General features: G+C 52.4%; 2 protein-coding genes across 5 annotated transcripts; both read left to right on the top strand.

Moving 5' to 3' along the window:
* Positions 1–9,851: 9,851 nt before the first annotated feature.
* CARS1 (cysteinyl-tRNA synthetase 1) lies at positions 9,852–61,993 on the top strand. Of its 2 annotated transcripts, none has more exons than XM_070360489.1 (23): positions 9,852–9,945; positions 16,028–16,276; positions 19,471–19,562; positions 20,431–20,519; positions 20,888–20,984; positions 21,402–21,500; positions 22,370–22,519; positions 36,784–36,924; positions 37,148–37,236; positions 37,839–37,960; positions 50,274–50,386; positions 50,767–50,895; positions 51,171–51,300; positions 51,379–51,482; positions 51,777–51,874; positions 52,061–52,250; positions 52,604–52,672; positions 52,959–53,040; positions 58,116–58,196; positions 58,706–58,773; positions 60,811–60,870; positions 61,194–61,277; positions 61,729–61,993. In XM_070360489.1, exons 1-23 carry the CDS (start codon positions 9,921–9,923, stop codon positions 61,861–61,863), a joined length of 2,496 nt encoding a protein of 831 aa, XP_070216590.1. In that variant the 5' UTR covers positions 9,852–9,920; the 3' UTR covers positions 61,864–61,993. The 2 variants fall into 2 exon arrangements, with proteins under 2 accessions (XP_070216590.1, XP_070216589.1); XM_070360488.1 differs by having other exon boundaries at positions 19,468–19,562.
* A 9,511-nt stretch (positions 61,994–71,504) lies between these two features.
* On the top strand, positions 71,505–125,031 carry NAP1L4 (nucleosome assembly protein 1 like 4). 3 transcript variants are annotated; one of them, XM_070359909.1, is made up of 16 exons: positions 71,505–71,607; positions 90,582–90,612; positions 90,781–90,839; positions 92,402–92,501; positions 100,102–100,243; positions 100,753–100,839; positions 102,203–102,334; positions 108,485–108,556; positions 112,401–112,540; positions 113,597–113,742; positions 115,995–116,017; positions 116,357–116,476; positions 118,749–118,778; positions 119,177–119,233; positions 120,939–120,976; positions 124,030–125,031. In XM_070359909.1, exons 2-15 carry the CDS (start codon positions 90,599–90,601, stop codon positions 120,942–120,944), a joined length of 1,128 nt encoding a protein of 375 aa, XP_070216010.1. In that variant the 5' UTR covers positions 71,505–71,607; positions 90,582–90,598; the 3' UTR covers positions 120,945–120,976; positions 124,030–125,031. The 3 variants fall into 3 exon arrangements, with proteins under 3 accessions (XP_070216010.1, XP_070216008.1, XP_070216009.1); XM_070359907.1 differs by lacking the exon at positions 120,939–120,976 and having other exon boundaries at positions 71,506–71,607; XM_070359908.1 differs by lacking the exon at positions 120,939–120,976 and having other exon boundaries at positions 71,513–71,631.
* The last annotated feature ends 626 nt before the right edge of the window (positions 125,032–125,657 follow it).

Raw genomic sequence — 125,657 nt, 5'->3', positions numbered from 1 at the left:
GACACGTGTACCCCAATGTTCATCGCAGCACTGTTTATAATAGCCAGGACATGGAAGCAACCTAGATGTCCATCAGCAGATGAATGGATAAGAAAGCTGTGGTACATATACACAATGGAGTATTACTCAGCCATTAAAAAGAATACATTTGAATCAGTCCTAATGAGGTGGATGAAACTGGAGCCTATTATACAGAGTGAAGTAAGCCAGAAGGAAAAACACCAATACAGTATATTAACGCATATATATGGAATTTAGAAAGATGGTAACAATAACCCTGTGTACGAGACAGCAAAAGAGACACTGATGTATAGAACAGTCTTATAGACTCTATGGGAGAGGGAGAGGGTGGGAAGATTTGGGAGAATGGCATTGAAACATGTATAATATCATGTATGAAACAAGATGCCAGTCCAGGTTCGATGCACGATACGGGATGCTTGGGGCTAGTGCACTGGGACGACCCAGAGGGATGGTATGGGGAGGGAGGAGGGAGGAGGGTTCAGGATGGGGAACACATGTATACCTGTGGTGGATTCATTTTGATATTTGGCAAAATTAATACAATTATGTAAAATTTAAAATTTAAAAAAAATAAAAATACCAAAAAAAAAAAGAAAATTTTTTTAGTGTATCTTGGACCATTGTCTGTTTTTATGGTCTTAGGGGTTCTCATAACAGCAAAACATTTAATGTAATGAGTTATACAATGTTTGTTAGCTTTTTTGGATTGTAGAGAGGCATGTAAAAAGCCGGAGAAGGTGTCAATAGTAACATGAACACATTTTTGTTTACCAAATTTAGGAATATGGGTAATATCTATTTGTCATATGTCGTTTGGCAACAATCTTCGGGGATTAACTCTATAATGGGGGACGCTAAAAAATTGAGGACATGTTTGACATGGTTTAACAATCTGGCAGCTTTTCGAGTAATGTCAAATTGAAGTCTTAAGCTATTGTTGTTTTGATGGTGTAAGCTGTGGGAAGTTTTTGTCATTTGTTCTAATGAAGGAAATATCATATGTGTAGCTTTGTCAGCCAAAGCATCATCTCGTGTTAAAGGTCCAGGAGGCCCAGAGTGAGCATGAATATGACTGGAATAGCATTTATTAACTCTGGAGCCAATTAGATGCTGTGTGTCACGAGAAAGAGTTTAGATAGTAGAATTCAGGGTACCAATAAATGGAACAGTCGCAATAGTGTTTAAGGCTTTTATGATATATTGACTGTCGGAATATAAATTAAATGGAGCAGAGATTTGTAATAGAGCCTGAAAAACGGCAAATAGTTTTACTTTTTGAGCAGACATAATTAGTATGCTAGGTGGCAGTTTTGTCCTGTATAATCAAACTAGCTATTTTATTAGAAGAGTCATTAGTAAATACAGTTAGGGTGTCGGCAAGGGGCTGAGAAACAACGATTTTGGGGAAGAGAAATTGGTGATAGTGAGCAAATTGTAAATTTTATCTGAGGGATAATGATTATCAAGCCGTCTACTAAAACTAGCTAAGGCAATAACCCAATTGTCACTAAACTGAAACAGCCAGTCCCGTTGAGTTTTAGAAAATGGAACACATATAAAATGTGGGTCTCCTTCTAGATATATAGTGGATTTTGACCGTCCAAGAGCTATTAGGGCAGCAACCAAATCATAATAGGGGGTTAGTACCCAAGAGGGAGAGGCAGGCAAGTGAAGCCATCTTAAAGGCAATCTTTGGAATAAGACTGCTGTAGGAACATGTTTAGTAGGAAGAATATATAAACCCCATTTTTGAGTATAGTCGCAATAAGTAGCTTGTTGTTTAGACAGGGCCTGTTCGACCCTATTTAAGGCTTGTCTTTTTTCCAGAGTCAGAGTTCGGGGGGAAGTCGGATCAGGGTCACTCTTTAGGATATCAAAAAGAGGCTTTGTTTTTCTTGTAGTTAGCTTTAAGTAAGGTCTTATCTAATTAATATCTCTTAACAGTTTTTGGAAATCATTTAAGGTAACCAGGTTATCTTTACGAATCTCTATCTTTTGAGCTTGAAACCATTTATTTTTTAGAAAAAAACCCCAAATAAGAATGGGGGGGGAAGCGCTGCACCTTTTCTGTTGTGATAATCAAACCATAATCTTGTAATGCAGTTTGCATATAAGCGAATGTTGTTAACAGCAACTCTTCATCTTGGTATGTCAAAAGAATATCATCCATATAATGAATAATATATACTTGGGAGTACAAGGACCTAGTGGTTTTAAAGCTTGAGCAACAAATTTTTGACAGAGAGTATGACAGTTAGCCATTTTCTGAGGTAAAACCTGTCACTGATATCTTTTTATAGGTTTTTTATAATTTGTAGAAGGGACACTAAAAGCAAATCTTTGACAGTCATTAGTGGCAAGGAGAATAGTGTAAAAGCAATCTTTTAAGTCAATCATAATCTTGTAAGTGTTTTTTGGAATGGCCATGGGGGTAGGCAACCCCGGCTGAAGGGGGCCCATCAATTCCATTGTTTTGTTAACCCTTTGTAGATTTTGTAATAGCCTCCATTTACCTGTTTGTTTGTTTTTTTTTTTTTTTTTAATGACAAAAATAGGTGAATTTTAAGGTGAATTTGAGGGGGCAATATAGCCGAGAGCAAGTTGTTCTTGTACAAGCTGATTGGCGGCCGTGATCTTTTTTACTGATAGGGGCCACTGATTAACCCATACTGGATCATCAGACTTTTATTTTATCGGATCAGCATGGATTGCAGGACGATCAATGACCCCTCCTAAAAACATCATATCTTTTTTATCATTTTTAACTGTAGGGATCAGGGGTTGTAAAGGCCCTTGTGAATTTATCTCTAACCCCTGATGGGGTAAAAGGCCTTGGTCTAACAATTGATTACTAATTTGTTTATCTGGACTATAAAGATACACCCCCATATTCATCATAACATCTCTCTCCCATAGATTAACCGGCAGTCCTGGCAAAACATAAGGTGGAAAATGTCCTTCATGTCTTGTTTTGTTTCTCTGTTTTAAAAAGGTTGAACTCTGTTTTGGGTTATGTGATTGTCTAATTAATGCCTTGTAAAGTAGAAATTATAACCTGCTTAGGCCATTCATCAGGCCAATGTTTTTGAGATATGACGGAAACATCTGTACCAGTATCCAAAATGTCTGTAAAGGGCTTTTCTTGAATATACAGTAGGAGCTCAGGGCGCTGTTTATTAATGGCCTGAATCTAATAGCATCTGAAGACCCGAAACCCCGGGATCTTTGTTCTTGCTTAACGGCTTTTTCAATTGGAATTGTAGGAAGTAGAATTAATTGAGTAACACGTTGACCAGATTGTATTACCGTTATGTCCTGTGGCGAATGGGCCATAATTTTTATCTCACCCATGTAATCAGAGTCTATGACTCCAGGGGCTACTAATAAACCTTTCATCGTAGTACTGTTTTTCCCCAATAGGAGGCCCATAGTGTTCTTTGGAAGAGGGCCAAAAATTCCAGTTGGTAAAGCCTGCATGTCCATTTTTGGAGTTAATACTGGGTAGGTGGAGGAACTGAGGTCCAATCTTGCAGTCCCTGCAGTTGTTCTGAACAACTCGGTAACAGTTCTGTGTTTTGGCCCTGAAGCGTCTCTCATGTGGGCGGATTTTGTATCGCCCCATAACATTGTTTTGGGGCCTGGGGCTGGCCCCTCACCCAGTTTTCCGAGACCGGAGGAAGTGGCTTTCCCTGTAAATCAGTTTTAGAACGGCAATCTTTTGTCCAGTGTTTGTCTTTCTTACGCCTAGGACAAACGTTAGGGGTTTGAGCACAAGAGAAGCAGCTCCCCGGCGGGCCAGGGACTCGAGGCTGACCACTAGTTTTCTTGCTTTTGTTGTTGATACAGTACTTTTTGACTTTCTTTGTAATGTCGCGGCCAAAGTTATGTCTTGGGCCGATATCAGCGCAAATCCGTACATAATCAGATAAGCCTCCCTTTTTCCTGTAAGGTCTCAGGGCAGCTTGACAAGCCGAATTGGCATGTTTGTAAGCAAGCTGTTTAGCCAACACCATTTTCGCCTGTTTATCTCTTATCATTTTACTAATTGTCTCAAGCAGGCGGGCAATAAAATCCTGATATGGTTCATCTGGCCCCTGGCGAATTTTAGATAAATCTTCGGTCTTTTTATCAGAATTTGGAAGTTTTTCTATGTTCGTAGAGCCGCAGCATTAATCTGAGGGTACACTCCAGGCAAATAATTAAGTTGATTATTAGTGTCTCGATAATCCCCCTCTCCCACCATCATTTTATAAGTGGTGTTCAGTCTCTGTCGCTGATTGATATCGGCTGTGATTCTATACTGTTCAGCAAACTCAGATTTCCATAATAAAAAATCTCTTCCAGATAGACAAGCCCGAGCAACCTGTTTCCAATCATTAGGTGGCAGATTTTGATTTTTTAAAGCTTTTATAATAGCCTGAGTAAACGGCCCAGTTGGGCCGTATTGTGTACAAGCCATTTTTAACTCTTTTAGTTGTTTAAAGGGTAGCGGTTCATAATACCTCTGCTGTTGAGCATTTTCAAATACTGGATAGATTCCTGAAAACCCAGGAATATGTTTTCTTTCATCATTAGCTCGCTTAATCGTTTGTTGAAGAGGAGATAATATCTCAGTTTTTATGTTTTCACCCGGCAAAGAAGCAGGGATAGATAGAAGCTCTCGTGGTTCTACGAAAGGCGGAGGTGGGTCGAGCCCAGCAAAAACCCGGGGAGGATATGCTAGAGGCACAGGCTGGCTGGAGTGGGAGTCTCCCTGTGCATCCATTTTTACTGCTATAACAATCTTCTGAATTAAATTCTCCAGCTGTTCTTCGGAAAGCCCTGAATGTTTTAATTCCCCTTTTCCCGAGGGGGATTGCATGTTAACCATCATCTCCCAAGGCATATCCTCTCTATGGTAGTGAGCCGCTTGTTCATTTAACTCTTCCTGTTCACCAGAGCTTAACACATCATCACTCCCTCCAGCCTTACAAGCTGTTCCCTCAGGCACAGCATAAAGCGGCTCAGGCGGAGGGGCGGAAGGCTCTGCAACTTCGGGTTCTGTGCAATCCCGGAGGGCCGTTTGAATCTTATGTCTCTCATGTTCAGGATCCAGACAGTCTCTTATGAGAGTCCACAAAGAAAAAGCATCTACAGGGACACGATTGGGACCACGTAAGGAGTAATATGTCTGCAATTGTTTTCCTACTTTCTTACAGGTTTTTAGACTACCTGTTCTTTTCTCTGGGAACCAAGGACAAACTTTTTCTACAAAAAGTAAAAACTTTTCTAGCTGTAACTTATTTACATAAATTCCCCTGTCTTTTAACATAGTTTTCAACATATGTACAAATAACTGGCGGCTATTGCCTTGTCTCATGATTTATTACTCTCGACAATAACACTCCCTGTCCCTTCAATAATTAGGAATTCCTTGTTACTTACCTCAATCTTGACGGGCAGCGGCCGTCGTTACACTCCGATTTTCGAGTCCCTGTTCGGGCGCCACCTGCCGGAGCCAGCCGGCAAAGTCGATCAGTTCCTGAGAACGTGCACAACGCGGCTGAGAAAGAATACTACAGCAAAGATGGGGTCGAGAGGATCAGACACGTCTGCACAAAGGGAAGCGGTCTGACAACGACTTTATTCAGCATCTTATATTTTACAGGAGAGCAAGAGAAAAACAAGACAGTTAACATTTTTCTTGGTTGACCTATACATCTTACGAAAAGTCACAAGAAATCTTGAGAGCATGGGAATGGCACCCTGTTATTATTTCTTACACCAGATAACATTTCCCTGTGCGTGAAAAGTTTGTCCAAAACTCCACGTGTCTGCAGTTAATAGTCGCCTAATCTCTGGGGTGGCGGGACAGAGAGCTATGTTTGCAAGCAAACCCTCAAAGACTGAGACAGCTTCCAGGGCTGTGTCCTTTAGATAAAGGACCCCGTTCTCATGGGCAGCTCCCCACACCTGTGCAATTTGTCATTACTTTGCAGAAGTTAACTGGAAGATATTTATGGGCTTTACTGGATTTGAAGAAAATGACAACATCTGGAAAGACTCCTCAGGAGGAGGGATGGGCTGGCTAGGGAGGGTCATTTGTATGTTTTGTGGGGTTTTTTTGCTACATGGCATAGCATGTGGGACCTTCGTTCCCCCTGCAGGGACTGAAACTACGTCCTGCAGTGGAGCGTGGGGTCTTCACCCCTGGAACACCAAGGAAACCCCTGTGGAGAGATGTCTCTAAACTCCTGGCTGCCTTCCGTAAAATGCAGCTACAGATATGGTTGCAGAACGTTAGAAACAAATTGGTTGCTGATAACACCTTAGGTAGACCTGCAGAGATGGCCCAGCAAACACTTTTTTGGCCCGAGGTTGTGACTATAGCCGGTATCCTGGATGGATGGGATCTGAGTTTCTTTCCCAGTTCTGAGCCCATTGGAAACTTCATGAATCCCAGACGGAGCTGTGGCCCTTCTCCACACAGGTTCTCTATAACCTTCCGGTGGGGAGGTCAGCTCTGCATGTCAGCAGAAGTGCTGCTCTGCCAGGGCAGGGTGGGTCGGGGGCACTGCTTGTGGTGTGACAGAGCTGGATCCCGGGGCGGCTCACGGTACTGGGTGAGCGGCCATTGGGCTGAGGCCAGGATCCCAGGGGGCGGCTCACTGTAGTGGGTGAGCGGCCATTGGGCTGAGGCCAGGACACTTTGGTGGTTGTGACAGAGCTGGATCCCGGGGCGGCTCACTGTACTGGGTGAGCGGCCATTGGGCTGAGGCCAGGACACTTTGGTGGTTGTGACAGAGCTGGATCCCAGGGCGGCTCACTGTACTGGGTGAGCTCCCATTGGGCTGAGGCCAGGAGACTTTGGGGGTTGCCCCTCTGTCCCCGGCAACTCCTTGGTCTCAGAGTCATGGTGACGTCTCCATGACCTAGGACAGGGCCTGGCATTGAGGAGGTGTCCATAGGTAGTAGGAGCAGTCGATGGCAGGCGGCCTGGCAGCCGCTCTGCACTCACAGATACTGGTCCAGACCTGGCGCTGCAGGCAGGCTATCCCAGTCAAAGATGGACAGAAGACTCTCCTTAATACTCGGTGACAACCTATATGGGGAAACAATTTGGACAGTAATGGATGCATGTATGTGTAACTACATCACTTACTTAGTGTGCTCAAGGACAGGCTGCAGAGCAGTAAGAACAACTCCCAGGGCACATGTATGTACATGGAGTATTCAGTTCACTTCAGTCGCTCAGTCGTGTCCGACTCTGCGACCCCATGAATCACAGCACGCCAGGCCTCCCTGTCCATCACCAACTCCCGGAGTTCACCCAGATTCACATCCATGGAGTCGGTGATGCCATCCAGCCATCTCATCCTCTGTCGTCCTCTTCTCCTCCTGCCCCCAATCCCCCCCAGCATCAGAGTCTTTGCCAATGAGTCAACTCTTTGCATGAGGTGGCCAAAGTACTGGAGTTTCAGCTTTAGCATCATTCCTTCCAAAGAAATCCCAGGGCTGATCTCCTTCAGAATGGACTGGTTGGATCTCCTTGCAGTCCAAGGGACTCTCAAGAGTCTTCTCCAACACCACAGTTCAAAAGCATCAATTCTTCGGCGCTCAGCTTTCTTCACAATCCAACTCTCACATCCATACATGACCACAGAAAAAACCATAGCCTTGACTAGATGAACCTTTGTTGGCAAAGTAATGTCTCTGCTTTTGAATATGCTATCTAGGTTGGTCATAACTTTCCTTCCAAGGAGTAAGCGTCTTTTAATTTCATGGCTGCAGTCACCATCTGCAGTGATTTTGGAGTCCAGAAAAATAAAGTCTGACACTGTTTCCACTATTTCCCCATCTATTTCCCATGAAGTGATGGGACCGGATGCCATGATCTTCGTTTTCTGAATGTTGAGCTTTAAGCCAACTTTTTCACTTTCACTTTCATCAAGAGGCTTTTGAGTTCCTCTTCACTTTCTGCCATAATGGTGGTGTCATCTGCATATCTAAGGTTATTGATATTTCTCCCGGCAATCTTGATTCCAGCTTGTGTTTCTTCCAGTTGAGCGTTTCTCGTGATGTACTCTGTATATAAGTTAAATAAGCAGGGTGACAATATACAGCCTTGATGTACTCCTTTTCCTATTTGGAACCAGTCTGTTGTTCCATGTCCAGTTCTAACTGTTGCTTCCTGACCTGCATACAAATTTCTCAAGAGGCAGATCAGGTGGTCTGGTGTTCCCATGTCTTTCAGAATTTTCCACAGTTTATTGTGATCCACACAGTCAAAGGCTTTGGCGTAGTCAATAAAACAGAAATAGATGTTTTTCTGGAGTATTGTATTATTTTCTTGGAGTATTACATGGAGTATTACTCAGCTATAAAAAGGAATGATATTGGGTCACTTAGTGATACACATAGTTATGTGTATAGACCTAGAATCTGTCATACAAAGTAAAGTAAGAAAGATAAGAATATTGTATATTAACACATGTGTATATAACACATGTATATAACACACATGCATATAACACATGTATATAACATATGTATATAACATGTATACAACACATGTATACAACACGTGTATAACACACGTGTATATAACACATACATGTGGAATCTAGAAAAGGTGCAGATGAGCGTATTGGCAAGGCAGGACTAGCGTTGCAGATGTAAAGAGCCGACGTGGACACGCGGGAAGGGGCAAGGTAGGACGAACTGGGTGACTGGGATTGGCTTGCTGCCATGTGTCAGATAGCCAGCCAGTGGTAAACGGCCGTGCAGCGCAGGAAGGGACTTCCCTAGTGATCCACCGGCTAACACTGTGCTCCCACGGTGGGGGCTGGGGTTCGACTCCTGGTCAGGGAACTGGATCCCACATGTTGCAGCTGACGATTTCTCACGCCACAACTAAAAGATCCTGTACACCAGAACGAAGATCGAAGATCACTACAATTAAGGCCCAGCACAGCCAACAAAAATATGTTAAAAAGAGCTGCCTGTAGCACAGGGAGCTGTTTGGTGCTCTGTGACTAAGGGGCAGGATAGGGTATGTGGGAGGGAGGGTCAAAAGGGAGGGGAAGTGTGTGTTTCTACCACTGTTTCGGTTTCTTGTACAAAAGAAACTAAGAATGTTGTAAAGTAATTATACACTTTTTTTTTTTAAGAGAATGACGTGCAATAGAGACCAGACTGTGGGTTGTCAAGGGGTAAGGGGAATGGGAAGGGATGAAGTGGGAGGTTGGTGTTAGCAGATGGAAGCTTTTTAATATAGATTATCCACAGTGTCCTATGTATAGAACAGAGAACTATATTTCCTATCATACTATATTTAATATGACAAGTCATAAGGGGAAAGAATATTAAGAATGTATATAACTGTCATTCTTGTACAACATTGTTAATCAGCAATTGTACAAAATGTTAATCAACAGTTCAGTGGCTCAGTTGTGTCCGATTCTTTGCGACCCCATGGACCGCGGCACGCCAGGCTTCCCTGTCCATCACCAACTCCCAGAGTTTACTCAAACTCCTGTCCATCAAGTCGGTGATGCCATCCAACCATCTCATCCTCTGTCGTCCCCTTCTCCCGCCTTCAATCTTTCCCAGCATCTGGGACTTTTCCAATGAGTCAGTTCTTCGCATCAGGTGGCCAAAGTACTGGAGTTTCAGCTTCAACATCAGTCCTTCCAATGAACATTCAGGACTGGTTTCCTTAACGTGAATAAAAATTGAGTAAAAAAAAATAAAAGATTCCCAGCATGCCCGGGGCCAGCGGCGTCTGCGCGCGGGTGGTTGCCTAGCGACCGGGCGGATCCCGGAAGGCCGGCGGCTTGGGGGCGGGATTTCCGGGGCGGTGGTTGCATCAGATTCTGGGAAGCCGCGGCGGCCTCCGCGAGTGCGGGATTCGGGTGATGGCAGGGTCTACCACGGAGCACGGTGAGCGCGCGCGAGGGGCGGGCGGGGCAGCCTGGGCCGCGGGGCCCGCGGGGCCACGCGGGAGCCGGGGGCGCCGGGTCTCTGAGGGACGGGCCCCAGGGCGCGCAGAGGGCGGGCCCGGACCCCCGGGTTTTCCCCGGCGGGTGCGCTCTTCCAACCCCGTCCGGGCCCTGCCGGGGCCGCCCCTCCCCAGGTCCTCCCAGACCTCGAGGCCTCCGGGTCCCCCTGCGCCCCGACCCCGGGGGCTGGTTCTGCGTTCCCCTGCCGGCCGCTGGGCCGGACCTCACCGCCTCCTGCCCCCTGGGATTTGGGGGGACAGGCACAGCCAGGGTCGTTTGGGGCCGCCCAGCCCCACGTTGACACTTAGGAACGTGGGGCCGAGGGAGCCGGACGCGGACGCACGGGAAGGGGTTGGGGTTTCACGAAGGCTGTCATCTGCGGCTGCAAGCAGTGGCCACGGGGATCTGCGCGGTCGCGGCGTTACTGCCTCCCCTTGATCGCCGCCCCCGGGGTTCCGTGAGCGTCTCAGGCTCTGTCCCCACGGGTCACTCGTGTCACCAGCCGGCAGACAGGCCGCCACCAGGCAGCCTCCGGGGCATGCTGGTTCCCTGCTCACCCTCCCTCCTGCAAGATCGCGGGGTGCCAGGCAGAGCGGATGTAGTCCCCGGATTCCGGAGTCCGGGGCAAGCTTTCCTTGGGAAGCACTCTCAGGGTGTCGTTTTTATTCTCTGGCTGCCCTGCTTAGACTGTACACACTTCCCTGGCCTCTGGGGTCGCCCTTGTTCGTGGGGTTCCTGGCAGGGAGCTCTAAGCAGCTGGACCCGGTGATGTGGGAGGCCCCTGATGACAGGGTTGCTGGGGTACCCACCATCCCGGCACCCCACATTCCATCGGACAGGTGTGCCTGGATTCCAGCATTGGCTCCACCCACCCAGATCCTCGGCCTTCAGAAGTTCCCCCGGACTCCTGAAAAATAGCAGCTTGGTTGATAGCCCAGTCTCTGGGGCTGGCAGGGCTGGGGTTCCACCTTTGCCCCTTCCCCACGTGGGGCAGATTTAAAAAGTCGCAACTAGGAGGATGCAGTGAGCCTTATAGGGGTTGGTAGAGGTTAAGAATACTTGGCTGAAATGGGTGCTGTGTCCGGGTTGAAAGCCCAAGATTGTTTCTTTTCTTCCTTCCTCCGTCTCTCTCTTCCTTTTTCATTTGAGATCAGAAATGACATATTCAGTTTTTTAGTTGTTTTTAACTGCTTCAGAACTGGAGATTTTCAGAGCCTTAGTAAGAATTGTCCTGTTTTTGGAAGATTCCTGCATACATTAAGCTGTCTGGGCGGCTAACAGGTTGTCCTGGTCCTAAAATTAAGGACCACGTCTCCTAGCCCACACTCTGCCCTCTCTTGTTTTAGAGCTGACGCCCCCCCCCCCGCCCCCCGCCCCCCAACTTTCCCACACACACCCCTTGTCTAGGCTTTTCTCAAAGACAAGAACCTCGCACCATCCCCTGAGGAAACAGGAAATGAAATGGTAAGGGCTTCATACAGCTTCCAGAGTTCTAGATGTTCCAGGTTTCCGAGTTCTGAATGCTTTTTCCCCATGAGGTTAGAATCATCGATAGTGACCATCTTCCCAGAATTTTTAAGGAGTCCCTCATTTAGAATAACCTTCCCATTCCGTATCGTCTTTCTTAAGTTGGTAGTCCCCTGCGATGCCACTGGGCTTAAAGCTTCTCCTTTGTACCCCGAACACGAGGCCCATTCCTGGGTGTTTTAGAAAGTTGAGTCTCATCCCTCATGACCCCAGGGTGGACTGAGCACATCTCAGAGGCCTTGCCCTGCAGGTCAGGCCTCTTCGGTGGCCGTGAGTTAGGTCAGACCTGCAGTTTAATTTTTTATACTGTAGAATTCCAAGTTGTTCGTAATAACAGTTGTTCAGTCGCTCAGTCGTGTCCAGCTCTTTGCGACCCCATGGACTGCAGCACACCAGGCCTCCACGATCTCCTGAAGTCTGCTCAAATTCTTGTCCATTGAGTCAGTGATGCTCTCTAACCATCCCATTACAATACAGGTGCATTTAGCACTTTTCTCAGCATGAGTCTGTGCTGAACACATCTGTGGGGGCCTTTCATCCTCAGAGCATGCCTTCGTGGCTAATACTGCCCTTGCCGTGCAGGCAGGAATCCTGAGGTTCAGAGCAGGTGAGTGATTTGTCTGAGGTCACACAGCTTGCCAGGGTCTGTATGACAGTAGCAGCAACCTTGACTACTCTGCCTGGGTGACTCTATTCAGATTAGCACCAAATGCCCCAGTTCCAGAGTGGGTCACGGCAGACAAGGGGAGCAGGCTGTATTTTCTGTGTTTCCCAACGAAAAATGAAATGCACGTGTGTGTAGACTACAGATATTTGCTCATCCATGCACTCACGTCTCCCAGTATTCCCAGTCTAAGAGTCAGGGGAGATAGTGTCCTTGGGTGGTGATGAAAGCGCCCAGTGTCCACGCTCCCACCCCGCCCCACCCCTCCCCAGGCAGCGGTGCCATGCAGACACGTGTGTCCGGGCATCAGATGGTGATGCTCCCCAGGACCAACGAGTGCCCCGTGAAAGCTCACACCTGCTGTTTCGGGGGGAACTTGTCCAAGAGTTCTCAACAGTGTGCTCACATGGACGTGTCTCTTCATTTGTTCAGGAGACATGCTTCACAGCAGGGCACTTCCGTAGGTCTTGGTTCATTCGGGGATGTGCTTCAGGCACCGGCTCTGCCGGACGCTGCTGGGCGTGGGGGTGTGGCCGGGGGCAAGACTGGGCGTCGGGCTTTTGTGGGCTTAACGTCCAGCGGGAAGGGGTGGCCGGAGCGCAGAAGCCCAGTGCTGCCCCGGCATGGACCATTTCATTCTTGGTCACTTCCCCGTGTGCGTGCTGCTGGCTGGCCCGAGTCCGAGGAGGTGGTTCAGGGCCAGGGCCCCTTCCTCTGAGGCTGCAGAATCTGGCAGAACCTCGGTGAGTCCTCCCCTGCCAGCCGCCCACAGCAGGGTGGAGCACGGGCGATCACTGTGGAGACTCTGCTGGGCCAGGTCTAGACGCGGCGGGGGGCATCCATCCGTCTTCCGGCCAAGCCCAGCCCTGCAGCCCGGAGACGGAGCGCCATGTGGGCAAGTGACATCTGGACGTGCAGGGCTGTGCTCAGGAGGTGGGGCCCTCACTCCCGGGGGTGGGTGGCGTCGCCGCTGGTGCAGGAGAGCAGGGGTGCACGCGTCTCTCTGGTCCCCCAGATTCCTGTGTGTGTGTTGGGGGGGATGCTTTTGTTCCAGAAGGCTTCTCAGACCAGGAACCCCCTAGGAAAGAGAAATGGGCCTGAAGGGTCCCCCGGTGACAAATGGCAGCAGAGGCGGGTTTGGGAGCTGAAGGGGCCTTTGCAGGAAGGGCCTGACCCTCAGGGCGGGGTGCTCCCGGGGCCTCGCAGCCAGCGAGGGACGGGTGCAGACCCCCACTGCGCCCAGGCGGTCTTGGACAGAAACAGACCTGGCCTGGGCACTTAGGAGGAAGGCAGGCCTGTGGGGAGGGGTCTGAGCGTCAGCAACTGCCTGTGGGCTCTTAGCCACTGAGGTCAGCAGGGCAGGGGCCAGGGTAGCCGCCTTACCCCCAGGCTCTGATTCTGAAGGTCTCGGGAGGCCTGGATCGGGTGCTTCTCGTAGCTGGTGGTGCTGCCTTGGCGCTGGAGCTTCCCCAAGCAAGAGCCTAGCTGGAGCGCAGCAGGAGGTGGGGGGGTGCTGTTGGCAGGTGCGGGCAGCTGTACACGCTGTGGGGAAGGAAGGAGCTGGGGCCACGGCCTGTGTGCCTTGGGCTCCTCACCTGGCTCTCGGATTTGTGTAAGCTCAGCTCAGCGTTTTCTAAACCGTGGTGAGCACGGTGCACGATCAGGGCCTTCCCACCGTTGGAAGCTGTGTGTCTGGGTGGCCCCGCAGTGGGCTGGTGGATGCAGTGCTGGGAGTCGTGTGTGCGCGGGGCTCCTGGGGGAGGGGGGTCGGGGAAGCGATGGGCGCCCCGCTTCTGTGTCCACTCATTGCCTTTGGCATCACGGGCTCGCTGCCAGACTGCAGTCTGGCCCAAACCCACAGCCACTTGAAAGCTGACCTATTTTTAAATTTGTTTCCTCAAGTTAGGCTGGAACGCAGCTACCACAGTGACCTGATGACTGGCCCTCTGCCCTGCGGGCTCCCTGCTCCAGACGGGACTCTTAGTAATAAACGCGTGTGTGATCCCTGGGTAAACTCCTCCAGGGCCATTACAGCAGTAACAACACAGGAGCGAGTAAAATAATAATGATGATAATAATAGTAGCTGATGGGCGCTGGCTGTGCGCCCGGCAGTATTTCAAACAGTTTACAAGTGTAATCTCACTAACACCGCGGCTTTACGAGGCGTGTGTGTGTGTGTGTGCGCGCGCACGTGTGCGTGCGTGCGTGTGCATCTGTTTACCTGGGAGGGGGTCCGCCCAGCCAGGGAGGGGTGCAAACCCGCCGAGCCCTTGTCCCCTGACCTGCTTCGTTAGCGCTTTAAAGCCATCCAGTTGGTGAAACATTTGATGTGTTTTTCTTATTGTGAAAAGGACCTGTGCTTATTGCAGAAAACGCGGGCAGTGAGAGAAAAGAGGGAGCCTAAACGCCCCGGGAGCACCTCAGCCCAGGGCAGCCACTGTCCAGGTGGGCGGGTCCTAGGGGGTGCCTCTTCCCTGGCGTTCACCCGGAGTGAGGGCAGTCTGTCTGTCCAGTGCGATTCTGGGGGCACGAAGTGGGGGTCACGGGGGGCAAGGCTTCTTTGCGCTCTGGTCCCGGCCCAGGCGGCTGCAGCAGAGACGGGGAGGGTGGGCTTGGGGGGCGACGTGGGGCAGCCAGGTGCTCAAGGGCAATATAGCCCCCACGGGACGCGCACTGGCCCTCCCCCCAGCTCCATTCACCCGCCGGCAGGCCCTCAACGTAGCTTTCTGAACTGAGTCTCATCCAGCACGAAAGAGGAGCCCGCGGTCAGTGTAGGGAAGCGGGTGGGGGCGTCCGTGTGTCAGGAACTAGGGAGAAGAGAGAGCAGGAGGGGCCAGGCCCCGGGTGCGGCCGGGCCGGGCTCCTCCTGGCACATTCGGGCGCCTCCCGGCTCGGCGCCTCTGTGGAAGAAAGCGAGACCAGCCCCCTCCCCGCAGCCACGGGGCCTGTGCCTCCGCCTGCCCTGCCCCCGCAGGAGGCGAGAGCACCGGACAGTGGCTGGAGCCGTGACACAGGGTCACGCAGTGACTGGGGGGCAGGAGCTGCGTGGCGAGCAGGCTCGGTGGGGTCGGGGCAGGATCTCAGGGTGGTCAGGGCCCAGGGCCTTCTGCTGGCAGAGGCTGCCGGCTGGTCCTCGCTCAGGCTGGGGTTCTGTCCTCCCACACCGGTCCTGTGGCTCCAGGGCAGAGCAGTGGCCTCGGGCCCCTGCCAGGGGCAGGCCTGTGCCAGGCGCTGGCCAGTTGGCTCCTCTCCGGGCAGGTGGAGCCGCCTCGAGCAGGCGTTTTGGGGCGGGCTGCAGGCCTCCTCGGAGCTGGGCCTTGGCCGCTGGAAGCCTGGCCAGTGCTGGGTTTAGAGAGCTCTGCATTTCTCACCGCTGCCCATAGCCCACCCGGCGTGAGGGGACCGGTCAGCACCGGCCGTCTGGCACCCAGTGCCTAGCAGGGGTGTGTGTGTGTGTAACTGAGGTGAAAATTAGCAGCCTGTGTGTGTGTGTAACGGTCAGCACCGGCCGTCTGGCACCCAGTGCCTAGCAGGGGTGTGTGTGTGCACGCGCGTGTGTAATTGAGGTGAGCATCACCAGCCGTGAGGTTAGCCACCTCAGTGTGCAGCTCACGCATCTGTGACATTCACAGCCTCCTGCAGCCGCGTTTGTCTGGTTCTGAAACATCCTTGTCTTGCCTGGAGCCCACAGGCAGTTGCTCCACACCTGTCCCTGCACCCCGGGCTTCCGCCCGTCCTGGGTGTCTCCTGCCCGGAATGGGGAGCCCCGGCCCCGATCCTGGGCTCGCCCAGGTCCCCGGGCCCACTGACATGCGTCCTCTGTCTTTGCAGCTCCCGACTACACGGCCATCCTGGGCATTAGTGACGAGGCGGCCCGGTTGCGGGCGCTGGACGCGTACCTCAGCACGCGTAGCTACTTGCAGGGCTTTGCCCTGTCTCAGGCGGACGTGGATGCCTTCAGGCAGCTCTCGGGCCCTCCGGCCGACCCGCAGCTCTTCCACGTGGCCCGCTGGTTCCGGCATGTGACCGCGATCCTGGGCAGCCCCCCCGCCGCACGCCCGCCCTGCGGGCTCCAAGCAAGTGAGTAGCAGAGCAGCTTCTGGCCGTGAGACCCTCCTTGCTGGCCTGGGGGCCCTGCCAGCGCCCCGAGGGGAGGTTAGGATGGAAGCCGAGGCGTCGACCCCCAAGGATCACGACCCCGCACTGCTGTGGTGGAGCCGCTGGTGGGTGGGGGCCCGCCTTGGCCGTCAGCTCCCTGACCCCGCTTGGACTTGACTTGCTTCTCCTTAAGTTTCCCCTGAGGTCACAGGTGTGTGTGCATCCACCATCGGATCCTGAAGCAGTGTTAGTGGTGGGAACCCTGCGCACCCAGAGCGAAGGCATTTCTGGGCTTTGAGAGGAGGGGGCTCAGAGCTCTTGCTCCCCCCGCCATCCCGGTTGTGGTGTGCAGGGGGCGTCTGGCTGCTGGATGGTCTCTCCCCTCCCATGAATCTGTAGATGAATCCGTAGTGGCCGGTGCCCTCGAGCAGCTGTCCCCCCAGCCTGGCTTGGGGTGTGCACCCCCTTGAGCGGGGGGCAGGGAGATCCACGTGCGGTCTCCGTGGTCCCTGCTGGACCGGGCAGACTGCGGGGTCTTTTCTAGATCCTTCAGCGGGGACAGTCCCCTGGAGAAGGAAACGGCTACCCACTCCAGTATTCTGGCCCGGAGAATCTCATGGACTGTATGGTCCATGGGGTCGCAAAGAGTCGAGTGAGCGACTTGCACTTTCACCTGGACGTTGGGGACCTGCCCTCTGCCGGTCCCCTCTGTAACGGGGTGGAGGTGGGGTGGTGTTCCTCCTGGGTGGGGTGGGCTTTGGTTTCTGGGTGATCCTGCCGCAGACGCCCCTTCCCCAGTGGAGGTGGTGCTTCTCCCCAGGGCGTGGCCTCCCGGGTGGGGTCAGGGTGGGCGGGGCGCAGCCTTGGCGTGGCCATCTGTCTGGAGCTGCAACCTCCACCCTGGAGCTTGTGGGGAGAGTGGCACAGGAACCCATTGGGAAGGGTGGGTATCCGCCCCTGCAAAGGAGGGAGTGGGTTCCCCAGGGCAGGGAGGCCTTCCTGGTGCCCCGACACGGATGCCTCCAGGGTGCCTGCGGGGACCCCGAGTGGCAAGATGCCTGGTGGACTGGGGCTCAGAACCCTCAGGGTCGGTGTCCTCTGCTGAGTCCCTGGGTGCCAGTGGCCGAGCGTCTGCCTCGCTGGTGCGTCTCAGACGTCCCCCAGCCTGTCCTGGGTGGGTGCCCCCCACCCCGGGGCGCTCTCTGTCCCCCCCCACTGCCCTATCCCCCTCCCAAGAGGAGTTTCAGGGCCTGCTCTTGCCCACAGAGGGTGGCTCATGGCCCTGCGGGTCCCCAGGGTGTGACCCTCTGAGCCGCCCCTCTTGCGAGGCTGTGGTGCGTGTGGCGTCCGGGGTACGCAATCACGGGCTGGCATGTCCCTTTTGTCCCCCCACTCCCAAAACCCTCCCTGCCCGGAGCCTCACTCTCCGGGCCTCAGTGAGCCGGGCGTGCTGGTGGTGTGCTGGTGGGTCAGAGCTGCATTTCTGCACGTTCCCGGACGGGGGTGCCAGGCGCAGGCGTGTGTGCTGTTCCCAAGCAGCCAGAGGAAGGCTGGGCACAGCTAGGGGGCTGCGCCCGGCAGAGACCATTGGTGCCGGGCGTGGGGCAGTGGGTCCCCCAGGGCCTCTGGCGACCCTCCCATCTCATTAAGCCAGGCCTCCTGACTCTCTTTGGCCAGGGGATTTTGAGTGCCCATTTCTGTGACTGCTCACCAGCTCTTGGGCAGTAGCTGCTCTCCGGGGGACGCAGAAGTCCGAGTCTGACCCTGTGTCCTGGAGGGTGTCCCCCTGCATGTGCCCGCTGCTGGGTCCTGTCGCTGCCGCCCCCTCGCACGAGCCTTCAGTCCTGCGAGCCCCGCCTTCGCCGCGGCTCCGGGCATGGGTGTGAGCAGCTCCGGCCAGCTCCCCGTCACCCCCGTGGCAGCGGCATCTCTTGTGTGGGGACCTGCAGCGTCTCGGTGCGGGGAGCAGCAGGCGGCGTCCCAGCGGGCTCTGAGGCGTGTCTCCGGTGAGGCCTGGGCAGCTGCTGACCACAGGAGCCCTTCCATGTGTCCGCAACTTGGGCCTGGAGTCGGGAGCTGCTGGGTGGTTCTGTCTGTCCCCCTGCACCCGCTGGTGTGCACACACGCGCACACACACACACAGCCGTTTCCCACCCCTTCACCGGTCAGTTGCATCCTCTGGGTGGCCTGTAGCCGGGCCCAGGGCTGAGTTCTCTGTGACCCTCGGGGAGCAGCGGGAGGTCCTCTGGCGGCAGGACGGTCGCCTTGCAGATGCGGCAGCGGGGTGGGGGTGGCGTTGAGACCAGGAGCCTGTGCCCGCAGGGGTGCAGGGGCCGCGCAGGCCGTTGAGCTCGGCCATGTTAGGCGTGCAGCAGTGCCTCGGGGTGGCAGAAGGGTCACTGGTGCCCCGAGTGGGGGTGGAGGGTGTAAAGACTTGGTGTCTCTCCCGGAGCCTTGGGACACAGCTACCCCCCAACCCCACCCACCTCCCAGGCCCTCGTTGTAGACCGTCAGGCCTGCCCTTCATGCATTGGGAGGCTCGGGCTCACAGCCACAGGGCAGGGGAATGGCCAGGAGGAGATCGGGGTCAGGGAGGAGGGCGGGGCTTCCCTGGTGACTGTAACCTGAGGAGGCTGGGCTCCGTGAGCCCCCTCCCCGCCCCCGTGACATGGCCCGCGGGCTGTTCCCAAAGGCTCTGGGACCAGGTGGAGGTGCACCCAGGGTGCACATCAGAGCCATGCCTGGGAGCCTACATGTTTCGGGGGTGGGGAGCCGGCCGCCTGCTGATGGAGATGAGCCTGGGCTGCAGGCCATGCTACTGACCATCCACAGCCATGGGCCAGTGGCTCTTTCTAGCCTGATCTGGCTCCTGGGCCTGGAGATGGTCCCCATCCCCCGAAGCCTCCAGAGAGGTGTCCTCCCGGGGGCAGGCGGGCATCAGTCCAGCCCCGTGGCCTGCCTGTGCACCTCCGGCCTCACGGGTGCCCCGTGCTTGGAGCCAGCGGGGGGAGGTGGGTGTGGCGGGCCGAGGGGAAGGGGTTGTGGGACGAGCTACCGCTCAGACATGAGCAAGCAGAGCAGGGGTTTGGGTTGGTGGCACTGGATCGGGCCACACCATCAGAGCTCCGTGGTATCCCTTCATCCCGCACTGACCCAGCTGTGCTCTCCCCCAGCAGGCAGAGGGCGGCGTGCACAGCCCACATGGTCTCCTCCAGCTGGGTCTGAGCCATGCCAGCTGCGCCTGTACAACAGCCTGACACGGAGGAAGGTAGGGGGCTGCGGGGGGCAGGGGTGGCTCTGGAGGACCCCTCGGCTGGTGGGCGAGCGTCCTCCGCAGGGCTGTGTTCGGGAGCGTGCGTGCACACCCGTGTGGCACACCTTGAGGGGCTGCCCGTCAGCTTCCTGGCTCTGGGTGTGCTCAGGGCCAGGAGTCTGCGTGCCCTCTGGGGGAAATGTGGTGGCATCTGCTGTCATGGTGCCAGCCAAGCGGAGCCATTGCTTTCGGGAGCCCGGCAGGTGTGAGGGCGAAGGCAGGTTGGCTCTGGACTGGCCAGGGCTTGCTCAGCGGGATCAGGGGCTCCAGGGGTTTTGCGCAGGGCTGATGGGTTTCTGTGGGCCAGCACCCTGAGCAGATGGGCGGCAGGGTCCCCCTTGTGGACTGGTTGGAAACAGCAGGCCCTGAACTGACCCGAGACCTTGGGCAGTTGGCAGGAGGCCTCATGCCCTAGGCCGGCTCCTCCAGGAGTGTGGGCCCCGGGCAGCTGGGAAAGGAAAGCTGCCTCCTCCCGTTGTTCTGGGAGCGAGTGCTGGACAGTCAGCGCGCTCGGCTCTGGCCTGGCTCACAGCAGGTGCCTGATGAACGGAGACTGCTCTCGTTAAAGCAGCAGAATCCAGACGCTCGTCTCCCTGACCCCCGGCCTGTGTCTGTGAGTGGAGTCCCAGGGAGGAGGGGGCCTGCTCCCCGGGCCCCTGGGTCGTGGAGCTCACTGTTAGGGGTCCGGTGCGGCGCCCCAGCCCTAGCCCGGACCGCGGCTTTCTGCGAGCTAAGCGATCCTGTGAAGGTGCGCGAGCCACTCATGGCCGCTGGCACCGGTCCTGCGCCCCTCGTGACGGTCATTCCCTCGTTTCCAACCAAGGACGTGTTTGTGCCGCAAGACGGAAGGAGGGTGACATGGTACTGCTGCGGGCCTACCGTCTACGACGCCTCGCACATGGGGCACGCCAGGTAGGAGCGCCCTTGGGCTGAGCGGAGACGCGGTGCCCAGCTCTAAAGGGGGAAGCTTCTCATTCCGCTAGTACTCTAGAAAAGCTAGAGTCCAGGCAACCAAGCAGAAGTAGTTCCCGCAGCCCCAAGGCTGCCCTCTGGACTCTGACCAGATGCTCTCCTTCCTGCGCCTGAAAGTCCTCCCCACCCGCTTCCCTGGGGAGGGCCGGGCCCTTCTCCCGCTGCGCTGCTGTGCGGGTGGAAAGGCGGCTGCTGTGCCAGTGGAAAGGCGGGCCCTCTCCCGCCGCGCTGCTGTGCGGGTGGAAAGGCGGGCTCCTCTACCCCCGCGCTGCTGTGCGGGTGGAAAGGCCTGCCTCCCGTCGCCGCAGGTCCTACATCTCCTTCGATATCCTGAGAAGAGTGCTGAGGGATTACTTCAAATTTGACGTCTTCTACTGCATGAACATCACGGACATTGACGATAAGGTAAAGGGAGTTCTTAGGATTAAATTTTAAATACAGTGGATGGCATGAGGGAAGAAATGACCTTGGGTGAGTTAATAAACCCATGTTGGCTTGAGCCAGCTCAGCTCAGTACACGCTGTTTGAACCCCCCCCCCCCCACCCCGCCACGGTACTTGTATTGCGATTTATGCAGATGACGCTTTGTGTTAACCTGCTTTGATGCTGTTGAAAACCCCGGTAAATGTGAGCAACCCTCAGGGCAGGGGTCGGGGAGGGTGGGCTCAGGCTGACACCACCCCACCACCCCCACCCCCCGCCCCGCGCTCAGAAGGGCGAGGGGGAGCCGCGTTCTCAGATATCGCCTGTGGCAGCCGCGTTGCCCTCTGCGCGGGCACCGAGCACCACCCGGCTGACCCCGCTTTCCTCCTCTGCTCCCAGATCATCAAGAGGGCCCGGCAGAACTACCTGTTCGAGCGGTACCGGGAGACGCAGCCCCAGGCAGCACAGCTGCTGGAGGACGTGCGAGCCGCCCTGCAGGTGGGTCGCTGCCGTTCAGGGTCCCCATGTCCCTCCCGTCCACCCCATCCCCAGCACGGGGACCGTCGTCAGCGGGCTCCGTCACACGCAGGGTCACGAGGTCACCGTCATGGAGCTCCTCCGGGCCGTGGGGAAAACCACCAGCAGAGGCAACCGAGGGGCGGGCGGGGGTGGGGGGCGGTGGTGACCACTCCTGCCACTTACGGGAGACGCTCAGCGCCGGTCACCCTGGTCAGCGCTGACCTGGGAACCTTCCACATGGAGTCACGACTGAATCAAAGGCGTGTGACCAAGAGGCGAAGCTGCCGGGCTTCTTAAGTGGGTGGTCCTGGAAGTTTTCACAGTTATCTGAATAAATTAGTTCTCTCCAGTCTAACATTTTGTTTTGAAAAAACAGTATTACAGATTATGGTTATTATATTTTGAGGTCAGATAAGGCAAGTTCTCTTTCTTAATCACCACCTTTAGTAATTACAGTAACGATTGCCCTTGTGCTTATGATGTATTATCTCCGCCAGAAAAAATAGGAATAAAATTAGAGCTTAGCAGTCATCCTCTAGGCTGAGCGGTGGGGCCTCTGTGATGGAGGCGTCGTGGGGGACACCTGTGTGTCCCGGCCGTGGCCTTAGGGCAGCTGCCTCAGTCCAGGGTCACATCAGAGGGACGGGCCCTGCGCCCTTAGCACCACCTGCCTGCTGGGGACACGCGGGATGATGCCCTCGGGACCCAGACCCCCGGAGGCCGCGGGCGGGGGGCAGGACTGGCCTTTTCCGCGGGGGGCAGTACCGGCCTTTTCCGCGTGGAGCTGGCGGGGAGCCCGGGGCTCTGCTGAGCGGGGCTAACGGTGTGGCCTCTCCTCACACGCACAGCCGTTCTCCGCGAAGCTCCAGGAGACTGTGGACCCGGACAAGAAGCAGATGCTGGAACGCCTGCAGCAGGCGGTGGCGCAGGCCGCGGAGCCGCTGGAGGGCGCGCTGCGAGCCGGGCAGGCCGGGCAGGAGCTGGACGGCCGCGTGCAGGTGAGGCTGAGGTGCGTCCGGTCAAGGCGGCGCCCTCGGCAGGCGCGGGGGGCTGGCTTCTCAGGGTTATTCCGGCCTCCTCGGGGTCTCTGGCCAGTGCTTGTAGCAGCACCGCCTGGAGAAGCCGAGTGGAGACGCCGCGGGTCCCCTTGGGTGTGAGCGTGGTCTGCTGCCCCTGAGGGCAGCGGCGTCCTTGGGCCTGAGTCGCACACCCCGTCCCCCTCTGCACACCCCGTCCCCCTCTGCACACCCCGTCCACCTTGCCTTCGCACATCCCTTCCTCCGCGGTCCCTTCCTCCTCCGGCCTGAGCCGCACACCCCGTCCCCCTCCGCACACCGGGTCCCTCTCCGCACATCCCTTCCTCCGTGGTCCCCGCCTCCTCCGGCCTGAGCGCCCCCCGGGTCCCCCGGCCCTTCTCCTCGACTCCGGCGCCCCCTGCTGGCCGCTCACGGAAGGTGCAGCCGACCAGGCCGGGGAAGGTGCAGCCGTGTCGGGGTGCAGGCCTGCAGGGCCCCCGCTCCTGGGTGTGCATGTCCCGAGCGAGGTGAGGGGTCGGGGGCACAGGGTCATGGGGACGAGGCTTTCCCGCGCCTGCATCTGAGACCACACACAGGATCAGGGATGCCTCAGGCTGGCCAGAAGCTGGGTACATTTCTGTTTCCAACAGCGATGCTGGGAATTTTCTTCGGCGATTCCAGTAACGTCCTTATTAAAACTGTACACTACGCGTAACATGCAGTTTTCCAGCTTAACCATTTTTAAGCACATTCACGTCGTTGTGTGAACACCACCACTGCCCATCTCCAGAAATGCTTTTCACTTTCCGGAGCTGACATGCTCGCTGTCTCTGGGAAATGCTCACTCCTCGCCCACCCCCAGCCCCTGGCCCCACCTGGCTGCTTCCCAGCCCCGTGGATCCAGCTGCTCTTGGGACCTCACAGATGTGGGATCATTCGGGATTCTTCCTCTAGTGGCTGGATTATTTCACATAGCAAAGTGTCCTCAAGGTTCATCCAGGTCGTATGTCGGAAGGTCCTTCTGAGACTGAGTGACACTTCATCGCGTGGGCTGGACCGCGTTTTGTGTATCCCTTCGTCTTTGATGAACGCTGTTTTCACCTTTGTTGTGAATCTTGCTGCTGCGAACACGGTGTGCAGATCCCTGCTCTCTGTTCTTTTGTGTGTGTCCCCAGAAGCAGCTCGTACAGAAGCTCAGCTCAGCGTTCTGAGGGACCGCTGTGTTAGTTTGCAGTAGGAAGTGTTACTTCCTGGGTTTGCAGGACATGTGGTCCATGCCAAGAGGTCCTTGAAGTTTGGTTCCCTGATAGCTCAGTTCGTAAAGAATCCACGTGCAATGCAGGAGACCTGGGTTCTGTCCTTGGGTTGGGAAGATCCCCTGGAGAAGGGAAAGGCTACCCACTTCAGTATTCTGGCCCGGAGAATCCCACGGACTGTAGAGCCCACGTACAGTCCACTGTATAGTCGTGTGACAGTCCACGGCTGAGCGACTTTGACTTTCACACGTCCATGGCCATTCTTGGTCCATGCCAAATGGTTGTAGGTGCAGCCGCCCTTCAGAGCCTTTTGGTGTGGACCGATGCCTGCATGTGACTGCACCCTCCTCGCGTGTTCCCGTGTCCCGCTGGTGGGCCTGTACAGCAGCGCGCTGTGCGGCCAGGCTCGTCCCTGCGTGTCAGATGCAGACTGGCAGGTGGTGAGTCCCGCGGGGTGAAATTCCGTTTCTCTTGCCTCTCGTGGGACTGAGTACCCTTTCGTGGGTTCACTTCCTGGTCGTCATTCTGCACAGGCATCTTCCACGCCGTTTTCCCCTGGGCGGTTTGTCTTCTTACTGGTTTGTAAGCGTGCTTATGTTTCCTGGACGCTAGTTGTTTGTCATTTAAATGTGTTGCAAACATCTTCTCCTAATTTGTGGCTTCTCTTTTAATAACACAGAGTCTTAGTTTTAATGCAATTAACTCTATCAAGCTGCTTCTTTTATCCTTAGCATTTTTGTCTTAAGAAATTTTTCTTACCCTGAAACACGACTACATTCTCCAGTATTTTCTTCTAATGAATTTAAAGTTGTACAGTTCACATTTAAGTCTTTGATCCCCCAGAATTTGTTTGGGTTTTGAGGGTTTTTTTCTGTGTGTGTGTGTGTGTGTGTGCGCGCATGCGTGTGCGTGTGTATGTGTGCATGTGCACGTGAGTGCAGGCGTGTGCGCGCGTGTGTGTGCGTGTGTGTAGCTGTGCCAGGTCTTAGTTGCGGCACGTGAACTTCTTTTTTAGCTGTTTATTTTACATCGGGGTGTAGCTGATTAACAATGTTGTGATGGTTTCAGGTGGACTGCAGAGGGCCTCAGCCATACGTATACATGTACCCACTCTCCCCCAACCCCCCTTCCTTCCAGGCTGCCTCACAGCAATGAGCAGAGTTCCCTGTGTCCGTCTTAAATACAGCAGTGTGTCTGCCTCAATCCCAAACTCCCTAGCTATGCCTTCCCTGCATTCCTTCCCCGCTGGTGACCATAAGTTCATTCTCTGTTAGTCTGTTTCTGTTTTGTAAATAAGTTCATTTGTATCATTTCTGTCTCGGTATGAGTGAGATTTCTGCTTCTCTGACTTCCTTCCCTCACTGTGACAATCCCCGGCTTCATCTGGCGGCATGTAAGATCCAGTTCCCTGACCAGGGATTGAACCTGGGCCTCCTGCACTGGGAGTGTGGAGGCTTAGCCACTGGACCATCAGGGGAGCACCCAGAATTAGTTTCGGAAGTCATCTGAGTAGGGATCCAGTCGTCCCCAAACATGGCAAGCCCTGCTGTCCTCGGGGACTGCATACCCGTCTGCTGCGTGTCGGGTCTCAGCTCTGCCCCTCTGGTCGGTTAGCTGCCCTGCGTGAGTGTCGTGGTGTCTTGTCACCGATGCTGGGAGGGCAGGAGGCCTCACCCTGGTTTTGTTCCCCAGATGTGTTGTGAATGCTCCTTGGCTTGCCGATTCCCACACAAGACACCTTGGACTTTAAATGTTATGTATTGAAGGATCGTTTCAGAGATCCGCCTCTGGCTGTGTCGAGCCTTTCTTTCTGTTTCAGTAAGACTTTTAAAAGGAGTTTTTCTTACAGCAGTTTCAGGTTCCCGGTGAAAGGGACAGAAAGGCGCAGAGGTTTCCCGTGGCCCTCCCCGCCCCAGCCCGCCCCCACGCACACGGAGCCTCGCCCCCGTCAGCATGCCCCCAGAGCTGTTGTTTGTTACGGCTGGCCAAGCTCCACTGACACGTTGTCACCGCCCAGGGTCCCCCGTTTACCCTGGGTTCTCTCTTGGTGGTGTGCCTCGCGCAGGTCTGGACACGTGTGTGATGACACGTCTCTGCCCTCGTGTCCTCACACAGAGTAGGCTCCCTGCCTGAAAGTCCTCTCTACTCCATCTGTTCGTCCCTCCTCACCCGCGAACCCTGGCGCCCACTGAGCCTTCTGCTGGCTCCAGAGTGTGGCCTCTTCTGAGTATCACAGACGCAGACTGTTGCAGCGCGTGCCCTACTCAGATCGGCTGCTTTCACTTAGTGATACGAACTGGAGGCTCCTCCAGGTCTCGCGGGGGCTTGAGAGCTAGTTTCTCTTTAACACTCAAGGTTACTCCACGTCTGGATGGAGTGCAGCGCACCTATCCATCCACCTACTGAAGGGCACCGTGCTTGCTTCCAAATGTTGGCAGTTACGCGTAATGCTTCTACGAACACCCACGTTATGTGTGGACATAAATTTTCAGCTCCTTTGGGTGAATACCAAGGCGCTTAACTGCTGGACCACGTGGTGAGAGTGTGTGTAGTGTGTTAAGAAGCCCGCAAGCTTCCGGAGCGGCTGCACCCCCTCCAGGGACGGTGCGAGTTCCAGTCGCTCCAGCTCCTTGCCGGCACCGTGTCGTCGGTGGTCAGCGTCTGGCTGTTGCAGCAGCTGTGCAGCGGGCCCTTGGTTTCGTTTGTGTTTACCTGAAAACACGTGAGGTGGGGCACCTGTAGGGGTGTTTGCCGTCTTGTATCATGTTTGGCAGAGTGTCTGTTAGCATCTTTGAACCATTCTGCAATCAGGCAGTTTTCTCTTCATTGAGTTTTGAGAGTTCTTTGTTTGTTTTGGATAACAGTCCTTTATCAGACGTGTCTTTTGCAAATAGTTTCTCCTGGTCCGTGGCTTGTCTTTTCATTGTCTTGACAGTGTCTTTCCCAGAGCAGAAAATTTTAAAATCGTCAAAGAACCCAGCCTATCAATTCTTACTTTTCAAGAATCGTGCATTGGTGGTGTTGGGAAGAAGTCATTGCTGAACCCAAGGTCATCTAGGTTTTCTCGTGGATTATCTTCTAGAAGTATCATAGTTTCCCGTTTTATGTTCAGGTCTGCGTTCCAGTTGGAGTCAGCTCTCCTGAGGTGTGTGGCGGCCGGCTGTGGTTCGTGGTTTCTGTGCGGTGTGTGGCGGCTGGCTCTGGTTCGTGGTGTCTGTGCGGTGTGTGGCGGCTGGCCGGCTGTGGTTCGTGGTTTCTGTGCGGTGTGTGGTGGCCGGCTCTGGTTCATGGCTTCTGTGTGGTGTGTGGCGGCCGGCTGTGGTTCGTGGTGTCTGTGAGGTGTGTGGCGGCTGGCTGTGGTTCGTCGTGGTGTCTGTGAGGTGTGTGGCGGCCGGCTGTGGTTCGTGGTTTCTGTGCGTGCGGCCCAGCTGTTGAGCACACTTTGTCAGAGACCGTTTCCGCTCCCTTTTCCTGCTTTTGCTCCTTTGTCAACGAGCACTTGACTGTGTGTAGGACTCTGTTTCTGGACTGTGTTCTCTTCCATCACTTTGCTTGTTAGCCCCACACTGTCTTTTTGGTTTTTTGCTGCGTCGGGGCTGCAGGGTCATTCCCTGTGGTGCGTGGACTCTGCAGTTGTGGCACACGGGCTTACTTGCTCTGCAGCACGTGGGATCTAAGTTCCCTGACCAGGGATTGAACCTGAGTGCCCTGAATGGCAGGCGAATTCTTACCCACTGGACCGCCAGGGAGGCCCAGCGCTGCCCGTCTTGATTGCCTGAGCTCGACGGCGAGTCTTGGGGTTGGGGAGGGTCAGTCCTCCAGCCTTGTGCTTCTGCCTCAGTCTTGTATTGGCTTTCCCGGGTCTTTCGCCTCCTGTCCTTGTAAACTTTAGATTCAGTTTGTCAATACCCGTGAAATGACTTGATAGGAATTTGATGAGATTGAACTGAATCTACAAATCAAGTTGGGAAAATCTGATACCTTGACGGTGTTGAATCTTTGTACCCACAGACGTGAACTCTCTCTCCATTTCTCTCTTCGGAGGTTTGTAGTTTTCCTCATGTAGATCTTGTACGTACTTTGTAAAACTCACATGTAGGTATTTCATTTTGCAGGAGCTAACGTAAATGGTATTGAGATTTTAATTTCAAATCCCAAATGTAGTCTTGGCATATAGTTCTGTCCTTTTCCCCAGTCGATGTGCAGGTTGTCCCCGACCCTGGACAATACGACTTTCCAGATTTTTTGGTTTTAAAATGGTGCAAAAGTGATAAATATCTGGTAGAAACTGAGCTTTGAACTTTGATCTTTCTCTGGACTAGCGGTAGGCAGTCTGCTGCGATCCCGGGTTGCTGGGCGTCAGCAGTGGGCCTCAGCTCCCAGCCAGCTACTCGATCACCAGGGTAAACAACTCATGTACCAGATTTCCCTGGCGGCTCGGTGAGGAATCTGCCTGCCGGTGCCGGGGACGTGAATCCCTGACCTGGGAAGGTACCACATGCTGTGGGGCAACTAAGCCCACGAATCACAACTACTGAGCCTGTGCTCTGGAGCCTGGGACCCACAGTGAGAGAAGCCACCGTAATGAAAAGGCCACGCACTGCAACTGGAGAGGAGTCTCCACTTGCTGCAACTAGAGGAAAGCCCGTGCAGCAGTTAGGACCCAGCATAGTTCAGCTCAGTTCAGTCGCTCAGTCGTGTCCGACTCTTTTCAACCCCGTGCACTGCAGCACGCCAGGCCTCCCTGTCCATCACCAACTCCCAGAGCTTGCTCAAACGCATGTCCATTGAGTCGGTGATGCCATCCAACCATCTCATCCTCTGTTGTTCCCTTCTCTTCCCGCCTTCAATCTTCTCCAGCATCAGGGTCTTTTCAAATGAGTCAGCTTTTTGCATCAGGTGGCTGAAGTATTGGAGTTTCAGCTTCAGCATCAGTCCTTCCAATGAATATTCAGGACTGATCTCCTTTAGGATGGACTGGTTGGATCTCCTTGCAGTCTAAGGGACTCTTGAGTCTTCTCCAACACCACAGTTCAAAAGCATCAACTCTTCGGCGCTCAGCTTTCTTGACAGTCCAACTCTCACATCCCTACATGACCACAGGAAAAACCATAGCTTTGACTAGATGGACCTTTGTTGTCAAAGTAATGTGTCTGCTTTTTAATATGCTGTCTAAGTTGGTCATAAATTTCCTTCCAAGGAGTAAGTGTCTTTTAATTTCATGGCTGTAATCATCATCTGCAGAGATTTTGGAGCCCAAGAAAATAAAGTCTGACACTGTTTCCACTGTTTCCCCATCTATTTGCCATGAAGTGATGGGACCAGATGCCATGATCTTCGTTTTCTGAATGTTGAGCTTTAAGCCAACTTTTTCACTCTCCTCTTTCACTTTCAAGAGGCTCTGTAGTTCTTCGCTTTCTGCCCTAAGAGTGGTGTCATCTGCATATCTGAGGTTATTCATATTTCTCCCAGCAATCTTGATTCCAGGTTATGCTTGCTCCAGCCCAGCGTTTCTCATGATGTACTCTGCATATAAGTTAAATAAGCAGGGTGACAGTACACAGCCTTAACGTACTCCTTTTCCTATTTGGAACCAATCTGTTGTTCCATGTCCTGTTCTAACTGTTGCCTCCTGACCTACATACAGATTTCTCAGGAGGCAGGTCAGGTGGTCTGGTATTCCCATCTCTTTCAGAATTTTCCACAATTTGTGGTGATCCACATAGTCATGGCTCAGCTGGTAAAGAATCCTCCTGCAATGTGGGAGACCTGGGTTTGATCCCTGGGTCGGGAAGATCCCCTGGAGATGGGAAAGGATACCTACTCCTGTATTCTGGCCTGGAGAATTCCATGGACTCCACAGTCCATGGGGTCGCAAAGAGTCAGACACAACTGAGCGACATTCACTTTCAGGACTTCCCTGGTGTCTCAGATGGTAAAGCGTCTGCCTACAATGCTGGAGACCTGGGTTCAATCCCTGGGTCAGGAAGATCTCCTGGAGAAGGAAATGGCAACCCACTCCAGTATTCTTGCCTGGAAAATCCCATGGATGGAGGAACCTGGTAGGCTCCAGTCCGTGGGGTCGCAAACAGTCAGACATGACTGAGCAACTTCACTTTCTTTTCTTTCTTTCTACACAGTCAAAGGCTTTGGCATAGTCAATAAAGCAGAAATACATGTTTCTCTGGAAATCTCTTGCTTTTTTGCTGATCCAACGGATATTGGCAATTTGATCTCTGTTTCCTCTGCCTTTTCTAAAACCAGCTCGAACATCTGAAAGTTCACGCTTCACATATCATTGAAGCCTGGCTTGGAGAATTTTGAGCATTAATTTACTAGTGTGTGAGATGAGTGCAGTTGTGCGGTAGTTTGAGCATTCTTTGGCATTGCCTTTCTTTGGGACTGGAATGAAAACTGACCTTTTCCAGTCCTGTGGCCACTGCTGAGTTTTCCAAATTTTGCTGACATATTGAGTGCAGCTCTTTCATAGCATCGTCTTTTAGGATTTGAAATAACTCAACTGGAATTCCATCACCTCCACTAGGTTTGTTCATAGTGATGCTTCCTAAGGCCTACTTGACTTCACATTCCAGGATGTCTGGCTCTAGGTGGGTGATCACGCCATCGTGATTATCTGGGTCGTGCAGCTCTTTTTTGTACAGTTCTTCTGTGTATTTTTGCCACCTCTTCTTAATATCTTCTGCTTCTGTTAGGTCCATACGATTTCTGTCCTTTATTGTGTCTATCTTTGCATGAAAAGTTCCCTTGGTATCTCTAGTTGTCTTGAAGAGATCTCTAGTCTTTCCCATTCTATTGTTTTCCTTGATTTCTTTGCACTGATCACTGAGGAAGGCTTTCTTATCTCTGCTTTCTATTCTTCGGAGCTCTTCATTCAAATGGGTATATTTTTCCTTTTCTCCTTTGCTTTACACATCTCTTATTTTCTCAGCTGTTTGTAAGGCCTCCTCAGACAGCCATTTTGCTTTTTTGTATTTCTTTTCCATGGGGATGGTCTTGATCCCTGTCTCCTGTACAATGTCATGAACCTCCGTCCGTAGTTCATCAGGGACTCTGTCTATCAGATCTAGTCTCTTAAGTCTATTTCTCACTTCCACTGTATAATGGTAAGGGATTTGATTTAGGTCATACCTGAATGGTCTAGTGGTTTTCACTACTTTCTTCAATTTAAGTCTGAATTTGGCAATAAGGAGGTCACCCTCATCTTCCACCATAGTTTGGCCCCAGGTTAATAGCAGGGCATGGCTTGGTTTCATTGAGTTAGACAAGGCTGTGGTCCGTGTGAGCAGATTGGCTAGTTTTCTGTGATTATGGTTTCAGTGTGTCTGCCCTCTGATGCCCTCTCGCAACACCTACCATCTTACTTGGGTTTCTCTTACCTTGGACGTGGGGTATCTCTTCACGGCTGCTCCAGCAAAGTGCAGCTGCTGCTCCTTACCTTGGACGAGGGGCATCTCCTCACCACTGCCCCTCCTGACCTTGAACGGAGTAGCTCCTCTCGGCCCTCCTGCGCCCATGCAGCTGCCTTTCCTTGGACGTGGGGTTGCTCTTCTCAGTGGGGTTGCTCCTACCGGCCGACGCCCTAACCTCGGGCGTGTGGTAGCTTCTCTCAGCCGCTCCTGTGCCGACGCAGCTTGGCACTCTCAGTCGCCGCCCCCGACCTTGGGCGAGGGGTAGCTCCTCTTGGCCATGCTTCTGTGCAGTCCATCTCAGCCAGTGTGCTTCTGTGGAAAATTCTGAAAGAGATGGGAATACCAGACCACCTGACCTGCCTCTCTGAGAAACCTATATGCAGGTCAGGAAGCAACAGTTAGAACTGGACATAGAACTACAGACTGGTTCCAAATAGGAAAAGGAGTCCGTCAAGGCTGTATATTATCACCCTACTTATTTAACTTATACGCAGAGCACGTCATGAGAAACACTGGGCTGGAAGAAGCACAAGCTGGAATCAAGATTGCCGGGAGAAATATCAATAACCTCAGATATGCAGATGACACCACGCTTATGGCAGAAAGTGAAAAGGAAGTAAAAAGGTTCTTGATGAAAGTGAAAGAGGAGAGTGAAAAAGTTGGCTTAAAGCTCAACATTCAGAAAACAAAGATCATGGCATCTGGTCCCATCACTTCATGGCAGATAGATACGGAAACAGTGGAAACAGTGTCAGACTTTATTTTTTTAGGCTACAAAATCACTGCAGATGGTGATTGCAGCCATGAAATTAAAAGACACTTACTCCTTGGAAGAAAAGTTATTACCAACCTAGACAGCATATTAAAAAGAAGAGACATTACTTTGCCAACAAAGGTCCGTCTAGTCAAGGCTATTGTTTTTCCAATGATCATGTATGGATGTGAGAGTTGGACTGTGAAGAAAGCTGAGCGCTGAAGAATTGATGCTTTTGAACTGTGGTGTTGGAGAAGACTCTTGAGAGTCCCTTGGACTGCAAGGAGATCCAACCAGTCCATCCTTAAGGAGATCGGTCCTGGGTGTTCATTGGAAGGACTGATGCGGAAGCTGAAACTCCAATACTTTGGCCACCTCATGTGTAGAGTTGACTCATTGGAAAAGACTCTGATGCTGGGAGGGATTGGGGGCAGGAGAAGAAGGGGACAACAGAGGATGAGATGGCTGGATGGCATCACTGACTCGATGGATGTGAGTCTGAGTGAACTCCGGGAATTGGTGATGGACAGGGAGGCCTGGCGTGCTGCGATTCATGGGGTCGCAAAGAGTCGGACACGACGGAGCGACTGAGCTGAACTGACTGAAATAGCAGGGAAGGAATGCAGTCCTGCCCATCAACAGAAAATCATTAAAAGATTAAAGATTTACTGAGCATGGCCCCACCCATCAGAACAGGACCCAGTTTCCCCCTCAGTCAGTCTGTCCCATCCAGAAGCTTCTTATCCTTCTCCATCAGAGGGCAACAGAATGAAAACCACAATCACAGAAAACTAATCAATCTGACCTCATGGACCACAGCCTTGTCTAACTCAATGAAACTATGAGCCATGCCATACAGGGCCACCCAAGACGGACGGGTCGTAGTGGAGAGTTCCGACAAAACATGGTCCACTGGAAAAGGGAATGGCAAACCACTTCAGTATTCTTGCCTTAAGAACCCCATGAACAGTATGGAAAGGCAAAAAGATAAGACATTGAAAGATGAACTCCCCAGCTCGGTAGGTGCCCAATATGCTACTGCAGATCAGTGGAGAAATAAATCCAGAAAGAGTGAGGAGACGGAGCCAAAGCAAAATCAACACCAAGTTGTGAATGTGACTGTTGATGGAAGCAAGGTCCGATTCTGCAAAGAGCAATATTGCATAGGAACCTGGAATGTTAGGTCCATGAATCAAGGCAAATTGGAGGTGGTCAAACAGGAGATGGCAAGAGTGAATGTCGACATTCTAGGCATCAGCGAACTACATGGATTGGAAAGGGTGAATTTAACTCAGATGACCATTAAATCTATTACTGTGGTCCAGAATCCCTTAGAAGAAATAGAGTAGCCCTCATAGTCAACAAAACAGTCTGAAATGCAGTACTTGGATGCAAACTCAAAAACAACAGAATGATCTGTGTTCGTTTCCAAGGCAAACCATTGAATATCACGGTAATCCAAGTCTATGCCATGACCAGTAATGCTGAAGAAGATGAAGTTGAATGGTTCTTTGAAAACCTACAAGACCTTCTAGAACTAACACCCCCAAAAAGCTGTCCTTTTCATTATAGGGGACTGGAATGCAAAAGTAGGAAGTCAAGAAATACCTGGAGTAACAGGCAAATTTAGCCTTGGAATACGGAATGAAGCAGGGGAAAGACTAACAGAGTTTTGCCAAGAGAACACACTGGTCATAGCAAACACCCTCTTCCAACAACACAAGAGAAGATTCTACACATGGACATCACCAGATGGTCAACACCAAAATCAGATTGATTATATTCTTTGCAGCCAAAGATGGAGAATCTCTATACAGTCAGCAGAAAAAGACTGGAAGCTGACTGTGGCTCAGACCATGAACTCCTTATTGCCAAATTCAGACCCAGCACAGCCTTAAATAAACAAGTAAATAAAAAGAACAGTGGTGCATTAAAAACCAAACCCTGACGCGCCTGCAGTGGCTCTGTGCCCACACACGCCTGCAGTGGCTCTGTGCCCACACACGCATTTTGGTCTTCGCTTTCAGTACAGCACTCAGTGCATGACATGAGGCATTCAGCTCTTAATTACAAAGCAGGATCGGTGTTAAGTGGGTTTCCAGCTGTGGCTAGTGCATTCCGAGCTTGTCTGAGGCACACCAGGCTAAGCTGGGATGTTTGGTAGGTGAGCGGTGTTAAATACATTCTTCAGCTTAATGGTATTTTCAACTTAAGAAGGATCTATAATCCTGTCATGAGTTGATGAAGATCTGTGTCTTTTCCCCCCCTTTTTCTTGACTGATTGCATCAGCGGGGACTTCCAGTTCGATGTTGGGAGAGTGATGAGAGGGGACACGCTTGCATTACACCTCCTCTGAATGGGAAGGCGTCACGTTTCTCGCCCTTACGTCTGATACTAACTGCGGGCTTTCTGTAGCTGTTTTCTGTCAAGTTGAGGAAGCGCCCCTCTCTTCCTAGTTGACTGAGGGTTTTTGTCGTGAATGGATGTTGGATTTTGTCTAGTGCTTTTTCTGCATTGATAGGAGACGATACTGATACTGATATGGTCATATGGTTTTTCTTTTTTGATCTGTTGGGTGATAATTTACAGTGTTTGATTTTATAAAGTTGAACCGGGCTTGCATGCGTGTGATGAGCTTGGTTGTGGGATATGATTCTCTTTATGCTTTTGTAGATTCAACTTGCTATATTTTGTTATCGGTTTTTTAGTCTATGTTCGTGAGAGAGACTGTTTTCTTGTAGTGTCTTTGGTTCCCGTATTAGGGATACTGTCCTCTTCTAGCTTCTTAAGGTAAAATCTGATTTCAGGTATCTTTCTCTTCTGAGAAACGCATTCTGCGTTACAAATTTCTTCGGAACACTGCTTTTGCTGCGTCCCGTGAATGTTGATAAGTTGTGTTTTCATTCTCTTTGAGTTCTAAGTATTTAAAATTTTTTCTTGAGGTATCTTTTTTGGCCATTATGTTATTTAGAAAGGTGTTGTTTAATCTCTGTGTGTTTGGGGGATAGTCCAGTTACCTTTCTGTTGTAGGCTTCCAGTTTAATTTCACTGCGATCTGATAACACACACTGTTTGATTTCTGTTCCTCTTAAGTGTCTCTGGGTATGTTTCATGGCCCGAGGGCCCTCTGTCTTGGTAGATGCTCTAAGTGTCTCTGGGTGTGTTTCGTGGCCAAGTGTCTGCTTTCTCTTGGGAACTGTTCCACGTGACTGGAGGAGAATGTGTCTTCCTCCTGTTGGTGGGTGAAGCAGTCTCTTCACAGGTGTCAGTTACGTCCGGTTGATTGATGGTGGTGTTGAGTTCGGCCGTTCCCTCTGATTCTCTGGATCTGTGCACTAGTCTCCAGCCGTGACGCTGGATCCATCTGTTCTTCCTGTAGCTCTGTCGGTGTCTGCCCCGCTGTGTCTGATGCTCTGCTGTGAGGTGCGTACGTATCGAGGGTCACGGTGTCTCCGTGTAGAGTCGGCCCCTTTATCATCATGTGATGCTCTTCTCCGTCCTCCCTTACGGATCCACCAGGAGTGGTTGACTCCTCTCTGCGTGACACCCTTTCAGTCGTTGTGGGAACAGGATGGCGGCTTTCACTGGGAGGCGGAGCTGGAGCCCGAGTCCCTGTTTCATCAGCCGCTGCCCCATCTCTGCTACCTGTTTCATTCTTTTCTCTTTGGGTTTATTCTGCTCCTTTTTCTCTCACCACTTAGGAGTTTAGCTCATTTTTTGGTTTAAGCATTTAAGGCCATAAATTTTTCTCTAAGTAAAGTTTTTGCTGCTTCTATCTATATTGACATTCTTTTGCTTCTCAATAGGTTTTTATTTCCCCTTTGATCTTGTGTTTTGAAACACATGAATAATCTAGGCGTTCGTTTGATTGGGACCTCCTTCCTCTGCTCTGTCTTGTTCTGTGTTGATCCTGCCGGCAGCGGTGGGCTTTCTGCCCCTTCACGTGGGGCAGGCCCAGAGCTCACTTCCAGCTACAGCCTGACAGCGCCTGCCTCCCTGGAGCCCTGCCGCCTCTGCCTGCCCGCCCTGGGCACCAGCTGGGTCCTGGGAGGTTTCCCAGGAGCTCTGCTCTGTCTGGGGGCTGCTCCGGGGCCGCCCCACCCACCTCTGCCCTCCAGGGTCCCTGCTCCCTCCCTCCCGCCTTGTTCTGTGCCTGCGCCCCCGAAGGTGGAGCACAGACCTGGAGCACAGACTGCCTGCCCGTCTGCATACCCATCGCCGCTCTAGCTAAGGAGCCGAAGCCCTGGATCCTCCAGGGCAGAGCGCCGGGGCCGCTGGGTCGCTGGGGCTGGGGCGCAGCCCTGACGCTGTCTCATCGTGTCTCAGATGGCGGTTTCTGGGTGTGGCGTGAGGACCGCCGTGACAGGACATGACTCGTTCCGATGCTGCGTCATTGTAGTCGTGACGTGGGGCCTTCAGCTGATGGCACGTGCCCGGCAGGGCGGCCTGGGCACGGAGACCTGCTTCTGGATCGCAGCTCCGTCTGCTGCTCTGAACCTCCCCTCCAGCAGGCGTCCCGGCCGTCGGTGACCACACCGCGTGCCCTCTTGCCCTGCACCAGGAAGCCCTGACGCAGTGCTGGGCCTCTCCAGGCCCACCCTGACCCTCCAGGCACGTGGTCAGAGCTCCAGCCTCTGGACGGCCAGGCCATCCGTGGGAGCTCTGGGGTCTCCTCCCGGGTCAGGTGCTGGCCGTGCACGGCGAGTCTGTACGCGTGAGGCAGACACGGACGCGCGTAGACCGCGCCCCGCCGTGGGCCCTGGAACTTGCATGCGGGTGCACACATCCTGCTTCCTTTTCTTCAGGCGTTGCTGGAAGAAGCAAAGGATGTGCTTTCTGACTGGCTGGATTCCATGCACGGCAGTGAGGTGACGGACAATTCTATTTTCTCTGAACTGCCCAAATTCTGGGAGGCGGAGTTCCACAAAGACATGGAAGCCCTGAACGTAAGTGTCGCCCTGAATGTAAGTGTCGCAGATGGTCTTGACCTTGGTCTCTTGGGCCGAGGGCCCCGTGACTGAAGCCCTCTCGGGATCCAGACCCTCTTCATTGCGTGTGCAAATTCATTTTGAAAAGACAGCGGGGCTGGGGGTGGTGCATGGGGGAGGGGCGGGGCACCGGGGCCCAGCGGTGCTCAGGCTTCTGGAGCCGGGCTTGCCTTGTCCCCAGGTCCTCCCTCCGGACGTCCTGACCCGGGTTAGTGAGTACGTGCCAGAGATCGTGGACTTTGTCCAGAAGATCGTGGACAACGGTTACGGGTGAGCTCAAGGCTCCAGGAAGGTGTGCCCAGGGGCGCGGGTCTCCGCTGGCTTGGAGAGGAGCAGGGAGGCGCAGGGAGCCGCCAGGGCGGTGGCGGCCCTGGGCTCCCGTCTCAGAGCTGCACGGCGCGTGAGCAGTGGAAGGGCCACCACGCGGCTGCAGCGGTCCTGTGAGGGCACACACCCCTCGTCCCTCCCTGAGCCCCCGGCTCCTCTTCTTAAAAGGACACCAGTCTTGCTGCGTCAGGGCCCACCCTGGAGGCCTCGTTTTAACTCGAGCTCCTCTGTAAAAGCCCTTTTTCCAAATGCAGTCAGACGGCGAGGTGCTGGGGGTCAGGGCTGGCAGGCAGAGGCGAGGGCAGCATGCAGGGCAGAGTCACCCGGGCAGGGGGCAGGGCACAGGCCGGGCCGTTGGGGAGTCGGGGGCCCCCATCCCAGCCACGCTCGTCACAGCCCCGTTTGGCCCACTCGGTGGCCATGTTGGAACAGCCTGCTGGCCGGCCTGCTGCACAGGGTGCGGAGCGGACCCCTATGGCCTCTGGGTCCCCAGGCCGGCCAGCCGGGCAGCTCGTCACGCCTTCCCCGACGGCTTTGTGTTCCAGCTACGCTTCAAACGGGTCCGTGTACTTCGACACAGTCAAGTTTGCCAACAGTGAGGGGCACAGCTACGGAAAGCTGGTGCCCGAGGCCGTCGGGGACCAGAAAGCCCTGCACGAGGGGGAAGGTAAGCGGACCGGCTGGGGTCACAGCCCGGGGAGCCGTGGCCTCACCCCGCACAGCGTGGGGGCCTAGGCTCACGGGGACCCTGGCTTAAAACTTTAGGGATTTTAGGAGCTCTCTACACGGAACTCCTGAACTGCGTTGTTGCCTAGGGGACAGAGCAGAGGGCAGCCTCTGTGCAGGCCCCACAGAGCAGACAGGCCTCGGCGCCTGGGGTGGGGCTGACTGTTCTCTCAAGGGTCGGGCTGGGCAGGGCTGGACTCCTGCCCCGGGGGTGTGGAGAGGACACAGATGGTGCCCTGCTGAGTGGGCGCCCGGCACCCTCACGGGGCAGCAGGGAGCCTGGGGAGGGAAAGCCCCAGAGCGCTTTGATGGAAGGCAGGCAGGGCACCCAGAGGGGCGGGAGACACAGGCTGTTCACTTACAGACCCCAGAAGGCGCCTGGGGCGGACGCCGAGTCGGGCAGGGCAGCCCCTGTCCCGGGACAGGAGCGAGCAGTCATTATCTGTACGGTCGCTGCAGGGAATCCAAGGTGGGGGACTTGGGCCATAGTCAGAGCCTGTTCTGATCTTGAAGGCTCAGCTCTGGGGGTCTGAGCACCTGTGTTTAATCCGTGTAGAGTTTGTTTGCATTCCGTGTCATAGTATGCTTCAAGCATAGCTCAGTTGCAACGTGTATGAGACTGTCGTTTAGACCAGGGATTGCAGTTAGTACTAAACCGTAGCCCGTCGTCCACCGTGATCACTCACACTGCCTACACGAGAGCCCTTGGGCAGAGCTTGGCAACAGGACGGCACACTGGAGAACGCCGGGCAGCCGCTTGGACGGCCGTGTTGCTGCCACTGTGACGGTGACCCGCGTGTAAAGACAGCCCCCCCCACCCCACTTAACCCAGACGTGTTAAACAGACACAAGACTTTTCCTGGACCACGCTGGGCTCTGTCTGTCTTTCATTCATAAGTGTTTTCTCCACTCTCACCCTCTCACACCACCAGATGCACTTGTTGCTGCCAGCGTTTCCGGAAGGCACTGGGGCTGTAAAAATGTTTATCTTGCCTTTTTTTTTTTTAACCATGGATACAGTTTTCACATTTTATTGTCTTTACATTTAAACTTCACCATTAGCTACATGGAGCCTAAGTACATAGCAGACCCTAGTCAAAATTTTTGAAACGTGATGCTGAATGGATGTGTGGCTGTAAGGATTTATGACATATTGTAGAAGATAAAGGTTGTTAGTGGGTGTTTGCTTCTGTCTGTCTGCACTTGCAGCCAGGCAGACGTATGAGTCTCTGGGTCGTAGTTGGAGGAAGCACCGTCCAGGACTGAACAGGGGTCCCTGCTTGCTGACTGAGTCTCCACAGACTTGGGAGTCTTTGTCCCGATACGAGGGCGGCTTCGTTATGCAGGTTACAGCTTCCTCAACGTGCGACTTACAGTGTCATACGTTTGGGTCCAGTGACTTCTCCTTAAGGGCTCTGTTGTAAAGAGATTCACTTCAGTCGCTCAGTCATGTCTAACTCTTTGCGACCCCATTGACTGCAACACACCAGGCCTCCCTGTCCATCACCAACCCCCAGCATCTACCCAAACTCATGTCCTTTGAGTCGGTGATGCCATCCAACCATCTCATCCTCTGTCATAACCTTCTCCTCCTGTCTTCAATCTTTCCCAGCATCAGGGTCTTTTCCAATGAGTCAGCTCTTTGCATCAGGTGGCCAAAGTACTGGAGTTTCAGCCTCAACATCAGTCCTTCCAATGAACACTCAGGACTGACCTTCTTTAGGATGGACAGCTCAAGAGTCTTCTCCAACACCACAGTTCAAAAGCATCAATTCTTTGGCTCTCAGCTTTCTTCATAGTCCAACTCTCGCATCCATACATGACCACTGGAAAAACCATAGCCTTGTCTAGATGGACCTTTGTTGATAAAGTAATGTCTCTGCTTTTTAATATGCTATCTATGTTGGTCATAACTTCCCTTCCAAGGAGTAAGTGTCTTTTAATTTCATGGCTGCAATCACCATCTGCAGTGATTTTGGAGCCCAAAAAATAAAGTCTGACACTGTTTCCCCATCTATTTGCCATAAAGTGATGGGACCGGATGCCAGGATCTTAGTTTTCTGAATGTTGAGTTTTAAGCCAACTTTTTCACTCTCCTCTTTCACTTTCATCAAGAGGCTTTGTAGTTCTTCATTTTCTGCCATAAGGGTGGTGTCATCTGCATATCTGAGGTTATTGATATTTCTCCCGGCAATCTTGATTCCAGTTTGTGCTTCTTCCAGCCCAGCGTTTCTCATGATGTACTCTGCATAGAAGTTAAATAAGCAGGGTGACAGTATACAGCCTTGAAGTACTCCTTTTGTGATTTGGAACCAGTCTGTTGTTCCATGTCCTTCTCTAACTGTTGCTTCCTGACCTGCATACAGGTTTCTCAAGAGGCAGGTCAGGTGGTCTGGTATTCCCATCTCTTTCAGAATTTCCCACAGTTTATTGTGATCCACACAGTTAAAGGCTTTGGCATAGTCAATAAAGCAGAAATAGATGTTTTTCTGGAACTCTTGCTTTTTCCATGATCCAGTGGATGTTGACAATTTGATCTCTGGTTCCTCTGCCTTTTCTAAAACCAGCTTGAACATCTGAAAGTTCACGGTTCACGTATTGCTGAAGCCTGGCTTGGAGAATTTTGAGCATTACTTTACTAGCGTGTGAGATGAGTGCAATTGTGCGGTAGTTTGAGCATTCTTTGGCATTGCCTTTCTTTGGGACTGGAATGAAAACTGACCTTTTCCAGTCCTGTGGCCACTGCTGAGTTTTCCAAATTTGCTGGCATATTGAGGGCAGCACTTTCACAGCATCATCTTTCAGGATTTGAAATAGCTCAACTGGAATTCCATCACCTCCACTAGCTTTGTTTGTAGTGATGCTTTCTAAGGCCCACTTGACTTCACATTCCAGGATGTCTGGCTCTAGGTGAGTGATCACACCATCGTGATTATCTGGGTCGTGAAGCTCTTTTTTGTACAGTTCTTCTATGTATTCTTGCCACCACTTCTTAAAATCTTCTGCTTCTGTTAGGTCCATACCATTTCTGTCCTTTATTGAGCCCATCTTTGCATGAAAAGTTCCCTTGGTATCTCAAATTTTCTTGAAGAGATCTCTAGTTGTTCCCATTCTATTGTTTTCCTTGATTTCTTTGCACTGATCGCTGAGGAAGGCTTTCTTATCTCTTCTTGCTATTCTTTCGAACTTTGCATTCAAATGGGTATATCTTTCCTTTTCTCCTTTGCTCTTCACTTCTCTTCTCTTCTAAGCTATTTGTAAGGCCTCCTCAGACAGCCATTTTGCTTTTTTGCATTTCTTTTTCTTGGGCATGGTCTTGATCCCTGTCTCCTGTACAGTATCATGAACCTCTGTCCATAGTTCATCAGGCAGTCTATGTATCAGATCTGGTCCCTTAAATCTATTTGTCTCTTCCATTGTATGATCATAAAGGATTTGATTTAGGTCATACCTGAATGGTCTAGTGGGATTCTCTACTTTCTTCAATTTAAGTCTAAATTTGGCAATAAGGATTTCATGATCCGAGCCACAGTCAGCTCCCAGTTTTGTTTTTGCTGACTGTATGGAGCTTCTCTGCCGGGGTCCAGCCCCGGTGGATCCAGGGAATTCGAAGCGGGGACAGTGTCGGCGAGGATCAGGAAACAACTGCTTAATTAAATGTTAACTAAGGATATAAAGAGTAATAGAATAAGGATAGCTCAGTGAGGAAATTCAGTGGAGAAAAGAGGCTGAATAATTCAGCCAGAAGGTGAGAGAAAGAACGACATGGGGAGACCAAGTTTCGGTGAACAAGGCCCGCACTTTATTTTCCAAAGTAGTTTTTATACCTTAAGTTATGCATAGAGGATAATGGGGGAAGGGGTAGAGTCATGCAGTAAGCCAGGCTTTCTTCCTGCAAATTTATCTTATGCAAAAGTTTAGGTGATTTGCATCATCTTCTGGCCCGGAGGCCTGTTAACATTTTAAGAAACTTATTTTTCTCTAAGGTAATTATTCTAAAGTCAGGCGCCACCCTCCAAAAGCATTAGATAAAGTTGCATTCTTATAGGGCAAAGGTGTGGTGGGCTATAACAAGAAAAAGAATTAACTCAAGGGTCCAAGATTACAAACATTAAAGCTACTACTTACACCAATTATATTAATCAATACACTGCCAGGGACACAGCAGGTAAGGGATATGGAAACTTAGCAGCAAACATTGGCCCAACAAGTGAAAAACCCTTCACCAATACAATTTCTCATCAATCTTTTAACTGCTCAAAGGAATCTGTATTCAGACAGTTTAGAACATCTCATGCCTCTCACAGTTGGGAGGCTCTGAACAATCACATGTGGCCAGAAAAACCTATTCAGGCAGGCTAGAGGACTTCCAAAGGAGTTTGTAGGTTGAAACAGTGTCACACCCAGGAATTATTAACTGGAGCTGTAAGTTAACTCTTTTTTCAGAGAGAGGTAGTGGGGGACAGCCCCCCATAAAGTCAGAGGTGTAGGTGAGAGCACAAAGCAGAAAGTAGGCAGACTCTGGTTTTGGGGGCAGATGCTCGAGAATTTCCAGGGGGACTCCTGAGGCTCGATCCCGCCTTTGTGTATGCCGAGCCTCCTTCCTCATGACCTTTGCCAGGGGCGGAGCTCCTGCTCCCGGCATCTCCCCCTTTTTTATTTCTTAAAACAGCCAGATGCGGCTCAGTTGTGAGCTTCTGAATGTTCTGCCAAAGAATCCTGATAATACAAGGAAAAATGCTCATGAGAAGATTAGACAGAATGTTTTTTCCAGAAATAAAGTTAGAGAAGGTGTGAAAAAAGTCATTAGCTCTTCCAGCGGCCATAAAATCCAGTCGAGAGTGTTCCAGGGTCTGTATTTGATTATGAAGTTTCCCTAAGTCCAGGCCAATGTCAGAGCTGTTCCAAACACCTGAGATATGATTTTTGATTTTTTCCCATTCATAATCTGTCTCGTTTACCTTTAAAGATGTCACGCATATCCACCGGTAATCAGCGTGGCAAGACAGAGCCATTTTCACTTTTAAAGCCTGTAATCAGTCCCAGTATGCATTATTGCCTCTTATAAGGCATCTACTCTCATCTCTAATTTCTATCTATAGCTTCCTGTGTTGCTAGAGTTAGAGAAACATTTTTAGACATGGTGTCAACATATTGGGCAGTATGCACTTGTTGAGTCAGTGATATTACTGTCACAGTAACAGAAGCAATTGTGGTTATTAAAGCTGCTATTCCCAGGATAAGCAAGCCCACAAACCATCACGATCGCATTAAATCCTGTAGTTGTTGTAATACAGCAAGACCAAAATTAACATATCAATAAGTGGTTACATCATAAGGCGGACATTGTAACACTACAAAGGAGCAAGCATTATACTGAGGGTTTAAACAAGATGAGAGCACGCATTGTTCACGAGTCGCTGCATTGGGTCCACCAGTGAAAGTCACTGTAATTAAGTTTTCCAGAATCGCTGGTAAAGAGAAAAACTTAAGGAGAGGGTTATTTTCTGGTGGGAGTTCACGCTGCAGCAGCCTCGTCAGTCTCGCCGGGATCTCGATGTTTATCTTGCCTCCCCTTCCGGCGGGCTCCTCTTTTGTGATCGAAGCAATGAGGGAAGTGGATGTCTGGGGGACTGCAACATGGTGAATCAGCCTGTCCCGGATCTAAATTGGAGAATCTGCATCCTGTGGAAAAATACAAGCGCATCCTCCACCGCTAGTTAATAATGGGTCAGGACCCTTCCATTGTCCTGAGAGGAGGTCCTTCTATTTGAGTAACGGTTTTGCATTCAATTGCTCCGGACACAAATGGCGAAGCATTGCAGTAGTTCCGGCTGAATCAGTATTTAAAATATTTATTACGAAAAGAGCATGTTGCAAGATTTGATGGGGAGAACTATACTTAAACTCCCCTTCTTTAATTTTTTGAATTTGGATTTTTAATATTTGATGTGCTCTTTTCACAATGGCTTGTCCCTGGAGATTATAAGGGATGCCTGTATTATGTATAATTTGAAACTTTATACAAAATTCCTGAAAAGACTTAGAAGTAAAAGCAGGAGCATTGTCAGTTTTCAAAGCTTTTGGTAGGCTCAAATATGAAAAACAAGTAAAGAGATGCTGTATTACATCTTTAATTGCTTCCCCTGTACGAGCAGTTGCAATAATAACATGAGAAAAGGTATCTCCAGTTACATGAACAAAGGACAGTTTTCCAAATGAAGAGACATGAGTTACATCCATTTGCCAGAGTACGTTAGGTTTGAGACCGCGAGGATTAACTCCCACAGGTAGACTATTATAAACAGTGGGGCAGTGTAGGCAAGAACGCACAATCTCTCGAGCAGTCTCTCTGGGAATTTGGAATTGATATCTTAAAGCAGTAGCATATTGATGATAAAGTAAGTGAGAGGCTCTGGCCTCCTCAATCACAGTAGCCACTGTATTTCTGGTTAACAAGTCAGCCAAATCATTAAAGGCATTTGTTGCTGTAATTTAGTTAACAAATGAAATATGGTAGTCTTATTTTCAGGCAAAACCGCAGTTTCAATGTGTGGAAACAACCTGACAATATACTGAGAATCAGAATAAAGGTTAAATTCCTCATCTGCAAACATAGCAAAAGCCTCTATGACTGCTGTTATTTCAGCTCTTTGAGCTGAAGTTTTTTGTGTTTTTAAAACTTTTTGGTGATTTTTAGTAACTATGGAGGCTTTACTGTCTGTTGACCCGTCAGTAAAAACTATTTGAGTGTTTGGAACAGGAGATTGTTTACGTCTGACAGGAAAAATAACTGGATGTCTGGATATAAAATTTAGCAAAACATGTGAAAGTAAATGATGTAAAAATTTGACCAAAATAGTTTTTTATAGCAATCTGTCAATTTTTAAACATTAGAAGAGCATCAGGTTGTTCCTTATTATATGGAATTACAATTTCTGATGGCTCTTTACCAAATAATTCAATGCTCCCCTTTTTTCCTTTAATATCAAAGTAGCTCTCAATCCTGGATAAGAGGCCGCTACTTTTTTAGTTTGAGCGGGAAGATGGACCCACTCTAGGGGGCCGTTTTGCCATAAAACCAATTTTTTGTCTGGTTACCCCAATTACACCTACGGGGGTTTTATGGCAAAGGAATTGTCAAGCAGTTGTCAATTTAATTTTTTAAATTTTTAAAATTTACATTTTAACAACATAAATTTAGAGATATGTTAATTTAGGTCTAATGTTTAGTTTAGGTCTCTGTATAAATTTAAATAATAAATGTATAACCTTCTTATCTCATTTTGGTATACAGATATACCTAAATGCAAAAGGTATTTATATATGGCAACAAGTATAAACTTATTGACATAATCAATATACTTTAATTAATCTTTATAATTAATACATTAATTAATATATATTACAGCAATACAACATGTACACAGCTAATACCAACCAACACAAACCAATGTACTGCAATAATACATGTCACACATATATAATTATACAGTATACAGAACATATATCATCACAGCACATCAATCCATACCAATTAATATCAGCCACACACACGTTATATTACTGCAATATATATTTAATTATACAGTATATATATAATATGCATATACAGTATACATATTAATTTATATACAAATTAATTAAGTATAGATCCATAAATAGAATTAGGTATACCTTTATTATATTTTATTTATACCCATACCTAATTAGGCAAACTGTAATTAGGCAAGTATATTTATATTATGTATTTATAACAATATATAAAGTATTGTTAATTGTACCGCCTGTTGATAACTAAGAAATTGAGAAAACCCTTCTCTGAGTATCTCCTATTTGAGACAGCACGTCCCTCCCCCATAGGGTAAAGGGGAGCGTAGGAACTACATAGGGTTGGAAAGTTCCACAGGTATCCTCAAACTGCCAGTCTAACATTTTTGAACTTTTAACTACTGTGGGGGCTTGAGGGCAAATGAAACAAAATTTGACCCCTGAAATCTATGAGGACAACTTGCCAATCATCACTATTTTGTAAAAGACTTGCAGTTGATCCTTATTGAATGGAATTACTATATTTGCTACTTCTTTTCTAAAAAGTTCCACACTTCTTTTTTCCTCCTTTTATAATTAATTGTGCCACCAAGCTGGGATAAGATAAAACTATTTTTCTTGGGGTCACTGGTAGATGGAACCAATGGGCCTTTTTGTCACAAGCACCCTGTAGGTGTATGTTTTGGGGCAAGAATAATTTAATCTCATCTTTTGGTAATATCAGTCCTAATTAACTGATCATTTAAAGTCTCATCTACTTAAACAAGAGCCAACTCTGTCTCATTAGTCAACTTTCTCTTAGAACTGGAATTAGGATCACTTTTTAAACAATCAAACAAAGGCTTTAAATCTACAGTAGTCAGTTTTAAATGTGGGCGTATGCAATTAATGTCCCCTAATAATTTTTGGAAATCATTTAAAGTTATTAAACAATCTCTCCGCAGCTTCAAAGGGGCATTATCAGTTTTCAAAACTTTTGGCAGACCTAAATATGAGAAGCAAGTAAAGAGGTGTTGCACAACATCTTTATAAGCTTCTCCAATTATCGTTTTGTAACGTAAATCTGGTCTATAGCTTTTTAGATGACAAACAACCATCTAATCTTTGCTTGAATACTTCCAGCAACAGGGAACTCACTACTCTTCAAGGTTTTAAACTCTCCCTCACCTTTTTCTCTACAGCATTCCCACCCCGCATACCACTTTCTCTAATCCCACCAACTCATTTTCAGTAGTATGTGTTGGCCAGGAGCTGGGTCAGTCTTTCCCAGAAATGTTAAGAGACGTCTGTTCCTGTGTCTAATAGCCCTGACATTTTACTTTCTTGAATTAAAAGATCTTTTAAAGGCCTTGGAGCTGTAATTTCCTGCACCCAAAAACTAGATTACTAGATCCAAATCCTCTGGGGCCCCTAGCTTGAGAAGTCAAGGTTTTTCTTGTCTGATGTAAGGTAAAAGCAAAAACTGTTATTCTCTGACCTTTATTAATTTGCACAGTTTTAGTAGGCGGTGAGATCAAAACCTTTAATTTCTCAATATAATCAGAATCTACTACACCATGCACCACCGAAATTCCTTGAAAAGAAAGCGAACTACACCCTAGCACAAGTCCTACAAGGCCCTCAGACAGGGGGCCAGCCACTCCCGATGGAATTGGAGCAACCAGCATGTTAGGGGTTAATACTGTTGCTAAATCCCCTTACCGTTCTGCTTGGTCATAAGAGAAACACTTTTTGTTTGTAGAATCCTTTTCTATTACGATTATTTTTCTTTCCTTTTTTCTTTTTATTTTTCTCCTTTTTTTTTTTTTTATGCTTGGGTGAGGCCCCCCTGAGGGGTTTTTCTGCAAGGAGCAGGCTCTGTATATTGTGTATTCTTGAAAAGCTCCTTAGTTTAAAAGAAATTTTTTTTTATCTTTTTCAGCCTTAGGCAGTGGTCTGGGAGGCTTTGGATGTAAACTGGGGAATTCCTAGGCCCTGGGAGGTGCAAGCGGAGGTGGGGTAGTCGCCTTAAATCAGAAATTGTTGGATAAATTTTTAAAGGTTTGTGTAGAGGGGGAAGGGGGCTCACCAGGGCGCCCGGCCGCAGCGTCCTGTAAGCCCTCTCACTCCTCGGGAGGTAGAACACAGTCTCCCTCCTTTTCTTCGTCAATGGCAGAAAATACGATCTGCACAGAAGGTGGAGACCCACTACCATCCACCGCTATAGCCTCTCGCATAGGTTATCCCACAGCCTCATGACGAGGGTCCAGAACATTTTTAATCATATTTATAGGATAAGTTTTTAGTTGTTTTTTTTTTTGTTTTTGTTTTTTTTACCTTCACCCAAGTATCTAAATTAAGAATACCCTCTTCTGGAAACCAAGGACACTATTCTTATACAAATGAAAAAAATGATTGAATGGTAGATTTTTTTAACTTTGATTCCTCTCTTACTTAATAACTGCAAAATTACTCCTATAAAGAGCTGTCTTTCATTTGATTCAGTGTTTGATTTCGGTGTTGACCATCTGGTGATGTCCATGTGTAGAGTCTTCTCTTGTGTTGTTGGAAGAGGGTGTTTGTTATGACCAGTGCATTTTCTTGGCAAAACTCTATTAGCCTTTTGCCCTGCTTCATTCCGTATTCCAAGGCCAAATTTGCCTGTTACCCCAGGTGTTTCTTGACTTCCTACTTTTGCATTCCAGTCCCCTATAATGAAAAGGACATCTTTTTTGGGTGTTAGTTCTACAAGGTCTTGTAGGTTTTCACAGAACCGTTCAGCTTCTTCAGCGTTACTGGTCGGGGCATAGACTTGGATTACTGTGGTACTGAATGGTTTGCCTTGGAAACGAACAGAGATCATTCTGTCGTTTTTGAGACTGCACCCAAGTACTGCATTTCGGACTCTCTTGTTGACCATGATGGCTACTCCATTTCTTCTAAGGGATTCTTGCCCGCAGTAGTAGATATAATGGTCATCTGAGTTAAATTCACCCATTCAGTCCATTTAGTTCGCTGATTGCTAAAATGTCGGTGTTCACTCTTGCCGTCTCCTGTCTGACCACTTCCAATTTGCCTTGATTCATGGCCCTAACATCCCAGGTTCCTATGCAATATTGCTCTTTACAGCTTCGGACCTTGCTTCCGTCACCAGTCACATACAAAACTGGGTGTTGTTTTTGCTTTGGCTCCATCCCTTCATTTTTTCTAGAGTTATTTCTCTAGAAATAACTGATCTCCAGTAACATATTGGGCACCTACCGAGCTGGGGAGGTCATCTTTCAGTGTCCTATCTTTTTGCCTTTTCATATGGTTCCTGGGGTTCTCAAGGCAAGAATACTGAAGTGGTTTGCCATTCCCTTCTCCAGTGGGCCACGTGTTTTAAAGACACAGCAGATGACACAGAAACGTGGAGAGAAGATCCAGTGGCATGTCAGGCTTGGCCGCTGCGTGGGGTGGGGTTGTCGGGCAGACAAGTCAGACCACAGGGCACATGTGGGACCAGAAGTGACCCTGGAGTCGGGCAGAGGGAGGCTGGAGCACAGAGCCGGTGTCACGAGGCCGGGACACTGGGGACACGTGAAGGCTGGGGGAGGAGCGTGTGGGACAGAAGAGCCTGTTAGAAGCCTTCAGAGTTAAGTTTATAAAGTTGGAAACACTCGTGGCCACGTGTGTTATAACGAAGAACGTAAAGCCCCAGTGTGCGTTATCTGTCCTGGGAAGGGTGGGCAGAGAGGGTCGGCGCTCCAGGTCAGGTCACGCGTCTGAGAAACTGCCGACGCCGGGGTGATGTGATCACGGTGAGAACAGGCGTGCGGCCCATAGGGGCACGTGTCCCGCTCGGTGGGCGCCTGGGCTCCCCTTCCATGGATGAAAACCCCACAGACCCGCACGTCAGGACAGCAGGGTGCCCGCAGTCGTCGCGTAGTTCTCGTCCCGGCGCGTCCGCCTGTGGAGTGTCCCAGGGGCTCTGTGTTTAGCGCCCGGCACCCGGCGCCACCCCTTGGTCCAGAGGGGCCTCCGTCCAGCTCTTTTCTCGGCCGCTGACACGCTGCCTCCCAGGCTCCTCCTGCCGTGGCTGCGTTTGCAGCCTGGACGTGAGAGTCCGTGTCACTCCTGTCCTGGAATTTTCCACCAGGGACCTGGAAGACCCTCTCGGGCCTGAGTGCCTCAGCCAGCACAGCCCCGATCCCCAGGGGCACGCTCTACGTGCAGGCTGGGCTCAGGGCGGGTGTTATGTTCACAGCAGCTGCTGTGCCCATGTGGGCTGGGGGCTCTCCTGTGGGTGGGTTCCCTTCTGGGGGGACCGGCGGGGGTCCCGACTTGCAGCCTCCAGGCCCAGCACGCTGTGCAGAGTGGCCCGGCTCACACCTCCCAGAATCCGGCCCAGAGGCCACCGATGTTAGTACAGGAGCCTGCCCACTCGAGCCGGCGTCCCCGAGGCAGGCACGCGGGAACAGCCCCTCACCCCTGCACCCGAGGCAGGCCCTCGAGAGCAGCCCCTCACACCTGTCCCTGAGGCAGGCCCGCGGGAACAGCCCCTCACATCTGCACCCAAGGCAGGCCCGCGGGAACAGCCCCTCACACCTGCAGTCCGCTCCATCATCATCCTGATGCAGGGGCTGCGGGGGTGGGGGGCAGTGGGGTGCAGGGGTGGGGGTCCAATAAACACATAACTCACACATCCCTGGGCTGAGATGATCCCACGCTCCCCACGTCCGCAGGCGACCTGAGCGTCTCTGCAGAGCGCCTGAGTGAGAAGCGGTCCCCCAATGACTTTGCGCTCTGGAAGGCCTCCAAGCCCGGGGAGCCGTCCTGGCCCTGCCCGTGGGGCAAGGTGAGTGTGGCTGGGGCAGGGGGGGAACGCATCCCTGCAAGGCCCACCCCCCATGGGGTCATCACCTTCCCCCTGTGGCCGGTGGGATGGGACTGGAGCACCTCGGAGCCCTGCATCCCGACCATCTCTCACCTGAGCTGTTGGGGGTGTCCGCCCTCTAATGTTGCCTGTGACGACGGTCCTGGTGGCGCGAGCCATGGGCCAGGGGTGTCGGAGCAGGGGCCCGGCAGCGACACGGCCTCGGCCTTCACGGGGTTCGCCGTTCCCTGCGGTCTTTCCGCGTGTGGGACTCGACCCCCTGCTCCCGCGGAGCTTGGTTTCTGGGGGTCGTGGCCACGGAGGCCAGGCGGGGCGCTCCCTCACTGAGTGTGGGTCCCCAGGGGCGCCCCGGATGGCACATCGAGTGCTCGGCCATGGCGGGCACCCTCCTGGGAGCCTCGATGGACATCCACGGAGGGGGCTTCGACCTCCGCTTCCCCCACCACGACAACGAGCTGGCGCAGTCAGAGGTAGGGGCCTTGGCCGCTGTCTGGGCGGGTGGGTGGGCAGGGGGTGCGCGGCGAGTGCTCTCCAGCAGAGCCTGGCCTCCGAGTCAGGGGAGTGTGAATCGGATTGTTTGGTCTGATTCGCACATGAGCAGCCTGGCCTTCGCAGCGCAGGCCTGGACCCACCCGTCCTCACTTCCTGCCAGGGCCCTGCCCAGCACAGGGTCCCCCCTCTGAGCCCCCTGGGCCTGCGGAGGTGCCCTGAGCCCCGCCCCCGCCCCTCCCGCCCTTGTGTGCAGGCCTACTTTGAGAACGACTGCTGGGTCAGGTACTTCCTGCACACAGGCCACCTGACCATCGCGGGCTGCAAGATGTCCAAGTCGCTCAAGAACTTCATCACCATTAAAGACGCCCTGAAGAAGCACTCAGGTAAGGAGCCCCCAGCGCCCCTGTCCGCGCGGGTGCCGCCGGCTGGGGCGGAGCCTCAGGCTGCCCTTCTGCCCGCAGCCCGCCAGCTGCGCCTGGCCTTCCTCATGCACTCGTGGAAGGACACGCTGGACTACTCGGCCAACACCATGGAGTCGGCGCTGCAGTACGAAAGGCTCCTCAACGTAGGTCCCGCCCCGCGCCCCCCGGCCTCGCGAGGGCCTCGCTCCTCCTGGACAGAAGGGGATGTGGGTGCTGAGCTGGGGGGCGGCTGAGCCGCTTTGCCGGTGCGCCCCATCTCACCTACATGGGCGCCTGTCGGCCACCCCAAGGGACCCCAAAGCCGAGATGGGACTCTGGTCCTGCAGAGAAACCTTTTGGTCCCCTTCCTGCCCACTGCTGTGTGGGGGGCTGGGTGGTGCCCAGAGCAGCTCAGGCTCTTTTCAGAAATTCTCCTGAACGGGGTTTTCTAACTTCAGGAGTTTTTCTTAAACGTGAAAGACCTCCTCCGAGCCCCCGTGGAGGTGGCCGCTCAGTTTGAGAAGTGGGAGGACGAGGAAACGGAGCTGAACAAGAGGTGAGGCTGCACCTTCTCCCTGGGCCTGCACGGTCCCCCATCGTGCCCACTGACGGGGGGTGAGGGGGCAGCTGGTGACTCCGTCCCCGCTGTCCGTGCGGAACCGCGCTCAGAACCATCACGCTGCGGGCCGTCCCAGGCAGAGCTGTCCGGCTGACGGTGCCCCGCCTTCCTCTTCCTGCTCAGCTTTTACAAGAAGAAGGCCGCAGTTCACCAGGCGCTCTGTGACAACATCGACACGCGCACAGTCCTGGAGGAGATGCGGGCTCTGGTCGGCCAGTGCAACCTCTACATGGCGGCCCGCAAGGCCGCCCGGAGGAGGCCCCACCGCGTCCTGCTGGAGAGCATTGCCCACTACCTCACACACATGCTGAAGGTGAGCGGCCCGCGCCGGCTTTCGTCCCTCTTGTCTGGGGTTTGACGAGCAGAAGTACTTGCCAGCAGTCCCCAATGCCTTGTTCAGCATGCTCTCTTCCTGCTGATGAGTCCTGGGGGTCCCTGCAGGGGGCTCTGTGGTCCAGTGGCCTTGGCTGGGGGCCAGAGGGGTTGTGGGAACCGGACCCGTCCTGCAGCGGTGGGCGGGCACCTCAGCCTGGGTCTCAGTCTCTAACTGCCCCGCCACCACCCGCGCCGGGTAGGGCCTGGGGCACCGCCGCCCGCGCATCGCAGATGCGGTCCCTGCCTGCCGTCTCTCAGCCACGTGTCCTGCACGCTTGCTTCTTTCCCTAGATCTTCGGGGCCATAGAAGAGGAAAGCTCCCTGGGTTTCCCCATCGGAGGAGCTGGAACCAGCCTCAATGTGAGTAAAGCCCTTCCGGGCCAGGACTCCCTGCTGCCCCTGCCCCCAGGACCGCGTTCCCTCCTGGATGTCTGAGACCAGGCTTCTATGAACCCCAGGCTCAGGCCACTGGGGGGGACCCTCTTACTGTCCTGCCTGTGCCGCCATGCGGGCGCCCCCACGCCTGTGGCCCCGTGTTGGACAGGCTCGCACATCTGTTGGCAGCCCCGCCCTGAGGCGCGTGTGCCGGGCTCTGACCTTCACAAACAGGGCGCTGGTCACAGCAACCCAAACGTTCTCTCTGCAGCTGGAGTCCACGGTCATGCCCTACCTGCAGGTGCTGTCGGAGTTCCGGGAAGGGGTGCGGCGGATCGCCCGTGAGCACAGAGGTGCGGTGTGCCTGGCGGGGCTCCGTGGCCTGGGGCATGCGCAGGCCGAGGACTGGAGGGGTCCTGTCCTTGGCCGCAGAGGCCCGTGGTGACTGCACAGCGTCTCCTGGGGCGGCTCTGGAGTCTGCTCCGGCTTTGCTGTCTGCACCCTGCCTGCCCCTCGTGCTCGCCCGAGAGCCTGAGGATGGGGGGTTGCAAACATGTCGTCTCGGGCGGCTCTGAGCGGTTGTCAGACGGGCAGCTAACCGCGTCAGAAAGGCAGTCCGCTTCCCCCTCTGCTGGTCTGGACTCACGGCGACCAGCAGGGCTGACCTGAGCCTGCAGTGGGCAGCGAAGCCCCGGGCTGTGCAGGCGGGGAGGGGCGAGGCTGCAGCTGCAGGTGTGGCGAGGCGGTCCTGAGATGGCCACTGCGGGGCGTGCTCCTTCCCGCCTGGAGCTGGGCTCAGAGCTTGGCACCTGCAAGGCCGAGAGGTGCCCCAGGGACGTCGCCTGCCGGCCCACGTCCAGGATGCCCATTCTCCTTGCTGGCCTCCCTGGCGGCCACGTAGCTGCGTCCTTCCAGGAGGCCTGCTGGCCCCTGGCCGCCCTTGCTCTGTGCACAGGCTCCCCCACCCCACCTGGAGCAGGTCCGCCCAGTGCCCTGCACCCAGCCCACTGCTGCCCCAGACTCGTGGGCCGCTCCTCCAGCTTGGACTCTCCGGTGGAAGCCTTGGCTTCACTCCTGCCACCGTGGCGGTGGCGGGGCTGGAAGCTTCCATCGCCGCCTGCGAGCTTCTCCCCTCCCTGGAGGCCAGCTCCCCCTCTGTGCTCCTCTTTTAGGGTCGTGTGAGTTGTTCTCAGAAATTTGTTGCATACATTTAAGAGTCGGTTTATTGAATTCCTCGGAAATATCCAACTGGGGTTTTCCCTTAAAAAAATAGTTTATTGAGGTGAAATTCACATGACGTAAAAGCGGCCACACTGAGGTACCGTTCGGGCTCCCAGGGCCTTCCTGGCCCGTGCAGCGCCGCCGCCTTCCGGCCCCCAAACGTCCCCGCCCTCCAGAGGCGCTCCCCTCCCCCAGCCTCCGGCTGCCGCCAGCCTGCCCTCTGTCTCGGGGTTGTCCCGTTGCGGGCATGTTCCGTAAACGGATCACGCAGCAGAGGAGATGGTCGGATGGCATCGCCGCCTCAGTGAACGTGAGTCTGAGCCAACCCTGGGAGGTGGTGAGGGACAGAGAAGCCTGACGTGCTGCGCCCGTGGGTCGCAGAGTGGGATGCGTCGTGACAGCTGAACAGCAAGAACCGCTGCGTGTAACCTCGTTTGTTTGTTTGTTTTCCACGTTGTTCCCTGGGAAGTTCAGAGAGATGCCAGGGTCGGTAGACTCCCTGGGATGCTAACCCGGCGCTCCCGTCTCTTCAGTTCACTCTGTTCTCCCAGATTTCTCTTGAGTCTCATCCAGAGATAAAGATGGGGCTTTTCGCCAGCAGGGGCAGGGAGCAGACCCCTTCCAGCCTGTTCTTTGGCTGCTTTTGTCTGGCTTTTCAGCAGAATGTTTTCGAGGTTACCCACGCTGTGGCACGTGGCCGTGCCCCCTTCCTCTTTAAATCTGTGATTCTCCACTGCACGTGCGTGCCGCCTTCTGTCCATCTGTCAGCCCTGGGTGGACGGATGGACAGTGTGCACCTTTGGTGCACAGCACTGCTGTGAACACGTGTGTGTAAGTGTCAGCTTGGCTCCCTGTGCTCAGGTGTTTTGGGTGCACGCCTAGGAGAGGAGTTGAGGGGCCTTTAGTAGTTCTGTGTCTAACGTCTGTGTAGTGAGTATACTGAAAAGTGCTCAGTTGTGTCTGACTCTGCTACCCCACGGACTGTAGCCTGCCAGGCTCCTCTGTCCATGGGATTCTCTGGGCAACAATACTGGAGTGGGTTGTCATTCCCTTCTCCAGGGGATCTTCCCGACCCAGGGATCGAACCCGGGTCTCCTGCATTCAGTTCAGTCAATTCAGCTCAGTCGTGTCCAACTCTTTGCGACCCCATGAATCCCAGCACGCCAGGCCTCCCTGTCTATCACCAACTCCCGGAGTTCACCCAGACTCACGTCCATCGAATCAGTGATGCCATCCAGCCATCTCATCTTCTGTCGTCCCCTTCTCCTCTTGCCCCCAATCCCTCCCAGCATCAGAATCTTTTCCAATGAGTCAACTCTTAGCATGAGGTGGCCAAAGTACTGGAGTTTCAGCTTTAGCATCATTCCTTCCAAAGAAATCCCAGGGCTGATCTCCTTCAGAATGGACTGGTTGGATCTCCTTGCAGTCCAAGGGACTCTCAAGAGTCTTCTCCAACACCACAGTTCAAAAGCATCAATTCTTTGGTACTCAGCCTTCTTCACAGTCCAACTCTCACATCCATACATGACCACAGGAAAAACCATAGCCTTGACTAGACGGACCTTTGTTGTCAAAGTAATGTCTCTGCTTTTCAATATGCTATCTCGGTTGGTCATAACCTTTCTTCCAAGGAGTAAGCGTCTTTTAATTTTATGGCTGCAGTCACCATCTACAGTGATTCTGGAGCCCAAAAAAATAAAGTCTGACACTGTTTCCACTGTTTCCCCATCTATTTCCCATGAAGTGATGGGACCAGATGCCATGATCTTCGTTTTCTGAATGTTGAGCTGTAAGCCAACTTTTTCACTCTCCACTTTCATTTTCATCAAGAGGCTTTTGAGTTCCTCTTCACTTTCTGCCATAAGGGTGGTGTCATCTGCATATCTGAGGTTATTGATATTTCTCCCGGCAATCTTGATTCCAGCTTGTGCTTCTTCCAGCCCAGCGTTTCTCATGATGTACTCTGCATAGAAGTTAAATAAGCAGGGTGACAATATACAGCCTTGATGTACTCCTTTTCCTATTTGGAACCAGTCTGTTGTTCCATGTCCAGTTCTAACTGTTGCTTCCTGACCTGCATATAGGTTTCTCAAGAGGCAGGTCAGGTGGTCTGGTATTCCCATCTCTTTCAGAATTTTCCACAGTTTATTGTGATCCACACAGTCAAAGGCTTTGGCATAGTCAATAAAGCAGAAATAAGATGTATTTCTGGAACTCTTGCTTTTTCGATGATCCAGCAGATGTTGGCAATCTGATCTCTGGTTCCTCTGCCTTTTCTAAAACCAGCTTGAACATCTGGAAGTTCACGGTTCACGTATTGCTGAAGCCTGGCTTGGAGAATTTTGAGCATTACTTTACTAGCATGTGAGATGAGTGCAATTGTGCGGTAGTTTGAGCATTCTTTGGCATTGCCTTTCTTTGGGATTGGAATGAAAACTGACCTTTTCTAGTCCTGTGGCCACTGCTGAGTTTTCCAAATTTGCTGGCATATTGAGGGCAGCACTTTCACAGCATCATCTTTCAGGATTTGAAATAGCTCAACTGGAATTCCATCACCTCCACTAGCTTTGTTCATAGTGATGCTTCCTAAGGCCCACTTGACTTCACATTCCAGGATGTCTGGCTCTAGGTCAGTGATCACACCATCGTGATTATCTGGGTCGTGAAGCTCTTTTTTGTACAGTTCTTCTGTGTATTCTTACCACCTCTTCTTAATATCTTCTGCTTCTGTTAGGTCCATACCATTTCTGTCCTTTATTGTGCCCATCTTTGCATGAAATGTCCCCTTGGTATCTCTGATTTTCTTGAAGAGATCTCTAGTCTTTCCCATTCTGTTGTTTTCTTCTATTTCTTTGCACTGATCGCTGAGGAAGGCTTTCTTATCTCTTCTTGCTATTCTTTGGAACTCTGCATTCAGATGCTTTTATCTTTTCTTTTCTCCTTTGCTTTTTGCTTCTCTTCTTTTCACAGCTATTTGTAAGGCCTCCCCAGATAGCCATTTTGCTTTTTTTGCATTTCTTTTCCATGGGGATGGTCTTGATCCCTGTCAAGACCATTACCCATAGGGATAGGTCAGAGCTGCAGAGAGGGATGTGGAGGGCCCGTGGGCCCGGGTCTGCCCACAGCTGAACCTGCCGTGCCCCGGGGCCGGGGTCTCGGGCCAGAGGGTCTCAAGAGCAGCTCTTGGCGTCGGTAGGATATGGGTTTAGCTGGGGTGAATTTTTAGCCCTTACAAGGGCAGCTTGTAAGCAAGCCCTTCACACCCGGTGCAGACAGGCTGGCCTCTTCCCCCCAGCTGCGTCCTCCCTGGTCAGGGCGCTTCCTGCGGACGGGGCCTGGCTGGCGTTGGCACTTCGGGGCCATTACAGGGCTCTCACAGGGTCCCCCTGCTCCTGGGCCAGGAAGGGAGTGAGCCAGGGGTTGCTCGTGTTGCTTGTAGGATGAACAGAGAGACTAACGTGTGGGTTAGGATTGTCCGGACGTGAGGGGCCTGTCAAGGCCTTCCCAGGGCCTCCCAGGAAGTGTGCTTGCCCTGCCTGCTCTGCTGCTCTGAGTCTTTCTTACCTCCTGGGGGTCCTTCAAGCTGGGCTCTAGGTGGCCCCCTCCCTTGGGTGGGGTGGGCCCGGCCAGGAGAGCTGGTGCTCAAGGCAGAGTCGGGCCAGGGGGCCCTTTCCTGTCCCTTGCTCAGCCAGGATCTCTGGGTGAGAGGCGCAGGCAGCCATGGGGGTCACCCCCACCTGCAGGTGCATGTCGGTTCCTGGAGAGCCCCGCCTCCACTCCCGCCTTTCTGGGTCCTGCCCGCAGGTCCCTGGGCCTGGCGTGCCAGCTGCTGTGAGCCGACAGCAGGGAGCTGGTCCGGGGCTGGTCGTGACCTCGGGGCTCGGAACAAGCCCCTGGTCCCGGGTGGAGAGACGCGGCTGCCTCTCCCAGGATCGCTGCGCCCTGGCCATGGGGCTCAGTGTTCCCGGGGGCCCCTCTGTGCAGCGGAGCCCTGGTCTCCCCGGGCCTGCTGTCACGCCGGGCTGTCCCCACGCAGGGTCTTCGGGGCCAGGCTATGTGCCCGCCACTCAACAGGGCCCCGAGCTGTGCCTGCTCTGCGCTCAGCAGTGACTGTGGTGTCCGTTTCGGCTTCGCCTGCCTCCACTGCCAGCGGGCAGTGCCCGGGCATTCCCACGCCCGAGGACTGAGCCGTGTCCTCTGCCCACAGTGCCTGAGGTCCTCCAGCTGAGCGACGCCCTGCGGGACGACGTCCTGCCCGAGCTGGGGGTGCGGCTGGAAGACCACGAAGGTGGGTCCTCTGGCTGTGATGTGGGCGCCGGGTTGGGGCTGCCAGGTGCGGCTGGCTCTCAAGAGGGGAGCTGCTGGGATGGGTCCGAGGGCACCGCGCCTCTTACAGGGTCCGCAGGGCCGGATCGTGCCTCTTGGACCTCACGCCAGCCCCTTCTGTCTGAAAGACGACATCTGGGGCTCTGCTCCTGTGGCCTGACTGCCCGGCACCCCGATTCTGCAGGGACCTGTCCCTCGGGAGGCAGCCTGTGTCGTGTGGATCGTCAGCGAGTTTCACAGCTTGTCTTTTGACTTGGCTGGGGTTTGGGCTTCACAGAAAATGATGGGGTTTTAAACCCTCAGGAGAAAGTCTCACTGTGATGCCTGGCTCTTCAGGCCCCAGCAGCACAGTTAACGTGTGGTCTCTGGGAGCAGTAATGGGGGTTTCCCTGCTGCCCTCTGGGGGCCCCGAGGGCAGGAGCAGTGGGCACAGGGCTGGGCTCGGGACTCCCACGGCCATTTGCCTTTCAGGTCTGCCCACCGTGGTCAAGCTGGTGGACAGAGACGCCTTACTGAGAGAGAGAGAAGACAAGAAAAGGGTGAGTGAGGCCGCAGGGGCCGGGCTGGCCGTGTGCTGGCGCGATGACCACGGGCGTGTGTGCACTGCACACGGAGGAGTCAGTGTTTCCAGTCTTACTAAGCCCCGGTGTTTGTAAACGTTGAAAGGGAGGACGAACAAGCTAGGCAACCACTTGGCAATTAAACAACAACAGAATCAGCTCCTAACGAAGAGCGCGGAGCGTGAGGGAAGGTCCGTTGCTTCTGGTGACCTGCAGACGTGTGGTCCCACCTGCCGGTCACCTGAAGTGTCACCCCGGCCCGGGAGTGAGCGTGTGCCCCTCCATCCTCCCCGTCCCCGGGGTGAGCGTGTCCCCCTCCATCCTCCCTGTCCCCGGGGTGAGCGTGTCCCCCTCCATCCTCCCCGTCCACGGGGTGAGCGTGTCCCCCTCCATCCTCCCTTGTCCCCGGGGATGAGCGTGTCCCCCTCCATCCTCCCCATCCACGAGGGTGAGCGTGTCTCACCTCCATCCTCCCTGTCCCCTGGGGGTGAACTCACCTCCATCCTCCCCGTCCCCTGGGGGTGAACTCACCTCCATTCTCCCCGTCCCTGGGGTGAGCGTGTCTCACCTCCATCCTCCCCGTCCCCAGGGTGAGCGTGTCTCACTCTCTATCCTCCCCGTCCCCGGGGGTGAGCATGTCTCACCTCCATCCTCCCCGTCCCCGGGGGTAAGCATGTCACTTCCATCCTCCCTGTCCCCAGGGGTGAACATGTATCACCTCCATTCTCCCCATCCCCGGGGTGAGCGTGTCTCACTCTCCATCCTCCCTGTCCACGGTGGTGTGCTTGTCTCACTCTCCATCTTCCCCGTCCCCGGGGGTGAGCGTGTCTCACCTCCATCCTTCCCGTCCCCAGGGGTGAGCATGTCTCACCTCCATCCTCCCCGTCCCCGGGGGTGAGTGTGTCTCACCTCCGTCCTCCCTGTCCCCCGGGAGTGAGCGTGTCTCACCTCCGTCCTCCCCGTCCATGGGGCTGAGCGTGTCTCACTCTCCATCCTCCCCGTCCCCGGGGGTGAATGTGTCTCACTCTCCATCGTCCCCGTCCCCAGGGTGAACGTGTCTCACTCTCCATCCTCCCCGTCCCCGGGGTGAGCGTGTCTCACTCTCCATCCTCCCCGTCCCCGGGGGTGAACGTGTCTCACTCTCCGTCCTCCCCGTCCCCGGGGTGAGTGTGTCTCACCTCCATCCTCCCCGTCCCCAGGCTGAGCATGTCTCACTCTCCATCCTCCCTGTCCCCGGGGTGAGCGTGTCCCCCTCCATCCTCCCCGTCCCCGGGGTGAGTGTGTCTCACTCTCCATCCTCCCGCCCGGGGTGAGCGTGTCTCACCTCCATCCTCCCCGTCCCCGGGGGTGAGCGTGTTGTCACAGCTCCCTCCGCCCCAGCACGCGTCCTTGTCACACATCAGACCCCCTAGACCTCTGGGAGCAGGATTGCTCCGTGAATCAGGACCGACCCTGCTCTCGGGGACTCAGTGTCCTGCAGAGAAATGGGACGGAGCCGGTGCCCTTCGGCAGCTCTGGGCACAGCTCATGGGCTGGGCCCACGGGGCTGTAGGAGGAAGCCGCTGTCGACCTGCATTTGGGGGCCAGGAGGAGCCTCCGCAGGTGTCCGGGAGGGGCGTGGTGAGGCAACAGGGCTGCCTGTGCCCCGGGGCACCGCCGTGGATGCCAGGAGGGGTGTACACGGCGGGGGACTCAGCAGACCCATGGTGGGCTCCAGGCCGCTCTGTGCGGGCATGCAGCCCAGCACCCAGGCCGCCCTCCGCCCCCGGGTGGCGCCGCCCAGCGGGGCTCTCCGGGCCATCCCTGGTCCCACTGCATGGCCGGGCAGGCCTCTGCTCCCTCCTTCACTGTGGCCGTGCTGAGGGTGACCTCACGTGTGGTGCCCACTCCCTGCCCTGTGTGCACAGCGGGCCGGGCAGGGGGCAGCAGCAGGGGGGAGCAGGGGGCTTGTCCCATTTCCCTCCCCCTCGAGCGGGGCCGGGGCGGCTCAGCTCACGGGAGTCTGGTGTCCCACAGGCAGAAGAGGAGAAGAGGAAGAGGAAAGAGGAGGCTGCCGGGAAGAGGCAGGAGCAGGAGGTAGCGTCTGCCTGCGAGGGGCTTCCGGCGGGAAGGCACTTTACCCACTCTGCCGTCTGTGTCTCTCACAGCCTAGCTGCCCCCCACCTCTGTCCCCCACATCCACGTGGTGCCCCAGGGAGGCGGCGGCTGCGGGCTGGCGCCTGCCACCCTGGCCCTGCCGTGTGCCCCGCACCCCTCTGTCCTACAGAAAACCTCCACTTTCCGCCTTTAACTCCCTCTGCCTGGGTGTCGCCTCGGTCTTTCTGTCGCTCCCTGAACTTGGGGGCTGGCGTGGGGCCCCCCTCTGGGCTCGGAGCAGTGACCCCACGTGTGTGTTCCAGGCAGCAAAGCTGGCCAAGATGAAGATCCCACCCAGTGAGATGTTCTTATCGGAAAGCGACAAATACTCCAAGTTCGACGAAAATGTAAGAGGAGGCTTTTTTTTCTTTTCAGGACGTTGTTAGACCATGAAACGGGGATGGCAGGGGTTTGAACTTGGCTAAGGAGTGTCTCTGCCCAGGAAGACGGGCTCGTGTGGGCTGTTAGGTCCAGCCTGTGTGCAGGGCTGCTCTCTGTCAGCGCGGGGCTGGTTAAGGGGTTTGCAGAGCCTGTCCCCGCAGACGGTCCGAAGGGCATGGCACAGCCGTGCCCCCGGCCAGGGCTTCCCCAGTGGGGCCTCCCGAGACCCTCCGGCCCGCTGGGCTTTTAAGCTCACACAAGCAAGGAGGCCGCCGACCCACCTGGGTGCCATGCCTCTCAGCCCGGGGCAGGAGGGTGCTCCCCAGAGGCCCCAGCGCCGCGGATCAGGGTGCTGGGTGCAGAGTGTGGTGTGGGGGCGGGGTGCCCGGGGTGACCGCCGTGCTCTCGCCCCCCCAGGGTCTGCCCACGCACGACACCGAAGGCAAAGAGCTGAGCAAGGGGCAGGCCAAGAAGCTGCGGAAGCTGTTCGAGGCGCAGGAGAAGCTGCACTTAGAGTACCTGCAACTGGTTCAGAACGGGGGCCCCCCGTGACCCCCCCGGGACCCCGCCCGTGCTCCCGCCTGTTTACAGTGGCCCTTGGCCCCGAGTGAAGCGCTCTGTCCACAGAGGGCCGGGCCGCCTCCTGCTCTGAGTCGTCAGTAATAAAGTCTTCCCAACCGGGGGCTGGGCTTTGTCTGCCGTCAGCCTGCACGGTCAGCGCGCGCCGGGCCGGCAGGGCTGCTGGGTCAGCAGGTCACGACTCGGGGGCTCAGACCGCCGAGTGGCTTCAGCCAAGGATCGTCCCCCAGCACTCCCCACCCCGCCAGTACTGATGGCTATCAGCTAATCTCTGCTGTGTGGGCGCATTGGGAGGCATTTGAGCAAGAGAAAGACGGGCTCAAACTGGCAGAGCCTGCGGCGCCGCACACAAAGCCTGCCCGGCCGGGCACTCGGGTCATGCTAGCTCAGCTCGCCGCCCTGTCTCCACCGCGATCCTGCGGGCGAGCGGGCGGCAGGGCCGGCTCAGCACCCCCAGGGTGACATTGGGGCCGCAGCGTTCCCAGGTCCCCGCCCGGGAGCATGTCCTCTCCACCCCCGTTCACGCGTTTTCACTCCCGGGGGAGGAGAATCCCCACTGAGCTCCACGGTGTGTCTCCAGCCTTGGTCGAGGCAGGGGCACCGAGGGCCAGGTGGGCTCCGCGAGGACCACGGTGGGGTCCTCGGGGCCGGGCCGACGGGCTGCGGGTCGTCATCCTGTTCTCGTGTGGCAGTCGGTGTCGTGACCCGGCCCATGGTCGGGGGGTGTCGGCCATGCCCAGGGTTGGGCATGCTCACCCTGAACCCTGCCCACAGGAGCACTGCTGGCAGAGCAGGTGGGAGCACGTGCCCTCCCGCCCTGGCTGCACTGGGGGGCCCAGCCCCGTGGGGGTGCAAGGGTAGGACCCCCAAGGACAGGCTCTGGGCATCGGTGTTGGTATGCATGCTAGGGCGCTTCACTTGTGTCTGACCGCAACCCCCTGGGCTGTGGCCCCCCAGGCTCCTCTGTCCGTGGGATTCTCCCGGCAAGAATAGTGGAGTGGGTTGCCCACACAGCACATCCTGCAGGGGATCTTCCCGACCCAGGGATTAATATGTTCAACGACAAAAAACATAAACACCAGTAAGAAAAAAAAGCCCAGAACAAAGTGAAACAAGCCCAGGCTAGTTACACGGTGCTGCCCCACGAGCCGCCCCCGCTCTCGGTGCTGACGCGACAGTGACCGTATCGTTGAGCCTGGCCCCGCCTGGCGGGTCTCGGTCAGGGCCCCCACTGGGTGCGCTCAGGGCGGGATCTGCGCTCTGGAGCCGGGGTGCTGGGTGGGGGCCCCAGGTCCATGGCCTCGGTGCTCCCCAGAGAGACACGCACCACGTGCCCTTGCGTGTCTTAACTTCAGAGATCTCAGGGCGCCCCCCATTACCCTCCGAGGCGGCGGGCACGGCGAGGGCGGGGAAGAGGGCAGCAGCCGTTTAGGAAAGCGCCCCTTCACCCGGTTGCAGCAGCTCCGTGGGTCGGGGTGAGAACGCACCCCTCTGCTGCACGTCGTTGGGGGATGTTCCGAGGCCAGAGCAGGAGTCACGTGGGACCCCAACGCTGTGTCGCTGCGCAGAGCACCACGTGGCTGTCACCCCCGCGAGGTGCGGGGACAGAGCTCCGAGGGAGAGGAGGTGTCCCGGAGGGAGGAAACAGCAGGCGCTCACCCTCGGCTTGTTGACACGGTGCTTCCCAGCCCTGCAGGCTGAGGGGCTGCCCTGGTGAACGTGAGCACCCGGACTGGTTCCGGCTCTGAGCGGCAGCCCCCTCCTGGGAGGAAACGTCCTGGAAGGAAGGAAGGCATGGGGCAGACCAGGAACCACACAGTGATGGGGGCTCTCCAGGACATCAGGCAGAGGGTCCCGCATGGTGAGATCCAGTGAGATGACCTCCTCAAGAGCCCGGAGGTGCAGAGCGCACCTGGTGGGCCCGGGGTGGGGGCTGGCTAGAAAGGGCAGCAGGAGGGGTCTTCATGGTGGCGGGCGGTCTGGACCCCTCACCCCTCGGCCGCGGTGGTGGCTGCAGGAGTCCACACCCAAGGCCACGTGCCCCCAGGGCTGGTCTCCGGGCACTGATCTTGGGTGAGACGTAAGCACCAGGAAATCATGTGGAGGGCACAGGGACCCTTTTGCTGCAGCTTCCTGGAACCTCTTACTGTTTCAAAGTCAAAAGCCTCAGCAGTCTCCCCCAGCCCAGTCTGGGAAGACCTGGGCACTGAAAAGAAGGAGCCGTTGAAATCCGGCGTCCACACTTGCCCTCGAGGGCAAAGAAGACCAAGACGTCATACCTGTCACCGTGGGAGGGGACATCTGCCCCACAAACTTGGTTTTACTAAGTGGCAGGATTAAGCATCTCCGCCCCCATGGACACTGCGCTTCAGGGCCCCCAGTGGCTCCACCGAAAGGGACAGCAGGCCAGCGGACGGGACAGAAGCAGAGGGGACAGAAGTGGACGGAACAGGGCGGTTGGAACAGGGTGGTTGGACAGCCTCTGTTCCCGGGCCCTGAGTGCGGCGCCGACTCGGGCCAGGGCCATCGGTGGGCTCAGCTGAAAGTTGGGAGCTGACGGTTCTCAACGATGGTGGAGCGTCATCCCGCAGGTGGCTCAGAGGTAACAGGGACCAGGAAAGGTGTGCTCTGCCCGTCACCCTTTCCCGCATCTCTCAGTCTCCGCATCCCCTGAGAGGGACACCGGGGCCTGAGGGGTCCCCTGCGGGGGAGAGCCGGGCTAACCTGCACAGAAAGGTTTTTCCACTAAGAACATAGAGTCAGCACCGAGTGAAGCTTCCGGACCCGTGCCGCCCAGGCAGACCCTGGCTGGGACGTAGCTGAGGCTGGAGAGCGCACCGCCCCCAGTGCTCGGGTGAGGCCCCTGCCCCTGTTCGGGGGCCCCTCCTGGAGGCCTTACGTCCTGCTCACAGGCTGCACTGGGGAGCCAGGCACAGGCAGGCGGTGCCCACGGAGGCGGGGCCCGAGAAGTGCCAGCACCACCCCCAGCGTGTGGGCCTTGATGGTGCCGAGCAAACCTGCCGCAGAGATGTCCGGGGACATTCACGTGTGGACTGGGCGTGGCGTGACTAAGGGGTTCTCGGTTCTGTCCGTGCAATCGTGTGGGCTGTGTCTTCGTGTCTTAGTTTAGGGCAGCGCGGTGTGAGGTCCCTCATGGAGTCACCTTTGGCCGAAACAGCAGATGAAGCCAATCAAGCACGCGCTCGTCACATCAGAGCCACCGGCGTCTGTCCCTAGGTCATCCTCTCTACCTTCCCGTGTGCGAGACTCTTCACGATCTGATATTCTTTGTAACATGCCACCAGGGAATCCTCTCGTCTTTATTTTATTTATTTGCTTATCTTTTTGGCTATGGCCGCACAGCATGCAGAGTCTTAGTTCCCTGACCAAGGACTGAACCCACGGCCCCTGCATTGGAAGCATGGAGTCTTCAGCACTGGACTGCCAGGGAGGTCCTTCACCCTCTTGTCTTTAGTGGAGACCATGAGCCCTTTGCCAGCTGCAAAGGACGGTGGGGAGTAGGGACTGGCCCCGGCCAGGGTGCCTGCAGAAGGTGTGGGGGACCCAGGAGGTTCCCCACCCCACCGCAGCCTGGTCAGCAGAGTCCTTGCTGTCCCCTTTGCATTTGGCCTTTGTACCCTCACAAGCCACAGCAGAACCTTTTGGAACAAGATGGAGTGAAAAACTTTTTTTAACTTGGAAAATATCAATTCACTAGTAAAATTTTGTTTCTTTCATGTGTGTGTATGAAACCTCTTTCCAGCTTTAAGAGCCAGAGTTGTCTTCCTGGATGGGTGTGTGCTCATCTGCTTCGGTCATGTCCGACTCTGCGACCCTACGGACCACAGCCTGCAGTCGCCTCTGTCCATAGGATTCTCCAGGCAAGAACACTGCAGTGGGTTGCTGTGCCCTGCTCCAGGGGATCTTCCCAACCCCGGGACTGAACCCACCTGTCTTACGTCTCTTGCATTGGCACCTGGGTTCTTGACCACTGGCACCACCCGGGGAACCCAAAGTCTTCCTGTTTCTCTCCAAAGAGAAATCTTCCAAGTTTTCATTATTAAAAAAAATAATTACAGATTCACAATTTAAAAATCAAATCATGGGACTTCCCTGGGGTTCAGTGGTTAAGAATCTGCCTTAATGCCAGGGGATGTGGGTTCGATCCCTAGTCGGGGAACCAAGAGCCCACGTGCTGCAGGGCGGTTGAGACCAGGACAAAACTGAGGCTGCGCGCCACGACTGAGACCCGACACGGCCAGATATGTTTTTTTAAAAATCAAATCATGCAGCAAACTACCAGAATAAAATCGCAACCGAGTGTCTCCTTAAGGCCATCTCTGAGTGAGCCTGTAACACTTTGGGCACAAGCTCCCGGCTCCTTCCCTCTAAGGGTGTGCGTTTACAGACACAGCCCGCGTCAGGCGCCCCTCGCTCTGCACGGAATAGGCAGGACGTCTTCTGGTGTCAGTATACTGTGGTTTTCTACTTCCTCTGTGTGTCCACGTGTCTTGTGTCACGAGAGCATCGTGACCTGGGTGCCACCACCCTGGGGAGGCACATGGGTGCTTCTGGGGCCCAGGCTCCCCCTCTCCCCCTCTTCTACCAGCCCTGTGGGCTGTTCACTGAGCAGTGGTCCCCCCAGGCGGCGAGGACCAGGGTCCCCCCCAGGGCCAGGTTGCTTAATTTAAATCCATCTGTGGCTGTGATGTGAGGAGCGGGGCAGAAAATACAGTCAGAGTGCAGGCAGGTGAGGATGGCTGCCTGATCTCAAGAGAGACGTGGAGAGACTGGGTGCAGTTTCCAAAGAGCTGCTGCGACGAGGCCAGCTGCAGGGGGTTCTGGTTCCGCTTCTGTTGGGGAGTCCAAGACCCAGTGCCTGAGATCTGAGATGTCAGACCCAGGCAGGGGGCTTGGGATGGCAAGGCTGGCATCACTCTGAGCCCGACACCTGCCCGTCACGCCCACGGGCAGGCGGGGACACGGCATGCCGCCTGGCCCAGCGAGTACCCCGGGGCACCGGCCCCGGCTCACCTCCCAGTGGGACTCCCAGGCACTATCTTTAGGGCCATGAGCCACCCTGAGCTATTTGCAGGTCCTGGAATGCAGCTGGGGTCATCAGAACAGACACTTGAGCAAAATGTTTTTATATATTAATACATTGCCTGCATTGAACTGTATTCCCTAGCATCACACAGTGTTAGCACTAAAAGGTTATCTGAAAGATCACTCACCCCCTTTAGTAGATGAGGAAACTACTGTCCAAGACGGTGAAAGTCTTTCTCAAGATCATAAATCCAGGACAGGCTGACCCTCTGGATGCTTCATGATTTACAAGGAACAGTAGTCCAACATCAGCAGGTAGGACGAAAGTTTGGGGCCTCCCTGGTGGCTCAGAAGATAAAGAATCTGCCTACAATGCAGGAGACCTGGGTTTCATCCCTGGGTCGGGAAGATCCCCTGGAGAAGGGAATGGCTACCCACTCTAGTATTCATGCCTGGAGAAGTCTATGGACAGAGGAGCCTCGCCGGCTACAGTCCATAGGGTCGCACAGAGTCAGACAAAACTGAGCAACTTAATACTTTCAGGACAAAAGTTAACACTGGACAAGACTTTAAATCACTCCTAACGTGCAATATAGACACACAGCATCCCCACGTGAGTCCAGCAGAACATTTTCATCTAATACGGAAACACCGCTTTTTCTTCCATCGAATCCCAGATAAAGCCGTTGGCTTGTTTTTAAGGGGCTAAGTTGCATGGGGGAATGGGGAGACAGAAAAAGAAGTACCTTTGACTGAAGGGACTTACACACACACACACACACACCCCGCCCCTGGGTTGTGGGGAAGTAGCACTGTTAAGATCTTTGGATGTAAAAAGTGGTTTGGATAGCCCACCTTTCTTTTATACTTCTACTTGTCTCCTAGTTGTGTGCTTTTTTTTAAGATTTTTTTTAACGTGGGCCATTTTTAAAAAATACTGAATTTTTATAATCCTGCTTCTGTTTTATGTTTTGGTTTTTTGGCTGTGAGGCAGCTGGGAGCTTAGCTCCCTGACCAGGGATTGAACCTGCCCTCTCTGTGGTGGAAGACGAAGTTGTAACCACTGGGCCACTGGGGAGGTCTGTGATTTCCACTTTAATGTATTACTATCACATACAAGTTGCACAGTCCTTGTTGGGCTTGATGATTTCTCTTATTGTCCCTGCTGTAGTTGATTCTGCCGATCATGTTATCAGTAAGTCTTCACCTTAACTAAAAGCAGCCACAGCAAAACCAGGATCAACAGAAACGCCACACCCTAGGCTGTATGTCTCGGGACCGTGCAAGAGTAATGACAAAGAAGGAACTACTCATCAGACCTAAATTTGGATAGTCATTTACACTTAACTGGATTCTGAGAGTGTTGTATTTGTTCCAAGGTAGCTCAAAAACCTTTAAAAGTGCCCTTGAGGAAGTGGGAAAAACAACCTCATTGTAACAAGAATATACACAGGGACTTCTCTGGTGGTCAATGGATGAGCCTGCCAGCCAAGGCAGGGAACACGGTTCGAGCTATTGAGGGAGTGTGCCACAACTACTGAGCCGGAGCTCCAGGGCCCACGAGCTGCAGCCTGCCCTAGAGCCTGTGCTGCACGAGAGGAGCCGTCGCAATGAGAAACCCTCACCCTGCAATGAAGCGTAGCCGCTGCTCACTGCAGCTAGAGCAAGCTCACACACAGCAGCAGAAACCCAGCCCTACCAAAAATAAGTAACATTTTAAAAATTACATTAAAACAAGAATATATATACAGATGTGAAACAGGGAGATAGGGGATCTGGAAAACTGTGATGGCCCTCGCCTCTGGTAGCTGAAAATACAGAAACTACCTGCAAGAATAGGGGCAAGAAAAGTCAGCACAGAGAACCCTTTAAATTCAGTCATGGTTTCCTTTCCAAAACGGAATAGACTCAACTCCTAGCAGTTTTGCTTCTTAAGTAACGTGGCCTCGAGAAAGCCCCTTCACCTCCTTCTGTAGATTTATCTGTTACCAACTACAGACGCTATGCCATGTTAATACATCTCTTTATTTCATCAGTGACGACAGCAAAGTTAGGTGTCCATCCTAGCACCTAAAACTCTGGACTAAAGAGTCCTAAGTAAAAACAGTCATTAAAAAAAAAAAAAAGTTTCATGTAAAGTTACACAGGGACCCTAATGCAAAAGTAGTATTTGAATTCTTTAGACACAAATGCAGCAAAATGTGTCAGTAACTAAGTTGCATCCTTTGTAATTCTTTCAATTTTTTTGTTTTTGTATTTCAAAACAAAGTCCTTTGTTTAGCTTGTGAGCATAGTAATTAGATAATGTTTCAGATATCATTTTTGGAGCACAGGACTAAATAACAACTAACCATTATAAGGGACTTATATGAGGCTAATGTTTTCTTAATACATGGCTTCCCAGGTGGCTCAGTGGTAAAGAATCCACCTGTCAATGCAGGAGACACAAGAGACCGGGTTTCCATCCCTGGGTCGAGATGATCCTCTGGAGGAGGAAATGGCAACCTGCTCCAGTATTCTTGCCTGAGAACTTTCATGGACAGAGGAGCCTGGTGGGCTACAATCCACAGGGTCACAAAGAGTCAGAGGCGACTGAGTGCACACGCATGAATTGTATTTCTTGAGTAGGGATACTTTGAACTGTTTGGTCATATGTTAAATAAAATATTTTGTGTTTTTAAAAAGATTCCTGATATTACTCGATTCTTTCTCATGAGCCCTAAATATAATTCTGACTTTATTTCTCAGAACGATCTTCATCGTCTTTTAGTGGAAAATGTCACTTCATCAATCTGTTAGCAATTAAACTCCTGCTTTGGCTTGATTTTATTTTTTAAAGAGGATCTATGGAGACAGAGAAGGCCATGAGATGCCGCCACAGCCCGGAGCCCCCAGAAACTGAAAGAGGCAGGAAGGATCCTCCCTGGGAGTCTCCTGGAGGTAACTGAGCCCTGTGATACCTTGATTTCTGCCTTCCAGCCTCCAGAACCGTGAGAGTACACAAGGCTGTTGTGTTTTCTAAGCCCCACAGTTTGCGTCCCTTTGTTGTGGCAGCCGGAGGAAGTTGGGACAGCATTCTCAGTCCTGACACCGACAGAAAGGCTTTGGACAAGGTCGTCCACCTTCCCACCAATTCACTAAAGCGACCCGGAGAAGGACAGGCTGCCTCACTGCAGCCAGTGGAGCGAGGCCCAGGTCCAGTGGTCAGCCCACAGCCTGCCCAACCAACTAGTGCTGGTGTGGTGTGGTGGATGGGGGGCTCCACCAGCTCCCTGCCACCTGCACTGACCCCCAAATATCTGGGCAGGGCCAGACCCAGTGGCCTCGTGAATATGAGTCTTTATTAAACAGGAGGAGGAAGACCCCCTCACCTGAAAATTCTGGGGTTCTTTTCTGTTGCCGTTTACGTCTCCTCCCCCAGCTCTGCCCCATCCTTACTGAAAGCAAAGCAAGGTCACTGCAGAAGTCAGAAAAGCCAAGTAAGGCTTGGGATCCCATACCTGCTCCCAATACAGATGCAGGTCCCCACGTTGGGGGTCACATCTGGGCACCCGCTGACCACCCCGTGGTTAGTGACCGTATGTCCTTAATAGTCCCTCCAACAGGAGCCTCTAGATGGTTTCCAACTTTCGCCCCATGAAACTTGCTCAAAGTTAGAACCTGTTTCAGGAGCAGGCTCATTCAAAGACAGGAAAGTTTCGGAAGAAAGGGACAAAAACGACCCCTCAACTGAAGACAGCGCCCAGAAACACACTCTGAAGCCCGGGCCTGTGGCATGTGGGTTTCCACCGAACTGTCATCTCATCTCACTAAAGCGCTTTTTAAGTTTTCCAGGAACTGTGTTGTGGGGAGGCCGGGGTCGGTACCCCAACCCCAGCGGCCCAGCCCTTCCTCTGGTCGGGGAGGTCAGCCAGGCCAGAACCAGTCTGAGACACTGGGCACGCGGGCCTGGGCGCTGCCCTGGGAGAGCCCGTGAGTGTGCGGGGTAGGGTGGGGAAGGAAGAGGGGACCCACGAGCCAAGCCCTGCAGGCAGGACGAGCCTGGGGACCTGAGGGGGTAGATCTGGGCCAGGGGATCGCGGAGGTCGGCGGGGTCAGCGCGCGTTCCTGGGAGTGGAGCTCAATCCGAGGTACCAGGGGGCGCGGGAGGAATCCGAGACATTGCCCAGGCCCCCGGGGGGCCGGGGAGGGGAAAGGGGTGCGCCCGAATCGGGGGTAGGGGGCTGCACAGGCCAGGGGTTGGGCGACTGGGGTGGGGAATGGACTGCGCAGGCAGGGGTGGGTGGGTGAGGGGGCGAAAGGGGTGGCGCCCGGGTTGCATAGAGGGGTGCGCAGCGGCAAGCGTCCTCCACGTGGGCCCCGTGCGCCCCGCCCCTTAAAGAGGCGGAAGGAGCGCGGCCGCGCTCCTTGGTGACGCCACACGCCCTTATTTGCATGAGCGCGCGGGTCTCGGCGCCGCGTCCCCGAGACGGCTTCCGATTGGCCGTCGCCGGAGGCGCCGAAGCGTAGCGGACTTGCGCCGCACTGGTCCAATAGCAGCCCGCTTTGCTCGAGGAGGGCGGTGACAGCGGACTCGGCCAATGGGCGGCGGCGTTGTTGGCGGCCACGGCGGCGCAGTCCCGGAGTGAGCGAAGCCCAGACGGCTGCCGCTACTGCCGCAGGAGGCGCGAGGTGCGGCGGCGAGGGCTCGGCCGGGTAACGCTTTTGTTGGGGCCGGCGGGGCCGGGGCCGGGCTGTCGGGGGCCGCGCAGGAGGCCATCTCGGGGAGCCGCGGTGCCAGGGGCGGGGCCGGACCCGGAGTGGGGAGCGGGCGGGCGGGAGCGTAGCCCGCGGGGAGGCGGGCGGGGCCCGGCGGGCGGCCGGGAGGCGGCGGCAGGTGTCCGCGCGGCCCGAGGGTCAGGAGCGCTTTGTTCCCGCGCGGTCCCCGCCAGCCCGTCTGCCAGCCCTGCGATGTCCCGGGGGAGGTTGAGGCCGCGGGCCGGGCCGCGAGCGCCCGGGGGAGCGCGGAGCCTCCCGGGGCCTTTGTTTTCGGCCCCGGAGCCCTTCCCCGGGGCGGAGTGACCGCGATTCGCGGCCGCCGGGGGCTTCGGGCCCGGGTTTGCTGGCGCGGCGGCACTTTTAGCGGCCCTGGCCGTCGTCGGGGCCGGGCGGCCGCGTCATTCTGCAGGCGGGGAAGCGCGGCCGGCCGACGAACCCAGCGCGGCCGGAGACGGTGACGGCAGTCACAGCGGTGTGCCTGTTGGTACCTGACTGCCTACCCGCGTTCCCCTCCCTCCCCAGTCCTCTGTTTCCCGAATGCTTTCTGTGCGTCCCAGCAGAGGGCCGCCCGGTCGCAATCAGACTTCCTTTCCACCGTCCGCAGTGACTCCGGGTCTGGGTTCAGCATGAAGCCTTTTGAGCCCCGAGGAAGGCGGGGGTCGGGTTCCTGGCCAGGCGTGCCCATACCCTCCCTTGTTTGCGGGCCTGTGGTTCATATGCCGCCCCCCACCTTAACCTGTCCTGGTGGTTCAGTGGTGAAGAACCCATCTGTCCGTGCGGCAGGCCCCGATTCGATCCCTGGTCCGGAAGATCCCCTGGGGAAGGAAACGGAAACCTCCCTCCAATATTCTCATCTGGGAATTCCCACGGTCAGGGAGGCCTGGTGGGCCACAGTCCACGGGACCGCAAAGAGTCGGACACGACCGAGCCGCTGAACAACAGCAACGCTGTGAAGTATAATAGGCACCCGAAAGTTCTCGGAATGAGTCATTGAACTAAGTTGTCTTCTTTAAAATTACTCTTTTTTTTTTAAGTAACTGTTCCTCTTAAGTGATTAATAGTTGTCCTACACACCAGGACCTCTGATAGTCTCTTGGCTTGCGTTGACTCATTTCAGAAGTCTAATGACTTTTGAGGTAAGCACTGTTGTTTTCCCCTTTAACCACTCAGGAAGCTTGAGGCCCTGAGAGGGTTAAGTAAAGTGGTGTTTGCAGGGTGACAGAACTTGGGTTAAAACGCAAGCAGTTAGGCCTAGGGGGTCTTCATTGCTGCACGAGGGCTTTCTCTAGTTTGTGGGGGAGGGTACTCTAGTGGTGTGCGGGCTTCTCACTGCAGTGGCTTCTTTTGCTGTGGAGTTGGGGCTCTAGGGCACACGGGCTTTGGTAGTTGCGCTTCCCAGGCTCTAGAGCACAGGCTCAATAGTTGTGGCACACGGGCTTAGTTGCTTGACGACATGTAGGATCTTTCCAGACCAGGGATTGAACCCGTGTCTCCTGCATTGGCAGGTGAATTCTTTACCAGTGAGCCACCTGGGAACTTTGCCTAACTTTCCAGCTTCTCTGTAGAGAGGATGAAAAGTTTTAATAAGCTATTTTTATTATTGCAGTGAGCCTAACTGCGGAGAAGGCAATGGCAACCCACTCCAATACTCTTGCCTGGAAAATCCCGTGGACCGGGGAGCCTGGTGGGCTGCCGTCTATGGGGTCGCACAGAGTTGGACGTGACTGAAGTGACTTAGCAGCAGCAGAGCCTAACTGAAGTCTAGGTTTTGAGGATTTAAGCTGGTTGATTATTTCCAGCTCCACATTCTGTGATTCCACAGAATGCTAAGTGCTCTCCATAGAAGAATCTGGAAATGATTACGGACAGCGATTAATGATAGCTAGTGGGATTAATAATATGCTAACATAAAAAAGACTTTGCAAGAAAGAAAGATGGTGTTACGAGTGGGAATACATTTAAAAGATTGAGTGCTAAAGTGGAGGAAGGTGGCTTAAACATTAGCGTTATCTATTAGCGGTTAACTTGTTAAGATAGAGTTGACAGGAGAAGGAAATTGTAGAAAATGAATTTTCTCAATTTATTAGCTGCTTTTTTTTAAACTTGTTTTGTGACAGGGAAATTTTTTTCTTTCATCTTTCGAAGGTAAAGTATCCTATTTGTTCTGAGATTTGGGGATTGATTGAAGACTTGGTCAATAAAAATACCATTGCAAGACTTAATTTCCTATAGAATGAAGTGACAAAGGGAGGTTGTTTTATAGATAAAATAAATTGTGACTATTTTAAGTTTATTTAGGAAAGCTTTCACTGGAACTTTGAGGTCTCCTCATGGAATGATGACAGTAATTATTCTCTAAATAGTTATTTATAATTATATAAAATAATTTTAACACTATAGTGCTGTCTTAAACAGCAGTTACTACTTTGTAGTCTTTTTTTTGACCCATGTTACTAATTTAGAATGTCCACTGTTATTTGTGCCTCTGTATTTCAAATCAACATCTAAATACTTTTGTGACTTTTGCATTATTTTTGAAAATACTGTATAGAATGGTGATTGGAGACGTTGAATTCTTCCCAATAGTTGATTCTTATCACTTTCGGTTTGATAGCTTTAGTAAACCGAATTCTGGAAAGGATACTTAGGTTTGAGGACTGTTGCCCTCTAAAAGTGTACAGATGCTGTACTGTGAATTGACCATTAAGATTATCAGACCTTTCTGTGATATTTTCTGTTGAGAGATTTTAATCTGAGATCATGAATTTGTAGAAATTGAGGGCTTAGAGTTGGTATGTGTTCGTCAGTGCATTACAGCCTGTGAATTCTTGCTTGAATCTTTAGTTAAACTATTTCCATTAATCTGTCAGGATTTTTACCAGCTTCTTAATATTGAAAGCATTATTAATTCTGTGTCTGCAACTTGTGGCCAACTAGGGTTGAAATTGAAATCCTTCTTTTTTTTTTTTTTTTTTGAGCAAGTAGATAGTCTTCTAGCATCAGGAGGTGTGACCTGAAATGTAAATCCATACATGGACTGACAGAGTTCAAAATTACTTACATTCAGTTACTTTTCTTCCTTTTTGTTCATTGTCCCCAGTTTTAAAATGGTTTAAGATTGTTTTGATTGTGTTGTACTTTTTGAAAGTTTTGCCAGAGAACCAAGGGTGGTTTTTGTTTTTTTTTACATGGATAGTGTCTGTGACCAGTGGGTGGTTTAAATTCCCAAAGCCCTAAAGGGCCACCAGCTATATGAAACAGGGAAGAGCTGGTGCTCTGAGTGATGGCGTGTCTGAATAATAAGGCGGTGTTGAGGAGCTTGTTGGGAGATTGGTCTGGGACTGCTGTTTGGGGAGTGCTTACTTTTTTGTTTTTTTAAAGGAAGAGGTGTTTAGGCAGACAGTATTAGGTGGGTGCAAAAGTGATTACGGTTTAGTATTAGTTTTGGTGCGAAAGTAATTATGCTCTTCATTGTTAACTTTGCCGTCTGACACTGGTATACGTCCTAAGCTAAATGTGGTAATGTTATACATGATTTTAATGTGCATTTCTTGCTTTATGTTTTTTGCTAATGACTTATTACTTGTGGTTTATTTTATATTTAGACTGTAGAAATATTAGATAGAAAGCAAATTTGAGAGTTTTTTTTTTAATTTGACTTCAAATGGGCTGTAAAGCAGCAGAGACAACTTGCAACATCACCAACACATCAACAACTAGGAAGTGCTACCGAGCACAGCGCTATGCTGGTTCAAGTTTTGCAAAGGACACCAGAGCCTTGAGGACGAGGAGCGTGGTGGCCGGCCATTGAAAGTTGACGACTAGAGTTAAGAGCATCATCGAAGCTGTTCCTCTTGCAACTACACGGGAAGTCGCTGAAGAACCCAGTGTCAAGCATACTGTAGTCATTCGGCATTTGCAGCAAACTGGGAAGGTGAAAGAGCTCGTTAAGTGGGTGCCTCATGAGCTGATTGCAAATCAGAAGAAACACGATTTTGATGTGTTGTCTTAGAATGTAACAGCAACAAACATTTTTTGATCAGATGAAAACTGGATTTTATACAACAACTGGCGATGACCAGCTCAGTTGGTGAGTCGAGAGGAAGCTCCAAAGCACTTCCCAAAGCCAAACTTGTACCAAAAAAAGGTCATGGTCACTGGTAGTCTGCTAATCCACTACAGCTTTCTGAATCCGGACGAAACCATTACATCTGAGAAGTACGCTCAGCAAAACTGCAGTGCCTACAGACGGCATTGGTCAGGAGAATGAGCCCAGTTCTTTTCCACAACAGTTCTGACTTCATGTTAACACAGCCAACACGTCAGAAGTTGAGTGAACTGGGCTACAAAGTTTTGCCTCATCTGCCATATTCACCTGATCCCTCGCCGACTGACTACCACTTCTTCAAACATCTGGACAACTTTGCAGGGAAAGCGCTTCCACAACCAGCATTAGGCAGAAAATGCTTTCCAAGTGTTGATTAGGTCCTGAACACAGATTTTTTTACTCTGGAGAAATAAACCAACTTATTTCTCGTTGGCAAAAATGAGTTGGTTGTAATAGTTCCTGTTTTGATTAATAAAGATGTGTTTGAGCTTAATTATAATGATTTAAAATTCAGGATCCGAGACATCAATTACTTTTCTATCAACCTAATAAAAGGCCGATATTACTTAGACTGCTCTACCACTGGGGTGATTCCAGAAGCAGAAAGGAGCTGGTGCAGGGTCACTGCAGGAAACTGCTCTCCTCCAGCCGTGCTTAATCTGCACACTGCCTCCTGGTCCAGTGAGCATGGCTTCCTAGACTGCACTTGTGAGGTTTTCTTCTTGAGCGCTGTGCTTACTAACGGGCAGCAAAGAGTTTTGTGTTGGACTGTTAGTGGGATTTTCAGGAGGTAGTTTATGATGCCGTGTATTTGTTTTTGTTTGACAGCTTTTGGTTTTCTTCCCCGTCCTCTTCAGAGAAAGCAGGGCTGCTTTACATTGTTTGCCATTGAATTTTAAATTTCATGAGTATTTAGTAATCGGAGAGGTGGTGTATTTCTATAGGGACAAAACTACAAAAGATCACTTCATGAACTCTACCTTTTCATCTTGGCAATTCACTGTGTAGCCTTAATTTTCCTCTTAAAAATATACTTTGTAAGCTGTTACGAAAGGTGCTTCCGTTCTGGATCTGTGGGACTTTTTTTTTTTTTTTAATGAACGGTGCAGAATCTGCCTGCGATGCAGGGGACCAGGGTTTGATCCCTGGATTGGGAAGTTCCTCTGGAGAAGGGAATGGCAATCCACTCCAGTATTCTTGCCTGGAGAGTTCCATGGGCAGAGAAGTCTGGTGGGCTACAGTCCGTGGGGTCACAAAGAGTCAGACAACGACTGTGCGACTAAGAGACACACACACACACACACACACACACACACACACTGTGCATTTTATTCTTATCCCCAAAAGCCTGTTCAAAAACAAGCTAAAATGATTTCTGTGTAATAGTTGTGTGGAGTGGTGGAAAGAGCAAGTGTACAATTTAAATATGTGCACAGGTTTTAAGAATGAAGTTGGGGATGTTCTAATTTAAAACATTAGTACTTGTTTATCCAGCTTCACAGACACACACACACACCCACACACAGTGCATTTTATTCACAGGTTTTAAGAATGAAGTTGGGGGTGTTCTAATTTAAGACATTAGTACTTGTTTGTCCAGCTTCCCAGGTGCTCAGTGGTAAAGAATCTGCCTGCCAGTGCAAGAGATGCAGGTTTGATCCGTGGGTCAGGAACATGCCCTGGAGAAGGAAATGGCAACACAACCCACTCCAGTACTCTGGAAATCTCATGGACAGAGGAGCCTGGCAGCCACAGTCCATGGCGTCGCGGGAGAGTTGGAGCCCAACTTAGGCAGCAAACAGCAACGACAGCAAGCGCTACTCCCCAGTTACCGTGAAGTAGCTTTCCCTGATTTTCATCTGTCTGTTCGTCCGTGAATGCCATCTCTGCTAGGTAGTTCTAGGGTTCTGGATCCTGGGGTGTTTTATTGCACTGAATAAAACAGATGAAAGACCTTGCCCTCACCTGTTTGCACAGTGGGAGACAGTTACGTTATATAGGGGTCGGTGCGTTTGAAAACAGGAGTAGAAAGAAGGAATAGGGACTTGGGTGTTTGCAGTTTGAAATAAAGGAGACAGTGTTACTGACAAGGTGACAAGACCTTGGATTAAGAAGACTTGGAAATGTTTGGCTCATTCAGTCATATACAAAGAATTGCAGAGAAGAGAGTGTGGAGGAGGAAATTGGAGCTATAGCAATGAAGAACCACTGTGCCTCCAGTAAAAATAGGCTGTTTTGGTTAAGGAAAGGAAACTTTTTGACTTTCTTTGTGAAAACTGAGGGCTTGGCCTGGAGCAAGCTCCTAAAGAGACGGTCTGCCCTTGTCTCACGGACAGAGGCAACTTCCTGTGTGTCTTGAGAACCTGCCTAGGAGAGGCTTCGAGTGTGCAGGCTCCCTGCTGTTGTGCTGTACGCAGGCAGCTCGTGGCGGACCGTCCCTCAGCAGCGGGGAGTGGTTGAGTGCAGTGGGTTGCCTGGTCCTTGTCTTCTGCCTAGTCCTGTGCTGGACCCAGGGATGGCTGCGTTGAGCAGGTAGATAAACCTCGGCCTTCATGGAACGTAGTCTTCAGTGGGAAGGCAGACATGGGTCATCTGTCAGTCGCCGAGTCGTGTCTGGCTCTTTGCAACCCCATAGACTGCAGCTCGCCAGGCCCCCCTGTCCTTCACTGTCTCCAGGAGCTTGCTCAAGTTCTTGTTCTTTGAGTCAGCGATGCTGTCCAGCCATCTCATCCTCTGTCATCCTCTCCTGCCCTCAAGCTTTCCCAGCATCAGGGTCTTTTCCAGTGAGTTGGCTCTTTGCATCAGGTGACCAGAGTATTGGGGCTTCAGCTACATTGAATCATTTATCTGTTCTTTTTCTAAAAAACATGCAAGTAAAAAGCTTCAGACATTTACAGAAGTTGTGGTTCCCACATACACCACTGACACTTGGTGACAGAAATTAGACAGAAATTAACTACTTGCCAGTTTTAGTTCATCTGTAAACATGTAATACATACGGTTTTTTAAATAATTTTTTGATCATGACAAAAGAAAAAGTGCATGTAAGATAGTCGTTACACATGTTTGAAATCAGTTTGAACATAATTTTAAGACTACTTGTATGAGTGTAGGACATGGACAGTTTTTTTTTTAACTGCTAAGAGATTACAAGTATACTGAAGAGTATGTTGATTTACAAAGACATTTTCTATTGTTCTAGCTATTTACATTAGTGATCTGATTGTTAGCTCTAGATGTGTTTTCACTTACCGGCTGGCACAGTGAATCCAACACAGTTAACTCCCCGAACTAAGGCGTGCAGTGAGAGACTCTCCTGGTCCGGCTCTGTACAGGGACCAGGGTTTGTGGGTGGAGGCGTTGGGATGTCCTGGGGGTAGCGTCCTGATTCCTTCTTGGAACAGAGTGGCTTCTCTGCCCTGGGCCAGAACGTGGCCTGGTAACCCTGGAGACTGATCGGGCTCCCCCTCGGGTGGGTAGAGTGGGGTCAGCAGCCCTCAGGCTTTTATGTGAACCAAGTGCTTGTGCTGTGGGGTTCATTTGACGGCCACGCTAATTTAATAAGAATTGTGGACTCTGGTGATATTCCGAAGTCTTACAGAAATACATTGATCACATTTAAGTTCATTTTAATCATTCATTTGAGTTAAAATAGGTAATACATGTGTAAACAGGTTTGGTTATGTGAGGGCTGACCACATTCCCCAGTTCACACCTTGTCTCTTGAGAGTGGCCCAGTTTGAAATTACGGAATTACTCTCTAACTATGGGCTAAATGTTGTCAGTTAAAAATTAAGAATTTAAAGTTACATTGGATAATTTACAACCAAAATATTTTCCCCTATGAAAAGTTTGGGGTAAAAAAGTTTAATCCATAAATAGAATTGTGAGGTGTCTTATATAAATAGCAAAACATTCATTTGTGTAATCATGGAAATTTGCATGCCAGGCCAGATTTAGAGTTAGAGGCTCAAGGTTTTTGTTTGACCCTGAAAGGGAACCTGAACTGCTATGTTCTTTTGAAATTTTAGAATATTCTATTGCCTGGTATTCCTTTCATATTTCAACTTAGTTGCCTTTTAAAAGTAAGAGATCCTTTTGATGAGGTTTGGAGCTGTGTTTTCATGAAATTAATATTAAACTCAGTATGTTAACATTTGAAACAAATGGATGGTTATATTTCTTAAACCTGCAAATTTGGTAATTCCTTATAACTTTCTATTTTAAGAAAGTTTTGTTAAAATAGTGGTGATGAAGGTTGACTAACTGAACTCCCGCTTGTTTGTAACATGTCACCACACTAGGTGACTGTTTCTTAGATAAGGGTAGTCGTGTTTACAGTAACCTGGTTTGTATGTTTTATGGCAAGCGATAAGTAGGATCTAACAGCATATTGTAACAGCAGAGGGAGGCCCGGAGTAGACCATGTACTGGGCCCTTCTGGGTTTCATCCCATCTTCAAGGCCGCCTCTCAGGTAGGCCCTGGTTATGGATGTTGGAACCGAGGTTACACAGCAGGAAATGATAGGAATGGTTTTCAAACCCAGATCAAAACCAGATTGCTGTGTGTGTGCTCTGTGTTCAGTGTGGAGTTCTGGGTTTGTGGTGTTTTGACCTCGAAGTATTTGACATTTTTTTAAACTCATTATCTTGTTTGTTGTTCTTTCCTTGATTCAGTGCCTTCTGGAGGCATGGGGAATGTTCTATTGTGTTTAATTCTAACTGCTGGGTGGTTGCGTCACCCAGAATAGGGTCTCTGTATCAGTGTGGTGTCGCTTTGGAGTGGTGGCGTCCTGTGGGGAGCCAAGCATCTTTGGCCTCTGTCGTCAGGAGGGCGTCTGTCCATGACCAGATGTTTATCGTCAGCTGCTGTCTCAATCCTTGTGTGTGGCCGGCAGGACGGGGGCGTGGCCGGCAGGACCTGGGGAGTGTTTCACACTCCGTCTGTGGAGGGAGGTGTGTTGGGGTGCTGCTGCACTGCTGGCCCCGACCCTGACTGAGCGGTGGGTTGTCACCTGTTCCAACAGTAGCAGCTGCCATGTTGAATTGAGCAGTGGGAGTGGCAGCAGGAAGTGAAGTCTGCGCTGGGGGTGGTAGGGAAAGGTCACCAGGGTCTGAATTTGAAATCTGCAAGGATTTTCATCTAAAATGGAATCAAAGGATACGAATGGGAAACTCATGCCTGTGCCCTCAGGAAGATGAAAGTTAAAGACTGTGAGACTGATTTCCCAAAATTGCTCGATTCACAGAAGATCGAGCCTTGTGCTCTGACCAGTCGGCGTCTGCCAGCACTCTCTGTCCATCTTCAAGTCAGTGAACTTCAAGTATGTGAACTCCTCACTGGATTTTCCTCTTTTGCACCCTGTGCCCACAGAAGCAGCCTGCCCTCAGCCTTCAGACTTGCTGTCGCTCACTTCAGCTTGCATGTTCCACATGCAGTTCCTCTGCTCTCCCAAATAAACTTGATTTCTGGTAACTTGAGCTGGCCTCAGTTTGCCTCATTTCTGGTAGGTTGTCATTACATGGTGTGAGAAGTGGGCTCCAGAGGAGACACCCGCCAAGGAACGACCCCTTCCAGTGAGCAGGGGACCCCAGCGAGCCCTTGGTGCCCTTCGTCCCGCAGGCCTCCGTGACTTGGTCTGGGAAGTCTCCTCTCGGATCCCAAGCCCCTCCTTTTGGATGAGCTCTCTGACTGTATTTGGGGTCTCGGTAGGGACAGGTTGTCTGGTGAGGGCTGTTTCATTCTGAAGTCAAAAGCAGGATCCGGTCATCTGAAGGTTCTAAAAGTGGCCCCTTCAGGAACTCTGATGTGTTTAAGGGTCTTTCCACTTACAAATGTGCAGATTTTTAACTAAATGGATCAGTCTTACTAAGGATAACTGAATTCCAAGGAACCTTTGATCTCCCCAAACTTGTTTTTCTCCAAACCAAGTTAGAAAACTGCAGCTACCAGATGAAGCCATCCACGTGGAGTAGTTACGGTAATTGTTCTCTGGAGCCTTCTAAATGTGTTCGGGATCATAAAATTGCCTCCTTACCAAATACTGTTTCCAGATGGAACCTAGCAAACAACAAGAGGTGGGGCTGTAAAACGCCGGAGGCCTCTTCCTCGGCGTGAGCTGAGGCCCTTCCTATCCTGCTGCTCCATCTCCTCTGTATCTCTCTGCTCAGTCGTGTCCGACTCTATGACCCCATGGACTGTAGCCCACCAGGCTCCTCTGTTTGTGGGATTTTCCAGGCAAGAAGACTGGAGTGGGTTGCCATTTCCTTCTCCAGTATCTCTCTTTGCTGCTGCCTCCTTATCCTCCCGCCCCCTCTTACCCGAACTTCCTTTCTTTCCTGTCATTGAAACCTCACCAGCGAAGCCCATTAAGACTTACCCTTTCAAAATTAGACCTGAGGATCCTACTAAATCATAGCAAGTTTCCTACACCCCATGGGCACAGGTTAAGCTTAGGGCTGCATGGACTTTCCCAAGGTAACAGCATCCTCATAGACCCGGGGGAGGAGTTCAGTACTGGGTCCCCGATTTGCCAGCTTAGCCCTCCGGCCTCTGTCAGTCAGGCCATGTGCTTGTCTCAGATAAGTCAGGCCTAACGCTAGACTAAGGCAACCAGCTGAGAAAACCCTGAACGATCCCTGAAGCTTAAATGAATCCATCTGCCAGCCCTTTGATGTGACCAAGCTGCGATACAGCCGAAAACGTGCATGGAGCCTGGAGCCGGCCCCCAGTCCCTGGGCTGGAGTGCAAGGCAGGCGTACCCCCAGAGGCCTGCCGTGTCCGTCCGTGGCTATTACAGCAGGCTCCAAATTGTTCTCGGAGGCAAGTCAGGCTTCTCTGTACCAATGCTGAGTCCACAGAGGTGGCTTGTAATTCCATGTTTGTAAGTGACCTAACCGTAGACTTACCCTGTTGGAACAACCTGTATAGAATTGGAGACAGTGTCTACCTTGGTCTTGTCAGTCTGGCCAGTCAGTTGGCCTGGATCCCTGAAGATGACACCAGAAGAAAGACAGCTGCAGCAGATGGAGACTCAGGGCGGGTCTGGCCTCCAAGAATCCACAGCCAAACCCACCCATGCAACGCCTCCGAGGACACCCGGGCTGCCCCGTCCCGCCGGTGAGGAGGCAGGGAGACGGCCTTCCCCATGCTGGTGGGCCCAGGGCGGCTCTGTCCGTGCTCAGCAGCTCCCCCTCGCAGAGGTGCAAGCGTTCCAGCAGGACCCGGTTCTGTCCCAGACTGGGCCGCGCACTCGTCCTTGCCGTGCCCGTTGACCTACCAGAAAGCCAACGGCCCAGGCAGGGGTGTGTCCAGGGCCTTGGGCAGCAACAGCGTTGTGACTCCCTGCTGCCCGCGTCCCTAACCCCCACGTGCTATTGGTGTTCATCTCTACTGGAAGCAACTTTTTCACTGTGGGCGACTTGTTTTTTTTTTTTTTTTTTTGTATTCCCGTTGATAAATGTAACTTCCTGCCTTTACTTGGGAAGGACAATATACCTGGACAGTCATGTATTGGGGGCTTTACTGAGGTTCCCTTTTTCACAGATTTTTTTTTTTTTAAGGTGTTTTTAAAACATTGTGTTTTGGTGGTACTGGGTCTTCATTGCCACTCCCAGGCTTTCTCTGGTGCCAGTGCCTGGGGGCTCTCCTCTCGTGGTGGTGCCTGGGCCTCTCGTTACGGTGGCCTCCCTTGTGGAGCTCGGGCTCTAGGCTCAGGGACTCTAGGGGCGCAGGTTCAGTGGTTACAGCTCGAGGGCACCGGAGCGTGGGCTCAGTAGCCGTGGTGCACAGGCTTAGTTGCCCTGTGGCCTGTGGAATCGTCCCAGTCCAAGGATGGAACTCGTGTCTCCTGCGTTGGCAGGCAGATTCTTAACCTCTGGACCACCAGGGAAGCCCTTCTCCCAGGTTTTAAAGGCTTGCTTAAATGACATAGAGTTCTCTGGAGGTACCACCTTACTGTTAATATGTAGATGGTTTGCTTCTTTGCTCACCCTTCCAAAATTTCCACACAAAGACATTGTTCCCCTGTTAAGAATCTTAGCCATTAAGGGATATAAGGTCTCAGAGGAAACACTGCAATTTGTCCAAACACACATTTGATATCTAGGACATGTAATCTCAGAGCACAGAATACACCTAGATCCTGATAGACCTCCAGGCATTTTAAAACTCTCCAGACTCTTCAAGTGTCAGTTACAGGGTTTCCTTTGGTTAGTGGGTTATTGTTGCAGTTGGATTCCAAACTTCTCTTTAATGACTGTGCCCCTATATGCCTTTTTGGGCAAGGGGCGGGAAGGGGGCTTTGCCATGCAATTTGCAAGATCTTAGTCCTCTGACCAGGATCAGACCCACACCCCCTGCAGTGGAAGTGCAGAGTCTTAACCACTGGACTTACCAGGGAAGTCCTGTATGCCTTTCTAAAGAGCAGCAAATCCGGCCTTGTTCGGGGTGACCAGGGTAGTTCTGTTGTTCAGTTGCTCATGTCCGACTCTCTGCGACCCCGTGGACTGCAGCACGCCACACTTCCCTGTCCTTCACCATCTCCCAGAGCTTGCTCAAAGTCATGTCCATTGAGTTGGTGATGCCATCCACCCATCTCATCCTCTGTTGTCCCCTTCTCCTCCTGCCTTCAATCTTTTCCAGCATCAGGGTCTTTTCTAATGAGTTGGCCCTTCGCATCAGGTGGCCAAAGTATTGGAGCTTCAGCATCAGGCCTTCCAACGAATATTCAGGGTTGATTTCCTTTAGGATTAGCTGGTTGGATCTCCTTGCAGTCCAAGGGACTTTCAAGAGTCTTCTCCAACACCACAGTTAGCCTTTGAAAGAAAGTTTAATAAATTCCACTGAACCTTGGATACCCAGATTATCAGCTACCCCTTTTCCTTATTGTGAGTGAGAAGGAAGGGAATGCCCTCGGGATTTTATCCAAAACTGACCCCTGGGTTACTGCCGCCCACAGTTAGATCCCTGGCCTGAGGATATGGCATGTCTTAGAGCGGTGCCTGGTGCTGCCCTCTTGGTGAAGGCTGACATCTTTGCATCTGGCACTGCTCGGCTGTGTGGCGTCCCCTCCTTGCCGCACCTTCCGGCAGGCCGGTGTCACCCTCTGGAGTCTTCCCAGTCTCTGCGCGCATCACTCACTCACTGTGACAGTCTCAGCCTGCCCCGCATCTCCCCTCCTCCTCTGGTCAAGTTCCTGTGACTTGACTTGGGTGGTGTCATAGGGACACCTCATAACTACTTACAAGCATCTCCTAACTGAGTCTTGATCTTGCGTAGTTTGCCAACTAACTAATGGTTCTTAACTGAAGCATGCAGGGGGTAAATCCTATGCTGGGTGTGAGGTTGTTGAGACTGCCTCCTCCCCTTCGGCTGCTTCCGCTCAGCCAGCTGAACCGCACCACTGTGCCTCGTCCTGTGGTGCTTCACAGACACTGTGCTCCTAAGTGGAAGGTCTGCGGCAGCCCTGTGTCCGCAAGACAACTGATGCCATTTTCCTAACAGCATCTGCTCCCTTCGTGGGTCTGTGACGTTCCGTAATTCTCACAGTATTATTTTCTTTGGTACGGTGATCTGTGATCAGAGATCTTTGATGTTACAACTTGCTGAAGACTCGAGTGACGGTTACCATGTTTTTAGCAATTAAATATTTTTAAATTAAGTTATGTGTTATGCCAAAGAATGTTCAAAATTGGCAAAAACCACTACAATATTGTAAAGTAATTAGCCTCCAATTAAAATGAATAAATTAAAAAAAAAAAAGAATGTTCAAATTACTGTTCACTTGCACTCATTTCACATGCCAGCAAGATTATGCTCAAAATCCTTCTAGCTAGGCTTCAGCAGTACGTAACAGAACTTCCAGGTCTACAAGCTGGAAAGGCAGAGGAACCAGAGATCAAGTTGCCAACATACGCTGGATCATAGAAAAAGCAAGGGAATTCCAAAAAAAAATCTACCCCTGCTTCGTTGACTATCCTAAAGTCTTTGTGTGGATCGCAACAAACTGTGAAATACTCTTAATGAGATGGGAATACCAGACCTCCTTGCCTGCCTCCTGAGAAATCTGTATGCAGGTCAAGAAGCAATGGTTAGAACCAGACACGGAACCACAGACTGGAAAGGACTGTGTCAAGGCTGTATATTGTCACCTTGCTTGTTTAACTTATATGAAGAGTACATCATGCGAAATGCCGGGCTGGATGAAGCACAAGCTGGAGTCAAGATTGCCAGGAGAAATATCAGTAACCTCAGATATGCAGATGACACTGCCCTTATTGCAAAAATCGAAGAGGAACTAAAGAGCCTCTTGATGAAGGTGAAAGAGGAGAGTGAAAAGGCTGGTTTAAAACTCAACATTCAAAAAATTAAGATCACGGCATCCAGTCCCATCACTTCATGGCAAATAGATGTGTCAGATTTCATTTTCTTGGGCTCCAAAATGAATGCGGACAGTGACTGCAGCCACAAAATTAAAAGACGCTTGCGCCTTAGAAGAATAACTATGACAAACCTAGACGGTGTGTTGAAAAGCAGAGACATCACTTCCTGACAAAGGTCTGTATTCATGTATGTCCACAGTCATGTATGGATATGAGAGTCGGACCACAAAGGAGGCTGAGTGCCAAAGAATTGATGCTTTTGAACTGTGGTGTTGGAGAAGACGTGAAGAGTCCCTTGGACAGCAAGGAGATCCAACCAGCTAATCCTAAAGGAAATCAACCCTGAATATTCATTGGAAGGCCTGATGCTGAAGCTGAAGCTCCGATCCTTTGGCCACGTGATGCAAGGAGCTGACTCATGGGAAAAGACCCTGATGCTGGGAAAGATTGAAGGCAGGAGGAGAAGGGGGCGACAGAGGATGAGATGGGACGACAGAGAGGATGGGATCTACCGAGGGCTTGTTGCCGTGGGGTGGAGTAGCTGAACTTAGAAAGGTAATTAGGAGTCTCCTGATTCACAGCTTTAACTTTTAATGCTTGTGTCAGAGCGTTCCAGTATCAACAGACCCATGTAGACAGCCTAGCAGAATTGTCTTTCAAAACTACCGAGCCCCAAACCTCCACACTGCATAGTGTGGGACATTTTTTTTTTAGAAGTTGCTTCACTCAAGGTAATTTCCTTATTAACAAACTTGTAACAGGTATGATAATATTTAACTTATATTAAACCTAGGTACAATGAAAATATTTTACTTAATGTTAATTATTCTAAGACATGTTTATATTAGATAGGTTAACAAACAAACATTAATATCAGGTATTTAATACTGAATATTTCCCAGTTCACATGAACCTGGAATTTATTGTTTAATTTAGAATTATTTGATTTGTAAGCTCTTTTCTTTAAGCCAATTAAATAGAGCTCATTTACAAATTAATCTCAAAAATATTATCCAGAGACAAAGACATACCAAGACATATTTAGACAGACACAACACAAGATCTAGCTTCATTTTCTAAGTTTAGTCATGAATTAGGTATTACAATATAAAATTTACTAGTTCATAAAAAAACAGTTGAAATAAAATTTTTAAAGGCTTTTCCCCATTTTCCCTCAGTCTCAGGGGTTAGAGATGGTCTGGATAAGTGTTCCTGAGAGAACAAGGCACAGAGAAAGAAAATCAAGTTCTAACAAAATGGCAGCAGGTCTAAACCAAATGGTGGCCAGACAAAGCAAAATGGCCATCAAAAATCACAACACAGAACACAGAGTTAAAACACACACATGTAAACCTGGCAGTCCTCGTCAGACACTCCCTTAAACACGAGAATACAGTCTCTCAGAAAACCTCCTATAGAGAGACAGCTTCAGATCCAAGTACTAACAAAGGAAAATATCTCAGGTCTTCAAAGATTTCAAAGGGAGGAAAGGAAGCCAGGTTGAAAGAAGAAGAGGGAGGAGGCGGGAGAGCGGGGCAAAAGGGGTGGCCTTACAGACATCTCCTGCCACCTACAGACACCCAGGCGTTACGGGACTTTACCCTGGGCCTCCGGAGAAGGGAGGACTGGAACTCGGCCCTACCAGCAATCAGACCAGACCAGAACCAGAATTCGAGTTCTCTGCCAAGAGGAGGTGATCAGTCTCCAATCATCATCTCGGGCTGAGGCCCTTCGACCAGATTCCTGCGTCCAGAATCGGGGGACTAGAAAAACAGGGAAGGAAGGGAAGGGTTAAGGAGAGGAAAGGGGAGAGGTCAATAAAGTCTCTTATTCCTTACCCAGTCAGGGCACTCTGGCCAGTTGTCTGCGTCAGGAGGAGACCAGGGACAAAAGGGTCCCAGTTGTGGCCGCTGGGTCTGGTCCATTGGCAGGCAAGCTGGCCCCTGAGTACCCCGAGTGGTCAGGATGTCAGTCTCAGCGAAGAAGAGTCCAGGTTAGTTTCCGGGTTGTCCTTAACCAGTCATTCTGACTCGGAGACCTTCCTGGTGGCGCATGCCTTGTTCAGCCAAGATGGATGTCAGAGAGAAGGATTCTGGGAGGTGGTCGGACATGTGTCTCCTTTTGACCTTTCCCGAATTCTTTCGGTTGGTGGTGGTTTATTAGTTCCATGTTCCTTAACAGGACCTCTTGTAAAACAACTCATGCAGATGGTTACTATGGTGCCTGGCCAGGGTGGGCAGTTTCGATCAGTATGCTTCCCCTAACACTTCTAGATTGACAGAAACACACCGTGCTAGCCATGTGACCTCGGGTCAGGCACCTCAGCTTTCCCTTCCTCAGCGTCGTCCTCTGTGCCCCGGGGTGCGCCTCCTTGCTAGAGTCCGTGTGGGGAGGCGCCTTACGCACGTCCCTCGCCAGCACGGAAGGGGTTGGCATCAGGTGTGGCCTGATAGGGTGGTGAAAGTGGGCCGTGGCTGTTAAGCCGGCAGTGAGGCTGCTGCAGCAGGGAGCAGGTGCTGCGTGCGGTCTGCACAGAAGGGGTTGGTGCATGTGTGTGTTAGGCGGTGCAGGGTTTACTTACGTAGCCAAGTGATCGTTGGTTTCAGTGATTAACCAACTTGGCAGTAGGTGTCAGAATCCTTTCCTAGTCTTTGGCCCAGGAATCCTGCAGTCACAATCTCCTGTTGCTGTGAAGACTAACCTGGGATGGGGGAAGCCCTGTAAACTGAGATGTCTTCATGTAGACACTACCAGAGGTACATCCTGGGGGAAAAGCCTTTGGTATTTAACAGCTGGTAAAAGCTAAGTATGTTAGCTTTTAACATGTCATCAGATGTTGTTTTGAAGGCCTGCCTGTCTCGTGTTTTGCGTTTATAGTATGTGAAATGGCAGAATATAAGCCTGGGAGTAGCCCGGGTGCAGCTGTATGCATGCGGCCGACTGCAGGGGAGCTGAGCTGGGAAGCACGGGGATTCGAGTTTCTGTGTGGGGTGACTGTGGACTCAGTAGGAGGTGATGGGGACCCTTGGAGAGTGTTTTTCCATTGCTGGTTTTCATTTGCTTAAATCGTTTAGCTTTTGAAAAAGATAATGTAACATTTATGTATTATGTTCAATTCTTAAAATAGTTGGTAGTAGTTCAGTTGCTCAGTTGTGTCTGACTCTTGCAACCCCGTGGACCCGCCAGGCTCATCTGTCCCTAGGAGTTTCCAGGCAAGAATACTGGAGTGGGTTGCCATTTCTTTTTCCAGGTGATATTACCGACCCAGGGATCGAACCCAGGTCTCCGGCATTGCAGGCGGATTCTTTACCGGCTGAGCCGCCACTAGTTAGCATGTTTTATTTTGAAACAAGATGCAGTTAAAGCAGTTGTAGCTCATAAATTCCAGTTGGAGCTATTTTTCCTAACTAGGAAGGGTTATTGTTCTCTTTGACCCCAGGGCACTGATCAAAGGGTTTCTGCTTTGTTCAGATGCCCAGGAAGGAGACATCCACCAGCTATCAGCCTGAAAATGCCCCTCGGAGCCCCGGGATGGGGGGGTTGTTGCTAAACGTAGGACTAAGAAGGTTGATCACCAAGCCTGACTCTTTTTACCTGTGCATTTGGATAGGGTTACTATCAGGGTCTCTAAGGAGTAAATGTCTTAGAACCCGCCTTTTATGGGTAGACAGTCGCCTGATGTGGAGCTAGTCTTGTCTTTATGTCTCTTGTGAGAGTGGGATCATCCTGAGTGTGTTACATGGTGCTTTCACACAAGCACTGCATCTTCAGTGTACAACTCGTAGATTCAGTCCCAGACGGTTTCAGTTTTGTGACAGAGGAAGTTCCTCAGCCTTTTTATGCCCATAGCGGTAGTACCTATTTTACAGAGTGGTTCTGAGTATTAAAAGACCATCCAAAATAGATGTGCCTTGCCAGGAAAAAAAAAAAAGACCATACGTAATAAAATTTTAAACTCATCACGTAAGTTGCAGTTTAAAAACAATATGAACACCAGTAAATGCTTTGAATTACTCTGAAATAATTGGCCTACCATAAATAAGTGTTCCTGTTTCTAAAACTTGCTATAAACACAAGTTAAAATTGATTAATTGTCATTATTCTGAAATCTGGTCGTTTTAGTGCGAACAAGAGAAATGTTTTATGAGCGAAATGTGCTTGCACTGAAACGCATATAGTTTGTATAATTTGCTGAGTTTCGACAAGTGTATGTATCCAGGTAACCAGTACCCCATTCAAGGTCTGGAACGTTCCCAGCGCCCCAGAGCATTCCCTCCCTGGGAGGTCCTCACCCTCATCTCAGAAAGTCACTGTTAGAAGAACGGGTTTGAAATGCTTTTGTTTGTGAATGTTTGTAGTAATGTTGTGGTAATGTTCATTCTTTTTTAATTTGTAGGAGATAAAGACATTCAGATGGCAGATAACAGGTAAGGCAGAGCGGACTCTGCTTGCTGGAGTGTACATTTTAGTTGGTGCGCTGGGGCCAGGTGTCATCAGGTGCTGCAGCTGACGGCTCTCGTTAGATAAGAAAAATGGCCCGTGTTGTCTGTCTTGAAACTTTGTGGAGACTAATACTTTTAAATATACGATTTTAGTTTTTCAGATGGGGTTCCTTCAGATTCCTTGGAAGCTGCTAAAAATGCAAGTAATACAGGTTAGTGCTGCGTGTGGGAGGGTGAGCCTCTGGCGAACTTGCATGCAGAGTGGGGGCTCTTACTCTTGAACCTTTTAGTAAAATAGAACAAGGAATTCAAGTTCTGGGTTATTGTACTTCAGAGGCTTTAGCGGAGTTAGAATGATTAAAATGAAGGCCAGCGCTTCATTCAGACCTGGCAGAAGTCAGGTGACCAGCAGGCACCTCAGGCTGACGGGGGAAGCCTGCGTCCGCCAGTCTCTCCACTGACAGGGACCTTGTAGTCACCAAGCTGTCAGACACCTCGTTCTGTGGGCCTCTTGCGTACCCTGAGACGCTCGCATGGGGATTCGGACAGCACTGATGGTCCTAGCTGGATCGGGGATGACCTTGGTGGGCAGCAGAGGGTGTTCTCCTGCTTCTGTCAATCTGACTGACAGATAACATCCGTAAAGAAGCACTTCCCGTTGTCCCTTTCTAACATTATGTAGACTCACGGGTTTGCTTTTTGTTCTGTGTTCTATTATTTGCCATCATTATTCTTTTTGGGGTGCAGGTTGTCCCATGTGGCCTGTGGAGGCCCCTTAGAGCTGGCCTCCGTGCCCCTTTGCTTCGTCTCCATCCGTTTTGGGTCCTCTCTGCCATTGTGGCACAGGGGATGTTCCACTGTCTGTTGAGCTTTCCTTGCCCCAGACCTGAAGTCCACATTTATGCCAGGAGCCCTGTGTCTTTTAGTGGGGACAGAGATTTAGAAACCAGAACATATGTGCTGTCGGTTTATAGGCCTTTCGGCGGCTGGAGCCAGAGCTGTGCGTCTGTGTGTTCAGTATTTACGTGCTGTGCGTGTGTACAGTTCTACAGACACACAGTCACATCTGTGTCATATACGTGCACAGTGCTTCACGTTAGCCACTGTCCTTGTAGTTAAATGTTAAAAGAGAGTGCCTGCTGTCGTATTCAGCTTGCTCTCGTCACCGTCTTACAGAAGGGTGGGCAGTGCTCTGGGTCTGTGCTTCCTCTCGAGTCAGGTGAGGACGCGGACTCTGGGTTTCTGTAATGTCGCTGAGGGCTGGTTGGTTCAGGGCAGAGCGTGTGTCATGAGCCAGGGCTGTGCCGGTTCTCAGGAGGGCTGATGGCCCTCAGGGTCCTCTGTTCACTGGGGGTCAGCACAGCGTGTGTGTGACTGGTGACCATGTCCTCGCTGGGAGGTGGGGGCTTCCATCGCTCAGGCGAGGGCAGGACCCTCGGGCGCCCTGTGTACGTTCGTAACCGCCCACTTGGTGACTGACGTAGGTTATGCCTTTAAAACCCTTTAAAAATAAGTGTTTTGACACTTTTCACTTTGTCACAGCTCTGTGTGCCGTGGTATTTTGTTGTTTAGTTGCTCGGTTGTGACCCCATGGACTGTAACCTGCCAGGCTCTTCTGTCCATGGGATTTCCCAGGCAAGAATACTGGAGTGGGTAGCCATTTCCTTCTCCAAAAAATAATTATTTTTGAAAAAAATGTTTTTTACTGTTGACTGTTGTGTGGTGGGTGTATGTTATGTTTTTTTGGCTTTGTCTTTTTTTTAACTCTCAACAGAAAAGCTCACAGATCAGGTAATGCAGAATCCTCAAGTTTTGGCAGCTTTGCAGGAACGACTTGACAACGTCTCCCACACTCCTTCAAGCTACATCGAGACGTAAGTATGCCCTGAACGAGACTTGATGCAACTTTAAGAAACAAAGAAAGAAAACGCTTTGGGTTCTTAAGATTAACAAGTATGCTTTCATTCAGTAGACCTTGCCTGCTGTGAGAGCAGGCCCTGGGGCTCCAGAGACGAGCGCAGGTTAAAGCCTGGCAGAGGACGCAGGCCTGTGGTGAAGGTGGTGTGGCGGGTCGGGCTCCCTGGGCCGTCCTGGAGCCTTGAGAGGACTTCACCTGTGCAGGAAGGGCCGGAGGGGGGCCCAGGGAGCCCGTGCTGCCTGCTCGGCCCCGCCAGCCTGTGGCGCCAGGCCTGCTCACTTGGGCAAGCCCTGTCCCGGGCGTGTGAGGACGCCCGCGCTTGGGGCCTTTGGACGGCCTTCGCAGGGCACGGCTGGGCCTCAGTGTGTCCACCGTCTCCACGGGCGCCCCCGCACAGAACGGGGTGATGTCACAGGCAGGGCACGCTGGGGGTCTGCTCTGCCCAGAGAGAGGGTGTTCCGGGAGATGAGCTCGAGGGAGGGGTTCTGTGAGGGGCTGCAGACTGGATCGGTGTGTGTGGTGGTAGGCGGTGACCTGGGGTGAGCTGGGGAAACGAGCGAGAACGTTGGTTTCTCCTTTCCCGCTGCAGACCCTGGGCGCGTGGGGGCGCTGGCTGAGAGGAGACGGGAGCGGCAGGCGGTCCGTGGGGTGGAACTAGCCCCGTGTTGCGCGCTGTGTGTGAGGTGCCTGTCGTGGGGACAAGGCTGCGCGGGTGCTGCCACTGTTTGGAGGCCAGCTGGGAACCATGTCGAGTCCAGTTGGCTTGAGCCCCGTGTTGTTCTGATTTGAAGAGTACGAAGTTAACCTCTAAGTTGCGTAATTAGTGTGGAAGAGAAGCGCAGGTGTTGATGTGTTCAGTGCCATAAATTCCTGCCCTGCCTTCTCCGGGCATCTTGCTCAGTTTCTGTGGTTGGGAGCCTGGGGTGCACCACCTCTGTCCACACTGCACTTGCCTGGTTGTCCCAAGATGGGGCCTCTGTGATCGAGGCTGTCCCAGGACACTAGGCCGTCCATATCTGCAGATTCAGCCAACGGAGGATCAAACATTGGGGGACAGAATTTTTCCAGGAAGTTGCAGAAAGGAGAACTATTTACATAGCATTCACGTTGTATTTACAGTATATTGAAGGACATGCTGAGGTTATATGTGTGCACACGCTGCCCTCTTATACATAAGGGACTTGAGTGGGTTTTGACGGCCATGGTCCCGGCCCCCTGGACGGCCGCACCTTCTGAGCAGTGCCGTGTTGAGAGCTGCGGGCGCTGTGTCCTCCTAGCCTGATGCCTGCCCCCCCCCCCGGAGGAGGACTCCAGGCGGGACCCAGGCCCTAAGCAGGGGCTGTGTGCATCTTTGAAGGCCCAGGAGTCTGCTGTTTTTTCCAGGTTGTGACTCAGGGCTTTGGGTTAAATACATGATTTTGATGGATTTACAGTGTTTTTTTCCCCCTCTTATGATTTATAACAGTAAGGCACCCAAATGAAGCTACTTCTTAGAAGGTAAAGAGTGCCGAAGGGCTGAGGCGCCCGTCGCGCTCTGGCTCAGCACGACGCCTGTTGTCTCTGGTTTCTCCTTTGCTGTGCTGGTAGGAGCACTGATTCTTTGGGAACACGTTGTACACCGGCCCTGTTTTCATCCTGTTCATCTTGTCCCTGTTCCCAGTCTTTAACTTTGACATCAGCGGTCATCCAGTCCATAAATATTTGGTTGTTTTCTTAGACTAAATTCTGAGGAGAAGTTGAGACAAAGGATATTTTCAAGGTTCTCATTTGTCCTTAAGAAAAATGGGTCAGTAAGAGGGCCTCTGCCCTCAGCTTCATCAAACCTGGGAATTTTTTTTTTTTAATTGCCAATTTGATAAAAGATAGCAGTTTTGTTTTGTTTTACTTTCCATTTTATTGTTAGTTTATCTTCTGCCGTGTGCAGGCTTCCTTGAGTTGCGGGCAGCGGGGCTTCTCCTGCTCAGGAGCAGGTTCGGTAGTTGTGGCACACGGACTAGGCTGCCAGTGGCATGTGCGATCTTCCCAGACCGGGGATCGAACCTGTGTCCCCAGTATTGGAAGGTAGGGTCTTACCCACTGAACCATCAGGGAAGTCCAAGACAGCAATTCTTTTACATTTAAATTCTTTTGGATATTTTGTGAGATTGGGCCTTTCTGCCGTGTTTGATTATTTGTGTTAGGTTGGCAAAAGAAATTTCGACTTCTTCCTGTAAGATGGTTCTGGAAGTGATGGTGGTTGTCCAGTCGCTCAGCTGTGTCTGACTCTTCAGCCCCATGGACTGCAGCACTCCAGGTTTCTATGATCTTTACCATCTCCCGGGGCTTGCTCAAACTCACGTCTATCAAGTCGGTGACGCCATCCAGCCGTCTCATCCTCTGTCCGCCCTCTTCTCTTCCTGCCTTCAGTCTTTTCCAGCATCAAAGTCTTCTCTAGTGAGTTGGTTCTTACATCAGGTCGGCTAAGTATTGGAGTTTCAGCTTCAGCATCAGTCCTTTCAATGAATATTCAGGGTTGATTTCCTTTAGGATTGACTAGTTTGATCTCCTTGCAGTCCAAGGGACTCTCAAGAGTCTTCTCCAACACCACAGTTCAAAAGCATCAATTCTTTGGTGCTCAGCCTTCTTTATGGTCCAGCTCTCACATCCGTACATGACTGCTGGAAAAACCATAGCTTTGACTAGATGGACCTTTGTGAGCAAAGTAATGTCTCCGTTTTTTAATACTTGTCATAGGTTTCCTTCCAAAGAGCAAGCGTCTTTTAATTTCATGGCTACATCACCGTCCACAATGATTTTGGAGCCCAAGAAAAAAAAGCCTGTGACTGTTTCCGTTGTTTCCCCATCTGTTTGCTATGAAGTGATGGGACCAGTTGTCATGATCTTAGTTTTTGAACATTGAGTTTTAAGGCAGCTTTTTCACTTTTCTCTTTCACCTTCATCAAGAGGCTCTTTAGTTCCTCTTCGATTTCTGCCACAAGGGTGGTGTCATCGGCATATCTGAGGTTATTGATATTTCTCCCGGCAATCTTGATTCCAGCTTGAGATTCATCCAGCCCGGAATTTCGCATGATGTACTCTGCATATAAGTTAAATAAGCAGGGTGACAATATATGGCCTTGACGTACCCCTTTCCCAATTTGGAACCAGTCCGTTGTTCTTTGTCTGGTTCTAACTGTTGCTTTTTGATCTGCATACAGATATCTCAGGAGGCAGGTCAGGCGGACTGGTATTACCATCTCTTCAACAATTTTCCAGTTTGTTGTGATCCACACAGTCAAAGGCTTGGGCGTAGTCAATAAAGTAGAAGTAGATGTTTTTCTGGAACTCTCTTGGTTTTTCACGGATCTAGCAGATGTTGGTAGTTTGATCTCTTCTTCTGCCTTTTCTAAATCCAGCTTGAACATCTGGAAGTTCTTGGTTCATGTACTGTTGAAGCCTGGCTTGGAGAATTTTGAGCATTACTTTGCTAGCATGTGAGATGAGTGCATTTGTGTGGTAGTTTGAACGTTGTTTGTCAGAGACAAAAAAGGATTTGTGCAATATATGGAGAGGGTGCTGTGACTGATCAAAGTATCAAAAGTGGTTTCATGCTGAGGTTTCTTGCTGGATGACGCTCCAAGGTCGGGTAGACTAGTTGAAATTGATGGTGATCAAATTGAGACGTTAACTGACGGCAGTCAGCGTTACCGTCTGCAGGAGGCAGCCTGTATCCGAGTGTCCACATCAGGCACTGACAATCATTCACACAAGTTGGTTACGTTAATCACTTTGATATTTAGGCTCCACGTAAGTTAAGTGAAAAAAACCTCGACATGTGATTCTCTCCTTAAATTAAATGGGCTTCCCTTGTAGCTCAGTCAATAAAGAATCTGCCTGTAGTACAGGAGACCTGGGTTTGATCCCTAGATTGGGAAGATCCCCTGGAGAAGGAAATGGCAACCCACTTCAGTATCTTTGCCTGGAAAATCTCATGGACAGAGGAGCCTGGTGGTCTGCAATCCATGGGGTTGCAAAGAGTTGGGCACGACTGAGCAACTAACACTTCCTTACCTTACTCTACCTAAATGTGATGAGAACGTTTTGTTTTTAAAATAAATTGTGACGGGAGATGAAAAGTGGATAGTGTACAAGAATGTGGAATGGAAGAGATCATAGGGCAAGTGAAATGACCCCTCACCAGCCCCACCACAGACCAGCCTTCACCCAGAGGAGGTGACACAGTGTGTATGGAGGATGGAGAGGCGTCCTGCGTCACGAGCGCCTTCCGGAAGACCGAGCGGTTAATCCCAACAAGCACTGCGCCTACGAGCGCCTTCCGGAAGACCGAGCAGTTAATTCCCACCAGTACTGCGCCTACGAGCGCCTTCCGGAAGACCGAGCAGTTAATTCCCACCAGTACTGCACCTACGAGCGCCTTCCGGAAGACCGAGCAGTTAATCCCAACAAGCACTGCGCCTACGAGCGCCTTCCAGAAGACCGAGCAGTTAATTCCAACAAGCACTGTGCCTACGAGCGCCTTCCGGAAGACCGAGCAGTTAATTCCAACCAGTACTGCGCCTACGAGCGCCTTCCGGAAGACCGAGCAGTTAATCCCAACAAGCACTGCGCCTACGAGCGCCTTCCGGAAGACCGAGCAGTTAATTCCAACAAGCACTGCGCCTACGAGCGCCTTCCGGAAGACCGAGCAGTTAATTCCAACCAGTACTGCGCTTACGAGCGCCTTCCGAAGACCGAGCAGTTAATTCCAACAAGCACTGCGCCTACGAGCGCCTTCCGGAAGACCGAGCAGTTAATTCCAACAAGCACTGCGCCTACGAGCGCCTTCCGGAAGACCGAGCAGTTAATTCCAACAAGCACTGCGCCTACGAGCGCCTTCCGGAAGACCGAGCAGTTAATCCCAACCAGTACTGCGCCTACGAGCGCCTTCCGGAAGACCGAGCAGTTAATCCCAACAAGCACTGCGCCTACGAGCGCCTTCCGGAAGACCGAGCAGTTAATTCCAACCAGTACTGCGCCTACGAGCGCCTTCCGGAAGACCGAGCAGTTAATTCCAACCAGTACTGCGCCTACGAGCGCCTTCCGGAAGACCGAGCAGTTAATTCCAACCAGTACTGCGCCCACTTGGTGGTGCTGTTAAGTCACTTCAGTCGTGTCCGACCCCAAAGACCGCAGCCCACCAGGCTCCCCCACCCCTGGAACTCTCCAGGCAGGAACACTGGAGCGGGTTGCCATTGCCTTCTCCCAGTTAGACCAGCTGAAAGCAGCATTCGACTGACAGCGTCCGGGGTTAGTCACCAGTGAGCACGTGCTCCTTCGTCAGGATAGTGTAAGACCGTGTGTTTCTTTGACGACCAGGCAAAGGCTCAGCTAGGAAGTTCTGGTTCATCCGCCATATTCACCAGACCTTGCACCTTCCAATTTCCACTTATTTTGGTCTTTACGAAATTATTTTAATGGAAAAAAATTTCACTTCCCTGGAAGACTGTAAAAGGCACTTGGAACAGTTCTTTTGGCTCAAAAAGATAAAAAGCAGCTTTTCTGGTGGCACAGTCATAAAGAATCTGCTTGCCAAAGCAGGAGATACAGGTTTGATCCCTGATCCGGGAAGATCCCACACGCCTCGGAGCAGCTAAGCCCACATGACCCAGCTCTCAAGCCTGTGCTCCAGAGCCCAGTAGCCTCGACTCCTGAGTCCTGACGCTGCAACTGCTGAAGCCTGCGCTCAGCAATAGAAGCCCCTGACCTGAGGGGCCAACTAGAGAGCAGCACCTGCTCGCCAGCCAGAGAAGATTCAGTGCAGCAACAGAGAGGCAGCAGAGCCAGTGAATAAATAAATGGAGTTATGAGGTTGCCTGAAAAATGGCAGAAGGTAGCAGAACAAAACACTGAATATGTTGTTCAATGAAATTTTTGATGAAAATGAAAAATGGCTTTTATATTTACTTAAAAAGCAACAGTTAGAACTGAACATGGAACAACAAACTGGTTCCAAATAGGGAAAGGAGTATGTCAAGGCTGTATATTGTCACCCTGCTTATTTAATTTATATGCAGAGTACATCATGAGAAACGCTGGGCTGGAAGAAGCACAAGCTGGAATCAAGATTGCCGGGAGAAATATCAATAACCTCAGATATGCAGATAACACCACCCTTATGGCATAAAGTGAAGAGGAACTAAGAAGCCTCTTGATGAAAGTGAAAGAGGAGAGTGAAAAAGTTGGCTTAAAACTCAACATTTAGAAAACGAAGATCATGGCATCTGGTCCCATCACTTCATGGGAAATACCATGGGGAAACAGTGGAAACAGTGTCAGAGTTTATTTTTTGGGTCTCCAAAATCACTGCAGATAGTGACTGCAGCCATGAAATTAAAAGACGCTTTGCTCCTTGGAAGGAAAGTTATGACCAACCTAGATAGCATATTGAAAAGCAGAGACATTACTTTGCCAACAAAGGTCCGTCTAGTCAAGGCTATGGTTTTTCCTGTGGTCATGTGTGGATGTGAGAGTTGGACTGTGAAGAAAGCTGAGCGCTGAAGAATTGATGCTTTTGAACTGTGGTGTTGGAGAAGACTCTTGAGAGTCCCTTGGACTGCAAGGAGATCCAACCAGTCCATTCTGAAGATCAGTCCTGGGTGTTCTTTGGAAGGAATAATGCTGAAGCTGAAACTCCACTACTTTGGCCACCTCACGTGAAGAGTTGACTCATTGGAAAAGACTCTGATGCTGGGAGGGATTGGGGGCAGGAGGAGAAGGGGACGACAGAGGATGAGATGGCTGGATGGCATCACTGACTCGATGGACGTGAGTCTGAGTGAACTCCGGGAGTTGGTGATGGACAGGGAAGCCTGGTGTGCTGGGATTCATGGGGTTGCAAAGAGTCGGACACCACAGCGACTGAACTGAACTGAAAAAGCAATGGAACTTTTTGGTCAGTCCAGTATTTTTTGTGAATTATCTTTTCAGCTTCCTCTTCCCCTACCACCCTGCTCTTGGTGGGGGTGGGTGTTTGTTTTTTTTTTTTTTTTTTTATGTTATACATCATTTTATTGCACATTTCTCATTTTATGTGATAATATTTGCTGTTTATATTTATTTTAGACTATGGAAATGATGTAAGACAAAAAACAAATTTGAGTGATTTTCTTATTCAAGTTCAAGATGGATAGTTAACAGGGGAGACAACTCATAACATCAACATCACCTCTGGCCCAGGAACTGCTAATGAATGTACAGTGCAGTGGTGGTTCAAGAAGTTTTGCAAAGGAGACGAGAGCCTTTAGATGAGGAGAGTAGTGGCCGGTCATCAGTAGCTGACAACGACCAACTGAGAGCAATCGTCGAGGCTCATCCTCTTAAAACTGCGTGAGAAGTTGCCGAAGAGCTCAACGCCAACCGTTCTAGTCGTTTGACATTTGAAGCAAACTTGTTTGTTCTTAATGATTTTTAGAAGCTCTGTTTCATGGTGGGGATGTTAATTCTATGTTAATATTGTAGTAAAAAAAAAAAAATAAGTACTTACTTCGCATTCATCTGGATTCTTTTCCCCTCTCTAGTTTACCTAAAGCAGTAAAAAGAAGAATCAATGCATTGAAGCAGCTCCAGGTGAAATGTGCGCATATAGAAGCCAAGTTCTATGAAGAAGTTCATGACCTGGAGAGGAAGTACGCAGCCTTATACCAGCCTCTCTTCGACAAGGTCAGGTGCTGTTAGTGAGTTTCAGATCTTTCTCCTGGAAAGACATCCAGAAATACCCGGGGATCACTGAATGTCTGACTTTAAGCCTCAAAACATAGCATCTTAAAACAAGCTATGCTATGCTATGCTATGCTAAGTCACTTCAGTCGTGTCCGACTCTGTGTGACCCCATAGACGGCAGCCCATCAGGCTGCCCCGTCCCTGGGATTCTCCAGGCAAGAACACTGGAGTGGGTTGCCATTTCCTCCTCCAGTGCATGAAAGTGAAAAGTGAAAGTGAAGTCGCTCAGTTGTGTTTGACTCTTAGCGACCCCATGGACTGCAGCCCACCAGGCTCCTCCGTCCATGGGATTTTCCAGGCAAGAGTACTGGAGTGGGGTGCCATTGCCTTCTCCAAAACAAGCTATAAAGGCATCCAGTTTTCAGTCTTTTCATTCACATTATTTACAGGTTCATTGTCTTGACTCTCGAGTTTCTGAATAACTGTAAGATCTTATTTTTTACTCTTAGAGAAGGGAATTCATCACTGGTGACGTTGAGCCCACAGACGCAGAGTCTGAGTGGCACAGTGAGACTGAAGAGGAGGACAAGTTGGCCGTAAGTTTCTTCTTCGTGGGCGCCACTGGCGTTCTGTTTCAGTGCTGCTGCAAACAAGACGGCCTTGGGTGGTGGTCTAGTGGTTAGGGCCTGGTGCTTTCTCCGCCACGGCCCGGTTCTAGTCCTGGTCTGGGGAACTGAGGTCCCAAGCTGTGCAGTGCAGTGGGGGATGGGTGAAAAAAGAAATAAAATGGTTTTCCTCTACGCAGAGGAGCGCTCCTAACAGCAGGCGTGGCTTCACCCTTAGGTTGAGTGTTCAGGTGTCTTCAGGACGGTGAAACAGGGTGGCTTGCAAGTCTGGCGTCTGACTGGCCCTGGCAGTCACCAGACACTGTCCCCCTTCTCGGCCGTCGGGCACCCACATGTAGTGCAGACCGTTGGGGAGGTGAAGGAGGCAGAGACCCACGAGGGCAGAGCACAGCGCGCCTGGTGGGGCAGGCCCTGGAGGCAGGGCTGCGGTGGGCAGAGCACACAGGAGCTCAGTGCTGGCGGAGTGGCCCTGGTGCCTCTCACCGCTGGACGCTGGAAGGTGCTCCTCGGGCCACGTGCTCTGACCCCCCTGCTGGCAGCCTTCTCCTGGGGCTGGTGACGGGCGCCAGTCCAGTGCTGTGGGAGCCCCAGCACGATCCGGTGAGCTCTGTTGCCCGATAGCACATTTGGAAGTCGTCTTTCTACCCCATAGTGTAAACGTTCAGAGAGGTTTTTTATGTTATTTTTGGTCGCTGTGTGTCTTTTTGATCATTTACAAACATGTCAAGTCTGATGTAGCTGAAGCTGTGCCTGTGGATAGCTGTGCATCAGGTCTTCACTATGGGAGGAGAATCTGCCTCTGCTAGCTTGAAGACCCCTGTCATCATTGCCCCTGAGAGTCACACATCAGGGCTGTGACATAGCAGAGACTCCCTTCCTCTCGGGCACAGCACCTTCCTCTCACCACCCTGCTGTTTGCACACTGCCTCTGTCCCTACACCCCTGCAGCTTGGGTGTGCAGCGTGGCGGGCATTTCTGTTGTGGAGGTCCTGGAGTGTCCTCTGCTGGTGATTGTCCCGGGTGGATGGCGAGCCAGCGCTGGGCGGCCTCTCCCTGTTGGGGGCCTGTGCCAGTCCCCAGCTCTGCTCCCCGTGGTCTAGAATTAGACTGAGGAATTACATCCGGATATGGATGCCTGAAAGGCTTTGTTTCTCCGAGACACTTGAGTGTGTGATGGCACAGTGGTCCTGGAGATGCAGATTCAAAGACAAGGAGTTTGATAGAGGTTTTAATGGGATTCTGAAACTATATTCTGTATTAAATAAGCCACTGCAAAATCTGTAAACTTGTTGCTTCATAATAAGTATTCTGTTTTGCATCTTTGTGTTTGTAGGGAGATATGAAAAATAAAGCAGTCATAGCAGAAAAAGAAGCAGCAGCAGCAGAAGAGCCCGCCCCCAGAGGCATTCCGGAGTTCTGGTTCACCATTTTCAGAAACGTGGACATGCTGAGCGAGCTGGTGCAGGTGGGCTCACGGCACCTCCCCCTTGGGCAGGCGAGCTGGCTGTGAGCTCGCCGCAGGTGTTGGCGGCGGTGGAAAGGCCTCTCGTGTGGCCGTAGCTTGGCGGAGGAGTCAGCGGGGCCCCTGACTCCCTCGTGCCCTGGTCCCCTGGGAAGGCCCACCTCGAGGAGCCTCTGCCGAGCCTGAGGTAGCCGTACTGCTGGTTGCAGCCTCGCCCCAGGAAGAGAATGAGCAGATCCCGAGCCTTCCTCGCTTCACTCACATGATGTGGACACGAGAGAGGCGTCGGGGCACGGGCCCAGGTGGAAGTGCTGGTGCTGAGGGGCCCAGTGTGTGCACACACACGTCTGTGCACGGTGACACGCGGGCGCATGCTGACTGAGTTGTGGCTTTTTTTTTTTTTTTTTCAGTTTTTTAAATTTGTTTAGGTTTATTTTATGGCTTGGGATATGATCTTGGTATGTGTTCATAGACCCTTTAAAAATATATTTATTCTGCTGTTATTGAGTGAAGTATTATAGTTGATTGGACATTGATGTTTGATGGTATTGCTGATTTCTTCTAGATCCTTGCTGATTTCTGTCTAGTTCTCTCTATTGTTTAGAGAGAGATGTTGAACTTTCCAACTTTAATTTTCAGTCTGTCTATTTCTCCTTTCAGTTCTACCAGTTCCTGCATCAAATAATTTGCAACTCTGTCATTTGGTATATAAGCACTTAGAATTGCCATGTCTTTTTAATGGATTGATTCATCAATATATAATGTTTCTCTGTGTCTCTGGTAATTTTCTTTGATATGAAATCAATTTTACTTGATATTAATATAGACACTACTATTTTTTTTTTTTTTTTTGGTTACTGTTTGTGTATCTTTTCCAATCCTTTTACTTCCAACTTGACCATTTTATTTCATTTTCAGTAAGGTTCTAGTAGATAGTTCATGATTTTTCATATTCTGGCCATCTCTGTGCTTTATTTATTTATTTATTTTTTTATTTGTTGGTTATTCAGCAGCGTGTTGTTCAGCCTCCATATGTTGGAATTTTTAATAGTTTTTCTCCTGTAATTGAGATCTAATCTTACTGCATTGTGGTCAGAAAAGATGCTTGGAATGATTTCTATTTTTTTGAATTTACCAAGGCTAGCTTTATGGCCCAGGATGTGATCTATCCTGGAGAAGGTTCCATGTGCGCTTGAGAAAAAGGTGAAATTCATTGTTTTGGGATGAAATGTCCTATAGCTATCAATTAGGTCTAACTGGTCTATTGTATCGTTTAAAGTTTGTGTTTCCTTGTTAATTTTCTGTTTAGTTGATCTATCCATAGGTGTGAGTGGGGTATTAAAAGTCTCCCACTATTATTGTGTTATTGTTAATTTCTCCTTTCATACTTGTTAGCATTTGTCTTACATACTGCGGTGCTCCCGTGTTGGGTGCATATATATTTATAATTGTTATATCTTCTTCTTGGATTGATCCTTTGATCATTATGTAGTGACCTTCTTTGTCTCTTTTCACAGCCTTTGTTTTAAAGTCTAATTTATCTGATACTGAGTATTGTGACTCCTGCTTTCTTTTGGTCCCTATTTGCATGGAAAATCTTTTTCCAGCCCTTCACTTTCAGTCTGTATGTGTCCCCTGTTTTGAGGTGGGTCTCTTGTAGACAACATATGTAGGGGTCTTGTTTTTGTATCCATTCAGCCAGTCTTTGTCTTTTGTTGGGGCATTCAACCCATTTACGTTTAAGGTAATTACTGATAAGTATGATCCGTTGCCATTTACTTTATTGTTTTGGGTTGAGTTTATACACCATTTTTGTGTTTCCTGTCTAGAGAATATCCTTTAGTATTTGTTGGAGAGCTGGTTTGGTGGTGCAGAATTCTCTCAGCTTTTGCTTGTCTGAAAAGCTTTTGATTTCTCCTTCATACTTAAATGAGATCCTTGCTGGGTACAATAATCTGGGCTGTAGGTTATTTTCTTTCATCATTTTAAGTATGTCTTGCCATTCCCTCCTGGCTTGAAGAGTTTCTATTGAAAGATCAGCTGTTATCCTTATGGGAATTCCCTTGTGTGTTATTTGTTGTTTTTCCCTTGCTGCTTTTAATATTTGTTCTTTGTGTTTGATCTTTGTTAATTTGATTAATATGTGTCTTGGGGTGTTTCTCCTTGGGTTTATCCTGTTTGGGACTCTCTGGGTTTCTTGGACTTGGGTGATTATTTCCTTCCCCATTTTAGGGAAGTTGTGGCTTTTGATCAATTTTTGAAATCTGAAATGGCCTGTCATGCACTCTTGCTAATTGTACAAATATTTAACAAGTTGCTGTTATTCTTCTAATAATTTTTCTTGAAAAAGTCTTTTTTTTCAATGGCAATGGCCAAGCTCTCTTTGTCTTGCTTTATGGACCTTTCTAGAGTGAAATGGTGAACCACTTAAAAGGTAACAAATGTGACGTTCCCTGAGATGAGTTTCCAGAATTCAGAAATTAGTACTGCTCAGAAGTCCACAGAGAGGGTGGGCTCTGCATTTGATTCGGGTGGGTCGGCACAGTGCTTTCACATCGGAGAGCTTGGCCGTGGCGGGCGTGCAGACGGCTCTCGCTGCTGCAGCTCCTGTGCGATTCCAGGGCGGCGGTTGTTGCGGTTCAGAAATGCGCTGCGTCGCCGCCGCCTCCTGCCTCTTCGGACCCGTGTCTGGGCGCCGGAGCCTGAGAAGGCGTGGCAGGAGTCTGCTCCTGCTCTCTGTCCGGGCTGGGGGATGTTTCAGTGTATTAGAGTCGTCTGTGTTCTTTCTTTCTTAATATATATGTTGTGTAGAAGTATAGTTGACTTACAGTGTTTCAGGTACGGAGCCTGGTGATTCTGTGGTACATACACAGACTCCCCATCACAGATCATTATAAGACAATGACGGTAGTTCCCTGTGGTATACAGTAAGCCTTTGTTGCTTGTTGCATATCTATTTTTTTTTTAATTAGAAAGCAGTGGCACCCCACTCCAGTACTCTTGCCTGGAAAATTCCATGGATGGAGGAGCCTGGTGGGCTGCAGTCCATGAGGTCGCTAAGAGTCGGACACAACTGAGCGACTTCACTTTGACTTTTCACTTTCATGCATTGGAGAAGGGAATGGCAGCCCACTCCAGTGTTCTTGCCTGGAGAATCCCAGGGACAGGGGAGCCTGGTGGGCTGCCGTCTATGGGGTCGCACAGAGTCGGACACGACTGAAGCGACTTAGCAGCAGCAGCAGCAGCAGCTTTCTACTCAGACTAACTCAAACAAGTGGAAGCAAAATGTCATAAATTTTTCTGACAGGCGAAAATTTGTAAGTTTTCTAAAATATATATTATACATGTTATTATATATATGTATACAAAAGCTTTTCTCCTATGTTTGATAAAGACTTGAGAAAGAACATCAAAAAAAAAAGAGATGGAGAAATGGGAAAACATAAATGAAATGGGAGCACTGAGCGTGAAACAGAAAAAGTGAAGCAGACATGATAAAGGGTCAGACAGTCCAGTTGTCTCTGAGCATGGCTGCTCAGCAGAAGCGCAGCTGTGGCTTTGGAGAAGAAAAGCAATACCTGGGCATTTGTATTTTTTCAAAAATTCCAAGATTATTCTGATATACATCTTGTTTACAGGTTTTTACAGGTGATTGCAGGCTTTTCTCGGAGAAGGCAATGGCACCCTACTCCAGTACTCTTGCCTGGAAAATCCCATGGACGGAGGAGCCTGGTGGGCTGCAGTCCATGGGGTCGCTAAGAGTCGGACACAGCTGAGCGACTTCACTTTGACTTTTCACTTTCACGCATTGGAGAAGGGAATGGCAACCCACTCCAGTGTTCTTGCCTGGAGAATCTCAGGGGCAGGAGAGCCTGGTGGGTTGACGTCTATGGGGTCACACAGAGTCGGACACGACTGAAGTGACTTAGCAGCAGCAGCAGCAGGCTTTTCTATTAAATGGTAGTCTTGGTGATACAGGATTCTATTGTTTTTCTGTTGACCAATCATGGTACAATGATGTTAAATGAGTAATAGTTACGAAATCATAAAAGCGAAAGATGTGTTTATCAGTTTTTACAATCAATAGCCAGACAAAAAATTAAAACTAATTACAATTGCCTGCCATAATGGGAACATGATTAGCCTAACAATAAAAAATAATCATTCGCAATCTGGGGGGTCAAGCAGAGTGATAGGGTCAGTGGAGGTGCATACACGAAAGACCATGCAGACAAGCGAAAGTCAGAAAAGTCCGCCGTGCCAAACCAGCTTTAGGACAGACGTGAAAGAACTTCTCCAGGCAGGAGCACAGGCCTGTGTGTTCTTACCCAAGCTGCTCTTCCATGGGGAAAGCTGTGGTTCAAGAACAGTAGACCATTAGGGATTCCTGGCGGCCCAGTGGTTAGGGCCTTGTGCTTTCACTGCCAGGCCCAGGTTTGACTCCTGGTTGGTAACTGAGATCCTGTAATCCGAGTAGTGTGGTCCAGAAAGAGAAAAGGGAGAAAGAATACTGGATCGTGCTTTTGAGAGTGCCGTGAGCCAGAAATTTATTGAGAAACTTGAGCAGTACATGCTAGAACCAGATTCTCACTGACTGTTAGAGTCTCCCGGGCAAGTTTTAAAGGGAAGTCGCGGCATCAGTGCCTCCCACCCCCAGTCAGTGAGGGTGTGAGGTGCTTGTAGAGGCTCGGGAGGTTCTGACTGTCTTCGTAACTTTGAAGCTTGTGGGGAGCAGCTCTAAACCGGCCCTCGAGTAGCTTCTGCCGCTGGCGCTTAGTTTTGGACCACCGTTTAGGCCATGGGACGTCCTCGTGCTCCGGTGCTGATCCTTGGCTGGTTGTGGAAGTGGAGGCCATCCTGGTTGTTTGTACATGTGGCACAGTCCCGTGGGCGCTGCTGGTCTGACTGAGGGTTCGGGGGAGCCCCAGGCATCACTGTGGAGCCTTGCTTTCTGCTTCTGGAATTTGGAGTTGACGTCTCATATGGATGTGGCCTTTAAGAACTGTTTTGAGCTTACCTTTTGTCCAGAGACGTGCAAAGTGCCTTTGATATTGCTGGTTTTATACAGGCTGGCCTCAGAGACATTGTGCATTTGGTTCCAGCACCCTGCAGTAACGTGAATGTAGCATTAACGTGAGTCATGTGAATGTTTTGGTTTCCCAGTGAATAATAAAAACTAGGTTTACACTATATTATAATCTGTTACGTGTACAATAGCGTTATGTCTAAAAAATGTACATTTTTGTTGTTGTTCAGTCACTGAGTTGTGTCTGACTCTTTGTGACCCCGTGGACTGCAGCTCACTAGGCTTCCCTGTCCATCACCATGTCCCGGAACTTGCTCAAAATCATGTCCATTGACAAAAATGTACATACCTTAATTTGAAAATACTTTATTGCTAAAAGATGCTAACTGTTGTCTGACAACCTAGGGTTAACAGAAGCCTTCACGTTGCAAAACAAAACCCAGAATATCTGTGAAGCGTGTTAAACAGGGTCTGCCTGTGATGCGGAAAGAACTTAAAATAGGAAACTGGAGTTTTCAGGCTTAATGAGCCTCAGGAAGTCCTTAGACTTCTGGGGTGAAGAAGTGACTGTTCTACACATAAAGCACCTTTCCTTAGTATGTGGTCTCTGGGTTTCAGGTCTTGTGATTTTTTTCCCTGAGTTCTTCTCAAATAGCAGGCGTGGTGGACTTGTGCGTTTGCATAATGATGACTTGTGAAGCCTAGAGCCGCCGTCAGACGCGCGTCTGTAGTGCCCATCGTTCAGGTCTCGGGTGCGCTGTGTGAGTGGTCTTGACTGAGTGACTGGATCCTGACTGCCTGGTGAGGGGATGGCTGCCCAGGTCAGTAGCTTGTCCAGGCGTTTCTTCTGATCCTGTCTCTCTGGGGATGTGAGGACCATCAGTCTGCACTGGTGGCGTTCCTGATTCCGTCTGCACTGACAGCTGGGGGTGGTGTGAGAGCCGGCACGGCTCCTGCCCCACGGCCCCTCCCTGCGGCCACCCCGGGGCTGGCGGTGAGTGACAAGGACAGAATTTCTGCAGGGCTAATGACCCAGAGTCTAGGGGGCGATGAAGCAGCGGCGCAGTGGGAACAGGTCTGTTGTCTGCTGCCACTCACCAGGGCCTTTTTTTTCTCTTTGTGATTAGGAGTACGATGAGCCAATCTTGAAACACCTGCAGGATATAAAAGTGAAGTTTTCGGACCCTGGACAGCCTATGGTGAGTGCTGCTTGGTGTCAGAGGGTCAGGGCCCTGAGGGTGATGGGCTGGGAGCCAGCGAGAAACGCGCCCGCTGCTGGGTGCCTCGAGTGCCGCGCCCACTCTCAGTCTCCCGCCTGGCTCAGCAGCGTGCGGGCCGCCTGGTGACTCGGTGGCATGCGCAGCGGTCGGCCGGGATGCGCTGTGCCGTGCTCTGCTTTCTGAGCCGGTTTGTTTCCTGCGTCCTGTGGGCTGGTGTCAGTCTTCTCTCAGGTGCCCCCCAGGGTTCTGAGGACAGGATGTATATAGAGCGGGTTACAGGGGCGGCGGGCGCATCCTCAGGTACATGCAGTGCTTTAGCAGAGGTCCTCGGGGCTGGGGGAGGCCGGCGCCCTCGGTTTTGAGACTGATTCTGGTGGGTACGATGGAGAGGCGTTCCTCTGCTCCTTGAGCTGTGCTTCCCAGAATTCTTGCTTCTGTGGGCTGCTTGCCAGTGAGTGAGCCTGCCAGCCCCGCTCTCTGCAGCAGTCTCAGCACGAGGCTGCCTGCGCTGGGTCCTCTGAGAGTGCCTGGTGGGGCCCATGCCAGCGCCACAGCAGCTGCAGCGCCACCTGCTGCCCGCCTGCCTGCGGCTCTGCATTTCAGGTCTTGGAGACACGGCGCCTGCGGACCGCAGGGCTTGTCCCCTTTCCTGTCCAGTATGTGGCCTGTGGGGCCGCACACCTGTGTCTGTCCCTTCCCTGCTGGCTCCACCCTGGAAAGATGTTCCGACACCCCTCTGCAGCTGGGGTGGGGGCCCTTCTGGTAGCGAGGGAGCCCCCTCTTTCCCGCCACACCCCACTCATCGCAGGGCCTTCCCCTGTGGCTCTCTTCCAGGTGACACTCTTCCCCCGGGTGGGGCTCGCAGCCCTAGAGGCGTCCTGTGGCAGTGAGCTGAGTGCGCTGCGACGACTGAACCCTTGTCCCCTGGGGTGGTGGGGTGTGCGTGCATGGTATATGTGTGATTTGATGCTGCCGCCTTCCTCAGCTTCCCAGTGGGTGCTGGAGTGCCTTGCCAGGTGCTCCTTCAGGCACCTTCCTGACTGCGGGGATCCAACTCGGGTCTCGTGCGCTCCTGCTCCTGCAGGTGGGCTTCACCACTGTGCCACCTGGGAGGCTCAGAGTTACACACGCCCTCCCTCGTGCGTCTCCCTCCCACCCACACCCCCACCTTGTTCTCAACTAGACAGAGGCCTAGGAAAGAAGGAGAAGGAGGAAAATGTGAAGGAAGGAAGGAACACCCTCGGCTTGGAGAGATGACAGGGGAGAGAGAGAAGTGAGTAATTCTGTCCATTCAGCAGTAGGGGGTGATGAAGGACAGTGGAACAGAGCTGTTGGTTAGTCCAGCCCAGTCCCCAGGGTGGCCCGTCCACGCCTGTGGTCACGACCCTCAGCAGTTCTGACGGAAGAGCGTATGCTGCTGGAGCCCATCGTGGAGATGGGTTTCCGGGGGACAGGTCAGGAGAGGCCTGGGGAGGGTCCCACTGACACTCTCACTGCCTGTAGCTGCCTTCCTGTCTTGTACCAAAAGTTTGACTTCAGTTTTAGGTTCAAAGGATTCAACAACAAAACAAACCTCTTGTTACACACAATTTCAATTTTTTATAGAAGGTTATTTGACTTAATTTAATAAATGGTCATTAAAAGAAAAGAATAGAAACGACAGACAGAAGTGATCGTGCGTGTATCACCAGGTTGGGCCCACAGCCCACACCCAGACTCCAGCAGGCTGGGGTCCTGACTGGGAAGGGGTCCTGGGCGGTGCGTCTGCCCCATGGAAGATCTTCAGATGGGAGTTTGGGGGTTTCCTGTTTACAGTCTCAGGCCACGAACCGATACCGTGATCAGTTTGTGCACAGAAACGTAGCTCTGGTTTCACTTTAGCTTTCGAAATGCTGTTTGTTTCATCTCTAAGATCTATTAGACGTGAGGGGCTGGCCAGGCCTCCCGGGCCTAAGATTCCGGGAACCGTCCCTTCCTTATCTCGGGCGCCACCTGACTTGCTTGTGCTTGCAGGAGATGCGGGTTTGATCCCTGGGTCAGGAAGATCCCCTGGAGGAGGGCATTGCAACCCACTCTGGTATTCTTGCCTGGAGAATCTCATGGACAAGAAGAGCCTGGCGGGCTCCAGTGTGTCGGGTCACAGAGTTGGGCATGACCGCGGTGCATGCTTCTTACCGGCTGTTTGTTTCACCTCTTGCGTCATAAGACTTCTTAGACCCCGAGGGGCTGGCCAGGCCTCTGGGCGCTTAAGAGATTCCAGGACCCACTCCTTTTCTTATCTAGAGTGCCACCTGACTCACTGAGCTCGCGGGCAGGCCTGGAATCCGGGCAGGTCAAGAGCAGGTCAGAGCCCTGCTCCCCGCTTCTGAAGCCTGAACAGGACAGTTCTCTGTTTGTTTCCTTGATACTGTCCTGACTGCGGTGTGGTCTCCCAGAGCCGTGGTGTGTGCTTGTCGGCCTCCCTTCCCTGCTGCCTGATCTCTGGCTGCCTGTGTCTGCCTCCCAGGCCTTCGTGGCCCTTCTCTTCCTCCTCCCCTTGCTGCTGCTAAGTCACTTCAGTCGTGTCCGACTCTGTGTGACCCCGTAGACAGCAGGGACTCTCCAGGCAAGAACACTGGAGTGGGTTGCCATTTCCTTCTCCAATGCATGAAAGCGAAAAGTCAAAGTGAAGTCGCTCAGTCGTGTCCAACCCTCAGCGACCCCATGGACTGCAACCTACCAGGCTCCTCCATCCATGGGATTTTCCAGGCAAAAGTACTGGAGTGGGGTGCCATTGCCTTCTCCACCTCCTCCCCTTAGTTTTCCTAAATTACTTTCCCAGCTGATTGTTGTACCCTGGGAATAAAAATGGGAAGAGCTAACATTTAACTGGTAATGCCTGTGACCCCGGCTGCCTTCTGACTGCTCCTGCAGAGTAATCCTCGGGTGACCCATGGAGAGAGGGGTTTGTGATGCCGTGTTACAGGCGAGGAAGCAGAAGCACAGGGAAGTTGAGTGACTTCCCGGAATCTGACAGCGCCGATGGACAGAGGCCGTCCAGGCCCGGAGTGGGTTCACTGAGCTCTGGGGAAGCAGGGCTGAGGGGAAGGCCTGCACACGCTGCTGCTTCTGGCCAGTGTCCTTCTCAAATAGAACACGTTCCTCAAAACCGGATTATGGAGTCCCAGAGCGTTTCATTTTGTTAACGTTCGGTATCGCCAAATTGCCCTTTGCAGCACACGAGTGCCCTTGTTTCCCAAAATGCAGGCCAGTGCTGTGTTCCTGGGACTTCTTACCCAGAGAGGGGGTATTTCATTTTTTGTCTGTTTTGTCCTGTGGGTACACATGTCTTCTTTGTTGCCATCTGATTTGTTCCCACTGCTTTGTACCCCCTCTTGTCTGTTGAGCACTTTGTGAGTGAAGGGTGAGCGCATCTGTGGTGGGTCCCAGAAGGCTTCTCTGCCCACGTGGAGTCTTGCGCTTTCACTGTGGGGCTGGGAGGAACTGCTCTGCCTGAGAGGGGCGGAGTGGGGGCTGGGCTGCAGCTGACCTCCCCCTCCAGACCCCCGCCTGCTGTGACCATGGGGCTGGGGTCCTGGGCAGCAGGCCCACGTGCCCACATGTGCACTCAGGCTGGCGGGGGTTTCCCTGGCCTGGCCTGGGCTCTACCTTTGGGCTGGTGGTTTTGCAGTAAAGACATGCTCGTTATGTGAGCACGCCTCCTGAGCTCTTCGGTATTCTGCCTTAGGGAGCGGGGTTCCAGCAGGCACTGTGTGGTTGGTAAAATCTGTCCCCAGTTACCTGTAGATTTTAAGTGGTGTTGACCCTGAGTTTTTTTTCCCAGTCTTTTGTATTAGAGTTCCACTTTGAACCCAATGACTACTTTACCAATCCAGTCCTGACAAAAACGTACAAGATGAAGTCAGAGCCAGACAAGGCCGATCCGTTTTCTTTTGAAGGCCCTGAGATTGTTGACTGTGACGGGTAAGAAAATGCCATTAAGCTTCTTTTTCTGAAACACACGAGATGGTTTTAAAACGCCACAAGTAAGGTGGAAGTTAAGAATAAAGCAGGAAGCCTTTATCTGTTTAAAAGCCCAGCAGACAGGAGGGAAGTCAATGAAAGAGTCTCTCCTTTTGGGGATATGACGGCTGGCGCTGGGAAATGTGTCCTGCGGTTCCCTGAGCCAGCCTGTAGGGTGGTGGCCCAGTTTCCCCAATGTAATGCGGGCCTTGGGATCCTCAGTCTCCCAGAGGGACGCAGAGACCATGAAGCTGGTCGGCTCCTCTTGGCAGGGCCCTGCCGAGTGAGTGGCTGGGCGGTGCAGGGCCGCGTGAGCACGCGCGGCCTCGGGACCCAGCGCTCGGTGCTGTGGCCTTTGGACCACGGAGGAGGGCAGCTTAGAACCTGTCCTCTTGGTTGGTTTGAGACAGTTTGGGAAATCATTTTATTCCTGATTGAAGCAGTTACTTACTGAACCAAGGACTTACCCTGATGCATTTCTCTGTGTGAGTGAGTATACAGAGCTTGATTAAAATTCTGCTGGACTCAGATGGCCAGAATGCTTTAGAAAGATTGTTGCCCAGGCCCAGGCCACCGAGTGAGGAGCCTTCCTCTCCGCACTCTCTCTGTTGGCCACGGTGACTCAGAGGTCAGCCCCACCGAGGCCCGCTCAGCACCCCGGAAGCCAGATGTCCTTCACCAGCCATCAGTCTTGGCAGCAGCCGGTGTGCTTTCCCCATCTAGTCCCGCTCACTTAGTTGCTGAGACCTTGTGCCTGAGTGGTGGCTTCCTGTGCACTGTGGGGTCTGTAAAGGGGCAGCGGTGACAAGCTGCTGCCCAGGCACGGTCATGGGAAGGACCTGGCGGGACCCTGCAGAGTGTCTGTGGGGCCACCGCGCGGCCTCCTGCGCCTGCGGCCTCCGCCTCCTTGAGGCGTGCCCAGTGCCCACTGGCAGGTGCTGGCGTCCGGTTCCCGGTGAAGCGCCGGGCTGGGGCCTGCTTGCCAGGCACACGGTGGTGACGGTCTTACCCCTGTAGGTGCACCATTGACTGGAAGAAAGGAAAGAACGTGACTGTCAAAACCATCAAGAAGAAGCAGAAACATAAGGGCCGAGGCACCGTCAGAACAATCACCAAGCAAGTCCCCAACGATTCCTTTTTCAACTTCTTCAGCCCACTGAGAGGTGAGCAGGCCGGGTTGTGGCTCCAGTACAGGTGCGAACGGATTGCCAGTGACCGTCAGGGTGTCCCCCGGTCCTCTGGCGAGGACGGTGCTGTGAGTTGCCCTGCAGCTGCGGCTGTCCTGGGGGGTCCATGGGTACCCGTCCTGGCAGGCGGGGCCCATGGGAGCTCTGACACGCGCACAGCTTGTAGACCGTCCACCCCTCCTCAGACTGGGGCGCGGAGCGGCGCTTGGGCCTTAGGTGGGTGACAAACGTGGGCGTAGGGCAGAGGCGGGGCCGGGCGGCGGGCCTGTCCTCCCCCAGCTCCGAGCCCGAGACGGGACTCGGGGGGCCGAGAGCACGGCCGCACGCCGTCTTCACGTGACTTCCTCCTCCCGAGGATTCGACAGCCAGGCCTGCCGGCCGTGCTGGAGTACGGATGTGAGGGGAGAACACTTTATTTTCTGTGAACAGGAGCCAGTGCGGAACGGCAGCCCCGCTCCAGGTGATGGCGGCCCTTCGGGCTGTTTGTAGAGGCCGCCCGGTGGCGTCACTGGGCTCTGACCCCAAGCCGAGGGGCAGGCTGCCCGTCCCCACCCGGGGCCTTGTTTTTCACTGTTGTGGCTGTTGTCTCGGTTTGTTCTTGAGCCTGAAAGGTCCCAGGGTGTGTCAGTTTAGGGGATAAGATCAGCTGTAAACATGAGTCTCAAATTTCCTTGTTTGGAAAGATCCCTTTCAGAGCCTCATTTGGGAATGCTGGAGGTTTCCTGTGTGAACTCACCATGAAGAAGAGGGGCTTTGAATCCTAAATTCACTGAGCTTGTTGGACTTCCAGATAATTAATAGCAATTAAGATGACATTAAGTGGACTTGAGGATTTGGGGGCAGTTTAGCGGGGTTCAGAAACTATTCTGATGTGGTGGTTCCGTTGCTCAGTCGTGTCCAGCTCTTTTCAACCCCGTGGACCGTAGCACGCCAGGCTTCCCTGTCCTTCCCCATCTCCCCACGCTCACTCAGACTCAGGCCCATCGAGTCGGCGACGCCTCCGACCGCCCCACCCCTGTCGCCCCTTCCCTCCTGCCATTGAGTCAGCGACGCCTCCAGCCGTCCCACCCTGTCGCCCCTTCCCTCCTGCCGTTGAGTCCGGCGACGCCTCCAGCCGTCCCACCCCTGTCGCCCCTTCCCTCCTGCCTCGTGTTGTGGTTGCACAAGTCTGAAGGTGTCAGAGGTCACTAAGTCGTGTATTTGAAGTGGCTGAGTTTTAGGGTGTGTCACTGTTGTGAAACAATATTAAGTGATCCGCTCTATGAAAATGAGTAGAGGTGATGGCGGGGGAAGGATGGTGGCGTGGTCGAGGGAGAAATTAAGATGAGTAAAAGGCCTTTTCAGATGTAGGAAATCACCTCTGCTGCTCCAGCGCCCCTGTGGTCTCAGTGCAGAACGGGCCAGCAGTCGGGGAGCAAGCCCTTGTGACTGCTGCCCCAAGGCCAGAGTCCCAGAACCTGCATTTCGCTTGCATGTGAGGCTGGGGGCCACCCTGGGGGTGGGGCTCACACCCCACCGGGACAGACCTTACAGCGGTGGGGCGCCGGGGAGGTGGGGGACAGTGCGTGCCCAGCAGAGGTGACTCACGCACCACGTGCACATCACCGGGCCCTGCTGAGCACGGGTTCAGGCCCGCTCCTCTGTCACGCTCAGCTCTGTGCTGGGCTGTCCTGGCGTTTGGCGCTGGAGGCTCCGTGGCTCAGCTTCAGTGCGGGGTGTGGGGCGCTGCCAAGGGCAGCGTCAGTGCTGGCACCCCGCCCACCCGGAGCCGTCCCGGGAGGGGCGGTCAGCACTGTCCCCTCCCTCCTCCTTTGCAAGCAAACAGAAGTAGAGCCCCAGCCTAGCTGAGGTGTAGCGCCTCAGTGCCATGAGGACTTCCAGGGACTTAGAGTTTCCTGTTTTCTGTTGACTCATCACACGGAGTTACACGAGGTGAAGCTCCGCCCGAAGCACAGATACACTGAGACCCGCAGTCTGGCTCCCCGTGCACCATTCCACCCACGACACTTTAACCCTCTGCCAGTTCTCTTCTGAAAGTGGCCTTCTCCAGCTGGGCCTGGGGGCTGGGAGACCCTGGGCAGCTTCAGTCTGCGGTGGGAGGAGAGCAGGTGGGGGCATCCCGCTTTGGCAGTTTCTGGTATACCATGCTGCTTATCTGTCAGCCGAGCGTCCAGGGGGGCTTTAGAAAGGTGGGTTATCTGTGTAATCAGATGTTTTCTTTTTTCTAGCATCAGGGGATGGAGAATCACTGGTAAGATTTGCATTGTTACTAAGAATCTATTCTGCTGTTAAGGCCTATCTCCTGACTAGTTCGCTGCTTCCTTTTTAACCCATTCCTGCTCCCCTAAAAACCAGGGGTGAACCTGTATCCGTTGCACCGCGGTGTGGGACAGGGGCGTGCTCTGTGGGTGGGCTTCAGGGGCAGCCGTGTCCTTCAGCCTGCACCCAGCACTTACCTGCCTCTCCTGCAGTATGGCAGCGCCAGCGCCCAGCACCTTTAAACCAGGTCCCAGGCAGTGGGGTGGGGTCTGGTGAGAGAATGTGACATTTACCCTGTGGAAACAGGTAAGCACTGAGCTTCCCCTCCCAGGATGAAGACTCCGAGTTCACGTTAGCCTCCGACTTTGAGATCGGACACTTCTTCCGTGAGCGGATCGTGCCGCGCGCCGTGCTCTACTTCACGGGGGAGGCCATCGAGGATGATGACAACGTAGGTGGTCTAGGGGCGGGTGGCCTGGGGGGCCCTGCAGGGGGGCGGTGCTCTCTGGAGCCTGGGGCAGAAGGCATGGCCCAGTGCCCGAGTCAGCCTGTGCAGTGACGCCTTTCAGGCTGTCCTCTCCAGACCCACAGCTCACTGCTGCATGCGAGGTGTGTGGCTGGGGTGACCTCCAGACCTGGGGACTGTCACTCAGCGCCATGTGGGGACTCTCAGAGCCAAGTCGTGCTGGCATGTGCGTGTTGACTCCAGAGAGAGAACCCCATGCTCCATAGGAGGACGGCCCCCTGGGCCAGCCCCTTCCGTTCGGCCTGGAGGAGTTGGCCTCTCGCAGGCAGAGCTTGGGAGCGGGGCCCCTGAGCCCGCCTGGCCAGCTGTCCCTGAGCCGTCACCCGAGACCATTGTCCGTCGTGACCACGGCCCGGGTGCCGCCAGCCTTCTTGCTGTGTGGAGGGGAGGTGTGCGTCCTGTAGTGTTGCTGGGAGCGGCTTAGTTGCCGTTTACTCCCTCGTGTTGAGCACTCGGAGGGGTCCTCTCTGGTGAGGTCTGTGGGGGCTCCTGGCTGAGCAGCGGAAGCTGGGCGGGCCTGCGCTGCTCAGCACCCTCCTGTGTGCTGCAGGCCCCAGGGCAGCGAGCGTGGGCCAGCTCGGGTGTGCGGCTGCATCGCCTGAGACCAGTGGGCTTCTTAGGTGCAGTCTGCCCCAGAAGCACGGACACGCCCGGCATGGCGTATCCAGGGGTCAGGAAAGTGCCCGGGTCATTGCTCAAGGATCAGCTTAGGAGACGCAGGTTGTACACATTCTGATCCGATGCCGTCCAGTAGCACCTTCTGCAGCGAGGGCACCGTCCTGCACTCTGTCCACTGTGGCAGGGCTGGCACTGCATGACACTGGACGATGTGAGATACGGCCGTTGGCAGCTGAGGAGCCAGAGGATTGGATTTATCTAATCTGGCCAAGAAAGATCTAGTGGCTGCACACTGGAAACGCCCTCCAGACGAGGGTCCACAGGCCTTCTCGTGATCACATACCCACCACTGTAAACACCTGACGATGCCGCGTGTGTGTTTATTTACTCACAGTACACGCCAGGCAGCTCCTCCTGGTGACGTCTGTGTCTGTTTTCACTACTGATGCCATCAGCCACACCGCAGGTTCACGGTGTGGTCCAGGGGCTCACTCGGCCTGCAGGCCTGGAGCCCCAGCTCTGCAGGTGCCCGCATGTACGCTGGGGCTGACGTAACCACTCCAGCTACTCTTCAGGCTCCTGATCGAGGAAGCGCAGGGTGTGGGGACAGGCGTGCGAGCCCCCGTGTCAGACCTGCTCAGAGCAGCACAGGGGCTGGGCGTCATATCGGGGTGGCGTGCACGCAGGCGTTTGGGCTTGGGCTTCCACATGCTCGGAGCCTTGGCTCTGCCAGAATTTGAGGTGGCTGCACAGAGCTCTCAGAGGTCGGTCCAGGGTGAGGCGGTGCCTGTGGAGCCTCAGGAAACCAGCATGTGAGCGTGTGCAAGGCTGGTTCCCGTGGGACGGGCCGCCCACACTGTCAGAGGCTGCTCAGGACATGGGTTAGGAAGGAGCGCGCGACGTCCCCATCCTGCTGCTGCTCAGGCCAAGGGGATGTGCAGACCAGGCCCATGCTGCGCTCTGCTGAGTGCCTTTGAGCTGTTGATGAGGACTTTGGGAGCGGGGCTCTAGGAAGAAAGACCGTGAGAGAAAGCCTGCTCCATCTGCGGGTGCCTTGTCGATGCAGCCGACGGGAATGAGGTTCATGTAGTTTTGTTTGCTTCTGGGAGCAGCCTAATATCTGGGACTCGGCCGGGAGCCTGACCAGCAGTGTCCTTGGACACATGAGAGGTTGGGTCCAGACGTTCATTCAGCCACAGTGTTGGAGTTTCTCCTGGCATACTTTAAACACCAGGTTTTATTACATTCCTAGGTACAGATGAACGATTTCCCCTTGTCTGAGATGTAGGGTGACACTGAGAGTCCTGTGTGTAATAAACCATGCGGCTGGTTGACTTAGATCAGCCTGGTTCCCGGTTGGACACAGCGCAGCCCACGCTGACCGGCTCCTGGGCCCCAGCCCCACCCATAGTCTTTGTTTGGGGCGGTTTTCAGATACCTGGTGTCCCATGAACATGGCAGGACACGGCAGGAAGCTGGCTTCTGCTCGGAGGCTGGGCCACTGTGGGCATGGGGCAGGCGCTGTGTCTGGGTCAGGCTGCCACTGTGCTTTGTAAAAACCTCTTTCCTTCCCTTGCAGTTTGAAGAAGGTGAGGAAGGAGAAGAGGAGGTAAGAGCTGGCTCAAGTGAGACGCCGTTCCCCGAGGTCGTCCTCGGCCCTGTCTCCTGAGTGGACGGGGGCTGTGGGGTCTGACTGGCCACGATACCCTTGTCTTGTGGGGACCTGCCCTGGAGGCCCTCGGCCCTGGCGAGCGCTCGCTACGACGCGCAGATGGGTGGCAGTGTCGAGTCGGACCCTGCAGTTGGCTGACGAAAGTGCGTCTTACAAAATAACCATCAATCAGACCAATCCACTTGGTCAGCAGTATGTTTACTTCAGGGTCATCTGTGAGAAAAGTGGCCAAAGGAGGGATTTGGTTGAGTGTGGGTGATCGTGATTGTAGCCAGTTTCCTTGTGAATCAGAGGAGTCCTGTCTGCTCAGCGCGTTGTCCCTCCTTTTGATGCAGGAGCTAGAAGGAGACGAGGAAGCGGAAGACGACGATGATGCCGAGATTAACCCCAAGGTGAGTTGTCGGGAATCCCCACACCTGTGTCTGCTGTACTGCTGAACTTTTAAAACACATTCCTAGCTTTGAGCCGGGCTGTTATGAACATGTGCCTGTCATTCTCTAATTTAAAAAGTTAAAATTGTACCAGAAATATACTCGGATGACGAGCTGTTTAGATACCTGATAAACAATTTGAGTGTTAAATGGCTTTCCAGCTCTTTCTCAATCTGTGTCTTATTTATGTAAACTTATTCTGGAGAGCAGCTTTATGTTCTTTATCTTTATGGTGTAGTTGGCAGCGTGAATAAACCTTTTTGTTTTGTGTTTGTTTTTGGAAAAAGTACAGAGATAGGGTTTGGTTTGTCTTGATGACTAGAATAGAGGAGCAGCAGGCATAATTTTACAGTTGTAACTGTACTGAGACTAGTGAGGAGATACGTCTCAATAGCTTAGATAATTTGAAATAAACCAGGAAGCTTTGCAAAAACCAACAAAGAAGCACCTGATGGGGATGAGTGGCAGTCCCAGTGATTTACATGTAGTTAGGTTTCACCTGCCGTCTCAGATGAGCTTACATCAAGGAGCTTGCCCCTTGGCGCGTATTTTAAACACAGAGCTGTGTTGCTGCTGCTCTGAAGCTGCACTGAGAGCTCTCTTGCGTGCTCATAGGAAAGCTATGGCTCACCTGCCCCTTAGGACTAAGGGTGTCACAGCCGTCAGAAGACTAGCTGTGCTCGGCGCTGTGGGCTCTAAGGAGACGTGGTTGTCTGTCTCCCCAGCTCGGGCCCGAGGCTGGCCATGGGTAACCGGGTCTGAGTGTTCCGTGGCACCAGCTGTGTCTACGAATGCACGCTCACAGTGGTGCTTCCTTCTGGGGAAGGGTGTGAGTGCGTTGACCACCTCAGCGTACCATGCAGGTACTGCTCTGGGCACGGACTCGGACACGTTCATCTTCTCTAAGCCAGCCTGTCCCTTTCATGGTGGAACCGTGCACACCAGGGCCCCAAGTGCCTCGCCCTTCGCCGTCAGGTGAGGAGCCGTGCCCTGCCTGCGCCCAGGTGTATGTGCCTGGCTGCTCTGCAGCCCTCAGGGGCTGAGGCACACGTTCACAGTGGGATTCCAGGCCAGAGGCAGACGGCTCCAGCGGCTGCCTCCGACTCCAGGGCCCGCCTGCCGCCCGTCCTGCACAGCACTGAGGCTGCTCACTCCTCCTGTCCTGTCGTCTCCCGTCGTCGTCGTCCTCCTCTTCTCTCCATGGCCAGGCCTCCTGTCCTGTCTCATGTCTGGGCCTTCTAGAAGAGCAGCCTCACCTGGTGACCACAGAAGGAGGGGATGGCCAGCACTAACCATGAGGGCTTGGGTGTGTTTTGCTGGTCGGGGGCGGGCGAGAGGGACCGGGGCTCGTGGTGTGCGCGGCCCCTGTCAGCCTCGCCGCAGGGTCCGGTCTGGTCCTCTGGGGCCGTGAGGGGACGGCGCTGTTGCTGTGGTGCTCCTCTTCAGAGGACTCTCAGGTCAGTCTGCCACGAGCAGAGGGCAGTACGGAAGAGGGGCTGTTTAGGCATTACAGGTGCAGGTCTGCGTGTGAGGTTTCCCGTCGTAGGGTTGATACTGTGCAGCCCTTTGGTACCATGGGAAATTGTGGCTCTTTCCTCCTGTTTAATCTTGTGCATTTCATTTTCTCTCATGCTGATGGTTCCTTTCAATTTTTTTCCCCATTTAGGTGTAATTTTTGTCTGTTAATCATTCATGCGTTTCTAGGTAAGGTGGAATTCCATTCATTCATACCTTCCAAACTTGTGGTCTGTGTTTTGTAACAATGCCACGTTGTGACGGGTAGCGTGTCCAGGGCCGCTTGGTGTGTGCGGGGCTGGACAGGGCTTTCCAAGAGCGGGTGTCTGCCGTGTGCACTTTGAAAACCAGCCGACAGAAGCCACGTCGGGCTCCTGCTGGCGGAGCCCAGGGTTTGTTGCCAACCAGGTAGTGGCGATGTCACTGGTGTGACGCCTCTGTTGACAGCAGGGCTGCCCCCCTTCCCAACCCTCCCACCCCCCGCTCCCCACCCCGAGTGAGAGGCTGGACCAGGATGCCCAGGCCCCCCAGCAGGGCCAGCCTGCTGCCCACTGTGACCCGCCCCCCCCAACGTGTGTCTGCTGCCCGTTCATTCTGCTTAAGTTCAGGTGTTGTGCAGACCGGCGGGGAGTAAAGGGTGGACGTTAATGTGCCAGAATGTTCTGTCTTGGGAGCTGCTGGCGCCAGCATCCCGTGGGTGTTGCTGAGTGCTGCGGAGGTTGCTGAGGCGTGTGCAGCTCAACTAAGAACCGGCTCCAGACTGAGGCCGTCCGCCCCGTCCCCTGCGGGGTCCCCTGCTCGTGGCTCTGCCCGTGTCACGAGTCCCCCTCATGGACGCCGCTGTTGGCTCCTGTGGGAAAGGGAGGGAGGTGCTAACAGGAGACCCGTGTGAAGCCGGGGTGACAGTGTCGGCATCCAGGCGGGAGCAGGGCTCCCCAGCCTGCGCTCGTGTGGGGGGCTCCCGGAAGAGCAGGGCTGTGTCTGCACCTCCGAGCTGGAGAGGGTGTCTGTCTGCACCCCGTCCCTTCGCTCTGGCGGGCTGGCTTTCTCAGGAAACCGAGGCAGGCAGGCAGACGGGGCTACAGAAGCTTTTGGTGGGCGGCGTGCACGCCCACCCTGGGCTGTCTGAGGGGTTAGGGCGGTTGTGTCGGGTCCTGTCTCCTTGCTCTTGGCCCCCGCTGCCCATGTTGTCCAAGGGATGGCACCGGGCCTGTTAGGCCCGAAGCCCCTCTGCTCCCCGCCCCTAGCCAGTGAAGCGGGCCGTCCGTGAGCAGCCCAGCGTGTCCTCTGGCAGAACCAGTCACGCTGTTGAGCGTCTCTCTCCAGGTCCGGAGCCCCTGTGGAGGAGGCCGCCCCCAGGACTGGGCCACCAGCACTGAGGCTAGGGCGGGTTGGTGGGGGCCTGCCCTCTTGGGCAGTTGCTATCTGTGAAGGGCTTTCTCCTAAATGCCCCCAGCTGGCAGGGTGTTGGTCCTTTCATCCCTTGATGACCAGGCTTCTGACAGCTCGTGATGTGAGGGCGGGAGTTCCTGCAGGTTGTTTTGGGCTCACAGGCCAGAACCTGGTGTCTTGTTGATAGTTCACTCTCGGGACTGCAGGGCTCTGTGTCAGTGCTCCAGCCTGGAAGTTGCGTCTGTGTGGACACTGGCCCAGGGTGGGGCTGTGTTTGGGGGAGGCAGCGTGCCGCAGGCAGCCCCGCTCCCCCGCCCGGTGAGCTCCCCTCCGCCTCCCCCACCGCCACCCCCACTGCCAGTCCTGGCCTGGGGACAACCAGTTCCCTCCAGTGTCTGCAGCCCCCGAGGTGAACAGTTGGTGATGCACGCTCGTGGCAGAGAAGGTGTTGCCCCGGAGACGGTGCGCTGAGTTGCATGCTGCTCCGTGTGACACAGCATCCTGTCTGTCCTCTGCGTCCATTTCCCTGGAGGGGGTGGTGCCACGTCCTGGTCCTGAGTCTCCTGCCCGGGCCCACCTCCTCAGCCTCAGCTCTCCAGCCTGGAGATACACGCCTCCCTTTGTCCCCAGATGGCTGCACGCCGCTGCCCCAGGCCGGAGCACCTCTGCACACCCAGTGAGTCTGGAACCAGCCTCTGAGCCCCGTGGCCACGTGTCCGGGCTGCCTCCAGGCCCCCTTTGAGATGACAGTTTGAATTAGGTCTCTTCCAAGTAGAACTTCTCATCGGGGTGCTCGCTCTGGGCCCAGGCTCCGGGTGTATTCCTGGGGAGTGTGTGATGCGGTGCTGTTAGCCCAGTGCTGGGCGGGCCCGAGGCCAGGCGTGGAGCGAGTGTCCCGCTTGGCCCTGTGCTCACGCACTCAGCCTGGGGCCCGCGCTCCCTGTTTTGTCTCTGTGCATCTTTTACACGTGGGCTCTTCGTCCCACACGTGTGCTGAGGATTAACAAGCCGGGCACCATCCCACAGGTGCCCGGCCTGTTAATTCTCAGCATTGGTTGTATTATCCCAGATGTTTCTTTTAAACTGTGTGATGCTAGTTTTTCTTAGACTCTGAGACATGCCAGGTTATATTCAGAGTAATTTGTCATCTTCCCAGCCAGAAATCATGGGTTCTTGTTGAGTAAATCATTGGCTCAGAAGTATTAGTAAAATCGTTGTCTGTGTCTGAGGCTCTGGTGATCTCCACACAAAATTCATGGGGTTGCTAAACAGGTTGAGACGCTGTGAGCTGTTCTCCGTTAGACTGTAGTCAAGTGAGTCTGCTCTGGGGAGGGTCTCCCCTCCTCCTCTTCTGGAAGGCTCGCGTGCCAGCTGCGGGGCTCCTGGGAGGGTTGGGCTTTGTCTGTGGAGCTCTTAGTGGCCCCTCGTCCACTGTCATGGCCTTGTCCCCATCAGTAAGCGGAGCTCTGAGGCCTGGGCTTGGGGGCAGGTGTGTTCCAGGCAGGGCCCTGACGCCTGGTCCATCCGCGCTGTCCCAGAGCCGGGGCCTTCCAGCTGGGGACGGGGTGCTGCTCTGTTTAATTACTCTGTGCCACTGAAGGACCTCCCCTCACCCTGAGATCCTCCTGCTGACAGTTAGGATGTCTTTAAACAAGAAAAGGCAGCCCCACTGCGCCCTTGTTTATGGGAAGTTAGCTTATTTTTTTTGTTACTATTTTCAAAGTGTATGTTAGCAACCAGTTTTTTAGTAAGAGCAAGTGACGTATTGAGTCTTTGTTGTCGTTGTTGGATGGAGACGCCTGCTGATGGGTGGCCCGGTTCTCTACAGTCTCGTTTTCTCTCGTTGACAGAAGGAGCCCAGCCAGCCCTCGGAGTGCAAGCAGCAGTGAGGCGGCCGCGTGGACAGCGTCACGCCTGACTCGTTTTCAAGTGCATGGTTTTCACTTAACTTCTCCTTTTACTTTATTATTTTGCTTAACCTGTACAGCGGCAGCTCAGACGCATTTCAGAGATAGGAGGTTTAATTCCAGCACCCTCTACGGCCTCGGGCACAGCTCAGTGGACTCCCCCAGCCCGGCCTTGGGGAGGGCCCTGCAGATCGCATTGGGGATCCCTGGACGCCAGGGGCACGTGTCCAGGGGTGTGGTTCCAGGGCATCTAGGACTCGCTCACCCTTCCGCCATCGGACAGGATGCGTTTTGTCTGAAGACGCCCACGCGCTGTCGCCAGTCCCGGCAGCGCCAGCGGGGGTAGGCGCCCTTCTCACCCTGCTCCTTCTTTAGTTCTATTTTCCTCAGGACTGACCCTGAGGCTCCCGCTTTTGTGGTTCATCTCGTATTTATTTACCTTTCACGCTGGGGACGGCTGGGGGCGTGCTCTCTCGCTTGTCCTCCAAGTTTCCGAGACCCTGTGGGGACCAGACACCCGGTGCCCTGAGCCGGAGGTGCTGGTCAGGCTGCAGACCCCGCGGAAGAAGCTGCTCCCTCAGGACACGCGGACCGTGCTTGGCCTTGGGGACGGGGGTGGGGCTGTGGGCAGAACCGGGGCTTGCCAGGCTTCGCGGGGAGGGGCTCCGGCCGGCAAGCACGGCTTTCCTCCGTAGTGCCACACGTCTTGCTTTCTCGTAGCTCCCATTTCTTGGCCCCACACTCATTTTGTCTTAAAAGCCTTGGGTTTCGAGCGACCTGTCCTTGGTGGCGTGTGGGTTTTGAGTGTGTGACCTCTGGCCCGGGGAGTTCAGGCTGTGGCCAGGCTGTAGAGTGCTCAGCCTTACTTAACATTTGTAACTGAATACAGTGTTTTCAATTTGTACAGAATAGTTAGAATATTCTATTAAAGTTGTGAACCATGGACCCAGCGCGTGTGTGTCTTCCTTGGGGGGCCGCGGCGGGCGGGGCTGCAGGACGCCGCTATCTGGGGCGCTGCGTGTGGGCAGGTCCAGGGCTTCCGGACTCCTGGGGTGTGTGTTCCTGAGGCGCGCTTCCCTGTCGATGGGTTGGGGTCCCCGGCTCCGAACCCAGCAAAGAGTCGTTTCTGAGCATTTGCAGGTTTGCACCCTCTAGGTTGGAAGGTTCCAGAAGGGACGCTTCCTGAGAGAGGGCCGTGTGCCGTCGGTCTTCTCGCCGCTGCTTTCCCGGGGTTTCCTCCCGCCCCCTTCTCAAGAGCAGGAGCTCTTCCCAGAAAAGACGCTTCCGGCGTGAGGGCCGCGTCTCGTCAGGCCTTTCTGGTTTCGGTGTTTGCTCCACCCCCTTCCCAGAAGCACCTGCTCCCCAGGTCTCTTGCTCCAGCTCCACAGCTGGGACTCTGCCGGTGGCGAGGTCGCGGCGCCCAGAGAGGGAGGAGGTGCCAGGGCAGGCAGGCAGGTGGCTGGCCGCCTCCCGTCCACACAGGCGTCCAGCTCACCCGATGCCCGCCTGCCTCCGGGGCTGGCGTCTCATGAGAGCGGCCAGAAAGGGGAGGGCACTGGTGGCCATGAGGG

The sequence above is a fragment of the Bos mutus genome, chromosome 22 (assembly GCF_027580195.1).
Source record: "Bos mutus isolate GX-2022 chromosome 22, NWIPB_WYAK_1.1, whole genome shotgun sequence".
In the NCBI taxonomy this organism is placed as follows: Eukaryota; Metazoa; Chordata; class Mammalia; order Artiodactyla; family Bovidae; genus Bos; species Bos mutus.
The sequence above is the reverse complement of the archived record's forward strand: the minus strand, read 5'-3'. Positions and strand labels throughout refer to the sequence as shown.

What these genes read in the sequence shown, in the direction of transcription:
- NAP1L4 (XM_070359907.1), top strand. An exon ending in TGCTGAGCGAGCTGGTGCAG is followed by an intron (nt 102,335 to 108,484) that starts GTGGGCTCACGG and finishes CTTTGTGATTAG; the next exon opens with GAGTACGATGAGCCAATCTT. An exon ending in GAGATTGTTGACTGTGACGG is followed by an intron (nt 112,541 to 113,596) that starts GTAAGAAAATGC and finishes TTACCCCTGTAG; the next exon opens with GTGCACCATTGACTGGAAGA.
- CARS1 (XM_070360488.1), top strand. Translation starts at nt 9,921, where the DNA reads ATGGCAGGGTCTACCACGGAGCACG. An exon ending in CGCCCTGAAGAAGCACTCAG is followed by an intron (nt 51,301 to 51,378) that starts GTAAGGAGCCCC and finishes TTCTGCCCGCAG; the next exon opens with CCCGCCAGCTGCGCCTGGCC. An exon ending in GAAACGGAGCTGAACAAGAG is followed by an intron (nt 51,875 to 52,060) that starts GTGAGGCTGCAC and finishes CTTCCTGCTCAG; the next exon opens with CTTTTACAAGAAGAAGGCCG.